Source organism: Equus przewalskii, chromosome 8 (assembly GCF_037783145.1).
Source record: "Equus przewalskii isolate Varuska chromosome 8, EquPr2, whole genome shotgun sequence".
NCBI classification, from domain to species: Eukaryota; Metazoa; Chordata; class Mammalia; order Perissodactyla; family Equidae; genus Equus; species Equus przewalskii.
This window is the reverse complement of record NC_091838.1, coordinates 31,113,370-31,257,548: the sequence shown is the minus strand read 5'-3', so window position 1 is coordinate 31,257,548 and position 144,179 is coordinate 31,113,370. Positions and strand designations below refer to the sequence as shown.

Below are 144,179 nucleotides of genomic sequence, written 5' to 3'. Positions count from 1 at the left end.
TGCCACAACTAGAAGAACCCACAACGAAGAATACACAACTATGCACCGGGGGGCTTTGGGGAGAAAAAGGAAAAAATAAAATCTTTAAAAAAAAAAAAAAAAAAGAACTTAATCAAACTTGGGGTCTCAGCTTCTCGTAGACTTACAGATGCTAATGAAAATGTTAAGTTAACAAAGAGAAATCAGAAAGGGAAGAGTCACAGGACTGGTCCCAATGGGATAAACAGAACAGATATTAAATGAAGTTAAAACAAAGGTTTTAATAAAACGCTGCCCAAGGTTGGATGGGCTAAAGGGACCCCCCCTATTGGCTCCCCAACATTAAAGGACATCAGACACATCTGTTCTATTTACCCCAGTTTGAAAAATTTAAAAGGTCAGGAGGCAAAAATCAGAGTGAGAAACCAGACCAACAATTATTTGGGGCAACATTTAGGCTACTAAGATTAATAAGACTATACAGATTAAAATGTTTAAGCTAATATTATATGAAGAGGTTATGTCAACTTTGCCTGGGTGTTTTCTTTGGGAATAAATGTTATGTCTAACTGGGAATGCTTTCACTGAACAATATTGTAATACCAAAACTTGTTAATAGAATGCTAATGTAAGTTACAATTAAAAGTATAAGTGTTAGTAAAACTAAGATAAAGTTTCGTAAAAATTGATATACTTAAACAGGCCAATTTCACTTCACGCAAACTGGTGCATGCAATTGGAAAAGCCAGCTGCAACAACGGGGAGCCTGTTTTAATCTTTTGAGGCTTCTAAATAAAATTACAAATATTTTACTGCCTCTTAAAGAGAAAATAATTAAATAATTAAACATGCCAGCAGCCGAACCCAAATCTGCTGCTTTTGTCTCCTCTCTTGCTGAGCTTCCCAGCAAACTGAACTTCACCTCAAATTCATTCCCCAAAAATTCCTGATCTAAAATTGAAGAAGTAAAAGTAAGTAAACTTTTGAGATAATTTGGAGTGTAATGACCATTCTGAAAACCTGTTTCAGAACAGGATTCAAAATCTTTCATAATGGAAAGCAGTCTTTAATGAATATGCAAAAACTTCTAAGAGACAAAGTTATTTAACATGATATAAAATGATCTTTGATGAATGAAAGCCTGTTTAAGTTTGCTGGTTTCATTTAAAGTGAACATGTCCTCAAAGTTATCAGCATTGGCTATAATGCAGACACACAGCCTGGGTTTACTGGTCAAATGAGCTCATGTCATTTCTGCTCCAAAATTTATCAGCAAAACTCATAACTCAGTATAATAGCTAATTTTGTTTAATGTCTCATGGAGTTTTTTTTTTTTAAGATTTTCTTATTCTTTTTCCTTTTTCTCCCCAAAGCCCCCCGGTACATAGTTGTATATTCTTCGTTGTGGGTCCTTCTAGTTGTGGCATGTGGGACGCTGCCTCAGCGTGGTCTGATGAGCAGTGCCATGTCCATGCCCAGGATTCGAACCAACGAAACACTGGGCCTCCTGCAGCGGAGCGCACGAACTTAACCACTCGGCCACGGGGCCAGCCCCTCATGGAGTTTTTGTAGACGATATAAATATAATTGTTAAGAACAGGTAAACTAAATATATATATATAATTATATGTATAATAATTATACTATGATATATGTACTTAAAACAACTGAGGATAATACTTAACTGCTGTAATGTCACATGAAGTTTTTAAGAGTAATTGTTAAAACTGGGTAAGAGTTTTAAGTACAATAATTATGTTTTATAGTCTGAATACTTAAAAAACAGCTTCCAAAATCTTTTTGGAAACTTAAATTTTATAGTTTTACTAAGCTAAATTAAATAATAACAGTTTATTGGGTATCTAGGTCATTTCCACATAAGATAAAATATTAAAGGTTAACTGCTAAGCATTTATTTGTCTGCCTTTGGTTTCTTATATCAAAGAGACTAAAAAGTGCTTAGGTTTATTGATAAACATGTTATATGTATGCTGAGAAATTTTCTGTGAGAAAACATATATTTCTAAAAGGTCTGTATACAAGGAAAGTAAAATATATGGTTTCAGTAAAAATATATAAAGAATGGAAATATTTTTGTTTCTTGAGTTGAGAAAGATAAATTTGTCTTAAAGTGCTGAGACAAATTCTGAATGTAAAAAAGTAACCAAAGGTTTGTAAAAGTAAAGCCCTAAAGGGATTTATGTATGGTCAAGTTGTCCAGGATTAAAGTAAATCCAATTAAGTAAATCGACTAGTATGTCAAATGTAAACTGGTACAAAATTAAAACTTGGTTTCCTCTTTCTTAAAAGGTTAATTTTCCTAAATTTTAAATCTGCTTTTGATAAAAAGATTATAAAAAGGCTATTTTTTCCTATTTTAACTCTGTTTCCCCTTGACTGTTTCTGTTGTCACTTTGAATAGATACCCGAACATGGTTTTACAGTGAACTTTGTTTCCTATCTGAACAAATGTTTTAAAGCCTTTAATATTTGTGACAAGCTTCTCCTCACACACAAATATTCAAGTCTTGAATAAAAGCTTTCTTTTGACCTGGAAGAGGAGGGAAGTTTTCTCTGCGGATTTTCAGGGGGTCCCTGGGACTTCTCGGAGAAGTTTGCTCTCTTCCTATAAGAAAAGAATGCTAAACTAATAAGGCTTATTTTGTATGTTAAATTACATGAGAAGCATTGTCAAATAAGTAATGATAAACTTTCTTAAATGATATTGTGTAAATGAGTGTTATTGATATAAGTATTTTCCAAATTATCTGATCTGTTCTGATTGTCAGCTATAATCCTGGTTATTGTCTCAAAATGTTATATATCACAGACATGGTCAAACGCCTTTGTCAACTACCATTTTTTAATCTTTTGTTATTTATAAACAGTGACTGTTTTACTTTGATGTTTTTGCAAATAAGTTTCATCTTCAGAGAAATTCATGGAAAGGACTCTGACATTCTAGAATACAGGTTTCTAATAAACATTCAGATTGTAAAACTAAACTGGGTGAAAATTACAGAACTCCAACAGAGAAACTGATGACCTCACAAACTGCTGACAGAAAATTAAGATCAAGAACCAATTACACAGGACAGAATAAACTGATAGGGATGATTATAACTTTTATGACTTTTTAATTGAGATATTATTATTTTTAATGTTTTGCTTTTTTTCAGAGTTAAGAAACCTTTTTCTCTATTCTCTTAAAGAACTATGACTTGCAGCAATTTATAAACAAAATTGAAACATTTGTCTTTTCCTCCCTATCTGAGTCCCCCAAAATGCAAAAACTTCTGATAAGTATTCTTATTCTTATGGCAATATAGTTGTTTGCATAAGTGCAATAGGAATCTCTTCTTCTTTTAACAGGACACAATTGGAAACACTGGTTATATTACCAAGGCTTTGACTGGAACATCATATTTGAAAAAACATATGGGCTTAAATATAACAAGACAGCTTTTGAAGAATGAAGGTTGACATTCTGGAATAAAGCCACTTGGAAATATTGGCCTGGTACTGTGCTTATGGGTTCTGTAACCTGGTAAGGTTGAGTAAAGAATGTCGCTCCTTTTGGCAGGTACAAGGAACCTCAATATTTCGGGGAACCTCATGAAGAGAGGGATTCACCCAAATCTGCAGGTACTGCAGGCAGAATGTGATAACAGGTCCTTTGCTTGGCTTTCCTTGAGAGGCCTTTAAAGATCAACCTGAGATTTCTTATAAGGTTCCAGCAAAGCAGATTAAAAAGAGCCTATATGATCAACTACTATTCTTGCTGTACTTATGTAAATAATTATTCCAAATTTATTAAAACTAGACATTGTGCAAACCAGTTAGTCTTAATTTTGCTATGTCTAGTGAAATTGAGGGTGATTTTAGGGAGCAAGATTATGTTTCAATAGAAACTATAATTCATGTTTATAGATATTAGATTTTAGTTTTTTCAATTGTCCTTTTGAAATTTTTGTTTTACTTCTGTTAACTAGACTGGATCTTAAATTCTTCATCTCCTGAACTACCTGGCCAAAAACCTCCAAGCTAACATTTTCAGGGTCTTTTTTTCCCCATTATTTTCATTTAGAGTCATTGAAAACTAAATCTGCCCTTTTTCCTAAAGCCTTACAAACTGAAGCTGGAAGACCCAATATAAACTTAAGAGAGATTCACGTCTACTGCTGTGTAAGCCACTCAAAAAGCCACCTGATTGCTGCATGACACCATCAGAGACATTTCAAACTGCAAAAGATGCTTTGACTCTGACTTCTAGGAATCTTGATTGGCTGCCCCCTGGGCTCAGAAACTTGTTTATAATTTGCTCCAATCATTAACCTTGTTTTTCTCTTTAAGTTTCTCTAGAAAATCTTCTTATTAAATACCTTGTTACTTACTTACATGATACAGGCCTACCTTCAGGAGCCCACCAGCATCACTGCCTTATTAAAAGACTGGTTCAATGAGATAAAACAACCTACACCCCATTTCAGCAGGAAGTAGCTAGATGGGTCGCCACCCCAAATCCCTAAAGATTGACGGATGGACATAAAATAGGGGGGAGTTGATACCGACCCTGATATCAGTTTCCCCACATTAAACCCAGCATATATGGGGTTAAAACCAAAACACTCATTCCCTGCTTACTCTCTGGCTTCCTGGCTCCAGAATCCACTATCCTCCATGGAGAGAGACACCATCAAGGACAAGCACCTGGACTATCTCCTCCCGCAAAGAGATACGGGCTGGTGGGAAAGCTGCTGACCAGCAGGGTCATGAGCTGCCTCCTCTCTGCAAGTGTCTCAAGGCCAAAGACAGGCTGGTGGGAAAGCTCCGACCAGCAAGGCCATATGCTCCCCCTCCCCTACCTAAAACCCCAAATAAGAACCCTTCCTTTCAGCTTTTCGGGGAGTTTGAGATTTGAGCATTAGCTGCCCTCTCTCCTTGCTCAGTGCTGTGCAAAAATAAAATTCCTACTTTCTTCCACCACACCCGGTGTCAGAGATTGGCTTGCTGTGCAGCGGTGAGTGAACTCACTTCAGGTTCGGTAACGAAGATACAGATGTGTCCTTTCTCTTAAGAGTTTGCCATTAAATACGAGATAATAATTATGAAGGTAAAATGCAGTGTGGAAGATACTGTGACAAGAAATACTACGGGGGTCTTCACTCCCTAACAACTTAGTCCAGTAACTTAGCCTAGCAAAATTCCTGGGCCTCTCCATCTCTTTTGATTAATATGAATGTTGATTATTAAGGGCTTATAGCCAGCCTCGACCAACTCAACAGGTCAATAAATGCATAATTCCTAGGTTATCTTGGGGTTATATATGGTTCTTGTTCTAGTTCACTCATCATAATTCTCCAATCATATCAGGGAACATGGGAAATCGCTGAACCTAAACTGGGTAACTGATTTTCTTATTTGCAGTTTTGTTTAAAAAGAGAAGATATGAAAATAAGTTTCAAACTATCTGTCTATTTCAATTATTCATGTCGTTTTTGGCTTCTCTTTTTGTTTCTGAAGAAAGCTATCTACCTTTCTAATAACTTGTCTTAATATTATTATGGAGTAGGTACATTAACAGTCCTGATGTCTTCTTTTTTTTTTTTAAAGATTTTAGTTTTTCCTTTTTCTCCCCAAAGCCCCCCGGTACATAGTTGTATATTCTTCGTTGTGGGTCCTTCTAGTTGTGGCATGTGGGATGCTGCCTCAGCGTGGTTTGATGAGCAGTGCCATGTCCGTGCCCAGGATTCGAACCAACGAAACACTGGGCCTCCTGCAGTGGAGCGTACAAATTTAACCACTCGGCCACGGGGCCAGCACCAGTTCTGATGTCTTTTAAAAAATGGAATCAACTTGAAACTTTTAAAAATTAACCTTGCAAAATATATAAATATGTTTATGGCAGTAAAATTTAAAAGTTCATGTTAAAAATATAGATAAATTTATTTCAATGGGAACTTCATTAACCAGAGGTAACCATTAGTAATATTTTGTTATATTATTATATTGTTTTTAAGCTTATAATTTTTTTCTTAAGAGTATGTCAGAAAAGTTTTTTCTAGATTAGTGCATATAATTCTAAGTTACCTTTTAATGGTTATAGCATTCTATCATATAAATATGCCATAAATGACTAAACTATCCTTTTATTTGGCAGTGAAGATACTTCTACATTTTCCTTATAAACAATGCTGCAATTAACATCTTTGCATACGTCTTTATTTTATTAGGTCTCATTTTAGAAATAAAATTGCTGGGTTCAAGATACTAACATTCTTAAGGTTTTTGACACATCTTGCCAAATTTTCTTCTAGAAATGTAGCAATTTATGTTTCTGATGCAGTGTAATAGAAAGTTTATTCCCTAAAACTCGTGTCAAGACTAGTTGTATTTCTTTTTTTATCTTTAGCAATTTGATAAGTACAAATCATTTTTAATTTAAAATATTTGAATACTAGTATGTTTTATTTTAAGGTATAATCTTCCGATTTTTCTTTTTCATTTTATGCAGATAAGCACAAAACAGGGGAAATTAAACACACACTTTGAACTGAGCAGGCATGGATTTAATTAATGACTTGAAGGAAAGCTTTTTTTGATTTCACACCAGATACGAGGTGAGAACTGCTATGGATTAGGCTCATCAAGGTTGAGTAGAGGCAGTGAAGGGACCCCTAGCCTTGGTCATTATCGACATTGGGCCAGTTTAACAAGGAATTTGTGAGAATAAGCGAATCTTTGGCAAATCTTAGTGTGAACTATCAGAATATGCCTGTGGAAGAGAATAAAAGTGAGTAGAGGCAGAAACACAGGGACAGCAAAACGATAGGAAATTATTATAGGAGGCAAATTATGATGCTATGGTAACAACTCTCAGAAGTTAAAAGAGAAAAATGAACTGGAGTCTATTGCATTGATCATTTCATAGTTCTAACCATGGTCTTCCAACCTTCTTCATAGATCACAACCACTGAGATCTGTGCAGGAAAGACTAACTGATAGCTTGTTATTCTTTGCTTATTTTAAAAATGCCATTATATAAGCATCTTTACATTGCCATTAATACAGGTTTCAGTTTACATAAAATGCAGCTTAGATAAGGTGGCTGTCCCTTCTAAGGTAGGAAAACCAAAAGATGACTAATGAGGATGAAGAACAATGTGTTTTCCTCAAAGCTCCAAAGGACATAGATACTGGAGTTAAGTGAACACCTACTGTATCCACACCAGGCAGTCTAGAGCCTGCACAGGGAGGAGCTTAGTCCAAGGTGAGACAGTGGGGCCTCCCACTACTCTAAAGCCAGCCTCCATTCTAGAGGGAAAAACACAAATTCCTTTTGGGGAGACTTCTTACTGCCAACCCAACTAACAAACAACATCCACAAAGAGGCAACTATAGTTGTTCACAGGTTTGGAAGTGGGGAAACACAAGAAAACCCTGGCCAAGGATAAATATAGCTTCTCTTATCCCTCCAGATTCCCCTTCATTGCTTCAATCCACCAACAACACAGGTAAAATGTCTGTTACCAAGTATTCATAGAGACCTTTATAGGTGAGATTATTTTCTCTTTCTCATGGGAGACAATCCTGTGGGGCTGGGAAACCCTGACTGCTATCTATCGTCCTTAAATTAATCACATCAAGGTCTGTAACACCTTTTTCTGAAATATTCGCTGTGCATATTGTAAAAGCAAGTTTCGTAATTCTCGTGGCCTTTTAAATGTTGTTATTAGATCAGAGAGAGGGATTTGCCTATTGAACACTGATCAAATACAGAATGACCAGTTGTAGAATGGCTCATCATTTCTGTTCCAGGAGAGGTAACAGAGGGATGCTCAGAGCACCTAAACTCATGTAGTTGCTTGTTAAACCTTCTGTATTTGTTCTCCAAAAGCGAGTAGGGTTCAGCAACAGTTTGGACTTAAAAAAATACAAAGCAAGAGATAGCTCTAGCAGATGGCTTAAATGTCTCCCTCAGAAGGCTGAAACTAATGTCAATAATATTCAAATATTTAACAGTATTTTGGGTAAAAGATAAATGAGTAACAGAAAACTTTGAACTGTCCTTAGTCTCTCATTGTCACAGAATGCCCATCTCCTTGTTTTTTCTCAAAGAATCAATATTTAGTTTGTCTGAGAGAATGGAGACACTATTAACATGACCAACACGCATCTAGCCAGAGAACTTTAAAAGCCAAACTTGTGGTAGTTGAATTAAAATGCAAATATTACTTTTTATCTCCATGGTAATAATGTCACAAAACCAAATTTCTTACTCAAGGTGTAAATCAGAAGAAACTTAGCATTTGTTAGAGTTTATCCATTCTAACATTAGAAAATGCCAATTGTTTAGGAATTTCAACACATATGGCAAGTTTTTTATTGTGAATTTGATATTCTATTGATAGATTCTAGTATAATTTATCATTACTAGAATGACTTCCCTCAGGTCATCTTACAGAAGTAGCTTAAAATCTAGAATGAAGATGTTGATTTGATCTGTTCCTGCATAAATAAGCTTTCATGTGCCTCAGCCCCAAATAGAAAATGATATTAATGTGGAATTATTAGATTAAATGAGTTTAATAGTTTTGGAAAAATTTTATTTCTTTTTTTTATGCTTTTGATGAGGAGGATTGGCCCTGGGCTAACTTCTGTTACCATCTTCCTCTCTTTTTTTTTTCCTCTCCGAAGCCCCAGTACGTGGTTGTATATCCTAGTCGTAGGTCTTTCTAGTTCTATTTGGGATGCCACCACAGCATGGCCTGATGAGCAGTGTGTGGGTCCACGCCCAGGATCTGAACCTGTGAACCCTGGGCCACCAAAACAGAGTGTGTGAACTTAACCCACTTGGCCATTAGGTCAGCCCTAGGAAAAGTGTTCTTGATCGACATAGAGTTTCTTTTTTTGTTCCAGTATGTTTTTTAAAGCAAACTGTAACCTTAATTTCACTTTGATCTGATTTATCCATTATATGCTGTAGCCTTGACCAGATGACTTCTGTTATAAGAGTATTACTTTCTATTATCAGTGCTGGTGTTGAAGAGGGGTGGTTTAGGGAGAGATGCAAGAATGATAGAGTGGCAACAGAAGACTGCAGGGTAGAAATTGTTTCACTAAGAGAATTTTAATAATATGTCCTCAGTAGAAAAAGATATCCAAGAGATCATCTAATCCAACCTCTTATTTTATTGCTGTAGGAAGTTAAGTCAGAGAAAGAAAGTGGCTTATCCAATGTTGTTGCAGATCCAAGTCCAGAATATTTGTCGGTTGAGTTTAATTCAGTGTTCTTTACACCTTGATTGATACAATTTCAACTATCTTTCATCTATCTATCTATCTATAATCTATCTACATCTATATCTATATCTATGTAATAATGCATCTCTTATGTATGTATATGTGTATTGGTGGGTGGGTGGGTGGGTTTGTACACGTGTGTATAATCTTGTCCTCTAAAAGTATTTAAATTTGGAATAAAGTTTAGAACAGTTTCCCATAGGCCATGTGACCTAGAGCCTTGAAATAAACTAAGAATTTGAAATAATATAAACATGGCTTACTAAAGAATTAAATTAAGTATTCTGAATTTAGGATTTAAATTATATATCACTTACATTAACATATTTTATCACCTATATAAGTCATAATTATTTTTTTGTGTGTATGAGGAAGACTGGCCCTGGGCTGACATCTGTTGCCAAACTTCCACTTTTGCTTGAGGAATATTGTTGCTGAGCTAACATCTGTGTCACTCTCCTCTATTTTGTATGTGGGATGCCTCCACAGCATGGCTTGATGAGCAGTGTGTAGGTCTGTGTCTGGGATCCAAACCAGTGAACCCTGGGCTGCTGAAGTGAAGCATGTGAACTTAGCCACTACACCACTGGGCAAGCCCCTAATTTTCTATTAATTTAATATTTTGTTGCAAAATCATCTAACCTGCCAAAGAAATGAGGTGTGGTGGCAAGGCTGGTCAAATAAACTACCCATGGGAAAAATGCTTCAGAAATGAGACACACAAAAATATTAGGATTTATTAAGCTAATTATAGATTAATAAATCTCTTTTTGGCCCATATGTACATTTCTTTCTGATCTAGGCAAAAGCTTATTAGTATATTTATACTTTAGATGTCGTAGATAAAGAATTTACTTCTCAGATCTATTTCCTAATGACAATAATAATAATAAAATATTAATAGCCAATATTCCAAGCACTGTTTTAATCATATAATCAATTAAACTAGGAACAATAGAGCCTATGTTACTTCTTTTCCCCCCCAGCTTTATTGAGCTACAATTGACATATAACATTGCTTAAGCTGAAGATGTACAACATGATGGTTTGATATATGTATATATTGTGAAATGATTAGCACAATAAGGTTCCTTAACTCCTCTAACATCTAAAATAATTACCTTTTTTTTTGAGGTGAAAACATTTAAGATCTACTATCTTAGCCACTTTCAAGTATTTAACAAGGTATTGTTAGCTGTAGTCACCATGCTGTACATTAGATCCCCAAAACTTACTCATCTAAAACTGGAAGTTTGTACCCTCGACCAACATCTCCCTGTTTCCTCTACCCCCCAGGCCCTGGCAACTGACAATCTACACTCTGCTTCTATGAGTTCAAACCTATGTTACTTCTGAAATTCTGACTCCTAGCCAAAATATGTACAAAGGTGAGGAGAGATTGATGGAGGAAGTCTGGCTAGCTGGGAAGATTCCAATCACTGGAAATGCAGGAGAACATCAGTTTCCATGTTGTACAAGGGCAGAAGGAATGAGGAGCATTGATTAACTCAGGAAGATAGAATATGTCATTCCTGAACAATTCACTTATGCATTATCTCATTCGACAAAAATTGAGGAGGAAAAAAAATCTACTATTTGCCTAGACCATGTACTCAGCACTTTACACGTTACCTCACACCACCTTTCAGAGGTAAACACTATTTTGTTCTGTTTTAAGAAGAAGGCCATTTACCCTGGGTCTGGACCTTTAAGCCAGGCTATCACACTCAGGTACCCACTGATGAGCTCTCTTGCTTGTTCCTTCAACTTCTCCCTCTTTTGATCTCATCTTCCCTTGTTCTTGTCTCTGCTTTCCTTTTATAGCCGAGTCTCACCACTTTGGACTTAGCACTGGATCTTCCTGACTTGCTTTGAAGGTTCTTAAGGATTTTGCTACTACCTTACAAGTTGCTCAATTTGGTATGTGAAGAACTGGGCAGGTCAGTTCTGTGCAATTCCTCTTGACAGGATGTAAATTCCAGCAAGGACCCAAGACTTGGAGAGATTCAGCTAGTGGGCAGTTGATTAGACAGGATTCTTTTGATTGAAATGAGAGAATCTCAACTCGAGCTCAAATAAGGATGAAAATTAATGATGGGGGAGAGGGTTCCAGAAAAAACACACTCTGAGATTTCCCTTCTCCTCTATTTACCACCAAATTTGCATCTCCTCGGACCTGTGGCTGCTATAATCTGCCAAGTTCTAGGTTTGGGTGAGATCTTGGGCTCTGCTGAATGTCCCTCAGCAATTAATCCTACAGTGACAGGCTAGGCAGTCAACTAGCCTGCAGCTTAGTGATGGAAACTGGAGGGCAGAAGATGCTGGGAAGATCTCGGAGTTGAGGGATTTGTGGACACAAGGGGAAGATTGACATCAGTCCAGTGTGATAGATCCAGACTGGTGGATGCCCACACAAAGAATGCAGAGAAACCAAACACCAAGAAGCTTGGGCCCTGGGAGTATCAGGAGGGTAATGACAGTTTGCTCCATATCCTAAGTCCATGGCAAGAAAAGAAGGGCAGACAGAAGATTAAGACTTATTAATCTCTTGTTCTCTTAACAACCGGTTCATGGAGAAGTCTGTAACAGGCATTCCAGGAAAACCATCATTGCTCCTAAGGGAGTGTCATAGAAGAAATGGACTATCTTCATCCTGTGAATGACATCAGGCCTAGAACTGTTGAGAATGAAGATGATACTTAGGAGAGAAAGCAGAGAGATGGGAGGAAGCTGGCTTCTGGTTGAACTAACTGAGGTAATAAACCAACCAACCTTGAAGCTTGCACATCTCTAGACATAGTGTTATATGAAACATAGCATATGTTCTTATTGTTTAATATAGGTGTAGCTAGGGTACAATAATCTCCTTAATTCAACCTAAATGATAAAACTTGATACTGCATTACAAAGCAAATAAGTGAGATTATTTAACTATAGAAATGAAAGATGGAGGTAGGGAGAGAGGATGAGATGAGAGAGTTATATTGAGAGAGAGAGGGAGAAAAAGATGGAGTTGGAGAACCTGTATTTGTAAAAGGGAAGAAAGAGTTAAGAGCATCTATTTAATAGAAATCATTATAAAGTGTATGGTGGAGTTTTGTAAAATGTGTAACACTACACTCTAAGCTGTAGGAGTATTGTATTCACCAAAGACTGAGGGGGAAATCGTTACTCCTCGAATTACTAGTGACGTTCAAATCGCTTTAAAGAACGCTTACATGTGGCATCTCTTAGTTATTTACTTAATTGAAAATCTGCTTAACATGAAGAGTTTTATACTTTTAATAGCAAAGAGGGTGATCTCCTGTATTTGTTATTATTTTAATCATTTGAAAATTTACTTCCAAATTCTCCAGGCAGTGTTATCAATTTTCATACTTATAAAATGTGTTCCCCTCCCACCAGTAACCAGCCTCCAGGAAAATGAAATTTGGAAAAATCATAAAACTTTAGGTCTTTAGTGAGTACTTGAGTATTTATTGAAATTTATCACATTGATAAGACCTGAGTGAGAATATGACAAATCACAAAATGACAGAACCTTCACTATTTCACATTTTTAGCTAATCTAGTAATTTTTAATGCTAGGATGAACTTTTGAAGGCTGACATTTCTCCCATTGATTTTTAACAAGTTTATCAAACAGATTTTTTTTTGTACCAAAGAATGTCTCTTTTATATCAGTCAAGTTTCTCAAACTTATTCAGAACTGATTAAATTCTCTTTTACTTGGGCTGAGACAAGCTTCTTTTTGTATGTTAGTTTAGTTTCAGAACTGGCACACCAGCACTGGTGCAGTGGAAATTAAAAGCACATGCTGATTGCCTGCTTTTGTGGCTGTAATGCACACTCCAATTATCTACATGTGGGGGTGTTCATAGGGGTATCCCACAGCTGCTCGTGGGTGAAACAGCAACTACACATGAGTAGTGCACAGATGTTCCCCTGAAACATTTAAAAAGAAATAGGAGAAGTAACATAATAATTAGTGTATCAGCTTGCTGCTTCTATCTCAGTCAAGGTGGACTTTACATGACAGTCAACTTTAGGACTGGCCTAAATGTTAAATTTTTAAAAAAATTCAACATGTTATAAACAGAGTAAGTTATGCATTCTAAAAGTGTATGGGAGATTGTATTAGGCTGCTTGGGCTGCCATACCAAAGTAGTAAAAACTGGGTAGCTTAAACAACATAAATTTATTGTCTCACAGTTGTGGAGGCTAGAAGTCTGAGGTCAAGGTGTGGGCAGGCTTGGTTCGTTATGAGGGGCTGTGAGGGAAGGATCTGACCTAGGCTTCTCTCCTGGGCTTGAAGAGGGCCGTCTTCATGTTCACATGGACTTCTCCCTGTATAGGTGTCTGTGTCCTGATCTCCTCTTCTAAGGGCACCAGTCACATTGGATTATGCCCTCCCCGAATGATCTCATTTTAGCTTAATTATCTTTAAAAATTCTATCTCCTGATAAGGTAACATCTTGAGGTACTGGAGGTTAGAACTTCAACGTATGAATGTTGTGAGTGGACGCCACTCAACCCGTAACAAGGATAATGTGTTTCTGTTATAAGTAATTTGAATACAGAAGGCCAGAGGCAAAATTACAATTTGTGGGCAATCTCAGGTCCCAATTTGTTAGATATAGATGAACTTAGATTTTATGAAAAAAGAATACTGCTAAAGTCATCTGGATATTTTTCACTGATTACGAACTTATACAAGGTAATAGATGACTTTAGTAGTTTCTCAGATAATTCAACACTGCAAACATTTTTCCCCTTGAAGTATGTAAGAGTAGTTTCCTTTGTTCAGTTTTTCAGTTCTATTGGCCTGACAGAGTTCTCTGCTGAGCTGCACAGCTCCTTTATGAAACAGATAACTGTGCGTGCTCCACAGGATGATCCATGAATACCTCGAACTCCGTACCAAACCTGAGTTACAGATCCAACTATTAGTCTCTGCTTGTATATCTTAACCTCCCTTCAGTAATATAAGACAGAAACTAGTGGTTAACCTGAAGGCAATTTCCTTCACACCACATTTCTGAGATAAGAACCATCTATATCTTTCCTCATGACTCCCATCAGACTCTGGAAAGATCTCTTGTCTACCTGCCTCTTTAAGACTCCAGGCCCCTTTCCTTTTCTCTGAGATCTGTCTCATTAATGATCATTCTTTCTATTGCAATAGCGTAAATAAAATCGTCTCCTTAATTGTCTGGTGCATTTTGTGTTTGACAGCGTGGTGCCATGACTCCATAAGATTGGATCTCGCCTTGGAATCGTGGTTTACTCCACCCCATGACAAGGCCTTCAAAGGGCTCTGATCCTGACTGGCCATCTGGGGACCCAACAGCTGACCTACTTCCGGTCCTGTGCTCTGACTCTTGTCAGAACCCTTCACTGGTAGCATTGTAAGGATTTGCTTTTGATTCCTTTTGTGTACTTGATGATTTCTGGTGCTGGCTTCTTTTGGTTTTAAGGTCTACCCATTTGGTGATCTCTCTAAGTGAATTCACAGTTTATAGAGATCTTATGTCTGTTGGGTGAAAAACAATGAAGAATCTGATTTATTAGTCTGTTCTGTTTGTCTGTTTAATCTATTTTGAGCTCAGATCTATTAAGGATTCATGCCCTTTTTGGAGCCAGTGAATTTGTAATTCTATGTTTACCCGTGGCCCATGACTGAAAGTTTGAATTGAAGCTAAGCTTTGTCTCTCTGTGTCGTATGTTTATATGGCTATTACTTGGAAAGATCTTTCTCTCTCACTGTGTGAGTGTGTAGTATTTTTCTACCTCCAGATGGTATTAATAAATTGGATTATAAAATCTCTTAAATTAAAGGAACTATACTCTGATTGGCTTAGAGATAAATAGGCACATATATAAATTGAGTATTTCTAAAATTCCTGGAAATTTAACTTCCAGTCTTTTCAATGTTCTCAAAAAATTGTATTCGTATAGAAAGCAACTCAAATAAACATTCTCCCTGTTGAAACAGGCTGAATAAGATCATATCTTTAATTGTCTAGTGCATTTTATCCTTGACATCACTGATCTATGTTCTGGCATGATAGGAAGACTAGCTTTTATTTTCTAGAATTTTCTATAAGTGGAATCATACAGAACGTACTCTTTCTTCTTTGGTTCGGCTTCCTTCACTCACCAAAATGTTGTTGTGTGTATCAGCAGTTCACCACCTTTTATCACCGAGGAGTATTCTATTGCATGAATGTACCACAGTTTGTTTTTCCACTCTGCTTGCTGGTGGACATTTGGGTTGTTTTCAGTTTGTGATGATTACAAATAAAAGTATTATGAACATTTGTGTACAAATATTATAAAAATATGCTTTCATTTCTTTTGGGTCAATACCTAGGAGTGAGAGGCTGGCACGAAGCACACGTAAATCTTTAGCTCTGTACTAATTCTCCCTTGCTAGAATTTCTTGAAACTGACCCTTCACTGTATGACCAAAGCAATGATTTTAGGTAGGAACTTTCTATAGCGATTTTCCTAGGTTAACAGGATGACCTTAACAATACTTTCAGAAAGAATAATGAATTTAAAAAATGTATTTGGCTTTTAAAGTTATGGATTTTATAAAAAAAGAGGGAGAATTAATGTTGCCTGTAACATCTATAAGTTTCAAATAATATTTTTCAATAGCATGAAATTATCATAATGATATGCCATTAATAAGAAATTATACTAATGATTGTAATAAACACGAATTAATAGATCAGAAGCTTAATTGATACAGGAAAGTAATATGATATGGTTGATGATAGGGGATATAAAATACAGATTGTTGAAAGAAGATTAAAGAGGTTAAAAAGACCTCAAAACTGTTATTCAAGCACATTTCTTTATGGGTAGTGTGTGTGTCTCTTATCAGTTCCTTCCCATCAGCTTGTAATCATAGTCAAACCTTTTCCATGAGAAACAAGCAAAGCACTCCTTTGACCTTGTCTGCCCTTCCAGCTGCTGGTCTATCTCCTTTCCTGCTCTCTTCTGCCCTAACACAAACAGTGCTAATGCTCTGGGAAGGTCCTAGATGACCTGCAGATCGCCTTATTCAAAGATAGCGATTATCTTTGATAGCGCTTATCACAGATAGCGATTATCATCTTATTGGACTTCTTTGCTACATTTGATATGGTTCATCACATTCTTCCTACTTAAACATTTCCACTTTCCTGGACTCTATGATTCTGTTTTTCGCCCGGGGCTTCACCTACATTTCTAACTGTTAGCTCTTGGTCTGTTTTGCGGACCTCTCCCACCCACTCTTTAACCCTCACACGTCTCCCTGCTCTTCTCTTTCTGTAAACTCTTGCTTTAAGCCCATTCCCGGGACTTAGGCTTCCTTTGAGTGAATTACAAGCACAGTAGGCCCTGTAAGTGGATGAATTAGGAAAAGGCAGCCATTTCCTCACATGGTACAGCCGGGGCCAGGGCAGAAGGTTCCTAAGGATTAGATTACACCCTTGTTCATCACGTACAGGACCATTAAGCCAGGATACAAGCCTCACAGCTGTACAGTGCCTTCCTCTCACTGGGCACTTTTTGTCATGCTTGTGATCTTTCCTTGCTCCTTGCCGGTTCTCATTGTTTTGGGAAACGCAAATTAAAAGACTGAGGGAGGGTAAAAATGTTTAGCTACTTTCCTGCTTTAACTCACCACTCCTTCATTCTAGTCTGACAAATGTTGGTGTCTATAATTAAAAACAAGACTCATGTCCAACTGCCATGTTTTCTGAGAAGAGTATTTGCAAAAAGTACCTGGTGATGTTTTCTGGATAAAAATTACAGATTTTTTTTCTTCAGAGTAGCTTATCAGAAAGGTTTTAACTCATAAGATTTTTCCATTCATCTCTCCAGTGATAAAATTTTTACAAAAATATGTAAGTGTTAAGGAAATTATTTGGGATATATTGGGGGGAGATGAAGGGAAGAAATTTGCTACTATAGGAAATGGCTGCTGATGAAAAATGTGTACTTTTAAAGATTAACATTTCATAAAATCTCTTTTTAATATTTCTTTGTATTCTTCAGTGCAATTTTTTTATATTTACATGATAATGTATTTGTATGCCAATGAGGAATAATTTGCGAGAAAAAAATACAACCAAATATTAAATAATAACAACAAACATCACCCATGTTATTTCCACTAGAGGTCAGACAAAATAAACATGGCAGTGACTTTTTTCCTGTGTCCCTCATGAAAGATAATAAAGCAGAGCTATTTCCAGTATATAACAGACATAGTCGCAGGCCTTGCATTTCTCTCGGCTTTTCTGTAGCGCCACAAGAGAGTGAATCTGCTACTGGAAATTATATAGTCAAAATTGTATCCGCTTATTACTCCCACTTTTTAAACAGAATGAATAGTTTATGAATTAGTGACAAAATTGTAAGCATTTGTAATGCTATATTGTTTACTCAATTGTTGCTAACATGACTCTTATAAAGATAGATGAAGTTTCATACATTTTTAAAAAGACATACAATGTGAATCAAAGAATTTGTTCAAAATTCTTTTATAACTAGACTGACACACACCATAGTAATCAATATATATTATACATTATATTATCTTCTTTAATAGATATGTTAAACTTTAAACCTCAGTAAAATCTCTACATGGTTCCAGGAGGTCTCCCCCGCCCCCAGGAAGATCTGGCTTTGATTACAGTAGCTGTGCGAACTCAGACTAACTCATTAACTTCTCTAGTGTTCACAAGTGGAGAAAGTCACATGAAACAAGACCAGCAGCTGCGATTACTGTGAGTGGGGATCAGAATTCTTGGAAACAGGAATTTAGACTGAGAGGCCACCAGAAGAACATGGTCCCTCTGAGAATCCCAATACGATTTGGAGAAGGTGCTGGAACGCCAGAGTCGAGACTTGAGTTAAATTACAATTTCCTTTAATATCCAAATGGTTCAGAAGCTAGAACTTGTGGGCGTTTATACTACTCATAAGTAATGCTGCCCAGAGCTATTATTTTATCCTGTGAAAGTCATTTTAGAAAGACAGACCTTGTAGGTTAAAATTCAATCTTATTAGCTCACTCAACCTCATTTCCCAAATGAGCATTATTGATATGTTCTGATTGCTTATTCTAGACACCAGATACTTCCCCTTCCTTCTTCCTTCCTTCTTCCGTCCTTCTCTCATTTGTCCCATTCTTGTTTATGTACCTTTTTTCCAGTTACTTTCTCTCTATTCCCTTTTGCACTAAATTGGACCAATCAATATTTGCCCCCCAAACCTCATCCTGCACTTTGCATATTTTACCCTTTTTTCACTGTTTCCTTCACTTAGAGTGCCCATCTTCCATCCCTTTTTTCCAAAATTCTATCCACTCTTCAAATCCCAGCTCAGATATTACTGCTTCCAAGAGATATTTTTTGACAGTTAATCTTTTTATCTGTTCTCAGAGCATACTGTTTGGTTGTTTTATTCCCCTACCACAGCACTTAATACATTCTGCTTTGCATTGTTGTGATTTAGAGAGAAGGCTTCCAGTTGCGTAGAGTGTAGGTGAGGCAGGTGCTGGGTGCACCGCCCTGTCTCTGACTACCAGGCCGAAGCACCCACACCCTTTCCCCTCACTTCTGGGAGTGAGTGGCCCACAGCTCACAGCTCCTGAAGAGAGCTGACTTTGCCAGGCCACGATCCTCCACAGGGCTACCAGGGTCTAAGGTCTCATCTGTTGGGGATGGGTGGGCTTTAAAGCCCCATCCCCCTTGCCTCAAAGTGGCACAGCTCTGCAGGGCCAGCCCAGCTCCGAGTTCCCCTTGGGCTCAGCTGAGGTCTTTGCAGTGACTGTATTGCAGTTCAACTCCTCGGTCTGCCCCATCCTGCCCCCACAGGGCTTATTGTAAGAGCACTCCCCACTAAATTTCCTCCATGCAAATTTTCACCTCAGTGTCTCTTTCCTGGGATCTCACTTCGTCCTTATTGGATGTTGTTGGCAGCTCTTGGCATGTGTCTTTGCAGTGCAGGTACTGAGAATATGTTTGTTGACATAAACAGAGCAAAGGTTCTTAGCTCTGCCCTCTATCAAAGCTCAACATCAAAAAGGAATCTAACCTAGGTCTTGTTTTCATGACAGATTAGCTTTGAGCTGTTTAAAGGATTTACATAGGAGACAAGGCCTTTAGTTCTTGGGTGGAAATGCAACAAATACTGAATTAAATTAAATCCTTACCTTACATAGTAGGAGAAACCGAGGCCAAGACAGGTTAAGAAACTCAGCCAAGATTATACATCTAGTAAGTAACAGAGCTAGAGCTGTAAGCCAGTCTTCTCATCAAGACAACTTCCCACCATCTCATAAAAAGCTTGTGACTTCAAGTCTGTGAAAGTCTTGATTCCAACGGGATCATTATAGAAAAACATTTTTAAAATGCGAAAGAAAATTAATTTTAGCTCCACCTTGGACTTCATGTCTGAAGCCCTACTTTGCCATTGAGCCAAAATTCAAACATTCTTTGTTAAAGTGGCTGCTGGGCTTCTTCTGGTCCTCACTTTCCCTTTAACAGTTCCACAGACTTCTCTCTGGAATCTGAACCCTCTTTTTGGGTAGTCTCTCGCTGCAGTTCGGAGAATTTCTTTTGAAGCTGGGGCTTGAGCATCTCAGGCATCACTTACAGGCTCAGGCGTCCCTGCCCTGTATGCTGTGATAGCATGAGGAGCCATGAGACACTGGGGGAAATAGAGAGCCAGCCTAATAGAGTCTAGGTTTCTATCTCCAGAGCTATAACCCAAAGCCGTGTTTAGAATTCCTGATGGACCTGCCAAAGCCAGGCAGGGTAACATGGCTGGAACACATCCTGAGTGGATTTAGTATTAGGCAAATGCTGAACTAGTAGTTTCATGGAACTCACTATCTCTGTCTTCCCTCTGACAGGGCACTGTCTTGAGTCCTCTGAGGGGAGGAGATTACATCTGCTTGGCAGCTTTGTGGGCCAGCTGTACTGGATGAATTCTCCCCACAATTCTAGGTGGGAGAGTGTAAGGGAGAGATGGCCTTTCCTTCCGGCTTGAGAGGATGGCTGCAGGGGATTATCCTCCAGGGAAACTGCAAGTGAGGTGATGTCTGTTGGTGTCCCTTGGGAGAAATGGGACGTGTCACACCATGGCTGTATGTTACTTTTGTCTGATCACTTCTTTGGATTTCCCAAAGCTAATAAAAGTAAACTTTATTATAGATATTTTTAGGAAAAGCCTTGAGACATTTTAGGGACTACTAAAGGACATTAAGAGAAATTGTTCCACGTCTACAAAATAGAGAGTGGGTATCAATTGATTGTAAATCTACTAACCAGAGCTTTTGACCAAATTAAATCAGAGAATAAATTGGACTAATTTTCAAATAGAATATTGTGTAGGCTTGACTGGAAAAGAATTATTAGAGCAAAAGAGATGGAAGAACAACAAATTAAAATGAGTTGTTGAAAGATGATGAAACTCAGTTGTAGTGGTCAATGAAATACATGTAAATCCCATCTTCTCATTTTAATGAGTTCCTCTACAAAGATCATGTAAAGCAACTCTTTTACTAAAGAGTAAATCATTTACCTATACATGACATAAGCTTTCCTCATACTGTGTGCCCTAACTAAATCAGGTGTTTGAGGAATCAAATATAGAAACAGCCTCAGAGTCATAAGGGAACATTCAGAAAAATGATATGCACTATGATAGGAAATGAGGTTTGAAATTAAGAGCATCACGGGAAATGTGTATAATTCAGTCATAGGAATAAGCTAAAAAAGGCTATTGAAAAGTTGATTTACTCATTGTTTAGTGCAGATCCAAATGTAATTGCAGTGGAGAAATTAGCATTAGATTATTGCATAGCAGTTTTGAAAACTGTGTCTTGGCCAATTTGTTTTTCTAAATCTATATAACATTAGCTAATATGAGTCAGGCTGTAACATTTTTCAGGCTCTGCCTACTTAGTGCCAAAACCTTTAGATGGAAAGTAAAAACTATTCATAGAGAGGCAGATGTTTTTAGTTCAATACCAAATATCTTACATAAGTACCTTACAGTTTTTGCTAATATAAGTCACAATTTTACACGTTTTTGGTGAAAGAAAATGCAATGATTTACCTGTTTAGAATTTTGCAAGGTGGAGTGTAGAGTGTGACAATCAAGGTGAAGTGTAGAGTGTAACAATCTTTTAATTGCGCTGCCTGTGGTGCCTGGTCCCTCTCATATCCTCAAATTAAGACCTGAACGGACATTTTCCAAAGAAGATTTAAGATGGCCAACAGACACATGAAATGATGTTCAACATCACTATTAGGGAAATGACAATCAAATCTAAACAACAATGAGACGACCTCACATCTGTCAGAGTGGCTGTTATTAAAAAGACAAGAAATGACAAGTGTTGGAGAGGAGGAGGAGAAAAGGGAACCCTCATACACTGCTGGCAGGAGTGCGAACTCGTGCAGCCACTATGGAAAACAGTGTGGAGTTTTATCAAAAAGTTAAAAATAAAACTACCATATGATTTAGCTTTTCCACTTCTGAGTATTTATCCAAAGAATATGGAAACACTAATGTGAAATATATTTGCATCCCTATGTTCATTGCAACGTTATTCACAATAGCCAAGATTTGGAAACAACCTAAGTGCCCATTGATGGATGAATGGATAAAGAAGTTGTGGTGTATATACACAATAGGATACTACTCAGCCATAAAAAAGATGAAATCTTGCCATTTGTGACAACATGGATGGACCTCAAGGGTATTATGCTAAGCAAAATAAATCAGACAGAGAAAGACAAATACTGTATGATCTCACTCATATGTGGAAGATAACAACAACAACAACAAACAAACACTTGGGTACTGAGATTAGATTGGTGGTTTACAGAGGGGAAGGGGGGGTGAGAGGGGAAAAGGAGTAAAAGGGCACATGTGTACCGTGGATGGCAATTAGTCTTTGGGTGGTGAATATGTTGAAGTCTACACAGAAATCAAAATATAGCGATGTACACTTGAAATTTATATAATGTTATAAACCAATGTTACCTCAATAAAAAAAAAAGGATAGTTGAAATGGAAAGAAAACCAAGAACTTATGGTTATATCACATAATATATTAGATAAAGTTTTTCAGAACACCTCAAGCATTTCTAAAATTAAAAAGCGTTACTGTATTGAAGATTACTGGTAAACACAATTGATATATAGTATAGTTTAATATAATATAATATAAAGTACTATATAACTCTACTTTTTAAATTTGCCACATATTCTCACATCTGTTATCACCTAAGAACCTTGAAGAGAACTGGGTCATATTATTTTACCTCTGGGAAAATAGACATAGCAAAGATCTAGTCACATTTTAGATGAAACACGCTTACTCAATTGCTTCATTCATTCATTCATTCAGCTATTCAGACTCTGTACCTGGGACTGTCCCTGGCCCTGGGAAACAACAATGACCACAGTGTAGGTCTGGCCCCTTGTAGCGCACATTTCAGCCAGGTTAACAGACGTGAATAATGAAGTGCTTGGTGTGTCTGGTACTGGAAAACTCATGCTGATCCCAATGGTGGGAATTTTAGGATCAGTAGAGAATTGAACCCTGTGGGATGGTTTTTTAGCCCCCTCAAATTGAGTCATATCAATAAGTGCATATCAAACTTTGGGCATATGCAATCCATTTAATGAGTGTCCAATAATTGCAAACTTCTATTTTTCAGGAAGAAAAGAAGATTTGTCAGAATTTAAAAAAATAATAAACGCAAAGAGAAATGAAAAATAGGAGTTTTTAAAATTGCAGTGAATGGAATGCTATTATTTGAAGAACTTTCACCCAATTCTACCCTGAATAAATGAGCCACAGGTGGTGTCTCACATCAAGTTAGCTCAGTAGCAGAGAACTCGAGATGCCTACTCAACATCCATTCTCTTCCTACTGAGTACCAGAACTCTGAACTCCAGTTCTTAGCTACGTGCATTGTTATCCAAAATAAAAGACTTCCTCTAGGGTCAGGTAAATCCATGTGACTAATTCTGGCCAATGTAAGTAAGTACAAGTGTTACATGTGGTGTATGGGATGGCAGGTTAAAGGGACCTGGCTAAGCTCTGTGGGTTCCTTTTTGCTCTTTTGCCTTTTCTGCCATACTTCTCTTAGTCTAGGATGCAGGTGAGATGGCTGGACATCTAGCAGCCATCTTGGCTCATGTGATAACCTCGAGGATGCAACTTAGTGATAGGATGATAAATTTGAAACACAGATGAAACTAGAGCCACGTTAGATTGCCAGCTATTGAACTTCTTGGAGAAAGAGAGAGAGAGAAATAAGTGTCTATTTTTTTAAAGCTACTCTTAGTGGGGTTTTACCGTTATGTTCAGATGAACTAAATCTATCTAACACAACTAAGTTTATTACTCTTTATTTCTATTAAATTAGAAAATCCTAACATACTTATAAGTTATTAAGATGATAGCAATTGTTTGGTGGCTCTGGCAGGAAGTTCTGGATATTTGAATTGAACATGGATGCAGAAATAATGGTGAGATTTCTCACTCCTTAGTAATTTCGGTGCTTCAAAGGTACTAAGGTGACAAATACCTCCCACAAACGCTGAAAGGTGAAATGTTAATATGGACAATAGCTGCCCATGAATTCCTAATCCATTCCTTGGTTGTATGTCTCTGAAAGCATTTCAGAATGTATTTGATTTTAGTATAGTTTATAAACATATCCAATAATGAGCCATTAATTTCCTTCTCCACTGAGTGAAAAAATAATCAAGTGTTGTGACAGTATTAACTTGAGAGAATTGAACTGTTTCACCTATAGTTTGTTTTATTCAGGAAACTCTGCTATCTTATCTTCAACATTAATAATTATGATTTTTTGGCTTTAAAGTTATAGGTTCAGTGTATTTAAGACACTGAATATATTTGAAATTCAAAATTGACAAAGCTGCATGAAATCTTAGAGATGGTTTTCTTTTTTTAAAGATTTTATTTTTTTCCTTTTTCTCCCCAAAGCCCCCAGTACATAGTTGTATATTCTTAGTTGTGGGTCCTTCTAGTTGAGGCATGTGGGACGCCACCTCAGCGTGGCTCGATGAGCAGTGCCATGTCCACACCCAGGATCCGAACCGACAAAACACTGGGCCACCCGCAGTGGAGCGCGGGAACTCAACCGCAAGGCCACGGGCCGGCCCCCTTAGATACGGTTTTAATTAGCATTATCAGGATAATGAAGAAATGTCTTTATTTCCTTCTACATTAAAAAAAAGAATCTTGAATAGCACCTTCACCCTCCCTTTCTTAGAGAGCACGCTTCAGGGTGAAAAAGCAAACTAGCTTCGGAGTTCTTCACAAAGAATACTAAGACTAGGTACATTCAGTGTCCAAAGTTAGTTTTTCGATTTCCACTATTCCTTCAACACAGCGTTAAGATCAAGAGGCATATTGCAATGCCAGCTGCTTTCTGGGAATGGAGTCTGTGGGTTGGCATTCAGGTTGAACCAGTTTTATTCCAGTACAAACACCCTTCCTTTTTTCACACTTAGCAGGTGCTCCATTAGTCCTGATACCAAGTACAAATAATGGCTTAAAAATCATCATTAATTAAAAAAAAAAACCTCACAGGTTTCGGATGATAACGGAACAAGTCTCCCTCATTAACTGCGTGACAGTATCACGGTGCTTACAACTGTGAGCTGCAGACCCACAATGGCAGAGTTCAAATCCAAGCTCTGCTACTTGGGAGCTTTGCCATCCTACTCTAAGAAATCGCTATGTGCCTCAGTTTCCCCATATATTACTGGGGAGAATGTTGGTAGATGCCTCCTGGGAGAATGGTTTTCTAAGCTGAAATATTTGTGTTGGAATCACCACCTTTTCATTTGCACTTCAATGAATCAATTTTGAGCCCTTGATTCATTTATGTATCACCAAGACAATGAAAATTTAATCAACTTAAATATAAGGCATACCTGATATGAAAATAATTTGCAGAGATGAACTACACCCCATTAACAGAATGTTAGCCTGTATCAACTAGCCCAGGCCATCCTATAGCTCATTTGCCATTTTTAAGAGCCTAATGATAAGTGGGATTTCTGTAAAAATAGTAACTTAGATTATATTTCAAATTTTTAAAATGCATTTGACATATTTGTTTCCTTCCTTGTTCCTCTGAAACTGTCACAGCTCTTATAGATGACAAGGCAGACACCCGGCTTCACAGTGGCCTACTCGCCACACTTAAGAAGCCCCAGCTAAGCTTCACAGTTCTTGCTCACCTGCAGTAAAAAAACTCACGAGTATTAAGCGTATGAATGAAACATAGGTGTTACTTTCTTAGCTAATCTAAAAGGTGTAATAATTCTGTTTTTTGAAATGTGTCCTTGAACTTAGCGTTCCTCCAAATTTCAATGCAACCCCTTCATTCAGGCCCTCGGCATCTCTTCAGCCTTTGCAATAGCCTCCTAGCTGATCTTCCCGCTTCGTCTCCACCATCTACTTCACCCCCTACCCAGGTCCAGTATTTTTCTCAAGCAAGGATCAGGCTCAGTATAATGTGGTGGGAGAACCATGGTATTTGGAGTCAGACAGAACTGGGTTTAAATTCTAGCTATTCCATTTGCCAGCTAGGTGAGCTTGGACAAGTTACTTAACTTTTCTGAGCCTTAAGTAAATAAAAATACAAATATCTGCCTCGTGGTGAGAGACTTTCTAAGATCACACGTGCTCAGCACTTGGTGGCGTTTGGTTTACATTAGACATCTATTCTTTGGGTTCTTCCCCATGCTCTGCTCATCGGTTTCTCTGTACTAAGGGCTTATGTGTCTGTCTGCTAAGGGCAAGGGCAGTGTGCACACTTTCTAATGAGCCCCTTCCAAGATCCACACAATAAAGGAGTGCTGGATCACCATGTCCAGACTGATGCTGTTGACATTAGATAATGGGCTTACTCCTGCCATGTTTTGAGAATGTGTAAAGTCCCCATGCCCAGGAACTCCTGCTGACTCTGGCTATCTGGTCGCCACTCCTTTCCTGAGGCCATCTCTGTCAGCTCCAAGGCTCCAGGATTCCTTAAGTCTGCAGTAAGATCCCTGCAGATTTACTGCGGAGAGCAGAAACTACCCCACACAGCTTATTATATAAATGAACACAACTTTACTGTCGCAGTGTCTCTATCCATATGACTTTACTATTCTGGGAAGTTCTGCCCAGAAAGATAAAGCTACAAATAACTATAAGATTCATTTCAGGAACTTCCCCCAAATCCATTTACATGAACATCAGACCAGCCAACTTTCAATAAATAGCACCAAACAACTGTTTACTCTCCAAGACTCCCTCTAAAACTCTCACCTCCTAACCCATGACCACTGATTGTAAGCTGTGTCATGCACCTTACCCAGTGCTGATGAGGCCCTGCCATTGAAAGAGCTGTCTTAAACCAGAGCCCCGAGCTATAAAAGACCCATGTTTGCATTTCCCATTCAAGAAATGATGGTCTTCTTCCGTGACAACAATAAACTCAGGTTTCCTAATCAACAAGAGATAGTTATTGCTTAAAGGAAAAGAAATCCACTTGACATTTCTTTGGTTCTCTAATTTGTAATAGCTTCTTTAAGCTTCTAATTCAGCATTATATGCAGTAATGGACCAAAAAATCATTCTGTTACTGTGAGTTTTAAAACAGAATTTGGTTCTGTAGATAGGTAACTGTAAAAAGAAAAAAAAAAGCTAAAATGAGTAGATTTTCAGGTTGTGCAAGCGTATTTGACATATTTATAGGTTTTATGGTATGATTAGACACTTTGTTTCTTTGTCTGAACACATGAAAATTATAATAGTTCTCAGATGTTTTCATAGTTTGGTGATTTCTCCCTCAAAAAACAAAAAACAAAAAAGGAGAAGAAAAGCATTGTGATTTCTAAACTGTAGAAAAGGCAAAAGTAGACTATTTTCTCAGTTTTTCTTTTTGAACACTCTTTTGGCCTCTTGCATAAAGAATGGGTAGACAGCAGTGTTCAGTAGAAATTGGTTGAGAGTCACACATGTAACTTCACATTTTCTAGCAGTTACATTGGAAAATAAGTAAAAAGAAAAGGAAAATTAATTTTAAAACTGTATGTTATTCAAACCAATACTTCCACATATTTTTATTTCACCCTGTGGCACAGCCGTAGTTCGGTTGCTCAGCAGCCACTGTTCTGGATGGGACGGCTGCTACAGGGAAGAGGCCGGGCCGGAGGCTGAGGGGAGGGTGGGAAGGACGGATGCAGACAGGCACCTCCTCAGGGGGAGACCTGAGAAGGGGTGAAGGTATGAAGCCGTCCTCAGCTGTGCACAAGTTACTTAACCACTTTGTGAATCCCTTTCAAAATGTGTGATGATAATAATTCATAATTCACAGAACTGTGAGAATTAAAGAATAAATGTAAAGTGCTTGGGAAATTTCTGGTGAACATTAAGCATTGAATAAATGTTAAAACACAACACACACACACACACACACACACACACACACACCCTCCTTTTTAAAAAACATCAGGGCGCTTTGCAGTACCTGTGGGAATGGGGCAGACTCTGTGCTTGTCCAGGCCCATGAGCTAACTTCCGCTGTGGCCTATAAGGAAATCTGCATTTACTTTTTATCTACTTTTACAAAACCATATGTTCCTAGGGAACGATGATTTTTCTTATTCTTGTTTCTTCTCTTTTCCTTCCTCTCCCTCCTCCCTTTATTCTTTTCCTTCTTCCTCCCCTGGTTCTGTTGATTATTTATATTTTTACTATTGATCTAGATGATTCTCTGAAGATGGAAAGGCTTGTGGGAGAGAGTAAAAAAATTCAGGTTTTCTTTATATTTGCAGAAGTATTCAAGAGTTTGTTGAAAATGTTTAGAGTTAAGCTTTTAGGTTTTTGATGATTCAAAATTGAGCCATTTGTGTACCTGCTTACTGAAACACTGAGGATATAGATGTATATTCATGGCTTTGTGTAGGAATTACTTGGCTCTGTTGAATGCTGCTCCCACCGAGTACAACCAAAATAATCTGTCAATAACACAAAACTTAGTTTACCTTGACAGGGTCTTAGCTTCTGAGAAGAGGGTCAGGCAAGGGTGGATGTTCATGTGGTTTGAGGGGTCTGGTTTAAGGAGAGTCTTGAATGTGAAAGTGTAATTAGAGTTAGGCAAGTTCACGACACAGCAGATTGGAAGAGAGGCACACAGCGTAGCTGAGGTTTCAAAGTGCGTCTCAAAGAGAAAATATCATTTTAGAGTCTGTTGTCCTGAGAAGGGGTATTTACTCCGAGAGCATGTTGAGTAGTTCTTGTTCAAATAAATGTACTATTAAGATGTTCCTGGAACAGATAATGAAGACATTTTCAATTTTTATTCCTGGGCAAGAATTTCCTGGAATAGTGGACTGACGTTAAGGGAGACAACCCAGTAGTTAAGGCAGCTATCTGTGTCAAAGAAGACAGCAAACCATGGCCCAGGCGCACAGCCAGGGGTGGGGGTGTGAATGCTTCTGGTCCTTGGGGCTTTGATGAGGCACAAAATTTGGAAGTTCTCTCAAGTACACTGGTCTTAGGGATAAATATTTATGAAGATTTCTAATGGTTAAAAGTCTGAGCCTTTAAAAGTATTATTGGAGTGTCATATCCCCAAAGTGTCATTCTAACATCAAAGTATCTAGTCCAAACATCCAACCCTGGATTCATTTCAAACTGAGTAAGGTAATTGGTCACAGAAGGAAAATGATTGCATTTATATAAGACAATACATATTTGAGTGGAAAATTCTAAAACAACAGCTATTTCTTAAGTGCAGGAAACTTTACATTCTCTTTGTCTTTTAAAATATTTAATAGCTGGTAAAGGTCAGTACAAAATGTCCTTTTATTTGCCAGAGGCCAATCCAAAGCTGTCAAGCTTGCACAAAGCAGCTAGAGACAGAATATAATAACTATGTTGTTTTGTTCTAAAAACAAAACAAAACAAAAGAGTAATTTACATTTTCCTTAGTTTTTGGCTGTTATTACAACTCATATTAAGGTTTTCAATCCCAATTCATCAAATAAATTATTAAGGTGTCACATTTTTATGATATGCCTTTACAGGAAAAATACATCATAATAGTGTGGTTTAAATATTGAAAAGGATGCTTCCAGAGTGGTGATTAAAGCGAGTGCCTCTTGCTCAATGACTGTGGCTTGAGGCAGGTTAGGATGATGGCCAAAGAGTTAGGGGTTGGCTCAAGGCAGTAACGGTGGCCTGCAGAAGGGACAGGAGCTCTTCTCCAGGTCAGAACCGGGTTCCCGGGCATCAGATAAGCTCTTTATTCTAAGACTCAAGTTTCTATCACTATAATGCTGATCGTAATACTGCCATTGCAGTGTGGCCATCAAGCCTATGAGAGCAAATTCAGGGGCCCAGGGCACTGTGAGTCACTCAGTGGTAGTAGACAGACATTATTATTGTGGCAAGATTTAAGAATATTGGATATGCCTTGGCCCTAGCATATATCTTAATCTTAAGTAATTCCTGTGTTCTTTCTTCCAGGTTAGATGGCATCTGACAGGGGACTAGACAGATCCCCATGGGTTAGATGTTAAAAATTGTGGAAAGAGGTTGAATCTTGGCTGTATCTTTTCCTAGCTTTATGGTCTTAAGCAAGTTACTAACTATTCTGAGCACCACTTCCATCACCAGTTTAATTAGACATGATGACATTTACTTCATAAATTTGTTTGAGGATTTCATGAGATGAAGTAGACAAGGCACCATTGATTGTGTCTGACAGTGTAGACAGTGTTAGCCAATTAAATCGGCTTCCTTTATAATTATCTGCCGTATAAAAAGAGGAAATAGCAGGGTACTATTCCCAGACCACTCTAGAATGGGCACAATGTGCAGAAAAAGACAGAGAAAATACTTGTTTTTTGAATGTTAACAAAATATTTATGTACTGCAACAAATTATGTTTTAAAACTTTTTCTAATGAGGCAAGTATTCACCCCTTCTTTTCATTCAGAACATGGGTTCAAGTAGCAGCGTATCAGTTCTAAGGTCTCTGTAGTGCAGCCTGCAAATGATGACAGCAAAGCTCATTATCAATTTAATTTCCTACCAAACAGCAGAGGTACAGCACAGAGAACAGTTTTGATGACTTGAGATAAGAGATATTGTTTGAATTGCTAGAATAAATTGTCTCTAATGGAAATCTGATTCCTGTCATTCTCTGGTTTCAAATCTTTCTTTGGCTTCTGAAGTCTACTTGTGGAAATTTGAACTCCTTAGAATGGCCTTTTATAATATGACTCCCTCTCCTACCTACCTGGGCATTTTGTCTCTTATCTTCTCACTTCTCACCAAGTTTTTAATATTTGAATCAGCTGAAGCTGCTGGGTTGACAATTTGTCTCATCACCATGCCTGCATGGCCAACTTGCCCAGCTCATCTGTAGCCAGCAATTTTCCCAGGAAATCGGAGTTAGTCAGGCAACCCTCACACTGTTTCCACAGGAGCCTGTGGGTACCTCATCACAACCCCTATCACTCATTTCATCCCCCACTGGGCTGAACTCACATGGAAGTCAGGAAGTGGGCCTAGTACAAACATTTTCTAATTAAACATCTGTTGTAGAAACGTATGGATCTCAGTCATCATTCTCTTTTCATTTTCAGTGGAACTTCTACTCCTCTTCTGACATGTTGGGTGACAGGGATGCAGACACTACTCATTGATGTAAAATCCCAATCAGGGCAAGATACGCATATTCTGCAAAGGGTAAGCCAAGAACCTGGCTGAGCAGATTTTCATCTTGTGATCCATTTTCACAGGATGTATCATATGTGCATCTTGTACAAATAAATTAGGTGACTAACAGCAAGCTCTATTGTGCATCAACTGCAGCATGCCAACCTCTGTTATAGGAAGGTCTCCCCAAGTATCCTGGCTTCCTCTGGGGACCGAGACTTCCCTTTAGTCAATTTTGCTTCAGTACATGGATTACATGGGTTTTACCACATTGAGTGTGAATGGCAACCAGTCCTAGAGATGCATAAATCTGGGCAGAAACTGGAAAATTAAACTAAGCTAACTGTTTGACATTAGATGGGAAAAACACACAAGCAAAAGAGGTGCTGTCAAGAATTAATTATTATTTTTCTTTAATTTGAAAGAAATTCAAACTGACTTGTATGAATATACAGTTATACCCTCAGCAATTCTGGAATCAGGAGGGCAGGGCCTGTATCTTATGCTCACTAGATCCAGGTAAATTTCCTGGTGCTAGCAAAGGCTTTTCTTCATATCAAATTCATCCACTGCTCTGTAGCTGTGTACTGAACCAAAGGCTGTGACAGTTTATCAAATGTCAAAAGATTATGTCCATTTGGGGTGAAAAAATAAGCCAAGCACATTGGTTGAGAGAACTGGAATTCGCCAGAACTAGCGGAGAGCTCCAGCGTACTCCGCCGGGGCAGAGCTCCTCCAGGACAGAGTTGTTCATGGGCGGGCAATAACGGCTCCACAGAGTAGCCTGAGAAAGATCACGGCAAAGCTCATTATCAATTTTTATTTCCTACCATACACCAAATGTACAGCACTGAACACAATTTTGTTGCTTTGATGTAAGAAATATTAATTGTTTGAAGAAACAGTATACAAACAAACTACTCCAAATTAAAAAACTGCATACATCATTGCTTTTTTGTTGTTTACAAAAGACCCAATTTACAGTATCGATCATTAACATAGTTGAAAGGAAAAAAAATTCAGTGCACATTACAAAACACATCAAATACAAAGAAGGCAAATAAATACAAACATACTTCACAAAACATCCTGCTCAAACTATGCAAACACAAATAAATTAACCCGAAGTCATAGTAAATTATAGTAATAAATACATAGGTTGGTAAGAGATTTCTTTTAAATTAAATAAAATATATAACAAACTTGTTAAAATATTTAGCAAATTAAACTTCTGTCTTTGTAATAAGTGAACTCATTTGTATGCATCTATCAAGTACTGTATAGCAAAATGTTTGCAAGTACATACCCTTAATAGAAAATTTTGTTTGGTGTCCCATTTATAATAGACAGCACATATGGTAGCTCTTCTTCTTTTTAAATGGATTTTTAAATAAACACCGTTCCTACCTAAGAACAGACATCTCATTTTCACTAAACTAAGATTCAAGGGTTCAAATGAACCCCAAACCAAAGATCAGCCCCACTTAATACATAACAATGACCACAGAGTCATGGAAGTGGAATTATTGTCTGTAGTACTTTTAATTTGTGCAGATAACAGTAATAACAGTGGAATATATCAAGCCTGTGAGTGCCATCACATTCAATCTACATGTCCATGAGGCTAATAAAAAATAAACACTTTTGTTATAGCACAGACAATTAAGCCCACACTAAGTTCAAGTGTCCATTTACATGGAGGCACATTGCACGCGAGGTGTGTGTGCACACCAAAAAGGCAGTTTAGCTGGTTGTCTATACCTTTTTCTTAAAAAAAATAAATATAAAAAAACTTTGAAACAATGCTTAACTACTTTACAATCCCTGAAATAGACATTGCCTTTACTACAGCAACTACTAAACTCTGATCCATCCAGAAATTCAAGATTGCGGCTCAATTTTACGTGTGTGAGTGTCTGTGAGTGTGTATATGTGTGTGTGCCAGCGTGTGAGTCTGTATACTTTGCAGCACTTGTAGTTCTACAGAAAGATTTTGATCAAATTGAGAGTCGTCTTGTCGCCTAAGGAGGGTGAATAATGTCACCAGTGTTCAAAGTAATTACTCAGATTGGAGTAACATTTTTCACTTGTTACTCTATTTTCCATTCCCTTCCAGTCAACCCAGTAAGATAAATGCTATTTCAGGGGATACAGTGTCTACAAAATTTTCCATTTGTCTGTGTTTGTATTTGCTCAGTACAAATCTACATCAATATTGTTACTTGTATATTGTACCAACATATGGCGGGAAAGCCTAGCTGGTCACATCAAGTCTTAGTTCTTACCTTGGGATATGAGTTGCGAACTATCTGATATGACTTGAAAAACAGACAATTTGCATCACTAAAAAAGCTTATGTTTTCTTAAAACATTTCAAATAAATAATTCATATTGACTAAAACCGTACAGCTAAGTCGAATACTTTGCTGATTGTTATATTTTATTATTGCTAACAAATTCTGGACAGGCCGATTTCCAGTGTACTGTGCTTCTGTGAGAGCGCATTTGCCACTAGTGGGCGCCATTTATCTTCTTATGCCTTCCGTGCATCTCACCGCACACCCACTTACAAATACAAAGCCAGAGAAGGGGGGAAAGAAGTGTGCAATAAAAATCAAACTGGAGCATAGTGCACTCCTTAAACAAGGATTTCCTTCATACTTTTTTGTTTTCTCATTTAAACCCAGCAAGATATGTGATTTGAGAATAGCATTTCTATTTAAATTCTATTGGAAAATAAATTAATAAACACACTTGTAAAAATATGGCAGACTTCAAAATGCAGTTAAAAGATAAAAAATTCTTTGATTAGAAATAAATAAAATATAAAAATGTCACATTTATTTTACATTACTTTACAAAAAAAAAGAGTGCAATGAAGAAATAAAGAAAAACATATGAAAATAAATAAGATCTAATATTTGACTGCATTGCTTTTAATCCAAAAAGTCTATCATAGTTTTTCTTTCTTTTTATGTCAGCTGGGGGAAAAATTAGTGCAATGTTGCAACTGTAAATTCGTACAGCAACCTACACGCCTTAGCAGCACAGGAGCCTCTGTCAGATCCACCTGTGTCACTGCTGTTCCTGATTACGGTTGCCCGGCAGTGCTGCGGTCCTACACGTGGATGCCCTTCACTGCCTGTTTGATACTTTCCAGCAGAGCTTTGCATTCCGGGGAATAGTCCCGTTCCAGATTGCTGTACATGTCTGTGAGCGTATTTACATATGCTTCAAAATTCTGCTCACTGATAGGCCCCTAAATGGAGACAAAACACATTGAAATAATCACTGTGATTCAGGCTCAGGCAGAAGGAGGACCAAGTAACGCGGCAGAGTCTCAGTGACCCCAGAGTCTGGGGCGGAAGGTAAGGACCCGCATTGCTGCTTGAGTTTGGGGAGATGGAAAGAGACTGAGTGGGTGTGGGCTTCATCTGCTCACTCTTTACTCAATTAATGTGATTGATGGTACAGTATTTTGTGGTCAGTTTGGAGCCACGTAAGGTAGATGTCTGGCTGCCTCAAAGCTGCGCTACTCTTGAGAGGCTGCCTTGGCTTCAATGGCACGTGCTCAGCGCAAAACAGACCTCCTGTTTGCAGAAGGTGAATGTCCTTGAGGCTGGGGAGGAAGGCTTTGCTTGTACCAGATGGTTCCTTTAACAGCACTAGGCTGGAATTTAAGGAATTTAAGATTTGAGCAAGCTGCTCACTAACCAGTTGTCTGGTGAAAAATTATCCTTTTTCATCCTCTTTGTCCATTTTTCCCTTGCAGCATCATTGTAACCCATTTTTTACTGCTCTGTGTTTCTAGGTAGAATATGAGATTCACAAAGTCAGGGTCTGCTCATCACTTATTCTTTTTGTGTTTTGGTATCTCCTTTGCCTAACGTGGTACTTCAAAGAGAATAGACACTCGATATGTGGAAATTGCATGCATGAGTGAAAGGAAATGAACGACACAAAGGGAATGCTACGCATCATTTTTTGGTCCCTCCATTTTCCCATCTTTTTGAAAACATGACATGTGCCTTACTTCACAAGATACTTGAAAGGAAGGACTTGTAAAAGGCCTAAATACTATAGATATTAAGGGTATTATTGTTATTGTTCTATTTAGAAGGTAGGTTTTCTAAATTTGAAGATTATTTTGTTGTGCTCAGCAAGGTTCTGATCTAAATTATTAGTGTTGTCTAACTGGTTTTCTGTTCCCTTTTAGCGTCTGCCTTTCCTGTGTCACACGTCTCTTGGAGACTCATGTAACTGGATAAGACCCAGGTGGCAGAGTGGATAAAGGCCACGTGATAGACCCAGGCCCGCCCGACTGGTGCCAGATTTGGGACCTTGATCAAATCATGTAAACTCTCTGAGCCTCAGCTGTAGAACGGGCACACCAATGCTCAGTCTTGGGTACTTTTGTGAACATCCGGTGAGATCAGCCTCAGAAATCACCACTAGAGTGTCTCGTAGGGTAGCTATAAAACTCACAATTTATCTTGTATGGTAGTGATTATTTTGGGGACACTGGCAAAGGAAAAAATATTAAGGAAAACAAATTTGAAGTATGAATTAGACAAACATTAATAAATAATATCAAAATAATTTCTAATAATTACCTTAATAGTTTCCATAAAGTAATACTTTATTTTCCTTTGTATTCTTTATTATTCCACTATTGATATTTTTAATTATTGATTTTTTTTTAATGTCAAGAGACACACTTGGGATTGGTTATGACGAGGGCTCCATGCTGGGAAGTTGGGTAAGTTGAAGGATTTATTGCTTTCAGGAAAATCAATCATATTTCTTCATTAAATTGCTGCTTCTCTAAACCATTCTATACGTAAAATTTGTATGTCTAGAAACCTTGTTCTAAACATGCCCACACTGAGGAAGTTAAAAGTGTTCAACAATGCAGCGCCTCTTCCACATGCTTAATGTTTGTGAAAATGTAAAGGAAACTAATTTTTTATGAATTTTAAATAGTTGCCATAGCTCAAATACGTGTTTGGATTTTGGAAATAAGGATGCCTTGCTCACTTTGGTACTTTTTATTCTATATAAGGAGAAGTGAGGTATGTTCTTTGTATCTAGTATAAAGAAAGCACCAAGTTAAAAAAGACTTTTATTTCAGTTCTTGAGTTGGACAGATGACGCAAAGGGCTGAGTCTCAGCTTTTGTAAGCAATGTAAGCTTTATACCTGGAAACAAATTTTTCACAAGGGAGCATTAGCCTCCAATTTTCATATTACATTATAAAACAAGTTTCAAATAAACCCTCATCTTTAAGAGACTCCTACACTATAAAAACCCTTGGCCTTATTGTAATCTAAATGTATGTATCTATCATGTTCCCAGGAGGGAGGTTATTGCAAGTCATCCATGAGGAGGCCTGGTACCTGTGATCGCACACTGACATTGCAAACACTTGCAATGGAGCAGCCACGTTCCAGCCCTGGACTTACCATCTGTGGGAGCTGGATGTCCGCAAGGCTTGAAATGAGAGCTTGGCTCAGACCCGCCAGCTCCTTCAGCAGGCTTTCATTGTTCTGTTCTATAAGTTTGTTCTCCTCCTCTATCGTCTTTAAGTTGCTCTCCATAGATGTGATCTGAAATGGAAATAACTTGGGAATATGAGAAGTAGAGTTTGGAAGGAGTCCGAAAGTTTTCTCTCTGAAAGAAAATATCAACTGAACCTAAATGCCAAGGAATGTAGACACTGTAACTTCTCTTCACATAACTGCAACCCCATCATATTGCTCTAAGTTTTGGAATGACATCACCAAATTTATTTCTTTAGCCCAGACTTCTCCCATGAATTGCAGTTTCCACATCTCCATATGGTTATTTGATGGCTATCTCAAGCTCAGTATGTTCGAGAGTAAATCTTTGCTATTTCCCACAAACCTGCTCCATACACAGTCCTTTCCTTTCCAGTTCATAGCAACTTGAACATCGCGCAGGCCTTCGAGGTATCCCTGTTGGCTCTCCTTCTCTCACACTTCAAATACACTGAGTTCCTCCTTCAGACAATCCAGGATGGAATGACTGCACCCACCTGCGCTGCTGCCCGCTGGGCCCAGCCACCAGAGTGACTGTGACGGCCTTCTCATGGGTGGCCTTGTGTCTGGCTTTGCCCCATGGAATCTCTTCTTGGCCTATCTTCAACACAGCTACCAAATTTAGTCTCTTAAAATGTAAGCCAGAATGTAGGTCAAAAATGATCACGTTAACCATTGACTTAAAACCCCATAATCGTTCTGCATTCATTCAGAATAAAAACCAAGGTCTCTAAAATGGCTTAGCACACTCCACGTACTACCTCGGGGACTCATCTCCTCTGATTCCCCCAGATTACTCACCTGGAGCCATACTCATCCTGCTATTTCTCAAAACTCTGGGCTTTTTCAAGGTTTAGGGTTTTGCACTTGCTGTTTTTACTGTTTGAAATACTCTTTCCCCATACCTATTGGGCTAACTCCCTCAACTCCTCAAGTCTTTGCCAAAATCTTTCCTTCCTCCTGAAGCCTACCTTGGTTATCCTATTTTATATTGAAATCTGGCTGCTTCTCCCCGCCCCCTTCTCTCATACAACATAATTTATCATTTTTGATTTTTTTTTTTGTTATTTTCTGCCTCCCCATTCTATCCTTTAAGCTCCCTGAGGACAGATGGCTTTGCTTTCTTCACTAATGGTTCACAAGAGGACTTCACATGACTTGTAAACCGATGCATCAAGTTGATTTTGTACACCTGATGGTTATGAATAGGAGATTATGACACTAGTCACACTGGGTAAGGGAACCAAACCTGTGTTTCAGGTGGACTAAAACCTTTTATCTTAAGCTGCTGTGAATGAGGATTTCTGAGAGTCAGTACCACGGTGGTCTAGGAATCCTACGTTTGAGGAGTGGACAGAAAGGAGAAAGATACTTCAGTCTATACTTTGTTTCATTATTTTTTTCCTTCTGACTTGTTGCAATAGAGTCATTATTGGTGTTTAAAAAAGTCCTGGACTAGACTTTTGATTTCCATTTGGGTACATTTAATCAGGGATGGGGCAGACATTACATAGGAGAATGCAGAATTGAGAAATTGCTTGCATTTTTCGGTAAAGAATCTATTCAGTAAAATCTCCAAAAAGCTCTGTTTCTAACAAATACTGACACATTTAGAGGTGTTCTAGAAAAATTAAATTTGAAAAGTTGCTCTGCTTTACTTGAATTTTGAATAAAACTAAGTAGTCTCATATCTTCTCATGACAGTTTTTCTAAAGCACTGCATGCTCTAAGAACTCTAATTATGGAATGATCTGCTTTATTTGCTTATCAAGCCTTTGATGCGCCCAAGGCAAAAACATGAGTAGCTTTGCCCATAGCTACCAAATTAATGATGGCCCAGGGTGACCCACCTATTCGAGTTTTTACAGTAATTCTGTATTTGAGATGTGCTCAGTATATTGATTGCAAGATATCGTTATATTTTTACCACGAGGTGTAACAGTTCAGTGTTTTGCCTTCACTAAAGATTATGATGAACATAAAGATAACTTTCTGTGTATTTACCTGCGTCTGAAGTTTCATCATATCTGCTTCAATTTTAAGGTTGGATTCATTCAATTCCTTTATTTCTTCATCCAAATGCCTAATTTCTTCATCACTCTCTATACCTATAAAGAATCAGACTATCTTAGTTCAAAATGAAAATATAAGACTGTGACAAATCTGAGTCATTTTACATTTAATTTGTGGTTTGTGAAGTGAAAATTAGAGTTTAATTTGAAATATTGAATTATTACCCAAATCCATAACCAAGATTCTAAAAAGGTGAGTAAAAGGAGTTGCAGGATCTAATTCCTTTATAAGAAAAAAGAGAGGATAAAAGTACCACCATTTAATGTAGCTTCCTTATGTTCCAGGTACGCTGCTACACATGTTCGTGCTCGTAAATATTTTCCCATTTAAACTTTGCTGCACCCTGTGGGGCATGTTCCATTATATCCTTTTCACATATGAAGGCGCTGAGCCTTAGAAAGGCTAAAGGCCTCACTAACCACCGACACAGGCTCTATAACCTGCCTGGGTCCAAAGTAAGAGGCAGAGCTGGGACTGAATTCCAAAGCCCAAGCATTCTCTCGTACACAGTGCTGCAGGGACTCGTAAGACATGAATTAGGCTGATCAATTATATATTTGTCAACTGGGTGGGACCTTATGGACGATTATTAGAGGCAGAGCTGGGGTGCTGGGAGGTGGGTTAGAGCCCAGGACAAACCATTTGAGTTCTCCGCATGGATTTGGATAAGGAGCAAATGCAATCTGGAGAAGGAACATGGGCTTTGGAGTTTGGATATTGGCCTTGACTTTTGTTCTTGAACTTGGGCAACTTACTTCTTTGTGTTTCAGTTTCCTTGTGTGTAAAATAGGCAGAAAATCTATGTTGTGAGGATTAATGCAATAAAATATAAAGTGCTGAACACAGAGTAGGCTCTCAATGAACAGGAGTTATTTTCCCATCACTATTTTATAGAAGGAATATGAATACATTTTAAATATTTTTAAAAGCTAGGAATGGTAGCCAATAGTATGGATGCCAGAAGCAAGATTTAGGCAATCTCAACAGTCTGGAATGATGAATCTAAACCAAAAAGATGACAATTAAGAGGGATAAATGTAAACTTTTGCATTTAGATTTAACAAGATTGATTTCATGAGAGGAAGATGGGGAGAGTTGACAATTTGAAAGAGATCTAGGCTCTTACACTTTCCTGGGGTTACTAATACTTAAATTAAAATCGCTCACTATCTACTGAAGATGCACTTCACATGCTCTAGCAATTCCATTCCTAGGTGCACACTCAAGACAAATGGTTGCACATGTACATTAGGAGGCATGCGCAAGATATATGAGGCATACTGTTCACAAAAGCACAACATGGAAAGAAGCCACATGCCCCCTGAAAACAATGTGGATGACTCTTACCAGTATAATGTTAAGAGAAAAAGGTAAGCCCTGAAAGTTTACATATAGCATGGTAAAACAGGTGGCTGTTTTGTAGGTACTTATTGCTTTATGTAAAGAAATTAACTACCTAAATAAAAGTGGACCTCTGAAAAGAATATGTCATAAGACTGATCTAACACGGGGCTCTGAGATTCAATAGAAAATAAAAGCAGACAAACAACTAAGATGTAGGTATTTTAGTACCTAGATCAACTTGAATATGAGTCAACAGTGTGACGGCTACTAAGAAAACAATCAACAATTACCCAGGACCACACTAAGGGAACTAAGGTCTCTGGAAAACAGGATTTCCTCTTCACTGGCCAGCTCTCTCTGGAGAATTGGGTTGCATTCTGAGCACCATATTTTATCAGTGGGTATGCTGGCACAGGGTCTTCTCTTGGAAAACTGGGATTGAAATATTTGTTTTCAACAACTTCAGGGAGCATAGATTCTCAATTAAATAGGTATTTTGAGTGACATCAGCACTTGAAATTTTTCTGATTTGAGCAAATGAAAACTTCTATTGGTATATTTCTTTGACACATTCTCTTTCCTTTCTGATCTTTGGAATAAAATTCCACCTCAGGGAATGGTATTTTCTTACATAATATCTGATGAAGTAGACAATAAGCCAGGAAACACTCATCAAACATGAAGAGCTATGAAGGGAACAAGCGGGGTACCATGAGAGCCCTCACTGGAGAAGACTCATTTAATCTGAGACTTTACTGATACGAAAGAGGTGGCGTGTGAAAACAGAGAGGAAGCAGAAAGCACAAAGCCTGGGGTGGGAAGGAAATGGGAAGCTCTGCTCCAGTTCCGTAAGAAAGTCTTCCTGGCTGGATGCACACTGAGTGAAGGGAGCTGGTCATGGATGATCTCACAAGGAACTTGGGTTTATGCTCGGTGCAACAGGACTTAGTGAGGGATTTTAAGCAGGAAGTGATGTGATCTGGCTGACTTTTCAAAAGCAAAACTCAGGTTTTTGAGCAGAGAATGGATTTAAGGGGAGACAGGGCAGAAAACTGTCAGGAGACTATTCCAGGGGTCCTGGCTGGATCTGATGACCCCTTGCCCCATGGCAGTGGTAGTAGGAGTAATCGAAGTGAACTCAAGATAAAACTTGTAGGTAAAATTTGCAACACTTGAAAGATTGGAGGAAGGGGATGAGAGAATGGAGGAATCAAGGATGACTACCTGTTTCTGCTCGAGTATCTGGGAAACTAGTGGTGTTTCTGGAATAAAGAAGACTTGAGGAGCAGCAGCTTGCAGCAGGAAAATGAAGAGTTCAATTTTGACAAGTTACGGATGATTGTGAGAAGAGTCGTTAAGTGAGAGCCTGGGTTCTTGGTGCTGAGATCTAGTTAGGATTATGTTTCGTTAGGATTAGCGAAGATGCTCAAGTCTCTTAATCAAGGTGGGATCATTTGGAAGACAATAACAAAAGATGCCTGGAAGTCTATGGGGGAGATGTGATCATGAGATGGGACCTCAAAAAAGAAATATTATGATAGAATCTAATACATAACAGGCACTCAATAAATTCTCATGTAATTAATAAATGAGTGAATTAATGTTTTCATTATGATTTCTGGGATTTGGGGAGATATTTTAGCCACAGGAGCAAATTCAGTCAATTTCTTTGAAATGTTTTTCCATGACTACATTACCTTATCTATTTCCACTGACACACTCATCTGCCAACCTCGTCTCCATACATAGTCTTTATGTGTAGCTAAGTGGAGCTACGAGGATGCCATAGACTGTGAATTTCACATTGCACTTGCAAATATTAACTCATTTGATTCTCTTCAGGATCCCAGGAGGTAGATACACTTATTTCCTCATTTTATGGATAGGAAAACCAAAGCATGATGAGCTGGGATTCAAGACACACACTCTCTGGTTCCTGAATATGTTCTCTTAGCCATTATAATGCTATATATACTCACAGATACTTAATCTGTTTTGAAAGTATCAATAAAATGTATGCACTGATGTTCCTTCATGGGTACATTTATGAGAGAATGTAGCGTAGAGTGTAGAGTGTTGGGTTACACTAGCTAGGTATTGCTGATCAAGGAAACCATATAAGCTTTCCACTAATATTTTACTGAACTATTCAATAGCCTTGCTTCTTTATAGAATCTACCTATTGAAAAGCAAGAGAATTTGCTGTCTTTGCATTCAACAATTCTAATCTTTTCTTCGTACAAATCTAGGCCTAATTTACATAATTAGGGGTTATATAATTTATAATAATATTTTCTTTATGAATTTATAAGTGATATATATATCTGTTTATAGCAAGTGTGTTTAACTTATAAGGGGTTTTAAGTAGTTATTTTTTCCATATTATACAAATGAAACAATTCTATCACATTTTGAACAAATTTGATTATATTTCTTGAGTGAATCTTTGTTTTTTTATCATGTTTACAGAGTAAAATTTTACTTCTTTTTTTACTTAGGGGAAAGTAAGTTAATGTAAATTTGACTATTTTAGTTAATAAAAGGGAAAGGAGAGTTAATATCCAGAAAGGAAGGGTGTATCACTAATTTAGAACATGCTACATTGCCACAGGGGAAGAACTAGAAGGATCTACTAAATGTAAGAATGTACAGGTAGGTCAACTATCATAACTTTTACTGGTCCCCACAAAAAATAGAAAGGCAAGCAGTTGTTCATGTACAGATGATCTAATTTTATTATCAAGGACTAGTAATAGTCTTAAAAACGTTAGTGTGGAATTAAATTATAGCAAGGATGGAGAATTGAAGATCAATTCTTCTAAAATTAATGTAAATATTTTTAGTATAGACCTCCCAGCTTTTAACTGGTTTGTAGGTATGATTCTCCTAACATGTTACCTAATTCAACAATTGCTGAATGATTTGTACCTAGTTTAAATTAACAAAGTACACCAGGAAGTTTAAAGTCACATGTACTTTGTATTTTATTGTAATTTGTTGTTGTTGTTTTAGGACTGAAGGAGAATTAGGTTACACCTGCTTTATAAATCATCCAGGGAACAATTATTGTGGCCAAGCTGTAAGGCAGGGGCTAGGGCATGAAGAGCTGTAGAGCAGACCTTGTATCACTTGAGGTCTTCCTTGACCCTCAACTGACCACTGACCTGAACTCAGGTGGATTTTTCTTCATGCACAAGTTATTGTAAGTTCTCAAGCTTCATATGAGCATCAGCCTCTAGCTCCTTATAAAAACACGTAATTTTCCAGTTTCCTGGCTCATCTAGCATGGCTTCACTTCAGACACTTGTGAATGTGTGTCACCCATTTCACTGCTGCTCCACGTCCTTTGAAAGCTCAGCTGAAGATGCTGGATTTGTACGGGACCCTTTGAAGCGTGCGTTCAGTCCAGCTGCTCCCAGGAACTGTAACAGTCTACCAGTGGTTCCGACAGACTGGCAGAGGTGTGTGCCAGCTCACGTGGCACAGGCGCTCTGTAAAGCTTCATTGTAATTTGCTGTAATGCAACAGTTTATTATCTTGTTCTGTCTTTATTAGGAACAGCTGTGATCTATGTTACATTTACTACATAGGTGTTGGTGTTCTTACAATGAAGACTCACAGGAAGTGTTTCCTTCACACATTCAGTTCCAAAGAGAGTTTTGCTTTGAATGTACTTACTGACGGTGTGAGTCTCATAGTCATTATATTCTACTTTTGCTTTGGCTTCTAAAAAGCTGAAAGTTAAACTTGAGATCTTTTTTTACCTACGGAAAGGGCTGGCTCCACACATTCTTCTGCTATCCTCAGGCTTGCCCCATCTTGCTTTCTTATCTTTTATTTTCTTTTGTCTCATTTTTCGAATGAATTTTTAAGTAGCTTTCCTTTTTTTTTAAGTAGCTTTGCGCTTCCCACCCTTTAAATATTGCTTGAAGTAAGGTGATGTGTACATAAATAAATATTGTGCCAATTTCACGGAAAATGTGCTAAGAGGCATTTGAGGAATGGGGAGTATTTCCAAGGAACAAGGAAAGCATCTGGAGAAAGAACTATTACAGAGTCTCTCAACGTGGGAAAGAATGTGGAGTGCAGCCCTGTCCCTAAAAGCCAGGGCTATGGCTGCTCCACACAGGTGATGACCTCCCTCAGATCTCAGCAGTGAGCACTCAGGTGGGGAGCAGGCCCTAAGGGACTGTCCTCAAAGCAGACAAGGCCTCAAAGGACATCAGTAGGAAGCTCAAGAGTGCTTTCCTCCTCCTTCAGATATTGTACATGTTCTTTCTAAAAACTCACACATAAATTAAAAAGACTGAGCAATGCTTTCAGAGAAATAAACCAACAGCAGTTGAGTCCCCAGCTCAATTCTAGTCATGTGCCAAGGACCCCATCAAATAAAATCTCCAAAGCAAAAGAATTGCTTTGCCATGTTTCTCAGATGCTGTAGAATGATCTTCAATGCAAACGAGACGTGGCTGAGACAAAGGTGATGAGAAATGTTAAGAAAAGTGCTCAAGAATCAAAGGAAAATGGAAGGATCCAAATACAGAGTTTAGAAATATATTAACTTTTTTTTTGGAGGAAGATTAACCCTGAGCTAACATCTGCTGCCAATCCTCCACTTTGTGCTGAGGAAGACTGGCCCTGAGCTAACATCTGTGCCCATCTTCCTCTACTTTATATGTTGGATGACTGCCACAGCATGGCTTGACAAGTGCTGCATAGGTCTGCACCCGGCATCCGAACCGGTGAATCCTGGGCCGCCGAAGTGGAATGTGCGAACTTAACCACTGTGCCACCAGGCTGGCCCCCTATATTAACTTTGATAAGGAATCGACGCTAAGGAAATATGTAGGGAAATACAGATGTAGATGCTAAATTTAAACCATCCAGATTCACCATAAAATATCATTTCAAGTATACAACAAAATTTAAGGATTCAAATATAGATGCCAGAAACTGTGTTTCTTGAAATCTGATAGAGGGCTTACACCAGGAACACACACACACACGCACACACGCGTGCTCATGCACAGTCTCTCATTGTGAAGACTGACGGACAAAAGTGCGGCCAGTGTATCTCAATCCATCAACTCTCATTGCTTGCTCTTCCCTGCTGGAGATCCTTATGAAAAAGTAAGGAAAACAACCAAGAAATTGCTTTTTAGATAAAACGATACTGCTAGTTCAAATCTGAGGAAAGCTTCCTTCTTGCATATTGAAGTTGCACTTTCCATATAGAGTATAATTTGGCATGCAGAACCCTCTGGGGAGCTCCCATCTAGACCTCAGTGGGGACGGTCACCTCCAGCCACACGCTCTTATTACCTCCAGTTGCTTTGAGCTTGATGGTCATTAGCTCTTCTGAGACCTTGCCCTTTTTGATGGCTTGTGCATTTAGAGGACATCCAGATAAGCTGTGAAAATAGAAATTATACAGATGTGTGAAACATGTATTATTTCTCATAAAAATTAAGTTTCTATTCACTACTTACTATTTAAGCCTTTGCCTGTCTACTAATTACATTATAACCTGCAGTCTTTTTGTAGAAAGTAACAAGTAAATGTCTATTAAAACAAAAGCAAAAGGCACGGAAATAATGTAGAAATGTTTCATGTTTTTTTTCTGAAGTCAAAATATAAATAGCTACTGCTGCTATTATTGTTGAATTAGTTTTGTTAAAATGTTACTATTCTGCATTCGTATAACTGCCTTTTTTTAGTATTTGTTACTTTATTTTCTGTAAACCTAAAATTCTACATAAATATTATGCAAACGAATTGTTCCAAATTAGTCAAAATTCCATGAATAATAAAGCTGAATCTAGTTCTTCCCTGCTTTATACATACTGTAGTCTGATTTTTACAGAATGACTCAAATTAATACAAGCCCCAAATGATAACCCCCTCCCATGGCAAATGCAGTTGGATATGGGAAAGTTTCTAATTTATTCTTTAACTTTTAAACCATTATTTTTTATTAAAATAGTCTGTGCCCTGAGAGGAGGAAAGGAAGTGCTGTAAGTGTATTCAGATGCCCAGGCAGTGCGTGTCCTGCGGGGGCTCAGCAGGCGTCCTGCCTTTAATGTCATCTGTTTCATTTAAGTTGAAGCAAAACTATAATGACATTGAACAAAACTTGTTTTCCATAGTACGTGATCAGACGATTTTGTTGTTCTAAGCAGCCACATTCGTCAGCAATTTTTGCCACTCAGCACTGTGTTCTGAAATTCACCCATCCTGGGCTTTCATCTTCACTGCCCTATGGCAGCCCCCGTATGTGGATACTATTTATGAGCTTGACTGTTAGTGGGCACGTGGGCTGTTTCCAGTTTCGAGTTAGCAGAGCAATGCTACCACAGACATTCTCAGACGTGTGTCTGGGCTCCACTGTGCAGGAGATTCTCTGGGGCGTAAGCCTAACAGCTCAGTGGCTGGGTGGCAGAGCACATTCACTTGCTCATTTTCAACCGACTCCTTAAAGGCAATTTGCTTCCTACAGCGGCTCTGCCAATTACTCTTCCACCTGCAGTGTGTGAGAGTCCCCGTTGCTCCGCACCCTCATCAAGATTTGGCGTCACCATTTAAAACTTCTTCATGATTTTTAAAGATAATTCTGTAGTTGTTAACTGAGGGATGTGCTCACCATAGTACAACATTAATATTTCATTATCAATGCTAACATGGAGATTACCGAGTCCATGATAAGAAAGTAAAGCTACTGTGCAGTAAATGTGCCATTAGGCACACTTGATTTGTGACTGTCATTCCTGAATATGGCATGATGATTCAAACTCAGAATAAAACAGGGTGTGCTATTGTGGATGTGACTATGCCTTTGAAAACCATCCAAAAATAAACTGCTTAAAAAGTTCAAGTTTTCTACCTAAGCAGGTGTTACTGCATATCCACTTAAATCAGCCTTTCCTGAAAGGCTTCATTTTCTGATGCCATCAATATGTATCTTTAAATCTGAACAGTATGTCAAAATGCCCCAGCTTTGCTCATACCTGCTTACTGCTCGTAAGCAAAGCACCAGGGCTCACTATAGCTTCATTGGATTTTAATCTGCATCATGCGCAGGGCTTCCATTGACTGGAGAACTGTGTAGTGAACATTCTAGCTCCTTCCTTTAGGTAGAATGTGAACCAAAGAGCTGGGCTAAGATCACCGTCCCCAACAAACGGCTGGGTTGAAATACACAGCACTTAGTGATAAAGGAATTAAGTCGTTGTGAGAGTGTAAAAGGTTTTCTGAATCTCTTCTCCTGTCGTACACTTAGCAGTCATTGTATCATTTTCTTTCTGGCCGTCGGGGATGAGTCACATCTTCTCAGCAGCAAAATAACTACGATTTGGCCTGAAACTGAGTCAGCTCACCAGAGGAAGGGAGTGATATAAATATGTAAAGTGAAAGTTTACAAATGCACAACATAATAGAGTGGATATCACCACTTGGAACTGAAGTGAACCATTAAAAGACTGAGTCATTAAAAAAATAACATAAGCAATATTTTGGAATGCAAAAAACAAATGCACAGTTTCTACAGCACTTGAAAATTGTGTAGTGAACTTTCAGAAATAGAGAAAATAATTGTTTTTCATTCTTCAAACTAGTCACATATCTATCTAGCTAGACTCATTGTTATAACATCTAAAGTGCTATGATACATGGCCTTGAGGAGGGGTTTTCACCTCCGCAAAGCAACCTAGGTGACAATCACAACAACAACACAACAAAAAGACAGAGAGCAAATGTTACCTTCTGTGGGTGACAAAAACATTATTTACATGGCCCAGCCCATTGCAGCCTGGCAAAGGACAGTGTGGCAGTTCTTGTTTGCTCAGTTTCCAGGAGAGGGGGGCCCCACTGAGAGGATTCTCCTTCTGTCTCTTGGCAGCCAGGGGACAGCCAGAAGCTGTGCGGTGGGATGTGTATTTACCTGATATGTGACCTTGGCCGTCACACCCTATCACAGGACACCTAGAGAGACACAGCAGAGACATTACAGCTGGAAGAGACATGAAGAGCTGTGACTGAGTGAATAAGAAGGCAGTGGTGGTTCTATACTATCCAGAAGGCAAACGGTGAGATTATAGAGTTTTAAAAGATGCCACTATAACTAGCAAAACAGCATTGTACTAGCAGTAATAATAATCCACAGGCTCCAAGCTAGGCAATTTTCATGCACTAGCTCATGTAATCTTCACCGCAAATCTACTGGGCAGAGAGGGCTATCCCATTTTTTGGTGGGGAAAATGAGGCATATAGAGCTTAGGTGACTTGCCACCCCCTCTACAAGAAGTGGAGTCAAGGTCACGCCCACACTTTTTAGCTCTAGCCAATCACATAAGTACTGCGTTATGTTGCCTCCTAACAAAGACCAAAGGGATAAAATGTTAACTGCCTTGCCCCATGTTACATGGCACATCGCTCACAGAACTGGAATTATGGGGTCCAAATGTCTAAATATTGTGTTTAGAAATGTTGTAGAAGGAACTGTTTAAATATCTACATCCATAGCTGCATATATCATCTGAGACTAGACAGCATATTTCTCAGAGGTGTGAATTCAATTCAGATAAAATGTCATCTTAAGCAAAGTTAAAGTTTCAGGAGGAAATGCTGCCACATTTGTTACTCTCTAGCACTTCCACAATGCTACTTTCCTTTAAAACAATTGAAAAAAGTATGAACTTCCTTCTTTTTCCTTTTCGTTGTGAAAGAACCCTGGAAACATGCTAGGAATGGGAACTCTTTCTCGAGTTTCCAAACGCTCTGCCCACTGCTTCAAGGGTACTTGGATTTACTAGGGTGCACCGTCCCTGAAACTCAGCCCATGCTCAGTTGCGTCCTAACCAAGGGGCCACCCAATTGACTATAAGCTACAGCTGGCCCTAATGCTGCGGCCTCAGTTGTCGCACTTACTTGAGTTCAGGGTCTTCTTTTTCTTCCTTTGTAGGAGTCATTTTGACACCACCTTTTCTGGCACGAGGGCAGCCGGACAAGCTAAAATACGTACCCAACAGAGAACAGAACAAAACCATGTGATCTCATTGGCCACTGCTGCTGACACTCAGATTTCCATCTCTCAGAAATGAGATCCATCCTACCTTCTGTGGGAAGCATAGTTTCCAGTCACGTGCCCTGAACCATCACAACCTGGGGTTGGACACCTGAAAACACAGAATAGAGCACAGTGGTGGGCTATAGTCGGGGGAGGGGGTCATGACATATTCAGATAGAACTAAGCAGAAGGAGCTGTCTGTGGGACTCTTTTTGGTTAAATATAATTAGTTTTTGGCTAAAAATTCTTTTTTGTTGTTGTCGAGGAAGATTAGCCCTGAGCTAACATCTGTGCCAATCTCCCTCCACTTTATATGTGGGCTGCTGCCATAGCAGGGCTGACAAGTGGTGTAGGTCTGCGGCCAGGACCTGAATCCAGGCAGCTGAAATGGAGCACACCGAACTTAACACTAGGCCACTGGGCTGGCACCTGAGAATCCATTTTTAAAGAAAATGTTAAGGTATGTAACCATTGGGAGATGGTTGATAGACAATGTATTAGTCGTTATCCTATATTCTTTTTTTTCAATCTTATTTTGGAAGGAACCAAAAATTCTGCCCACAACTTGCTTCTGGGCTTCTGTCTATCATGTAAAGTTCTTATTTGTGGCTCTAAGAAAAAAGTTTTCCAAACTGTTTTTGTGCATAATTTATTTCCTCTGATAAGCTCCACTACCACGATAATCCATGAAATTCGGACAAACAACAGTGGTACATGTGAGCTCCAGAGACTTGGCAAGTTCATCTAGTTGCCAGAGAATCTAAGTTCCTTGCACCTGGTCTGTTCTGCCTCATGGCTCAGTTTAAATGGCTTTTTGGAAAATCTACCAATAACTGTTATCGACAATCAACCATTAAATTTGGAATGGCAAAGGTGAAAGAGGAAGAGGAATCCAATTCTACTTGGAATGCCGATTAGGAATAGGCTTCCAAATACACTCGAATACAAAAATGTCTACAAATTCTCATCCTTTTGTTGCCTTTTTAAAAGAAAATGCCCAATACTGGGGCCGGCTCCGTGGCCCAGTGGTTAAGTTCATGCGCTCTGCTTTGGCGGCCCAGGGTTTCGCCAGTTGGAATCCTGGGCGTGGACATCACACCACTCATCAGGCCACGCTGAGGCGGCATCCCACATGGCACAACTAGAAGGACCCACAACTAAAAATATGCAGCTATGCACTGGGGGGCTTTGGGAAAAAAAGGAAAGATAAAATCTTTAAAAAAAATGCCCAATACTAATGAAAACACAAAGGCTGTCATAAAATGTTTGCTTTTCGGAAGGTTTTTGTAGACATTATCTTTGTTATTAAAGATTTACTTGTATACTCATCCCGGTTCAGATTTCTACCCAAACAAGAGTTTGAGAAAAATAATAATCCAAAGGAAAATTGAATACTATCCCTTTTCTTAAACTCTTTCCCACTGAACTTTCATGGAAATGCTTTTATATCTAATCCTGAGATGGAAAATAGGGAGTTGGGGCTGGCCCCGTGGCCGAGTGGTTAAGTTCGCGCGCTCCGCTGCAGGCGGCTCAGTGTTTCGTCGGTTCGAATCCTGGGCGCGGACATGGCACTGCTCGTCAGACCACGCTGAGGCAGCGTCCCACATGCCACAACTAGAGGAACCCACAACGAAGAATACACAACTATGTACCGGGGGGCTTTGGGGAGAAAAAGGAAAAAATAAAATCTTTAAAAAAAAAAAAAAAGAAAGAAATACTCAGAGGTTCAAAGGAGGGCTTTCTTTTAAAAAAAAAAAGAAAATAGGGAGTAAATGCTTTTTTCAAAGGAAATATAAAATCAGCATACATCTCTTCAAGCTAAGCAGAGAATGCTGCATTGAGTCTTCAATCACCACGTAAAGATATAATATGTAGTTATTCTGTACTGTAGGAAAGGCTTGAATGCTAGTCTTTTTCTACTAACATTTTTAGTAAAATAGTGGTTTCTCAGCATATTACAGTTATGGAAAAATCTGTGCCAAATAACCTTGTTTTGAAATTCCCCCCGCGTATCTAAACAAGTGGTCAAAGAAATATCTCTTTCTTCTTTGTATGGAGAAAAACCAAAGATATTACTTATTAGATGGCTGTATAAAACATGTAAATACTGAATATTGCTATAGCAGCTCTCAATCTACATGTTTTCAATGTATTATCAACCTTTTTTTCCTAGAAAAAATATTTAGAGAAAATACGTAACAAAAGTGATAGCTATTATTAAGATAGGGCAATGCTGAAGTTTAGAGCAACTGAGTAAGATTGGTGCAATCTTAACTGCTGCGCCACCGGACCGGCTCCCATAAAGTTATTTTTTGTTATTTTTAAATAAAAATTTTAAACAAGTTAGAAAATGAGAATACTAACAAAGTATTAAGAAGGCTTAACATCTGAAATTTCACCTGTGATTTAGATACCAAATGTCGATTCTACTATTTATACAGATATTGTTTTATTACTAGACCTAGTAACACTCATGTTTCCTAAAATATTATTATTTGCAAATAAATTTCATTAATTTTGTTCACTGTTATTCCTTCTTTTCTAAATTTATGCCCTATCATAGTTTTAATGGAATAAGGTGGATTATAACTTTTTATTTCATATGTAATATAACAAAATATTAAAATAAAGTGAGAAATATGGAATAAAAGAAAAGAATAGAAGAAAATAAAGTCAATAAGTAAAAGTTAATATGCAGGTGACTTTGAGATCCTTTAGACTAAGTAGAAATGAACCAAAATTGTGTGTAGCACCCAAAAGTGAAAGGCAGTTGTACAATTCAAAATGCCCATAAGGTAAAGTATTATGCAGTTTCCTTATTAGATGATGAAAATGCTTTGCCACACCTTCATAGGTCTGATTTAGCATATAAATTTAGTAATTAACAGAAAAAAATTATCATGTTTAACTATTACATTAATGCTTTAAAAACTTTTGTAAAATATGATTTTACCAAAGCAAGCAAATTAACTAAATTAAGTTACAGTGATTTGGTTTTAGTCATTTGAACTTCTTGGCGAAAAGAGCGCGTTGGTTATAATTTAGTGAGGCATGATTTACTACTTGTTAACGACCACACTGGTCCTGAACGAAGAGAGTCCTACCACAGGGGACAAAGGGCAAGGCGGTCATATTTGCAATACTTACTTAAGCTCCTGAGAGTTAGCAGCCATGAGGGATTTAAGAGTCTTATCTGCTAAAGGACATCCAGAAACACTAAAGAGAGATGAGAAAAACAAAAACACACAACGCTGACATATACGAATTCAACTCAAAGGGCATCCTGAATTTGTGAACATACTTTAAATGTACCGGGGACTGGGAATTGCGGAAAAGAACAACTAGGTTTGAATCTGGCTTTGCAGCTCTAACCAGGCTGGGTTTGTGGGCACCTCAATTATTTCTCATAGACTAAGGTTCGCTATTTATCAAACAAACGTCTTTAATCCAATGAGACTTCCCAACTCTAGAATTCAGCGATACAAGGATTACTGACACAGAGTCCATTCCAATTGTATCACCAAAGGATTATGGCTTAAAGGTTTAAACCAGTGCCCAAAGGGAAAGCAATCACAGCAGTGAAGAAGGTAAGTGGAAGATTAAACACCGGCTTTTTGTGCTGTTTAATCTCTCTGACACCTTGACTTATTTTTTGCACAGGACTGAGGATGCTGCATCCTACAGATTGAATGGTTAACCTGAGTCACTCTGCTGACTTACCTTAGTTTCACTTGAGTCCCAAAGCTAGAGAGAACCAAAGCCCTGACATAAACTCTAACTTTTGATTTGTAACCTAGACTAAGGATCAGAAAACCGTTTTTGACCAAAAATCATGATTTATATAGCACATAAGTGAAATGACTGAAGCTTCAACTTAGCTTTATTTCTGAAAAACGAAGCAAACCAAAAACTCACCTAACTCACTCTCCACTTCGTGAACCAGATAATATTTTCCTAGATTAGGTGGGAGTAAGTATTTAAATTAGAACAAGATCATGAAAACCTGACGTGCCTGAGGTAATGAGTTACCTGCGATGGGAGGCATAGTTTCCTGTGACATGGCCACTTCCATCACATCCTGGCGTTGGACAGCTGGTCAATAAAAAATGTATAATTAGAATCAAGTGCATTACATGAATTCATTTGCTCTGTCTGATTGGCTATCAGGTAGCTTCTCTTCTCAAGATAAGTTAACACAGTATAGGACATGCAGAAGATACTGAACAAAGTAAGAACCAGTAGATTAGCTAAAAGAAAACTGGCATGATCTTCAGTTATTAGTTTTCAGTATCACATCCAATTCTCTGATTCAAATGATGTAGGAAAGTAATGCTAAAATATATGTCCTAGCGATGTTGTGAGTCAACAATCAGTGGTGTTTTATTTCTTTGAAAATTTGCTTTATAAAAATAAATACTATAAACCCACGCTTTATAATGATAGTGGCTCTTAGGAATACTGGCACCAATTATATAACAGATTTCAGAAAGGCATTTTTGTGAGCTTTTAAGAGAAAGGGAACATAATAACTTCATAACATTTTGGAAACTGAAAAAGAAGAAAATCTGTGAAAATAGTACATACTACTCAAATGTAAACTGACATTTTACATGGGAAAGTTGCTGACAGTACAGAAATAGATAAGAAGTCTAGTAGAGATGGCGATCAGTTTCATCCAAAGCTTGAACCCATCAAAAACAATTGCTAATTAACAATTAACCTAAGCAGCAGGCTCTCCAAGTGGTCTGCAGAGGACAGGGTCTGTGCTGGTGCACTTCATTATATCTCGGAAGCTGGTAAATTCTGTGCATCTTATTTTTGTATATGTTTAAAAATAATGTGAGAGGGTAGTTGTCCTGAGCAGTTTTGCTTCCATAGTTAACAGAGTCCTTGGTTTCTCAGTCACTTATTTTCCTCTGATGATGCTCAAAGTTGCTCATTTGGAGTAAGCAGAGTGACCCCAGGCGACTCAGCGCTATTTGTGGCCATATTAATAATCAGAGAGAAAATCAGTTACGTCACCCATGCTTCTGGTTTCCTCTGACATCTTGCCTAAAGTGAAGGCTTATCCATATATGTGGAATGCAGAATTTACCCATTTGAAAAGACACTTAGGGACAGATTGACAACATCCAAGATTTTCTGAAATACCACCTTCTAAGTAATTTTTTTTTCCTGTGAGCTACTTTCCAATCATTTTCAGGTAATCTAAAGAAACTATAAGAGCTAGAACATTCCCATCTCTCAGAAAGATGTCTGATTTTCAGGGCTCGATCCAAGCTGAATCATCTGACTCTTCTCCCACCCCTTTTCCTAGATGGGATATCAGAAAGGAAAGTATGGAAGCTATAAATATACATTAAAAAGTAAAGGCAAAAATGAACCATGATTCACAGTTGAGCTGAGTTATCTTGCACGTGCCATTCACCTACTAAATGGAGAAACAATCTTTTCTGAATATCATACGAGTGGAATAATCAGTGCGTGAGAGATGTGTTTTAACTGCCTGGGAATTCCCACTTTGGAAATACATCGTCATCTAGTGTGCCAAATAGCAGTGCATTTATTATATTTCTATTTAAAAAAAAATTACTCCTATTAATACTGCCAGGAGAGGCAAAGAAATGCCAATGATTTTTAAATCAGTCAACTATAAATTACTTAGAAAATATAATAATAAGGTGTGCATTTAATTATCAGCTAATTAATGTTTTTAAGTTCAGTGGTATAAAGAGGTGAAGGAATAAAGACAGGATTGGGGGCGGCGCTGTAGTGGGAAAAGCTTCTGTTTGGGATTCTGATCGCTGTCTTACATTACGAATTTCAACAAAAACCTTAGACAATAACATGTGCCAATACCAGTTGGGTGATATATTCTGGGAAGTTTTGCAAATGAAAGCATCAAAATTTAGAGAAAGAAAACTAGCTAGTTCCCTCCATAAGTGGCACTCAAACTCTAAGCAAATTTGTGCTAATCAATGACATCAAAAAAATTCTATTCCAGCCAAACAGTTTTTGTTAAGCAATTAAGGTACATTTATCTGTTAGAAACAAAACACAAAATATAATAAGGACAGGGTGAAATTGTAAAGTAGTGAGACTTACACAACCAGTGTACTCACACAGATCCATACAAATACAAAACCCAGTGGAATCCACTGAAGTGCTCACCTATCTGTAAAGCGAGGTGAGAACATACGGTCGCCAGAAAGTTAATTTTCTAGGAATTCATGATTATATTCCAAAAGTTATTCAAAATCTTTTTGGACCCTTCTTCTCTTGTATTTACCTTTGCACTAATGAGAAGTGCCCATTACAAAATGGTCACACTTCATCTTTCTGTCCAAAATGGTAATTCAGATTAATTATCAGCCTTTTACACTACATTTTGTTTGGAAAGACACTGACAATTTTCAAAAATCTGTCTTCAAAGGATAAAAAATTTGTCATTTTTGAAGATATTCAAAATACTTTGCAGAAACAAAATCCATAAAAAGATTTTAAGAACTTGAACTGCAGCTCCCTGAGGGAGTAAGTATACGGCTGACCCCGCGTCACCTCTTGGGAAGAAACAGTGTTCAGTGAAATTGAGGTTCCAGTATGTTTGGCATCGTCTGTCATGTTGCTTCAGCCACCATGCTCCAGGTGAATATTAAACTCATAATACATGATATTTAAGCCAGTTATGTTTGCCTATGAAATCCTTAAAGAATGCAAAGTCTACGATTATTTAAAAATCACTCACATGTCAATACAACAAACTGATGCTGGATTAGGAACAGTTTTATGGAATGCCTTCTCTATGCAAGGCCCTGTAACAGCATTTGAGATGTGTTCCCTGCTCTCGAGTCACTCGCCTTATAGTTGGGGAAATAAGAGGCAGCACGGTAAATATTGTGTACCAGTGGTGTGGACATAGAAGAGAAAAAGAGAACAAAATCAATGAAAAAAGCACACCCTGCCCTCCTGGGGCCTCTGTCTTTGGGTGGGGAGGCAGACAGTAGTGAATACAGGTGAAGCAAAATGTATAAGTGCGTTAGATGGTGACAAATGATGAAGGAAAAAAGATCTGGAAAAGGGGAATGGGAGTATTGGGGCTGGAGGTGTGTGGGGGGTGGCCTTGCAGTAGCCAGGAAGACCTCTGAGGTAAGTGACAGTTGAGAAAGGAGCAGTTTGTGGGGAGAGCATTCTGGGCAGAGGGAACAGCCACTGTGAGGCCTTAAGGCCTCAAGGAAAAGCATGGAGAAAAAGGGGAGAGATCATTGCTGTGTGGACTTTTGGAAATGGGTGGCAGGTGACGCCAGCCTGGGGGTCCTCCTCGTGGAGGTGGTTCTAACACTGGGCAGCGGGAGGAGTGAGTGTAGACAGACGAGAAAAGGTTCCAGGGCCTAACTCTGAGGCATTCCCATCTTAAGAGGCTGCACAGGAGTCCGAGAAGGGGTAACATGTGAGGTGGAGAACATCCGCAGGTATGGTGTGCTAGAAGCCAAGTGTTGGGAATTGAAGGAGGAGGAGGGAGGGATCAGCTCTGTCACATCCTGTGGCCCTGGGGTCCAGAGGACCAAGAACCAACACCCAGATGGGGTTCCTTGGAGAATTTAAGAACGGTTTTGGTGGAATGATGAGTGAAAGCCTGTCTGGGAAAGATTTGGGAGGGAAACTGAGTCACATAGTAGAAACAATTTCCTTGAGGAGTTTAGCTGTAAAAGGAAAGAGAGACAGGGTCGAGGTGGAAGCCTGGTCAGGAGGCGGTTTTAAATTCTCTTTTTATTAGAAACATTTAAACATATTTTTATGCTGAGGGATTCAGAAGAGAGGGTACAGACACTTGTGCCTAAGTGGAAGGGTTACTGTTTGATAGAAACTCATTAATTGGCAGCTTTAAATAAACTTGCGTATGAATATGCTTTAATATGTAATCATTTACATATGGAAAATATTTTCCTGCATTTTGTTCACTCATTCACTCATTCATGTTAAACACAACCCAGCCAGCACTATACTACCTGCTGAGGATACAAATGCAAAAAAGCCACAGTGGTTCCTCCTTATCTTTGCCTGAAAAGCCTTTCTCACCCCCTCCTCCTGTCTCAGGGAGCATCTGCCGGGATCTCTCCATCCCACTGCAGGATACCTGGAAGCTGAGGTGGAGAAGGAGCTCAGGCCCACCTTCTGTCCTGGCGATGACCCAAACTAATTCATATCCGTAAGGAAGTTGTGTGAATCACACCCTAAATTCTAACAACCCACAGTCAGAAATCTTCAGGGTTAAAACAATATAAGGATGTGTGCAGTGGGCTAAGTCCACAATCCTAGTTGCTATCTCTGCAGTAATTTGGTTGTGACTCTGGCTCTGTACCTGGACACACGCTTCTCTGTGAATCTCCCCAGCTCCTGCTCCCTTCCCTGCCTTCACGGTCCACCTGCTGGCTGCCCTCCAGTTAAGACCTATTTTCCAAAGATTTGCCCGGCCCTTTTTGATTTAACCTCTTAGACTTCCAGTGGCCAGTTTTGGAATTTTCTCAGCTTTCAGCTCCCATGACAATCATTTTCCGTAGTTCCCCTCCTCCGTCTCTAAAAGACCTCACGTCTATATTCTTTGTGAGCTTCTTTTTTCTTTCTCAGGTCCCAGCAGGATGTGCGTCCTCCAATTCTGTGTTGAGCACTTTGTCCTTTTCTATTCATACCTCCTCTCTCTGTGCATCGTCGGAATCTCTACATCAACATATTAGATGATCTTCCTGGATTCCAGACCGTCCTCCAGCGCACCCCGCCTCGGAATAATTCTGCACACTGCTCTTCCTAAAACGCTATATAATTAGTTCACTTTTCTGCTCCAACACCCTGTGGCTGGTTCATTTGAAACGTGCCACCGGGCCGGGCCACTCTTCTCAAGGCCCTCGTCTGCTCCATTTTGTGCCTGCACTCTCTCTCGAGGTCCCGCTGCTCCTCAGGGCTCCGCTCAGGCCTTCCGCTCCACAAAGCTTTGTCCTGCTCTGTGCATCCTGAACTCTTGTCTCAGGACTCTGCTGGAGGTTTTACCAGTACTTATTGCCATCGGGTGCCCTGGTGTTTAACTTCTCCTGAGTCACAGAACTCTTTGCGAATGTCATAAAAACTATTAACTCTCTGACTCATATAACAGTTTGCATGAAGTGTTATAAAGTTTGCAGACTTCCTGAAGCCTTGACTAGGATCCTCTTGGGTCAGTGGATCTCAGATTAAGAACTTCTGATCGAAACATTAACACTTCTAATTGCTTTCTATTGTTTTATTTTTCAATCAGGCTTTCAATTCTTTTAGCATGAGATTGTGTCACGTACACTTTTTTTTTCATAATCCTTTAGTTTTGAGCATAGGTTTAGGTATACGTAGAACATTTAACTATTGACTGCTTGAAATTCCCCTAAAACATTCCTAAAGTCAACTATGTAAGCCAAGATATTATTACTTCAAATTATGAACTTGAGTCTCTTAATCCCAGAGTCTCACAGAATGAGCCATTGGAGATCACTTACGTGATTAATTCTTTTTTGAGATCTCTCGCATGGAGCTTGGGTTTAGGGCTTGGTATGGCGGCCTCTCCAGGAAACTTTTTTTCCTCTAAATTTTCCAGAGAGTTCACTGGATCTTTCTGGAAAAAGCAATACAGAAGCACAGAAGGCATTAGGGAACCTTGTAAAGACAACTGTATTTGAAGTCATCAGGGTCAAATCTGAGTTTTGGCTCAAAGACTTGGCTGAAATTCCTCATAGGATTTGTACACAAAATAAAATAATGAGTATAAGGTTATATCCCAATTGTCATGGACAATGAAGAAGGAGAAATTATAAATCATGGACACTTTTAAAAAGTTCACATTTTGGCAAATATAACTATAGAGGCATTTCTTCAGCTATGTAATTAATATTTTAATGTGTTTCAAGTTTTATTGTATAATGAATATTTATTAAAGAACACAGGAATAGTTGTTATGCACACAGCAGTCACTGGCAAAACAAAAGAAATGTTGCAAAAATGAATCACACAAATTTTTAAACATAAAAGGAAGAAGTAAACTTAGGTTAACAGAATGTCCTTTCTAATATACAAATAATTAAGATTTAAATTATTTAATAAAATATATAATAACTGAGTCCACAATATTTGAGCATTTAGTTTGATTTTTCTGGATAATTACTTTTATTTTCATAACGCTTCCTGTTTTTCTTAAGTTACCTCTTGCTAAGTTGGTATCTTGTATAATGCTTTTACTTATTGAATGAAATTTCTTGCTGGATTATTACTAAGTTTCACGGCCTTCTTTTAAGTTTAATATTAAACTTGATTTCATAAGGAGGACTCATTAATTCTTTCAAATCACTTATTTACCATCTGATATATTATCTTACAGAAAACTCACGATGGCTTTCCTCCACCACATAATTAGCTTACTTTCGTCATTAAGCTTGTGTCCTGTAAAAACAATACTTTCTGGGTTTAATATTAAAATATGATTAACTAATATAGAAGACCGTATTCGAATTCTCCAAACTGCTGGTCTACTTAAAGTGAGACAACTATGTGGAATTATTCAAGGTAAATCTCATTTAAAGCAAATGGATATAAAAAATGTGATATCAAAATAGAATTTTAATAATTCTGAGTCTACACTCAAAACCAATGAAAAAACAAAATCCCTGGATTTTCCCCAGCAAAGAAAAATTCTAAACTTCAATCTCAGTCATAAAGGCAAATGTAATTTCCTTCATTAATTACTTGGCTAACAGTTCAATCAATTATTTTACACAAGACCGTACAGTGGTAAACACATTGGTAAACTGTCTCAAGCAACATGTCTTCACCAAAGTAATAAAACCCGGTTTGGTACAATTTCTTTATTCATATTCTTTATAGTGGTATATATTCCATTTTACTTTATTGATAAATGTTTGATAATAGTATCAGATAATAATGGACCATTTGAAAATAAAGAGAAATGGGAGCTGGTCTGGTGGTGTAGCAGTAAAGTTCACACACTCCACTTGGGTGGCCTAGGGTTAAGATCCCCGGCACGGGCCTATCCACCACTTATCAAGCCATGGTGTGGCGGCATCCCACATATAAAATAGATGAAGATGGGCAGAGATCTTAGTGCAGGGCCAGTCTTCTCCAGTGAAAAGAAGATTGGCCATGGATGTTAGCTCAGGGCTAATCTTCCTCAAAAAAATAAAAATAAAAAACTAAAGAGAAATGGATGCTTGGTAACAATCACCTACTAATATACAAAGAGAAATGCTATTTCAATGCTGCTTCCACGGAATCAACAACAAAGTAAATGAATGAATCTTACCCTTTTCAAGTTTTACAGTGTAAATACCTAAAGGGAAGCAATTCCTAATCACAACACCTTAAACCCGATATACCACCATCCATTTCATTTGGTGTTTTCCGGATTTGGCCCGGGTAGTATTTTCCACTACAATTTATAAATGTCTTGGCTTTTTGCAAGTAGATACAAATGCTAAATCCAATGTTGTCTCAATGTGGAACAGCCTTTGTTTTTCTGTTTAGATGCTGATTTTTTCACAAAAATGGCATAGAGTAAAAAAAGAGCCATTTTATTATTTTCTTTATGATAAAGTTAAGAACAAAGTATCTTTCAGAAGGCATGTACATTTATAGATGAACATATAAAGGTTATCTACCGTTGTCTGACTGCTGAATCTATACATTATGGAAGGCAAGGAAATAGATTTTGAAAGAAATTATCAATTATGAAAGTTTAAGTTATTATTTGACTAAAATGCATACAAAAATAATGTTTCAAAATATATGGTATTTAATCTAGTATAGTAATATGTGGTAATGTTTTAATAGGATAATTTTATTAAATGTGTCCTTTTAAATATTTTGTAACTTCCTTTTAAAACTATGGACTCTTATGTATGCAATTGCATTATGCAATGGTTGTCTTTTTCCCTTTTCTTTGCTCAGCATACCATCCCTGGAAACTTGTAGAAAGCATATATGTTAAAGTACAAGAACCATCACTAAAAGAATTCTTAATTTTGTTAAAAAACATTTTATATTGGATAAATTCCTAAACAGCAACCAGTAAAAAATAAGTCAATATCTTACAATAATCATTTGTAAGAATTTTTTCAAAATTTAATGTATCAATTTGAAAATAATAATTTTACCCTGTGGCTATGTAAGAGAGAATGTAGCATATATCTGTGTATTTGGAGATTATATGGGTGAAATGAAATTCCTTTAATGTACAGATGGAAGTTTATATTGATTTCAGTAAAGACCGGAACATAATGGTAACATGAATAACAGATAATAGCATCTGGCACGTTTAACATTTTAAGCCCTGAAATCTTTGGAGAACTGACAGTTGAATGAAACTGACAGCTCTAGTTATTTCTCAGCACTTTCCTTTCGAGATATTTTGAGTTTTTTCCAGATTTAGGATTTTTTTTAGAGGGCATCTGGACAGGCTATTTCACTGAGAGAGACAGACAATATTTTCTGAAAATTACCACCAAAATTAAGCAACTGTTGTGCATATGAACTAGATAACAATGAATTAGAAATAATCACTCAATTTCTGGTGTACGTGTGTGAGTGTCATGTTGGGTGGGGTGTGGAGAGGTGGTGGAGGTGGCAATGGGAAGGCTGAGAGTGTGGGAGCAGGAGCAGACCAAATTCTCGTCTTCAGTATATTGCCTGGGCCATGTGCAGCCATCCTGGTAAAGTTCGTTGGACGTGACAAGCACCGGAACAGTCCCTGTAACTGGTTTGTGTGGTCACATCCTGTAGATCTGGGTCCTCTGTCCCGAGAAGCACCATAGACCATTGTTGCCTCCACCATACCTGCTACATACGGTTTCTTCATTATTCTCTTTTTTCTTTCCTTTCTAATTTTTCTCATTATTCTCCAGTCATCTCCATGTTTTAGTGTTTTTTTTCCCTTTTCTTTCTCTCCATTTTCCCCCTTCTCCATATTCTTCATTTTAGGAAAGTCCAGGCCCATGACTTAATTTCTATACGATCAAGGACCAACAGCTGTCCCTCCTTGAGCCTCAATTTTCTCCTCTAAAATTTTTGATAATAATCCTGCTTTTCAGGATTGTTAGGATAATGGGACTCTGGGTATTCCAATCCCTTCTCTTTTTCTTGCTGAACGTGGTATCCCTCTGCTACCTTTGCAACAAGGACATTGAATACAATCTACTTTTTCAAACTAATAACTATATCATATTTCTCACTTTCAAGATTCAGAGCAAGATGTGAAAAATACTCTCTCCTAGTGGATGACCTTGGCATGGACGAAGGAACAAAGAACAAGGGCTGAGAAACTGTACTAGGGAATTACAGTGATTCAGAAGCACTTTTGTGTGTGTCTCTGTCAGCTGTAGTGTCCGCAAGCAATGAATCACCCATGTTCAGATAACTGTGACAATAAGCATAAAAAATATTTTGTCAACTCAAACCCAGGGCAAGCACTTTGACTCCAAGAGCTCAGCATCTCCACAGGTCTCTTTGTCATTCTTAGTGACGTTGAATTTTCACATAGCTTCTCAATTGCAGATTTCAGAATACTTAGAATGGAAATTGTGGCAGTAAAAGTCTGTTGTCAGATCTGAAGTAAGTAAGCCATTCCGAAAGAGCAGAAATGTAATCTAAACAAATCCATTTTTCCCATGAATTTGCTGAGAAATAAAACACTGTCACACATATGTAAACATTAGATAAGAACATACTCCTGTTGAATCCATAAAGCTGCCAAGGTGAATGCAGATTTTTTTAGAATTATTCAAAAAATTAGATTGGAAATAAAGATTAAAATATTTGTGATGAGAGCTCATTTTCTGGCTGAGTGATATGAAATATAGCCAAGAGGTCCCTGAGGTACTAACTGGACCCCTAAACAGGACGAATCTCTCAGAATATAAGGGGTGCAATGTTGACATTGTTGCTGAAGGCACAAAATTATAACCCACATCAAACAATATAAGACCCTAAATGGAAATGAGAACCCACTTGACGCAAATTTGCTTCATTACTATTCAGGATAGGATCCGTATGTCCAACACTGTGTACAAACAGAAAGATCTCTGGAGAATGTTGACCATGCCCCATTTACAGCACACCCACAAGGATGAGGACAGAAAGCCTAAGTCCCACCTGTAAATGGTATTGAGATATGCCCTAACACAGTGGGTTTTATCCTGGCAGGATTCATCCAAGAATAGGGGCACAGTTATGCTTACTTTGTAAAGCACTGTCCTTCATGTAACATACGACTTTTACTGAACTCCCATCAACAGACCTTGTGATTAGGATTAGGCTTTCCTTTAGTGGTGTGCAGTGGGATATGTCATCGGCTGGCTGAAGATGAAGTAGTCTTGTGAATTGGAGGCTGACTTGCATGGAGTGGGACTGAATCAACAATCTTGATCTCATCATGACTGTACTTCCCAACAACCTACCACTGCCTCCTTCTGCCCATTTCGGACCGGTCATGTGGAATGATCAGTTAATGTGAATAGCAACAGATTTCTCAATTATATAAATAGACAGAAATTGGGTGTAAATTTTGTTCTTTTGCACCAGACTGAAGTGGCAGGGGGAAATGTGGTGGAGGGAAGGGATACATGTTTGCCAGTTTGTGGTCATCGCATAAGGTAAAACAGCTTCTTACACTTTGCAGGTTCAGTTTTATCTTTATTAGAGTCAAACATATATTATTTTAAGAAGTGATTCTTTTAAAATAGTATTATGATAGACTAAATAAGATCATCCTTAAATACTTTAGGTCAATTTTAAAAAGCAAGGAAGAATAAAATGACCAAGAACGCTATGGCAGAATCTAATCAGAAACTGCTGTTGTGTGAATTCCCTCACCCTTCTCCGTGATGGTGTGGGCGGTGAACACAGAGCTTGCTTTAGGTCCTAGGGGGCTCTTGCAGGGATCTGTCCCTGACTCCCCAAGTACAGTTGGCTATTCATTCCTCTATATATTTTGTTCCTGCTCTTGCTGCTGCGATTATCAGCGTATTTGGCTACGTACGTGTCAGTCCTCCTCCCAGACTGAGCTCACATGTGGCAGAAGTGTGTCCTATTTGGTGCTGCATCCACAGGACCTATATTATTTTCTGGACATGGAAATGCCAGTAAAAGTGTACTGAAGAAAAGAGGGAAGGAAGGAAGAAAGGAAAGCAGGAAGGAAGGGATGGAGGAAAGAAAGAAAGAAAGAAAGGAGAAGGAAGGGAAGAAGGGAATGAAGAAGGGGAATTGGAAACAATCCAATCTTGTGATCACTACTGTTTATATCAATTTATGTTCTGAGATGTTAAACCATGTACGAAAATCAAATTAGTCTTCCCCCAAAATCTCTGAACTTCAAAAAGCTGAAAAAGGTGGTGCACATTTCCCAAGAGAATAGCTATTTCAGATCTTTAACATTTCAACTGACAAGTTGAACAACTTGTCGAACAAGTTGAACAACTACTAACAACTTTCCTGACAACCAGCAAAACAGTAAGAATCACTAACTGTAATAATTAGGGTCTCACGTGCAATTACATAGAGTCTAAACAAAGGAGGGTTCTGGCCATGGATTCTTTTGAATGACACTAAATCATGGCTAATCTAGCCAAGCCAAGTGGCTCAAACTGTGGAGAGGAAGGGTGGATGAATTCCTACACAGTCACATCATCTGGCTTTCAGGGTGAAACCACCTCCAAGGTAACCAAATATGTAAATGTACCTCCTTGACTTTGGGATTGATACAACTCAGACAGCCAACATTCATGACCCAATACCTCAGACAATGACCATATACACAGGTATGCCAACACAGTTCCTTCACAAAACTAAGAAAACAAATTTGATATGATTCTTCCTTGTCCTTGATTTGATTTCATCTTCTACCTTCTGGTTCAGAATTAGTAAGTGGCATTTCACTGTTGAGTGATACATTGCCCCTTACAGGCTGCTGCATCTGAAGGGATAATCTCTCGTGCGGTGCACACAATTGCAGCCATAATAGGGATAAAACTCACCATAATGACGTACCATTTTAGGCAAGTGACAGGAAAAGTTGGATTGATTTATAAATTTCTTCCGAAATTTAAAACCATCACTTTACTAAAATCTAAAACAAGGTACAGAATTATGTATCATCTAAACAGGAATGTGAAAAATAATTTAGGGGGAAAAGCTAATAATATTCTCCAATCATGCTGTGTCTTAAACATATCAATTAACATATCGCAACAATACCTCTTTCTCCTCCTCTGTCTTCCCATGAGTTTTGCTATAGTTGATAGGGGTATCCCAGCCCTCGCGATCACAGAGAGCCTGACAGAAGGCTGCATTGACCAGAATGCTGCTTGTTTTGAATGGGGAAGAGGAAGGAGTTGGAACAGAAGTGTTAGAGGATGTTAGGGGTGCAGCTCTGTCCAGTATTCGGTTTTTTTTCATGCTTAAGTCCAATGTGCCATTTTCATCCACTTCTATCTCGGCTCCCTGGTATATAATAGGAAACAGAAAAACATTTAAGCAGTTTGCAGTTACAGCCTAGCCATGTGGGGCTTTTAAGGGATAATTTTAAATGCAAGCTTTTATGTAAGTATATCTGATTTTAAATCTAGCTTTCCGATTTGCTTTGGTTAATGTTCATTTCTTAGGTAGACTTTTAAGAGCAGCCCCATCAGTGAGATTTGTGTTTCTGGGTTTAAACAAAGTAAGCCTAATATAAACAAGATGTTCCAAATCCTAAATGTATTGGCTAAACCTGTTTTATGTATACATACATATATATAATATGTACATTATATATAATAATATAAATATATTATATATATATACAAAGTGTAGCTTTAAATGTTCTTTCCTAGTTCGCAGAATTATTGCTTCCAATACATCATTTAAAGCGTTAACACTCGATTTTATCAAAAGGCACAACACTACTTCCCAACTACCCTCCCACCCTCCAAATCACAATATTAATCTAACATGAGAAATTTGCAAAAACGACCAGCTGGAAGAGAATTTTTACTGGAATATTAGATTAACATGAAAGTGACATTTTACCCTGTGTTACGTGAACCAGAAAAGGTTTGTTAAACGTGGGGGCAGGTTGGGGGAGGTAGACAGTGAAAACCACGCTTCACTCCGGGGCTTTGGGCAGCAGCTGCCTGCTGGACTACTTGGAGTTCAAGTTCTACAGTGAAAACTTCAGAATAAAGATGATTATTTTCCAGATAGTTAATATGAGACAAATTATACCTTACCACATTTCTCCTTGGGATATCTTTGGCTAAGCTCTTTTTTTTTTTTTAAGTTTCGAGTCCCAACAACCTGCCGCTGTGCTCTGGATTGTTCACCAGATACAGGTGATAGAAAGCCTTCTGTGGTGCCATGAATTGTGAACATTGCCCCACAATAACTCTCAGAATTTGGGAAGAATAAGCTTGTAATTTTCCTAAGTAGGTCAGATGAATACCTTTCTGGTATTTTTACTATCATCCATCAATTCACAATTAACTTCTGGACCGTGTCTTCACTCTTCTTCCTTTTGGCTGGTAAAGCAGGAATCTTTGAATATGTTAGCAGGATCCCGAATGCTCACGGTAGCCAGTTACTTCCCAGGGGATTTATTCGAACTGCCCATTTACACTCTGGCCTCCCCAAGCCCCAGCAGTGGCCACAGAGGTGTGGCCGCCGTAGCTGGACTCCAAAGGCCCACTGCTTGAGCCTGATTTAGAAAGTAAAAACACCACTTCTGTATGCTTGTTTTACCTGCAAAGTTCCTATTTTCATTCTCCAAGCCTACGAGATAGACATGCTTTACTATATTTGTGGGAGGTAAATACACTTCTAATATGTTTGTGCTAAGATGCTTTGGCCATATCTTTCTGTCCTTTTTAGTAAATAGTTTAATCTCCTGTGATAGTTTTAAGCCCTGAATTTGACAGTACAGCTTATCCGGGATAATAACTTAGTAACCACAACATCTTATGCCATCTGTATAATATCAAATACATTTTTATACCAGCATTAATAAACCTTAGTTACAAAAATCCAAGATATTAACCGTATCAGTGCCACATGCTCTCTCCATGATATAACAATGTATTCTGCCATGAGCACATCAAAACAATTTTTGGCATCATAGCTGATATGTAACTATAGCGATGAAACAGAGCTATGGTAATCAAGTTTAATGGCGAATGTAAAGTAAAATGCTAAATATTGTAGTTGCTGACATTTTTCATAAAAAATAAAAAACTTGGGTTAAGACTGCACAACCAACATTCACATAAAATTCCAGACCTCCGTGACAGATGGCTTAGGAAAAAGAAGCCATGTGACTGGGCTGCAGAGTTTTATAGTGCAAAACCCATAAATAGTGCAGATCTGATCTCGCTGAAAAAATATCAACTATTCCAAGACAACACATATATATTTTAGTTTTTACAGAAAAAAATCCAAATAGTAAATTAAAAAATTAGAGATTCTTTGAGTTGTTATGATTACACATCTTGAGTACTCTTGTGCTGATTGAAAAAAATCTCACTGCTAATGTTTAAAAGAGGCGCTTTTCTACATCCCGCGCCGCAGCCGGCTGCTCAGGGCACCTGACTCGACTGGGAGAGAGTGCGGCAGCACGTTTGGGTAGCAGGGTACAGATGGGCTTTAAGTGAGCTCACAGATGCACTCGACAATTACAGACAGTACCAGAGAGGGGGCCCTTTCTGCCCAGAGATGGGTGGATCATGCGTTTACTGCATGGATTTTTATTCAGAGCAGTATCAATAGACATCACTTTTCTGTGCTTGAAACTCGGACTGGCAGGACAAAAAGGAGGGGCTGTTGGGAGAGGCCACACGAGGAGGAGGCAATAGCAGGACAGCTGACACGACTCCCTGCCCCAGACTTCAAATATTCTGATTTCTCAAGGTGCTATTTTGGATTCTTATTTTAGTCATCTAAATTTAAATTTTTTTGAGGGTAGGCATAGGTCTAGTACTCATGTATTTTGCAACTTAGGAGCGACATCAAAGACCATCTAGACCAACCACTTTTGAGTTACCGATGCTACCTAGGATTTATTTATTCATTAGATTATTGAGAAAGCACTTAACATTTTCAATCCACTATATTTTCAGGAAAGAAAAATTGAAAAATATATTGTTCTTGTCTTCAAGGAGCTTATTTTATGCATATAGGAGATTGTTAATGAAAGGTAACTTAATAAATATATTATAAATTATTATTCAACTGAAAGTTGAGATAATTATTCATTATAATCCTTATCTGTACTATAAAATAAGAAGCAACTCAGATGTCCCCCAACAGAGAGATGATTAATGAAATTATGTTGCATCTATTTAATGGCACATTAGTGGCCAGTAAAATGATAATTGATAAAATGATAATTATGAAGACTGTGTTGCACCTAGGGAAAGACATATTACTGAAAGCAGGAAACAGCCTGGCTCGCCTATTACGCTGACAGCTAGGGAGAAACAAGAGAAGTTTGTTTTCTGAAGAACAAGGGCAGACACAGAGACTATTGTATTTCATTTAGAGGATAGGCTTATGGCTGTTTTCCTCCAATATTCTACAGGCAAATAATAATATTATATTGTTTTAACAACTGAAAATTGTCATACATTCAAAGATAGTGACGAAGTCAAAGCAAAATTATAATTTTACCTTAAATATTATGATTGTGAAAATTATTAATGTCCTTAAATTTAAATTTAATCCTCTGTTGATTAATAGAGTAAGACAGCATTGTTTGCCTTATTTGGCAAGCTTTCTACTAATACAAAATACGTCATGCACCACCTCTGCCTTTTTGACTTGGCTAAGAGGAGACACAAAATTCAGTGTCCCTCAGCCTGGGTATCTGCTGTGAGTGCTCTGGTTTTCATCTCCTGACTCCTATTCTTTAATTCTCCCACCAGGGTGTTTTGTTTGAAGAGTATCTTTTCTGTATTGAAAGCTATCTGAAATATGTTTTCAAAGTAGGCAGGGTATTAACAGTAAATGAATAAAAGGAAAAGACTTTATTCTTACTAAACAGTAATTGAGTATTAAAACTAGGAATTTAGGAGTTGAAATTTGAATGTACTCAATATAAATAGAATGATGGAATTCAGAGGAGAAATAAGTGACTGATATACAGCATAAAATTAAAATTAAATTTATACCCATTTCCCAAAAATCTTTGTCTGTGACTGGGAATCATAGTCAGTGAACGTTCTTGGGTGGGCCAGCGGTCTATATAGCATGTAATGATACACGCTTTAAGAAGAGAAGAAGTTGCACAGGAGTGAATTCAAATTTCAGTTCCCATAGGTATAGCTGTGCCACTAGGAGAAAATTATTTAATATCTCTGTACTGCTGTTTCTTCATCTGTAAAATGGGATAATAATATCTGCTTTACAGAGTTTCTAGAAAGATTAAAAAGGATTAATGCGGGCAAAGAGCTTATTTACAGTGCCTGCTACATAGTAGGTCTTCAATAAATGACAACTAAAGATAAGCATGATTTGATCGGGATTTTGAATACCAAAAGAGATACGTCCCTATGCTACTGTACACAGAGGTAAAGAGACAGCTGTTCAATATCTAGTCTCCCTCCACATGTGTCAGTTGGTTCCTTGTGATCTTTGACCTAAGTCCCTCATAACATTCCAATCACAATATATGGTATAACCAGTCCCAATGCTAAAGTTACTGAAAAAGGCTACTTTTGGATTCTAACCATCCTGAGAAGCCCCAGGCTATTTCTGATATCAGGCAGCAAGAATGGCGATGTGATATCATGTTGTTTCTAGGTTTTGTTCAAGCACAAAACAGACTTTGAACTTTAAACATTTCAAGCAAGTGTCAATTTTTTGTTTTCTTTTAAGGCACACTGTGCATATGTCACTTTGTCTAAACAGGTGGGGAAAACACCAAAACAAACAACAGAATGCTTGGCAAGCAGCAGTGATTAGGATAAAGATAGACTGTGAAGCATGTTCCTACCTCTGCTGATGAGGGTGGGAGGAAGAAGGAAAAGTGGGGACTCTCTCTGACACGTGCTGGCGCGTGTTCTCATGGGGCCTGAGGAAAGCATCAGCAAACTCAGCAAACCCAGGATGCTCGCTCTGTGCCTGCTGCCTCGTTTCTGCTGAATGCTGTGCTCATATCAGTAGCAACAGTCTCCAGACTAAAACGGGAGTGTTTGAAGCTGTGGTCCATGGATGTTTTACAAACTCATAATTAATTCCAAATTAAAATGAAGGACATTATACAAATCTTAGAACCAATGAAAGTATTGGTATTAAGAGAGGGCTCATTCTTCAGGCAAAATTACCCTTACCCATTACGATAGCCACTACGTGCTAATAATACCAATTTTTTCTCTTGACTTGATTCCTCAAAAAGGAATTAAAACACATACCAGTGATTTTGGTGGTGTTGATGTGTTGTGTACATGACAGATTATAGTTTAAGAAATAAAAAATTCCTCTTAAGACCTATTTTCAGTATATAATGGACTTGAGCTTGGGCAGTGATGGGCAACGTTAGCACTAACGTCATTAGCACAGTGCTGGAAAAGGGCATTTGAAGGAAGTGCTTCAGTGTTGGGTAAACAGCTGCTCGGTGCTGAGAAATTTCAGAAGGAGAAGAACAATTTGGAATATCCATATCATTCTCCATTGTTTTCAGAGTGGGTAGGAACTCAAAGTTCTCTTGCCTCTCTGAAGATAGCCTCTGCTCTCATTATCTTCCATAAGATTAGAGATTTTGCAAATCACGCATTCAGATCTCCCATGCACATAGCATGAAAAATCTGGATTAGCCCTGACAAGCGGGTATGCAGGCAATTTCAAGGTTAGTGTTCTCTGGCTTGATTTTGAAAAGGTCGTGCCCATGTGTGACAGCACGATCTGTAATTTGTTCTCCTATTGGGTTCTTTAAGCAACTTCAGAGAAGCTCATTATGTAAAAGAAAGGACTGGATGGAGGCAGAAGGAAAACAAGAAATCAGCCCTCACCCAAGTTCTGATCAAATTTCCTTCAAAGCCATCTGTGCCTTCCCTGGATATTAGGAACATCATCTCTAAAATCTAGCTCTCTGCCTGGAACAACCATTTCTTTTGTCTTGCTTTGTCCAAAAACTCCTCGAAGGTAGGGTCTGTGATGGAATCTCACGTGTGACTTAAACAGTCCAGCACTTACAGACCTTTTAGTTGTACAACTAAGAGTGCATCTGCCAGAAGCTCTCTCTAGTACCTCAAAAATGCTTCTATGCTCAGCTACAGAAGTCAAGAGGAAGGAAAAGCTGTACATCATCACATGCTTCTTTCTAAATAAGGAACTCAAGAGATCTATGGATTTTGGCTAGCAGAAGTAAACATACCAACAGCCTGCCATGGAGGAAAAACCAAACCATAGTGGATAGAGAATCAAGCTCATATTCGATGTGGAGGGCAAGATTATTTATAGTTAATCCTACATTATGTAAAGGACACAGAGTAAAGTGCAACATTGACAATGGAAATAGCCCACATTGAGTATTGTTTGATCACAGACCATTTTTCAGGGTTAATTACTTTGGCCTTTTCTCATTTTTTGCTAAAATAATTATTTTTTTTGTGTGGTTTCAGGAATTTATGAGGTTCTCTCATATTCAGAAAATAGGATCCAAGTAGGACAGAATTCTGCAAATTGTTACAGTTGTGTGTGAATGCACACCTGGAAGAAGGATTCTGCACAAAGTGACATTGGAGGGTGCCATATTTATCCTATTTTAACAACCACTATGTCAAATGAGACAATTTTCCTTGGAAAATGGTTTTCAAAACTGTCAGCATAACAAACTCCTTCTAAAAGTCATTGGGTGCCCTTTCTGTCTCTTCCATCCTCAGCATCACATCAATGGTCTGGCCTCTGCAGCTGAGATGTGGCCGGCAGTTGTGAGGCTGAGGCATGCCGTGGAGCTGCTGTCACCTGCGCAGGCGCATCTGCTCCACAGAGCACCCCTGGTGCACACAGAGCTCCCAATAGGAGCGCAACAACATGCACAGGAAGTCGATTATTGGAATTTTTGAAATGTGCTGATTTAACAGTCACTTTTCTGACCAGAAAGATGTTTAAAAAGAGAAGAATATATATTGATAAGGAAAAGTACTCTCACATTTTAGTCACCTTTGTTTGATTCATTGTTTGGCTTCAACATTTAATAGAACAGGGAGAATGCAAAGGTTAAAGGCAGAATTCTGAGGAACAAAAAAATATCTACACATGCAGACGGAAAACATTCATTCTACAACCGTTTACTCAAGTAATTTAGGTAACATTAATCATTATAATCTTGGTACTTTTATTCTCATAGGACAGCCTAAACAAACAAGTAATAAAGCACTGAAAAGGAAGATATTTTAGTATTTCTCCAACTAGCTGCATATCAGAATATCCTTTTCAAAAAGAAGAAATTTATTCAGGTTTTTAAAAATAAATTTAAAAATAACTAAAGGTGCATTTTGAAGTACTTGAAATCATTCATCTATATAAATAATTTCTAACTTGGATTCCTTTGAATTTGGATAGCTTGGTATTTTTTTAATATTTTTTAGAGGATGTGCTTTTCTTTGTTTAAGAACCTCATTTGTTTAAAAATTGTTTTTGAGTGCTTTTTGGCCATCAACTCTTCCTGGGGTTTACTTGGCTCAGATTTGTCCAGAAGCTAATTCTGATTCTTCTGTCAAATGCTCGATGGCACCGCGTTCCCTGCTCTCCTGAAGGCCTGGCACGGCACAGGTGAGCAGCTGACCACACCAGGGATGGGGTTTGCTTAAAGGGAAAAGGAGAGCCGTATCCTTTATCGGCTGAGTTTCAGGGGGAGTGTTGAACCAGGGAATCTTCCACTTAAAACAGGCATAAAAATCTCTTCTCCAAATAAGCCTGAGCACTTGATTTCAGCTGGCATCAGCCATCTAGGTAGGACAATAATTCCTTTTAACTGAGCCCTCTGTGTGGATGGGAGTTGCTGGCTCCAGCTGAAGGCCGAGCAGCTCCTATACTTCCTCCGGGGATCGCTGTCACTCTGTAGCTGATACATCCCTCCTCCTCAAAAGGCAAGAAGTGGAAGATCTCTGCTTTCTGTTTTCATCAAGGTATCATAAACATGGATATCTACTTCTCGTTGTTAGTCAAAAATGAGAGGTTATTAGAGAAATGTGGTTAATTTCACGGGCTTCGGAAATGTGGTATTTTCACAAACTTCACAGAATTTGATTTTGGATCTGAATGCCCTGCATTTTCAAGTCCCCCAAACCATCTCTTGCTGATTTAATGTATCTAGGTTTTACTATGTGTCCTTTGAGAATACTACAGCAACTTACACTATCTTATGTTTTACAATAGTAACATGTGCAATAATAAAATTTCATGAGTCAATTTTGCAAATGTTTTACAAGTCACTGTTTAATCAAACACTTCCTACCATCTTTGATTTGCAGACATCAAAAAGCTTCTATTGTTCAGACTGATTTTAATGGCAACCCACTCTTCTTATGTGCCAAAATCTCCAACACAAAAATAGATTTGAAATCTATAAATCTCCTCAACCAGTCTCCATAACTCACTTCCTCCCAAACTTTGATGCACTACCTGCAAGAACACCCACTCTTTCACTCCTCCTTGAACCCATCAAGCTCATCACTGTCAGTGTTCCTCTGAGTGTCTCCCTAAGACAAGGAGGGGATGTGCTTTAGAGGTGGGGAGTGGTGTGGTAGTGAATGTGGTTAGCAACATGAAAGGCAGTTTATTCTCACGGTTCAGTCGCTGGCCCACCCTCCGGGCTCTTGGACTGGCCTACCTTGGCATGCAGACTCTGTGGTTTGTTGGAGAGGATGTCTGCAGCTTCCCTGCAGCGGGTGGAAAGGTTCAGGATGGCAGCAGCTGCTGCTATGTGGGTGTCTTCACTACATTGACCGTAGCTATAAGAGCTGGCGCGGCAAGGGCTCTGTGTGTGGGCGCCTGCACTAGGCAGTCGATTAGGAAATTTCCCTGGATTTGAAAAATGCTTTGCTGTTGAAGAGAGATTTGATTAGCAATTTCATGTACGTGGTTTTATTCATTAAATAGATTTGTTTTAAAGGTATAACTTCTTGCATTAAAAAATGTGAAGAATAAATTAAAACATGATCCATTACCCATTGGTATGTTAAATGAAGGTTATTCTGATTGGTTTTCACAGAAGTTCACAGATCAAATGATGTGATTGTTGGGAAAGAATGTCTATTCTCTTAATATTTTTTGTATTTACGCTTCTTACAACAAAACCTCCATAATTAATGTTATGGGGCAGGTGCACTGGCAGCATTTGTGGTAAAAATTGTGGATTAAAAGCCACACTAGCAAAACCCATCAAGGACTACAGAGGTTAAGGCCAGTGCATCTACAAACTGTATGTGTGAGGACAAGTAATTCCAGTAGAGAAAAAAATGTATCCTTTCAATATCTATTTTCACAATAACACAGTCTATACTTAGATATGGAATTGCATTTTTATTATTTGACATGCAGGCTTGTTTTGTGCTTAAAACAGTAGAAGCTGTTCTTCATTTAACTAGATGGAGCTAAATACATGGTGGAATCTTTAATGAGCTGGCATTTTGCATATTCAGGTAAACCATGATGAGCAAAGGACAGAGAAAATGTTCTCCATGTGAACAGAAAGCCAGTTTAGTGATCAAGGCTGAGTTTCTGCTCTAAGTTTCTGTTGTGGGTACCAAGGCATTACTGATAGAATTAACCATAGTTCTCTTCACTCTGGGTGTTCACAAACATCACTCAAGGTTACAGAGAAACACCCAAGATTTCATGTGGAATAATAAAAACGTATTTAGTTATTTATTTTGCTGTAAAAATGGTTTATTTTAAATATTTGATCAGTATTTTTCAAAAATAATTTGACATTACCAAATGTTATTCCTATAATTATAATATATGAAAATATCACTGAATGTTTCACATTTTTAAATCAATATCCATATCAGATGAGTATATAGATTGCTCTTATTAATTAGTTTCATCTGAATTAAACAAATATGTATATGATTATGTATGTGTGTATATTTTGTGTATATATAATAAAACTGTATACATATATATATATTTGTACGGACAAATTGTGTGTGTGCATAAATTTTTTTCCTGAATCTAATAGGTTGTCAGGTTATTTGGCTGGGCCCTGTTTTTGGTAAGAATAGGCAAAATATCTTTTGGAGTATCATGCGCTTCTTGTTGATGGGAAAACTCCTTTCAATTCTGTTTATCCACTGCTGAGTTTTACACAGCATTCTAGTTCTTTGAAAGAGGTGATTAACATTACAGAATGAAGCCAATATTCTGTGTTCCTAGGAATACTCAGTCTAGGTAAGTAGGTGTGAGACCAATGGGATTCCCTGGATTTGTAGAACCTTATAAAAAATTCATAGTCTATAGAGGTCTCAAATTGGGGAATTATTTCACTTCTTCCCTTATGATTAAGTTACCATAATGCAGAAATTATTCCTAGGTTTATTCCCAACATTCACGTTCTTACCTTTTCATTAGAATATTCAAGGATTCTAAACAACTTAAGAAATGTGTGAGTAAACCTCAAGTTTCCTATGGTATAGCATTGTTGAGTTACGACTTTATGGATGTGTTAGTACTACAGCATTAACACATTTTTAGTGTTTCTATATTAATTCTTAAATTTGCGATAAACATCTCCATAGCCATACACATTTTTTTCCTAGTAAAATCTTGATTCCTGAATTGCGGGTTTCTCCTCAGACTTTTCATTTTTTCTCCCATCTTCAGTCTGATCACTTTTGCTAATTTAAATAATATTTTAAGTAATATTTCAACATTTTAACTATTAAATTTCCATAATTTCAATATGAGTCAAAATTACTGTTTTATAATAATTATTACAGTTTTCAATATTAGTCCCAATCCCAGTCAAATGTGAATTAAATATTTCGTTAGAATTACTATATTTAAACAATGGCACCATATTTATAGAATAATTAATCCATTAACTATTCACCATATTCAGTGTAACTTTATGTAAAATCAGTAACATTGATCAACTTATTATTGTTTTCCTTTATTTTATTTCACTGTACAGTATATTTTTTCTCCTCCCAGCAGTAAGCGTATTGTAAATTTGAGTACGCCCCCTCCCCCAACACACACATACACAAGATGCATTTTTTTTGGAAAAAGTATTAGAATTTAAAGCTTACATTCTGGAAATGGTGGTGTTTTTCGTCCTTGACCTGTCTGTATGATAGAGCGTTTACCAAAAACCTGGGCATCGAAACTGGCATAATCAAATGGTACTTTCCCAAACTTCTCCTGTTCTTTTGACACCGTGGCTCTGGGAGAGGTGATGGCCTGTGATCGGAAATTGAATTCAATTTGCTTCACCAAACTAGTCCTGAAGAGAGAGGGGAAGAGTTCAAAAGAAATAGCATGAAACTATTGGCGGACATATTAGCATCAGAATTTAAAGTAGATTGGATATGTCATTCCTGTAGGTACCCACAGAGACACTGCACCTCAGACAAGAGCTCTGGCTGCATGCAGCATGAAACAGCAGGGTGCTCTGCACCTGGAGTGAAAGATGGGAGGCACTTTGGGCTCTAGGTGACTATAGTGAGGCTGCATATTGTGTGTCCGAGTCTCCCCTCAGTAAAAGTGGAACGTGCAATCCTCCATTCTTCTCATGCAGATGCCAAGAAGAGTAAGTATTTGACATCTGTTAGCACTTTGAGCTCCATAGAGAAAAGTGCCGTGTAACTGTCATTAGGGCACTGACAAGGTGTGCACATTCTGCTTGTTAGGACTGTTAATCAGATTAGCAGCGAGAAGTCATGATTGTAACTAGTGAGAGAATGTCATTATATTCTGTCCGAAGAAGTGATGCTGAGCTCTGCTCCGTTCAGCAGAGCTGGCAGGAGCCCGGTGCCCATCAGGGCAGTGCAGGCACCAGAAACTTGATTCTTGAATTCTGAGTTTCTTCTTGGCTCTTCATCTTTTTTCCACTTTCAGTTTGAATGTTTCTGCTGATTTAAATAGTATTTCAATATTTTATCTATTAAATTGCCACCATTTCAATATGAATCAAAATTACTGTGTTATAATGGCTATCACATTTTTCAGTAGCAGTATCCCAATCCAAGCTAATTGTGAATTGTATATTCCTTTAGAATTACTTGGATTAAACAGAGGGTCTCATATTTGTGTAGCACCAACTCCAGTCAAGGAAAACACAAATGTCCTTGTGCTGTGGTCTAATGGTAAAGAACATAAACACATACACCTTTCAGAATTTAGCAGTATCAAAAATGTTTATTTTTCTTTTGTTTTCTACCAAAACATGCCTGACTCATCAGAATGTCAGTTTTGATGATATTTCTTGGATTAGATAAAAAACTTTTTAGCTACTACATAAAAATATTTGAGTGATTAGTTGATCTAGTTGTTGGCTTATACTCCTAAAGCTGCACAACTGTTCTAGTCTAAAATAATATTTATCTTTGAAGAAATGAGCAGGGACCGGCTCTGTGGCTGAGTGGCTAAGTTCGCGTGCTCCACTGCGGTGGCCCAGGGTTCGAATCCTGGGTGCGAACATGGCAATGCTCGTCAGGCCACGTTGAGGCGGCATCCCACATCACACAACTAGAAGGACATACAACTAAGATATACAACTGTGTACAGGGCGGGTTTGGGAAGATAAAGCAGAAAAAAGAAAAAAAGATTGGCAACAGTTGTTAGCCCAGGTGCCAATCTTAAAAAAAAAAAAGAAAGAAATGAGCAAAACAAAATGTAATGTTATTTCTATATTTGATAAATGACCTACTTAGAGAGAGACTAGAGAATACAGTAATACCAACCAAGAATCTTGCTATAAGATTTTTAACTGCTACTTATTCAGTCATTCATGATCTTTTCCTGACATATGTTCTTCACTTATGTGATTTGAATGACAATTTTGACTCTAGGATATTAAATCTATAGAAGAAAATATAGAAGCCATATTTTGAAAATGTTCCTAATAACTATTTTGCATTTCAGCATCTCTTTAACAACAATGAAGATCAGGTCATCTATTTTAATCCTGAAATCACTTTTCCTAACATATATGATTTTTGTATTAATAAATGTATAACTTCACCTTGTGTCATCATGTATAGTTTATTATTTCCGTGTAAGTGAGTTCTTCCAAACTACTAGAGATTGTGAAGCATCTAAGATCAATAGGAGATATTTTATTAACAGTTATCAATTCATGGAACAAACTTTTGTTTTAAAGAAACTATATGTAGATATGGAGCAAGATGAATATACAACACCCCATATTTTGAGTGGGTCTGAATGATTAATGATAGCATTTTCTTCAAGCAGAGAGGTTAAGTCAATCTTAAGGGAGAGCTTACCTGACTAGTGGCATGGGCTGCATTTAGCGACATAGTATTTTGATGAATACATATACGTTATCAAATACTTTATTTCTTCTAGAGTCATCCACAATATCTTACCTTTGCAGACAGATTAATTTCAAGTTAAACTTATGGAGAGTCTGGCAGTCACTTTAAGAGATAGTATGAGTAACCGGACCAGCCTTTCAAATGGATACTGGCAGCCGGACATGAAGGTCAGGCCATAGTGAATTGGCACATGGGTGAAGGGCCCTGTCACACGGGAGCATGGCATGAAGAGAGTATCAGGAATGTCACGGGATGGTCATACCTGTGAACCTGGTCAGGACACTGCCCAGTTTTAGGAGAATCAAGCTGATTTTTGTCCTGGGACATTGCCAATTTTTCAGCTGCAGCAATTGGACAGCCGGAAAGACTGTTTAAAGGAAAAGAGGGAGAATTTGAGTTAAAATGATAATGTGATTTGCTTTGGCACGTGCTTCACAGCATACTTGGCACACACTAAATGTTACGTCATATTAATAGTTCACTTAGCACCATTCTCATGCTAAAAGATCCCAAAGGGTTTTGCAAACTATAGTGTCAACATCTGTCCCCTAACCCCATCTCAGAGGGGAAAGAAAACAAACTCATTTTTAAAGTCAAAATATTATGTAAGGGAGAAATAACTAAATTATTCTGCAACTTCCTAATATTCTAAGTAGAATGTGCTCACTCCAATTGCAATGTGTCCAGATATAGATGTTAGCATGACAATTCCATGATTTATCTTAGGATTTTTAGCAAAATATTAGGGACTTAATTTTATGTCTTAGTTTAAATTGAAAGTATAGAATATGAAGTTTTCTCACAATATGCCTACGGGTCAAATAGAATCTCATGACCACATAATCTATATATAATATAAAATGCACATAAAACAATAAGCATTTTCACCAAAAAATATTTACATATACATAATACATTTGTATCTAAATGCACATATGTGTTTTAAGTTAGTTGCGGTCTCAAGGAAATGAACCTCAATGAAGTAAAATGATGTTTACCTTCATCCTGGTTTATGGCCAAAACCACAGCTATGGTGAGGTTCCAGAGCTAAAGAGAACATGTCCTATTTGTGTGACTATATGAATACATAACCCACTCTTGAAATATAACGTTTCTTTTTAGTATAATTGCCTACTAAATGAAAATTTCTAGGAAAGTAAATAATGAAGTAACTTTTTTTTTTTTTACTCTGCATGCATGGAGACTATTCCTTATCTGTTTCAAGGGGTAACATATTTGGTAGTGATCCAGGATTTTGATAATACATTGTTCCTTGTTTTCTTAGTGCAAAGTTTCTCTCACTTCTTTCTGTAATGTAAAAGATTGGCATCTCATCACAGTTACCTCCTGTGGGTGTTGCGGTTGCTGTTCACATGCCCTCTTCCTGTGCATCCTGGGGTGGGACACTTGAGCACATTTTCATGCATGGCAAGAACTAAGCACAAAATATCACATAAAAGAAAAGAATAAAATACCATAAATACATACACTAACAAATTGATTTCTCAACATTGCATTTAAATGAGTTTAGTTTCATACTACACCATGCTCCCTCCCAATAGATAATTGGATTGAAATAAACAAACACTTAAGAACTTCAAAAATGAAATTCAGCAAGCTTGTTCAAGTTTTAGCTTCTCTAAACTTCATGTCACGGTTAGCTCTAGGCTTAAAGGAGACTATTCTGCTTGTATTTAACTTAAACTGAAAAGCTCATAACCTTCCTTTTACATTAATGTGCTTTTCCTTAGGAGAGTGGATAGAGAACATTATTTGTCAGATAGTTGCTTCTATCTTTTTCCCACAATGTGAAGTTCTGAATATAGCCTTCTTCATTTCCTAAGAGATATTATTTCAACTCTTTGTCCATTGCCCCTCACCTCCACTGCCATTTGGTTACTGGTGAAAGAGTATGGTTGAGTGAACACGTGGGTAATCAGTCTGAGAACTGCTAGTCTGGTGGGACGGTGCTGAGCTAAGTAGATCGAGTGATTTGCAAAACTGTGCTTTGGAAGCAGTCGATGCTGAGGCCTTCCCAACACTGCAGTTTGTATGATCAAGAGGTGATTCAATAAGTAGGTTCAAAAAGTAGAAGATGTAACATATGGATACTTCAAAACTTAGAAAGAGGTAGCCTTTTTCTTTTCTTCATTTCCTAGCTCATAGAGGGGCTGTGGGTGGAGAGATCAACTAAGATTTGCTCTCTCTCAGGGCCCTCAGATGCTGTGGGATGTCCTGGGGTGACATCACAGACATCACATGTCCTTACGTGCCCAGGGGAGGCCAGGATGTGAGGCACTTCCCATATTTGGCTGATGCACTGAGGCTGAGACTGCTCGTGGGTTCGTGGAAGCCACGCCGCCTGGTGAGAAAGGACTGTGGGGTCCACAGTATGTTAACCGTGTCTTTTAATTTCTATATTCTGACACTTTGACATCTGGGGCCTTGCTAACCCTGGAGAGACTGCCCCTCCCAGAGCTAGCTAATACCTAGAAATAGTAAACACTTTTCAAATGAAACCAACTTATTCCAAGACCACATCCAACTGCCACCTTTATCAGGCTCTCACATTTCAGGACACTCTCCACCTGCCTATCCCCCAGGGCCAGTACCAGACAACTACAGACAGTCCCTAAGCCCCAGAACCCACTGAAAGAATTCAAACTAGCCAATCCAAAGCCTGCTTACTCTGCTCCTTCCCACAGAAGACACAACAAAGGCTCTTGTCCACAATTCCCCCTCCTTCTACTCCCCGACTGATCCTGGCGCTTCCCCATGTGGCCCTGCCTGGTGTGGCGTGCGCTCTCCTCTTGGGAATTGTGAGTAACAAGTTATCTTCTCAAGGTCAGTTGTCTGCTGATCTATTGGCTGTACTGTACACCAGGTTTTCTAGTCATACACCATATTTTAAACACCTAGTTAGATGGAAATTGTCTTGACACAGAGAGAAAACTATATTTCCATTCCTATTTCCAAATTGGAGGAGAAAGGCGATAACATTGTGATGCTGTGGCACGTATAAGAGGCACCTACTTCTTTTAGGGATAAACAGTACTCACTTTCCAGGGGAACCCGTACTTTGTGGGGGCACCCCGAAAGGCTGCGGTGGTGAGGGTAGAGGCCTGTCACGTGTCCTGTGCCATCACACCCGGGGATGGGGCACTTGGTCTCTCTCTTTTCAGGCCTCGGTGAATCTATAGAGAAATTCAATCAAGAGATTCATGTGGTTATTCTTCCCTTCCCATTCAATAGAGTGGCCTTGCAGGGTGACATTTTGACTTTATTCAGTTTTATCATCATAAACATTCTTCTCACACTGCCTTGAATAAGACCCTCAACTAAGACCTGTGGAAGCAAAAAATGTTTTCAATTTTCTTAGCTTTCTAAGCAAAGGTTGACACAGGGCGAGGGAGTGTTAAAATACAGAGATGGTTCTAAGTTGTCATGTCACATATTGTAGTTAGAGCCTCATTATGAAAAATCAACCCTACACCAGAGGATGCACAGGCTCCTGAAAAAAAAAGTGAGAAAGAAGAAAGAACTTATTTAAACCAAAACTATCTCCTATTGAAGGAGTCTTGGAAAAGTCAGATTCACAATGACAAAGCAAGTAAGCTACCATATCTGAGAAGGCCCTGTCAGGCCTTGTCCCTGTGTGTCCCCGGCAGCACGTGGCCCTAGGGTTTCTGGTCCAAGTGGCTGCTACTAGCCATGTGTGGGGCCTGCTCCAAGAAAAGTTAGGACAAGGAGTCAAGGATGCCATCTTGTGCCATGCCCAACCAACTGGCAGTGCTGCAGAGGCCCGAGATTCCAAAACCCCAATGGATTGCCACTTTGGATCAATATGCAGTAGCCACAGAAAAGAAACTGTTGATTTTACTCTGAATGCAGAAACTGAAAACTGAGGCAACAGGAAGAAGGCTTGGCAAAGAAATGTTCTTGTGGGAGTCTTACAGAGAACGGAAGTCCAGAGAATGGAGGCCGCCTTGAGTGGTCTAGAGAGTGCTGCCAAGAACATAGGGTAACGGTGGGGGGTCACAGGGCCAGCCAGGTGGAGAAAAGGGACACCTTGTAACACAATTAGTCAGGCTGCCACGGTACGGCAGCCTAAAGTGCTGCAGATAAGCTCGGGGTTTTAATTTCCTGGCACACACATTGCTGAATGTTAAAGGGTTATATAAATATATAAAATAAATGAGGACTAACATGAATACTGATGAGGTTAGAGCTAACACATAGAAATTTTCATATTTGTGATTGAGATGGTAGATAAAATAGAAATGCATTCTCACAGCCAGAATCACTGCCCTGACTTGAGCATGGAATGATAATACCAATCATGGGGGCAAGCCTGGCACTCAGCATTCCACGCACTTCGAGGAACCAGAATTAGAACCAGCATGGGAGCCTCAGAGAAAGGGCCAGTGTGGAACGGAGGTAGGCTGCAGGCTTCTCAGAACACGAAGTATCAGGAATAATGAATACACTTGATGCTGAGAGTGAAAATAAATAATCTATACGATCCTGCCACAAGCAAGCCGCTGGGATGGAGTGCCTGGAAGAGTCCTGCCGCCCGAGGATGCAGAGGACCCATATGTTACTGCTCCGAACACGGCACCGAGAACAGCACAATGTCGCGGGATGTGACAGACGTCTCCAGGGTGGAATATTGCGGTGAGCAGACTTGCCTCCGTGATACTATGCCACCCCAGTTGTTGGATTATAAATGGTCCTGGGCAGATGGGCACAGTAGGCTGTATGTAATGCAATTATTTGAGGGCATGATATGAGCAAAGTGGGAGGAGCCAAGGATCCTTCAGGTTATCACACACACTGCCAGGGAGGGGAGGGTCAGCAGAGAGAAAACTGTAAGTTGTAAATGAGAAATGAACAGCTGAAAGTAAGGATGCCCTGAGTAGCAGGCATTTACGTTTAACGAGAGACAGGATTTAAATGCCGTGATATCGAGACGATCCTGTGTTTTCTGTAAGAGACAAAGGGGCATATTAAGAATTTTGACATGTTCTATGATTTTGTGGACATATATTTTATTAATCCAAAAATGATGCCAAATTTCAAGTTGAGTTTGGCGTATAATATCTATAGACAGCTAGTCAAAAATCCTTGAAGTTTGATTAAGTGAAATTAGGACGGTTGATACCATATGAGTGAATTAGAAAAAAGGAAATGCAATGTGTATTTTGATGCCCTTCTTCCCTTGGATCTCCTCCAAGTGAGACCACATTGAAAGCTTTGGCATTGAGCATTTCCCCTCTTTGCCACACTATTTGTCTACAGGAAGCCAGAGAGGGTGTGAGAGATAAGGCAGGGCTGGCACCTGCCCAGGTGTGGTCCACTGACAGTCCGTCAGGCACCTTTGTCTGCTAGCCTCTTCTCTGCGGGGTGAACAAAGATGCTGATGAAATGCTCTATAGGGCAGAACCTGTGTGCACGATAAGAAGCCAGAGCTTGAGCTCTTGGGTCTCTCAGGCCTGGCTCCTCTTCTTCTTTTATTTTCTTCACCAAATGCTGCATAATGAGGGTAATCCTATACTTGGTGACCGACCTTATATCCTGGTTTGCCTGGGACTGTCCTATTCACACCTGATATAGTCATGTGGTTGTTCATATCACTCCCCTTTACTCTAAAAGTGTAGTAGGCTGTACAATAAATTATTTGGTGACTCTACTTATATTGTGACCTAATGTCTCACTAACTGCTTAACAGCAACAGTATAGCCAAACTTTTCTATTTTATAATTGCCTACTCATCTGAAGACTTAGGTAGAATGATATTTTAAAATCCTAGTGTTCTCTCCTTAATAGAGGAATCATATGCCCAAGGAGTATGGCAATGAGCATGGTATTTTGGAAAGAATGGTTATCATTTGGGATGAGTGTTGACTTAGAAACATAGAAGGCACGTCAGAGAAAAAAGTGCCTCTTATGCCGCTTGCTCCCACATCTGGAACAAGCAATAAGAAAGCAAATACTTAATTTGGACTCTACAGGCATCCTTTGGATGAAGCCTGTGGTCCCCTGCAACATAGGCTTCACTTTTCTTTGCTTCTGTTTCATACTAGTCTGGTCTGCATCTCCTTGCATAGGCTTTTATATTCCAAGGCAGGACCCGCCCCACACAATTGGATATCCTCTTGACTCATCCAGCCCATTAGTAATTCTCTAAGTTTCCAACATGAGCCATATTTACAAACACAGATTCAGATTCCATTGCTTTGTTAATTTTTGTAAACAAAAAAGTTTTAAAAGTTGTATAAAAATGACCAAAGGATTGTCAAGTATTTTAAACTATGGCACAAATAAAGTTTCTCCAAATACTGGATTTCTTTGGCTGGAAGATATCATCAATTGTAAGATAAACATTTTCTGTGCTAGTAAGAAAGAAAAAACTATCAAAAATTAAATTATGCTAGACCCTCCTGATTTCAGAAATGTTAAAAACAGGAAAATTATGTATCTTAGAATGAATAAAATATAGTATATTGGAAATTATGGGGTTTGGGGATTTGAAGTAAATTTCATCTTTTTTCTGATTTTCTAGTTCATTAAAAAAACCACACAGGTAAGTTCAACAAGTTGCATATTATGGGAGTGCACAGAGCTAAATACAAGTGTCCTGTCCCAAATCACACACTAGTCGTTTATATTGTGTCCCCATCCCAACCTTGCAGTATGTTTGCAAAGCATTATTATCTTGCTCCTTACCACATGACATTATTTTATTCTTTTCTGTTTTTTCATCTCTGAGCTGCAAGATATTATGTGACAAGATTGAAGGTGCGCACTAAATGGACTTAAAATGACAAAACATACAATTCATTTCTGGATAAATCTCATCAATCAGAACATCTAAGCCATGCTAACGCATTATTCTTGTAAGCTCTTTGGGTCCACGATCTTAATTTTCTCTAAGATACTCCTCGTCTAATTCTGTGGTCCTCAAACTTTAGGGTGCCCAAGAATCAGCTGAGGAATTGCCTGAAAAAAATGCAAGTTCTGGAGCAGTGAGTCTGATGGGATCCTGGAGATAATCATCTTAAACAAGCCCTCTAGGCACTTACGGACCATCATCTGCAAAACTTCGCATATCTGTAGGAATCATCACCAGGCTCATCTGGTGCACGACTTGGGGTGAGGTTGTGGGGGAGTATCTTTATGGGCCCAGGGGACACAAATTCCCTAAAGTCTGAGGAACAATTTTTAGGTCTCCAAGCACATTTACTCTCTCATTCAGGTTTGGCCCAGATATTTTTGGACCCTGAGTTAGAGAGCATGTAAAAGCATAGGCTTATAAAAGCATTAACATCCAGTTTTATCCTAAAAAGGATCAGAGCATCCTGCCTGGCTTGCAAGCAGCTTGAAATTATTTTGAAGCTCAAAAGGAGTCAGACGATCCCAGAAAGAAGATAGCAAAGAAAAATTAAATTTCTAAATTGATCTGATTAATAAAATGATTTAAAATCCCATAAGTATTAACATACTTTTAACATGTCCAATAAAGTACTTTTAAAAAAGTACTATATATTTTTTAAAAACAGTTAAATGAAAAGAAATAGAGGCAATGATCCCTTTTTTGTGTATGAAAACACTGCAAAAGTGACCAAGCTGATCTGAGAAAATCTAGAGAATAGGAAAAAAAAAGTTTACTTTATAATATAAATTAGTTTTTAAATCACGTCTTCAAAAAGCTGTCTGGAAGAAGCAATCAGATCTTACTAATTTTTTTCAACCCTAAACAATTTTATCCCTAAAATAAATGCAAAAATATGTCTTACGTTTATTGTTAAAGATTTGTCTTCCACCAATGTCAATAACTTTGGTTTGCCTCCTTTCCCCTGCTAGATGCTCCAGCAGAAACCTGTCCAAGTCTTTGTAGGTGTTATGGAAAACACAACCTTGCTCAGCCTGCAGAGCAATTGCCTGCTCCAGCAAACTTAAGTTTCCCTTTGCTTTCTCCAGGTCAACAGACTCTTCTGTCATCGCTGCCAGGCACTCATTATCATCATCCTCAGTCCCAGGGAACGAGGGCTGGGCTTTGCCATCCAGTGGTTCCATGTGAGCACTCTGGGAGTCTCTCCTTTCTGTTTCAGAATCACACATGTTTTCACAAGAGATATATTTGTCTCCTTCAGTTTTTATTTCGGGAACTTCCAGTAGGTCTTTCCTATTATCCACTAAAATATACTTTGGGACTCTATGTGGTTTGGTTTCTTCTGAGAAGTTGGAGCCACTGTCCCAACCATTTTCCGCACTCTCAGAGTTACTTTCATTGTCATCAGAGGAGCAGAACCGTAGCTGGGAATCCTTGATTTTGTCTTTTCCATCATCGGAATGAATCATAAAGCACTCATCTACTTCATCACTCTCTGCTTTTAGAGACTGGATGCCGCTGTCATTTAAGTTTTCATTTATGGTCTGGACAGATGTATTTTTTTCAAATTTCCCCAAGTGCATTAAAGATTTGACCATGAGCTCTTGACAACAGCCATATCTGTCTTCCTTCCCACTGGAGTTTTCTTGTGCAGTTGAATGAAGGTTGTCATCCATAGGATCTATCATGATTTCTTCTATGGGAAAAGAAAACCAATATTTGAAAAAGAGCAAAAAAGTATTTTAAGGAAGTTGCTCATATACATATACACAAACACATATGCATATATAATATGTGAAATATGTGAATATATGGGCTCTATCAATTTTATAAACATTGGGGAGAAAAATATACATCCTCTTAACAGAAAACAAAGTAGGGGCCGGCCCGGTGGTGCAGCAGTTAAGTTCGCATGTCCCGCTTCTCGGCAGCCCAGGGTCGCCAGTTCGGATCCCGGGTGCGGACATGGCACCGCTTGGCAAACGTCATGCTGTGGTAGGCGTCCCACGTATAAAGAAGTGGAAGATGGGCATGGATGTTAGCTCAGCACCAGTCTTCCTCAGAAAAAGAGGGGGATTGGCAGCAGTTAGCTCAGGGCTAATCTTCCTCAAAGAAAAAAAAAGGAAAAACAAAACAAAGTAAAACTTAGACCTTAATATTCTGAGAATTACCTTTAAAGAAATGAGCTATTCAAATTTTCAGCATATTAAGAGCTAAGTGCTTCTAGAGTGCTGAAATAAATACTTAATAACAGTGCTGAATGTGAAATTATTGTTACTGTACCTCTTATATTTGCAAATCTTAGCCAACCAGAAGGAAATCAAATATACATAACACTGTACATTTTAAAAGAAATAGTCACCAGATTTCTCTGTTACATGGCAATGCATTTTCAAAGCTTATTTGGTTTATGTTCTCTAGCTCCAAAGTTTCTCAAACATGCTTTCAGATTTTATGGAATGTGAGCTAAAATATAAAATACATCTACATAGAGATGATAACTAAAAGAACTGAAATGAAGCTTTCAAGACTTCCTAAGTACTTTCATAATTGTCACACGAAAATTCTATGCCAAGGAAAATATAAGTAAATGGGAAAATTAGCACGATCAAATAATATCATAAATAGTTACACATTTTCTGGCCTGGAACTTGAGTGCATTTGTGTAAAAGGAAATGAGGCAAGAGGTAGGGATGGCTGGAGGATGTTGAACCTTAACTGGTTGTTCTCAGTTCAGGGCCAATTAGAGTCTTGACAGTCAAGAAGCCTTGTGACTGAGAACAAGTCCCCAAGCGCCAGTCTGTCTTGGACAGTGCGCTGGGTCTCTGTTGTTTCAGTGCAGTTGTAGTGTCACCTCCTTTCACTATCAGTAATGGCCCAGCTGGGGTGACAAATTGCATACATTTATGTATGTATGTGTAATACATACATTGTATAGATACATGTATGTACAATGCAACTGACTATATATATACATATGGTCAGCCTACCCAAGCCTGTCCCAGCGCAAACACACCAATTGAGGGTACAGATTCTCTGGTGACCTAGACCTGGCCCAGCATGAAGGGTGGTTTGGGGAGCATGATGCCCAGCACACACCAGGCTGTGAATTGCGCCAGACAACCCAGCAATGATCCCTTGATATTCACTAAGACAAAAAAAAAATAAGCAGGACCATTTCTGTCTCAAAAGGCAGGGTGGGGGATGGGAAACACAAAATAATAAGCCACGTTAAAGACTGTTAAAGACACCAAATGAAGTGCATTCTATGTTAATAAACATCTTTGGAGAGAAGAAAAGCACAGCCATCCCGTGTGAGGGCTGTGGGAGAGGGTGTCTGTGCAGAAGACAATGTGCCTTTCTGTGTTTCATTTGATTTTTTATAAACATTGTCTCTGACAAGGACACTCAAAAATACATCTCCATCATCTTCCTTTCTGGTAATTATCTCCCTAAATCAACACTGGACTGCCAGGATCAAGTAAATATTGCCATAGTAACTAAAAGCATTTTTGGATGAAGGGAAGAATTTAGTCACAACACTAGCCCCTTTAAATAATGCTGATTATAGGGTGCAGTCTTTTGTTGGGATCTATTCAACATAAACTGAAAAATTTAACATTTTACTTCCTAGAAAAGAGGCTGGATAAACAAGCACATAATATTTGATAGGATGGTCTATCCTCTCCTGAATTCATATCGGAGAAACTCCAGGTTTAAATAATATATTAAACATAGTCTAAAATGCAAATGAAGTTTTTCTCAATATCACGGTTGGCTATTAAGAGAAGTGTAAAGGGTTATGATAATTTTAAAGTATTATGAACTACAGAAAACAAATAAAAAGCATTTTCAGTGAATATGCTCAATTCATTGAACTATTCTCTCACTCCACTTAACTACCCACATGTGTACAATAATGATTTATAGACATTATACCTAATTATGCATATTTGGGCTGTGTTAGAGTGCTAACAAAAGCTCTCGAAAGCAACAATTACCTCTGTTGCTTAGCTACATAGTTTAAAATATTCCTATTAAGTGCAGATCACCAGAGAGGCGGGAGTGACAAAAATGCACATGTGCACGACAATGCATTTCCCTGTGCCGCTGCCAACTGCTAGCATTTTGGGTCATTTCCAGTTTACATAATTGTTTGGTTCAACTGTTTGTTATATGCTAAAAGAAAATATTTATTAATTATTCTTCAGAAAAAGAGGAGTCCTGCCGATAGAGGTGCCTGTGTGCATCGCACGTGATGGTTTCCAGGGATGTTCTGCAAACGTGCAAACCAACTTTCTGTGTACCCACCTCTCTCTGGTTTTCACTGTAATTATAAGAAAAAAAAGTTGAGTTAGCGTTTGAACCTGACAGATCTGTGACGAGGTGCTAGTTTCTCTCAGCTTTGTAATGGGCTTCCTACATTTTTTATGCCAGTGTGTTTTTATTTTCCCTGGTGGCCTGGTGATTTATCTTGTGCCTTTGCCTGAAATAGCTAAAAGAACCATGCCTTTAGAGTTAGAGGGACCTAGGTTTGATTCTGGGCCTGGTGCTTGTCTCTGTGCGAACTTCACCGGGTTCCTTAACTTTTCTGAGCCCGGTCTCCTCACTCGCACAATGAGGCACACTGTGGAGGTTACATGGGAGCACATGGAAAGCAGGTGACACACAACAGGTATTCAGTATGTGATGGCTCTCTTCTCCCTTCCCAAGATACTATTTTAGAAGATAATAACTGCAGAGGATACATGACCCCCTCCACATGAATAAGCTGGGACCTGTTTTTCATTTAGAGTAAGTAGTGAAATTGACCCCTGCGAACGGGCATAGTCCATAGTGCGGAAAGGGCCAGCCCAGGTGACCACCTGTGCCACCCATGTTATGGCACGGCTCATCAGCTGCTGTGGGAAACTGGAGGGTCAGTGCACAATGCACAACATGGAGGGAAAACCTCTGTGGGTTTGAAGTCCAGAGACTGGGGTCGTGTGATCGACCCAGCACCACCTGCCTGTGTGACCTTAGGCAGGTTGATGTCTCCTGAGTCCTGGGTCTTCATCTTTAAACCGATGATGATCCAATGACTGGATGATCCAGTGACATCTTAGGACAATAAATTGATGTATTCCTGGCATGGTATTCAGTTATTTATTTCATTTAATCTTCACAATAACTGCAAGAAAGGTACTTTCTACTCCATTTTATAGAAGGTACACTATGGTTCCAAGGAGCTAAGGGCTTACTCAAGATCACACAGTTAGTCAGTAGGACGGCTGAGATCCAGACCCAGGGCCATGTGCCTCCCAACTCTATGCTCATCCCTCTGAAACAAGCTACCCCCAGTCCTCACAGCCTAGGAATGTCCTATGTCATGGCTGACGTTTACAAAATGCAGCAACTCTTAGGAGAAACCATTCAGAATACTAATAGCCTATTATTTTCCCAAGTTTGGATATTTTCAAGAGTGAATCTAGTAGGAAGATACTAGAATACATTTGTCAGTAAAAAAAAAAAATGATCCCTAAATTATAAATAAAAATATGTAAAAACAAATACAACAAAATAAAAACTAATAGATAGCCCGACCTCAACTTTCTCCATACTGTGACAGTACAGGTCAGAGAATTCCTAGGGTGCATTCTTGGGGGCAGTCAGAGAGGTGGATAGCTACCAAGCACAGCCCTTTCTCTGTCATGAGGGCACTTCAAAGTATGGGGGAGGGGGGAGGAGCTGGAGCTGGGACGACACTTTCTTTGAAGAATGAAAAAAATAAATGTTTTTACCTGATATGTGAAAGTTCACATTTGTTTATTTTATTTAAACCAAAATCTCAACTCTAAAGTGTCTGGTAATCCTAGAATGTGTATGCTAATGGATTCTTGCATATATGTCAGCTGTTCTCCATCAAAACAGCTTAAACAAAAGAAATCCTATAAAAGTTACGGTTGTTTTTAATTGCTTTCTTTCCCCCAAATCCCCCCAGTACATAGTTGTATATTTTAGTTGTGGGTCCTTCTGGTTGTGGCATGTGGGACATCGCCTCAACATGGCCTAATGAGCAGTGCCATGTCTGCGCCCAGGATCCGAGCTAGGGAAACCCTGGGCCACCGAAGTGGAGCGTGTGATAAAAGTTATGTTTTGAGAGTTTGATTCCTTTAGTATAATTGGATTTTATAATAGTTGGACTTTAGCTCTGTTTTTGTAACTATTTAAGTTACTTTTATAGGTAAGTTAGTTTTCCAGGCCTCTTGAATATATAAATTTTGCTGGGAATAAAAGCCCTAGAAAAATGAATTTGTCCTTGAAAGTTCTAATATTGGAGTGGCTTATCCTTCATTTGCTATTTGTTGAGCGATAATACATGTTAAAAGTATCATCCCAGCCCTTGGAACTCCTAATTTTCCCAAATCATGAGTATATGGTTATAAACTGGAGACTCCACACACTTGGTTAATCTCACTTCAAGGTAACTTTTCTTTTCCTTGTCTGCATTAGGAAAGCATGTGCTTGTCCTACCTCCTGGTAGTACTACAAAAGCTTGTCTTCTGTTTGCCCCGGTAAAGAGGGTGTATTTACATGATTTTGCCCACATTCTCTTCTATAGCCCTTAATGCCCACCTGAAGCTCTTTGAAAGACAGCCAGTTGAGGGTATGGGGTGTAGCTTTGCCGTTAAATGGATTCAAGCTCATGACCTCAGCCTTTGGGAGCACTCTCTTCATTTTCTGAACTGTCCGCTGAAGACACAATTGGGCACACACCTGACCACGTAAAGACCTGGGGATACCCAGAATAAATAAGATGATAGATGATGAAAAGCCCTTGCACTGGGCTTGGGCACTAACTCAACTCTCTTTCCTTCTGCAGGATGGGAGCTAACTTGCTTGAAGGACTGAAGACAACTTAGAATTTTGCTCTTTTGACCAGGGATAGGAGCATCTGTGACTTGTCGTTTCTGGAAATGTGACTTTGTGATTTGACGTTGTAGAAACATTGCTCAGGCTGCTTTCTAAAGGTAGCCAGAGCATGGGGAGAATTAGACTGTGAAGCACGGTAAGCTGGGAAATGATGATTTTGTTTGCCCTTCAATTGTTTCCTAATTATCTTCTTTCCAAAACCTACAAGCTGCATTACTTTAAGCATTAAATTTCTTTGGTCTTCAGTGATCTCATCTGTAAAATTGTGACCATGATCATATGTACCTCATATCATTGTTGGGTAGATTAAGTGATATAATTTATGTGCCCGGAATATATTAAGAATTAAAAAATAATGGCCACTACTGCTGTAATTTCAGCATATTCATTATTATTAGTAGTGGTTCTAGGACTAAATATAAAAATAGTTAACATTTGTGAACCTGCAAATTGATGTCCATCAATATTTATAAATGAATGTTTAACTGAGTGCATTTTGACGACATATTTTCCTGGTTAATATTAAGCATCTATAATGACCACACAACTACAATAGAAGGTGGGAAGTCAGCGGATAGATACAAGTCCTTGTCCTTGCAGCACTTCCAGGGATATGTTGGTGTAAAAGAGGCCCATTTCCTTAAGCATTTGGCAAATTAATGTCAGCCAGATAAATATACTTCAAGTCTAATCACTCTGATTCAAAGACTTTCCCTAATACTAGATTCAACCTTCAATTTTCATGAATCAACAAAAAAACTGACCAGCTCAAGGAAACACGGATGATTATAATTTACAGATGAGCCATGAGGTTTTTTTTTTTAAAGATTGGCACCTGGGCTAACATCTGTTGCCAATCTTCTTTTTTTTCTTCTTCTTCTTCTCGCCAAAGCCCCCCCGTACATAGTTGTATATGGTAGTTGTAGGTCCTTCTGGTTGTGCTATGTGGGATGCTGCCTCAACATGGCCTGATGAGAGGTGCTAGGTCCATGCCCAGGATCCGAACCAGCAAATCCCTGGGCCGAGGAAGCTGAGCGCATGAATTTAACCACTTCGCCACGGGCCGGGCCCTCACCATGAGGTTTTAAGCCATATGCTAAATATAGAAAAGCCAGAACATTTACTTAGATACTGTCAAATCCGAATACAACTCTGTTTTAACTACAGAATCTCAAACTACTTGCAAGCTAAGATTACTGGAGATCTAATGATTCTGATCTATGTGCTCACTTAATATGCTGTAAAATCTTTTCCATTAACACCTATTACTATTACTATAATTCTATATGCAATAGGTATTTATGATCTAAGAATCTTGTTGCTGTTGGTTTGTATAATATATCCGTCTTTTCAATAACTTATTTAGTATATTTTGATTCCTTAAAAAGTCACATTCCAAAAAAACGTGTTTAAGAGAACATTCGTACACTTAATTTTATTTTCTAATAAGTCAAACTTTAGAGTTCCATTTATTATTTTTTCCATAAATTTTTGAGATATTTTGCATGCCCTCCAATTTCAGCCTCATGCACAAAATGGTTAGTGATAGCCCAACCCCTGGAGGCACCCTGACCACCAGGGACTAATGGGAGCAACTGTGAACTGGTGAGAAACACATTCTAAAATTTCAGATAGTAGCTACGTATTACTTAGCATGCAAACAGCATTTGATGAGTGAGTAAGGAATTGAATTCATGAAATATCACATGTGCCTAAAGGTAAATTAAAATTATTTATCTTGGAAATAATGAGCACAGTGATAAATTTTCTACAACACATCATTTTCCTCCTGAAGGAGAATCTAGGTTGCCAACTTGAAGACCCTTCTGCAGTCCATTGTTATCAATACTTATTTAAAAAATGTTGAAAATATTAAGGTCACTGTCCACCTGGACTGGTCCATGTTGTTATTACCAATTATATTTTGGGGTGCTAAATATGTTTATAAAACAAAAAATAAATGTTTTACTTATATATGTCATATCTTAAATATCTTAAAGCTTAAACATGTCCTTTTATTTTCAAGGTTTTTTTTCAGATATTAGACATCCACCCTATTAGGGAGTCAAGGTATTCTTCAACTTTAAGGCTTAGTATCTTTTCTTTTCTTCAAAAAGAGGCAGAGTCCAACCCAGTGCCTTTGAAAACGGACTCAAAGCAAGGACACTGTTTCTTATCTTTAGACTCTCTACAGTTACTGGTAAAAAATTACCCCTCAATAAATGGATGCTGAGTGAAATAAATGATTGGTTTTGCTTGCAAACTGGATAAGATTTTACAACCAAACAGACTGTATGTTCTACAGAAGTTAAGACTGGTTTTGGTGCTAGGGAGTAGATAAATTTTGGGCCACTCCTTCTTGCTACCTGTGGTAGGGTGATCGTTGGTTTCCAAGAGGCCATCATCCTCCTCGGCCTCTGTCTTGTGGTCATATTCTTCTTTGCAGTCTATGTTGGGGCTGTAGTGTCGGGGCTTCATTAGCAGGGATTTTCTCTTGTTGACTGGGACACCCAAAGCCTGCTCTTCAGCTCTCCTCTTCTTCGTCACGGAGCAATCATATGCAGCACTGTAGTATTGAGGCAAATTAAGAACATAATAAAATAGTTTACTACTGTCTACCATTTGACTTTCATGAAGTATAATCCAAAGCCTGTGGAAATTTGGAATGAAAGGTTTAGGGTTAGTTGTTGGCACTAACAAAAACAACCCATCTACTGAGTCCATTGAACTGTGTGGATTCTATTTTACTGCCTATCAGAAGAGTTAAAAAAAAAAAAATCATCCTTAATCCTGAGTAAGCGTATGTTAATCTGTGCTTTGCTTGGCACTACAATGAATACCCAGGCAGGGATGAAACAAGATTTGCACTGGCTTGCTAATCCTAAGAAACAGCTAATGTGAAAAATATACCACCAGATACAAAAAAACGTGTCCAGTATGGATAAATCACAAGGTTTTTCAAATAGTTGTTTGCTACCCAAACTGCTTATCTCTGCCACAGTTGCACATCAAACTTGAGATGCCACATTCTAGGCTTTGACTTGAAAGAAAGGAGCATAAATGGAGGGGACAAACTATGAACATTCAATCAACCCATCTCCAGTGACCATTAAAAAAAAGTGAAAAGATGCTACATTCTGCCTTTTGATTCTCGCCCATTTGGCACATGGAACAAAGAAATAAAAAGAGGAGAAATATGATTGGATTTCACAAGAATGGACAACAGTTTATCCTTACTCCTGTTCTCGTATGGTTTTGTTGGAAATGCTCCTGAGGGTGACCCTTTCAAAGTAGATTTTCTACATATAGCTCACTCAGAATTAACGCAGGTCACTCTATGTGTTGAAGTTAAAACCAATGTTCTCTTGGCAAGATCCAGGAAGACCAGAGGGTTTAGCCAATCGTGACTATGTGAGAGATATTTACTAAATGCTCTTTGAAGAAAAATGCAAGAGCTTTAGATGAAAAGATCCAGAGAGAATCCTATACTCGGAGTAATAAGACATTATTTACTCCATCTCTAAAAGACGACTGAATAGTCAGTAAAACTACTAAAGAGAAAAAAAGCCTTAAATTGTTCTCTTAGAAACATCAATGCAAACATGGTAGCCCATTCATGAAAATTATTTGATTATAGTCATATGGAAATTCTTGAATTTAGAAGAGTAGATTCAAAAACTTCAGAGGAAAAAAGTGCTATTCCTTCTAGGGAGAAGAACGATTCTGAAGGAGAGATAATTCAAGAGGGTTAGAAATCTCTCACAAAAAAATTAAAAATTGGAGAATTGAAAGTTATCCTGAGGAAGAGAATGGTGAAGTTCCTAAATAAACTAATATGCTTTTGCAAAATTTCTCTGACGTGTCCTAATTTAAAGTGACCATGTACGAAAGGTGGAGCAAAAGAGAATATAATCAGATGACCATGAAGATAAAAACATGCCTTTATAAGAAAACTGCAGAAAGTGAAGACGTACATGGCCTGAACCTGCTGGTTTGTCAAGGAAAACAGTCTACAGCATGTGGTTACGATGTAATGAGAGCCAGCACAGAGAAGAACTGCCTGTGCGGCTGCCTTCTTTGTCAAGGAGACGGATCTTTTTGAAAGTGGAGGGGCAGGAGAAACATACCAAATGGGGATAAAGTTCCTAGGTATGTAAAGAGCATTCAAGAAGTTCCCTAAAATAGTTAAAGTCTCTTAAACCAAGTAAATTTCCATTGAAGATGTTCAGAAGACATACAAGTAAGACCGCTAAACCATTTTCTTGAACCAAGAAGATTTACAGAAAATGAGAGGGGCTTCTGGCAAATGTCATTCAGCAGAAAAAGAAACTGGACTCTAAAACCCATAGCAGCTTAAGCATACCATTGGTACTTGTATAGGATTAAGAAAGTTTATTAAAATTAAAATTTTTCAGCTCCAGGAAACATTGATTGAAGAGACCCGGGGTGGTCAGTGCGGGTAGCAAAGAACTGATCAGTCAGAAAAATGTCATTTCTTTCTTTGATGGTTGGGGTGATGAATGAAGCTAAACATCTATTACCCATAAGATCCTTACATACTTTATCTTGTTAATATTATTATCCATATTTACTTATAAAGACAAGTAACATTCTCAAAATCACATTACTGGTCATTAGTGGGGCTGGTATTTTAATTCTAGTCTATCGGGCCCCAAAGTGCATGCTCTCTCCTACATGTTGCCAAATCAGAAAAATGAATTTAGATAATGTCTGTATGCATTTGACAATTGGGTGAAGTAGTACCTGGATAAACTAGCCTCCTCTCCAACAAGAAAGAAGCTGCTCACAAAAGGGCTTTGCTCAGTGACTCAGGTGCAGATATATAGGATACTCACTAAGTTTTTATACTGGAGATTATACTGAGTTGCAGCAATGAAAAACATGTTGCAAAATGTAATTAAGACCTCAAAATGTCCATAGTCTAGAACAGTAGAATGAACCTAATAAGATGATGTTTAATGGTAATAAAAATCAAGTTCAGTATTTGAGTCCCAGTAATAACTGTGCAAGGATGAAGGGGATATGTAAGGTTTTTATCAAAACCTTAAAATAGCTTAAAATAAATTAATGTATTTGATACTGTGTATGAAGTGCTTTAAGTGATATTAGCTGCGTATTCTGCAACAAACAATTGAATCTTTTGGAACACCAAATTCCTCATCTATCAAACAGGGATAATAATTTCTCTATCACATGTTGTGGGTAAAGAAGATAACATCTGTGCTGACAGTGACAAAAATAGGTCAAGATAGAGATGTCCTGACTCCCTGCTCAGTGCTCTTTGGACCCCATCAACATCAGGCTGCCGCTGCCTCTATGCAACATCACAAACTCTCTCCCTGGCACACGGCACGGATTTGTGCATGCTTGTATGTCCATAAACGCATTCTACTTTTTTACATGTTATGTATATTTACATAAATTACCTTAGATTTATACATAACATTTGCTTTAAATCTCACATTCTGTGCATTTCTCTGTTGCAAAGTAGCCATGGCCCAGGCAGCATTTGGAGCTAAAATGAAAGGCTTTATAATAAATATTACCCTTTGTGTGTGCATGGAAAATGGTCCCTTTCCCTAGTTTTCCCTGAGGGCACACTATTTTGGCTTTATTGTGACACTTCACTGTGACACTGCAGTGAGGGAAAGCCATGCTTTACATGTCACTGAAAGAAATGCCACAAAATGCTAACATATCTTCTCAAGGTTGCCAGAAATAATTTCCACTGGGTTGTGTTTTCCCATCTGCGGAGCTCTGAAATGTTAAGGAAATAAATGAGCTCTATTATCTATATTTTTCTAGTAGATGAAAATGAAAGAGAAAAAATACACTCAGCTCAGTATTTATTGTTCTATTCAATCAAACTGTTGCTTTAAACATCCAGAGTCCTCCAGGGAACTTTATCAACGCGCCAAATACCTTTCAACATCATATTTCATATCTGTGCTTTTGGTTTTAGTAAAATATCTCTAAAAGATCTGTATTTTTGCCTGAGAGAAATTTTTGGTTACAAATCTGAGAGAGACTTCCATTTAGAAACTCGAATTCTAATTTAAAATAGTATTCCCTGTGATGACAACATATGGCTGAAATTTTATTGAAAGAGTGATTGAGGAAAACAACACTTAGATAACATTAATGATAGATGCAGTTCTGGGGTTCATTGACCTTTCAGGTTTCAGAAAAGAATACGATGGATTAGGGGACTCGGAATGCCCCAAATCTGTCCGATCAGCACCAGATCCAGAGCCATTTTCCACAGTAATGAACTCTCAGTGCAAATTACTAGAAGATATGGAACAAATCAAAAAATGTAAGTGCAGTAATTGATATATTTTGAGCACATCCCCCCAAAAGAATAAAATAGAAAAATAAATGGAAGTTTTGAATCCCTGAGTCCAAGGAAACTATTTACATGGCCCACATTTCTGTGGAAAATTCATAGTGGGTATTCCACTGATTTCCTCTAATCAGGCAAAATACCACAGACTCATGGAAAAAAATATGAATTTGAATTAAGAAGATTAGCAGGAAAAAACAAGGGCATGATGATTGAAAAAGAAAAAAATTAAACTATTATTTTCAGAGACATGATTGTATTTGAAGAAACTCCAAAAGAATCTACAGATAAAATATTAAAATAAGGAAGTAAATTTAATGAGATCACTATTAAAAATTATTGAAACTTCTATAAACCAACAATGAAAGATTAGGAGAAAAATTTTAAAATAAAATCTTTTATAATGCATAGAAATATGAAATACTTAGGAATAAATCTAACAAAGGTGTGTAAAACCTATACAAAACAAATAACATTTTCAGAAAATTAAAGAATACCTAAATAAATGGAGAAATATAAAATGTTCAGGGAGTAAAAGGCTCAGTATTGCAAGACTTCAATTCTCCCCAAATTTATCTATTAGATTCAATGCAATCCCAAACAAAATCCCAGGAAGAAATTTTTTTTTTTTTTAGAAATTAACAAGTTAATTCTAAAATTTGTGTGGGAATGAAAAGAACCAGGAGCAGCAAAGACCACCTTGAAGAAGAACAACAAAGTTGGAAGACTTACAGGCTTGGATGTCATAGATCTACAGTATTATGTTTTTCATGGATCTACAGGACGTGAGATAGGGTGTTACTGGTATAAGCATAAACAAAGAGACCAATGGAACAAAACGGACGTTTCATCTTTTGGGTTCAGAAATAGACTCACACCTACATGGCCAATTTATGACAAAAGTGTCATTGGGGAAAGAGTTGTTTCCTCAATGAACGGCACTGAGTCAATTGGATATCTCTCTAAAAAAAAAGTCTTGACTTCTACCATGTAGCATACAATTCCAGAAGAATTATGGATTTAAAATATGCATTACAAACAATAAAGCTTCTAGAAAAAAATGTGGGACAACATCTTTGTGACCTTGGTAAAGACTTTTTAAGCAGTTTACAAAAAGCACTAATTTATAGGGAAAGACTGATAAATTAGAACACATTAAATTAAAAACTTTTATTCATCAAAAGATACCAACCAGCAAGGGAGGCTTCTTATCAATATTCTGTTTCTTTATCTGTTTACACAGCAAGTTCAGGTTCTGAAGATTCATTGAGCTTTACTCTTATGATATGTACGTGCTTCTAGATATATATTATACTCTTCAAAACAGTTTTTAAAAGACCAGTAAGAGTTTAAAAGTAACCCGTAGAGTGGGAGAAGGTATTTGCAATTCATATATATGTGTATATATATATATGTGTGTGTGTGTGTGTGTGTGTGTGTGTGTGTATGCATAAAAAGTTATATACAGAATATATAAAGAATTCTTCCAAGGAAATAAGAAAATGATAATCAATTTAAAAAATAGGCAGAAGGCCTTGCACATCACGAAAGAACTGATGCATAAATGAAAAGGTACTCAGGCTCTGTCATTTCCAGGGAAATGCAAAAACATATATTGGCTTCTTGGCTAATAAAGTGGGAACCGTAAGTGGAATCCTCTAAAACTTCTTCCTTCTCATCACCAAAATAGTAAATCTAAAACATCATATTCTAGACGGAATGGCAAAGATTAGAGCCACCCTTGAAACTTAAAGGATGCATAGTTGGTGGTCCTTGTAATTTTTCCATTAAATTCACCACTGCGGACTCTAATATGACTGAGCCTGGTGATTAACAGTGGACTACCACAAATTCAAACCAATAATAGTTCTACTGCAGCTGCTAAACCACAATACGGGATCTTTGCTTTAGCAGATTAACGCAGACTCAAATACATGTTTTGCAGTCACTGACATAGCAAATACCTTCTTTCCCATCTCTATCAGAGAGCAGAACTGGGAGAAGTTAACATTTCAATGATCATGTTCTCATCATGTTAATGAGAACAAATAAGCAAGAAGTAGCAAGTATTTTAGAAGGTTTGGGTGGGACATAAACCAACATAGATTCAGGAGCACAACGTATCAGTGAAGTTTTCAGGGACTAAGTCACCTAGGTCATTCCAGATTTCCCCATTTATAATAAGGGACAAATTATTGCATCTCATGCTTTCCACTGCTGAGAAGGAAGCACAAGGCTAGATTGGCCTTGTTAGATTCTGGGGACACCATATTCCATGCTTTGGAATACTGCCCTGACCCATGCTTTGAGTGACAAGGGAAGCGGTCAGCTTTGAAAGGTCTGAGGAACAGGTCCAGGCTGCACTGAGGACAGCTTCACTAGTTGGACATAAAACCTGGTAGAGCCTATGGTATGTTTTGAGGTATCTGTAGTAAAAGGAAAAGATGCTAGTGGAGTTTATGGCAAGATCTAATGGAAGAAACACAACACAGACCCACAGGTTTCTGGAGCAATTCATGTCATTTGCAGCAAAGAATTATACACTACTTGAAAAACAGCCCAAATAGAGACAGGATCCCCAACCATGAGGTCAGAACTGACCATCACGAACTGGTTTCTGTTAGATATGTCATGATGTCAAATAGGCTTAGAAGTAATCAATCATAGGATGAAGGGTCCAAGATTAGGGTGAAGCAAGCCTAGAGGAAATAAGCAAGCTATATGAGCAGACTCCCATGACACCCACCACTATGGTAGCAGTACCTCACCCTCAACTGCCATAGATGGGGCATATGTAGGGCTCCCGAATATCAGATATAAAGGAAGAAAAAGTATTTATAAGTGGGTTGGCTCAGCATCTGAGTGCAACCTGAAAATAGGTTACAGGTCACCACTTAAGGGTGGCTCTGAAAGGAACAGAGAGAAGAAATCTTCCCAAATGGAAGAGCTACAGGGAAGGTAGGGGTGCAACTGGTCTTCCATTTTGCATGGAGAGAAAAGTTGCCAAGGTAAAAAAATATACGGACCCACAGGCAAAGTGAACAGCTTAGCAAGTCAGGCAGCGACAAGGAGATGAATGGCTTAGCTGGAAGATGAGGGACAAGGAGGTACGAGAAAGAGGCATATGGGTGGGTGGACTTATGAGAGTTAGGATGCAATGTGAAAGCCTTTGTCTTGCATAATGACACCCATCAGATAGCATATACCAAGGCATAAGCATAAAGCCATCAACCAGAGAGAATGGCCTGGTCAGGAGAAGCCAGCCAGTCAGCCTCTGTCTTCAGCTTTCACATGCTGGCACATTGGAGTCATTAATGGTGTAGACTTAGTGGTGGGAATTGAGGCATTGAATAGGCCCAACAGCACGGGCTTCCACTAAGACTGATTTAGCTACTTTCTCAGCCCAATGTCCAATCTGCCAACAAGAGAGATAAATCCATACCCCCAGTATAACACCATTCCTTGAGAAGACCAACCAGCCACTGGACGCTTCTCACTCTGGGAAGGGCAGCAATTCAACCTGACTGGAATTGACACGTATTCTGGGTATGGAATTGCCTTACTTGCCATGATAGCCTCAGACAGGACTACTATCTGAGGGCTTATAGAATGTTCTACCAACAAGAAATTCTCATACATCTCATTGGACAAAGGGACCCAGTTAGGAAGATGACCATGGGAACAAAATAATTGGGCACACTTATTATCACTTACCACACATCTCAGAAATTGCTGGCCTGATGGAGTGATACAATGACCTCTTGAAGGCCTAGCTGAGATGCTAGTTTGGAGGTGATACCCTGCCAAGATGAGTGCCTTCATGGGAGGTAATACGCACTCTTACTGATCATTATATAATGCTACATCCTTGATAGTTTGAATATATGGGTCCAAGAACTAAGATGTGGAAGAGTCACCATCCTGGCAGGAGTAATAGACTCTGATCATCAGCAGTAGTAAGGCTGCGATTGCATTTTGGAGAAACAGGAGAATACATTTAGTATCCAAGAGATGTACTGAGTTATCCCCTGGTTCTTCTCAGCCCAAACTTGACAGCAAATCAACATGTGCAGCAGCCAGAGAATCTGAAGGTCATGGTGACCAGAGGCTCAGATCACTTAGGGATGAAGCTCTGAGTCATGCCACCAAGTAAGCCATCTAGATCAGCAGAGGTTCTTGGCAAAGATGAAGGGAATGGATAGAAGAGTAAGTAGACAATGAACTTAGTATACAAAGCAAGTGGATTTGAACTCTGAAGGGGCAGACTGTAGTGGATACTCTGGTCTATCACTACCCTCTCCCCACATCAGGACTAAGGTATTCATGTCCCCCACCCAATGAGAGTGTTGGAAGCTAATGGATCTCAGCTGAATCCATTTCAGGGAATTTCGCTCAGTCAGAGAACCATCTGACCCAAAATCACATCCCCATGGGGGCAGCCCGTCTTCTCCCCTACTTTAAGGCAAGATAACTCTGAAGAGCAACCCCAGCACCAGAGCTCTCAGGAGGAATGGCTGAGGCTTCCGTTGCAGCTGCATTGCAATTCGACTTCTCCCTCTACCTCATTCTGTTTCCCTTTCCTCTAAGAGGTATTATTTCCATGAGCATGCCTCCGTAAAACATTGTATTACAAATTCCTGTCTCAGTCTATTTCTTAGAAAACCTAACCGGGGGCAAAGGCATGAGGGGTTAGCCTTGGGGGCCGAGGGCAGGTACTGGCAACTAGACTACAAGTGCTGGTAGGTGTGAAGCTTTCTCTTGATCTACAGAAGTTGGAGATAGTCCCTCTTGAAGTCTTTGCTCTGATTGCCTAGAGAATATAGGGTGTGTGGGGTTGCTCTCGACTTCATTTGAAGCAAGAATGTGAAGACAGAATTAATTATTATCTGTTTAAAAAACCAAAAGCTATCCATGCTTTTGACTTAAAAGACCAATGGTGGAGAAATATGTTAGTTTATTTGACAATACAGTGTACTGTTTTGACATATGGTTTCCAAATTTCTTCATTGGGATATCCATTCTTGGTGAGTCTTTATCATTATATATTCAATTTTAAAATCTGAAAAAATTGACGTATTTCAGTGACTTTTTCAAGGAGCTTGCTATGAGCTCAGTATAATAAAAAATATAAAAGTATGAGACACGGTCTCTATTTGTTAAGAGCTCATAATCTAACTAGGAGAGAAAGTAAACCCATGAGACAACAATAACTGACGAGAGAATATGAAGTTAAGTTTGAAATGAGTGACTCAAGCAATATGTGAGAGAGCACTCAAAGAGGAAATAGACAGGAAGGGTACTCTTCTCCCTGTGTTTTAACAGATAAGCCTCCTTTTAACAATCTAAAATACCACCTACTGAAATCTAAACCTCATTTTTCAAAAAAGAAAATGTCATCTTGATATTATGCCTTAGGGAGTTGAGTGTTCAATATTTTCCCACTGTACTTTACACAAAATGAACAGATTATCCTAAATGTCTAAATCATTTCTGGTAAGAATTTAGGCAAACATGTAGTCATTCCCCCCCCAACAGGATGTCACATTTGATGCAATGCTATATTCCCGCTGCACTCTTTTTTGCGGGGGGAAGCAGGCGAGGAGGAGGTGGTCACTTCCCTTCTTGAAATCCTCTGGCCCAGCACTCTGTGCTGTGGATACCCAGACAAACTGCAATGGTTACTTGACCACACTTAGGACATCAGGAGGCAGGACTCTGTGGAAAAGTTAAAGTCCCATATTCATTTGAAATGGGCCTCATGATTCCAAAGAGAGTTAAAAGCTACCGTAAATGACAAATTTACACAGTGAGGATTATAGAGATAACATTCATTCTGTGAGGACAGTCCCTGAAATTCATGAGCCAGCTCTCAGCTATGTCTTAGAAACTTGTGACCATGCTCATGTTTACAGAGCTATGTCAAGTTATCATTTGCCCAGAAGTAAACCTATAATTTAAGCTTCTCCTATTACTCATGTCATAAATTCAGCATCTAAGTTGTTGCTATTTATCGATGGTTGGTTTGCTGTCATGGAACACTGATTCCATTGGCAAGGTTACTTGATAATATCAGGTTTATAAGAGAGGAGCATTTTTGTCCTCTAAGGCCAAAGCTAATAGTTGGGTTTTCCTCATTTAATTGGGATTAAGTTTTATGAATGATAAATTAATTGCATAACATTCACAACAGTTTTTTCATAAAATAGTCAAGCCATTAAAAGCCACATTGCAATAATAATAATAATAATAATAATAATAATAATAATAATAAATAACTTGCTCTGAATCCTGAGGTAATAAGTGGAGTTAAGAAGACCTCCCACAAACCTCCTGTGGCCCTGCCATTCTGGATAAATACAGCCCCCTTTGAGATGTCATTCCAGTAACGTTGTCAAAACATATTGATTCTATGCCACCATCGTGTTTGGTATTTACCATGATTATAAAACTTAACTCTCTGAAGTGGTTGGAAACAGGAAAGAGATGATACTAGTGCAAAGGGCCCCAAAGAAGGCCAGAGCTCCAAAGCACAGGTGGAGGGCCCAGCCTTTAATACGAGGGCCTCTTCTTCCTTCTCTGCAACAGCAGAGAACAGGAGAGAGGTACAAGTGCAAGTCGGAGGTGGGAAGTGAAGTAGTTTCCACTTGATGGCTTTTCATCTTTCAAAAGAGGTGCTTATTAAATATTTATTAAATCTAAGTATATATATAAATGCAAGTAACATGAAAAAAACTTAACCCTCCAAATTGTAATCATCTCTCCCAGTACCCTGGAAACATCTACAAGAGAACATAGACTGTTTCTTGTTCATGTTTACATCTCTGGTGCATAACATAAGGCCTGTGTCTTGTCAGTAACATGCTCAGTAGATGTTTATTAAAGTTGAACTCCACCCAGATGTAAGCATATAAAAATGACTTCAGTGCAAACATGAACCTAGGGCCCTGCCTTTCTCCAGGAGGTGCATCAAAAAGCAACCCACTGAATGGACAGATGAGGTGGCTGGCCCACCTTCCTTGGAACCAAAGTTCACTGATCCATGCAAGCTTCTGTTCCTAGTTCCCCTCACCACTGAGGGTGTGCTTTTGTAAGACAGTCAAAAAAGAGACAGACGGTAAGCTAACAGTAGCAGGTAAGTCAAGAAATCCTAGTTGATCCACATGAAGATTGACCAAATGACCATGACATTATGAATTGATCAGTCCAAAACTCTGCTCTCCCAGAATACAGCACAATCATGTAGTTTCAAGATAATTCAGTCCTCACAAGAACCAAATTTTTTAAAGAAAGAACCAATCATTAACTAAAACACAAAATAATATATCAAAATTTGGAATACAGTCTAACATAAAATATAAATTTCCTCCAATTTATACCCAAAGACAAATGATGTATCTCAGTTCAATAATGTGGGTACAACCACACTCTTTTGAATTGCCTATAGATTGACTAAGCAATTCAGTTAATGTATAGCCATAGCTCAGCCATGCAATATATAAACAGTTCACAGGCCTCTTCAGAAACATAATATGATGGATCATAAGGATTTCCCAAGAGAACAGAAGTGGGATATATGAAGATAAAATTAGAAAGTTAAAGACAGCAAGAAATGATTATTATGTGGAGACAAAGAATTCATGAATATTTTAAATATAAGGGGAGATTTGTTGTTGCTTGCTGGTAAATTTGGCTTCATTAAACCAGACTGTTCATTATTTTAATTTGAGTAATACTTCCAAATACTTTCTCTTAAGTATATAAAACAAAATATATGTTGTTTTATATTTTTTGTCAAATAGCAGTATAAAACTAAAAATATTCAGAAAAGTTAAATATAAATGATCTTATTTTGATTATGAAGAAATACAAAAATGAATTCACATGGTTCACGAATGTTTGCCTTACCAAAATAATTATTATATATCAAGGAGAAGATATTTCAAATAAGCCTTTCTTAAAAAAAAAACTTTAAAAGAAGATTACTACATCATCTTAGTTGATCTATGATAAGCATTTTAATATAAGTTGTATCTGCTAAAATAATTAAATATGGTTGAGTAATAATAGCCTCTTGACAATTCAAGTTAAATGCATTTGTAGGATTGAGTTGAAAGTAACTCTTTTTACTTTAGTCAATAATCTGAATTCTTTCTTTTTTACTTGCAGTTTATATTCCTAATAAAAAATAAAATAAAATAAGAGCTGTGAATTTCCATGATAATGAGGATAAAAATACTGCATTTTTGTGCATTTGGTTAGTATAAGATAAGACCATACATATTCATTTTTTTGTCTAATCACAAATACCTAGTTTTAGAAGAAAATAAAGTGTGCCTTCCTTTAATTTCCCTAGCGCAATATTTTATATAATTTTACATAGCAGTAGCGCTACCAGCAGAAATTTTGTTAGCAGAACGTCTTTCAAAAACGGAGAAACTTGGGGCTGGCCCCGTGGCCGAGTGGTTAAGTTTGCGCGCTCCGCTGCAGGCGGCCCAGTGTTTCGTTGGTTCGAATCCTGGGCGCGGACATGGCACTGCTCATCAGACCACGCTGAGGCAGCGTCCCACATGCCACAACTAGAAGAACCCACAACGAAGAATACACAACTATGTACCGGGGGGCTTTGGGGAGAAAAAAGGAAAAAATAAAATCTTTAAAAAAAAAAACAAAAACGGAGAAACTAAAAAAGCAAAAGACTTCGGCGTTGCTTAGGTAGGGGGCTGGGAGGCGCCCTCCCTCCCCACTTCCTGGGCGGGGTCGACTAGATTGACGTCTGCCAGGGTTCCTCCTGCTTTCTGTGGGGGAACCAGATGTGCTGGCTCAGCTTCTCCCTAGGGGGAAGGGTTCTGAGCTCCAAACCTCAAACTTGAAAGAAAAAGAAATCTTAAATACAAGTATCTTCATAGTATTTTCAAATCACCCCCATGAATGATGCAGAAAAGCTTCATTCTTCCTGCCATTTAATCAATATCTTATTTTATTTTGTTCCACGAATGTCTGTGTTAGTCTTGTGAGGACTGACATGCTGTATGTCTTCTCCATGACTTTACACTTTATTTGTATGTTATTTATACTTATTTATACTTTATATATGTGTGTACAGCATGGTGCCTGGGACTTCCTAGATGTGACTGATGCTTGTTATGATCATCTACACTGTGGGAGCACTTTCTGCAGTTGGAGGAGAAACAGAACCCTTTCATGCACACTTCTAAGGAAAGAAGAAACAGTTAACTTCATCGTAATAGTTATAATTCAAAATGAATTGCAGTTATTTAGTAATCAGAATGAGAACTTTAAGTTTTAATGGAGCTTGTTGAATAGAATGAAAATCAGTATCCAGGCACTGGCAAAATCCAGTTCAAAAATCCCATTTGAGCATTCATTTTTGAAGGGGATCATCAGAACGGAATAAGTGACAGTGATTGTAAAATACACATCAAAAAAAATCTGCTCTAAAGTTACTCTTGAACAAAAATAACAAAGGTAATTAATATTTCATTCATGATTATGTGAATGAACTCAAAATCATGTGAATTAGCCAGACAACATGGAACTAAAGTTTATTGTGGACAACTTAGAAAGAAATTATCTTTGTTATGCACCATGTCCAGATCTATCAAACACCAAGTTCCCATTTATGTTTGGGATGCAGACACATCCTTATTAGTGAAAATGATCCCATTAATTCACAAAGTAAAAATCATTAATGACTGGGTTTGGAGCTTATTTGTTACTGTGGTCAGTCACTCCCACAACCACTCAAACCAGGGCGACATAAGTAAAACTGAGTTAATTTGGTAGGGCTTTAAAGGAAGATCAGGAAACACAAAGATCTAATTAGTACTGTAATGAGTGAACTATAGGTGTCCTTCTGTTCTCCAGTACGAACCTCTTCTTTTCTTTTTCCCAAGATGTACATACACCAACTCTTTCTAAGGAGCAGGCTCTGAATGGCTATTGAAAATGACAGAGAATGAAGCTTCATATAAGTTTAAAAATTTGAGGTAAGTATAAAGTGTTTTTACATGCAATGGATAATTATAACCATCTCTTGCATATTAGAAACTAATATAGTAGTTTTTTTCTTTTTGAAATACAATTAATTCCTTACTTCTAGATGAAATCTATATATGAGCAGTTTTATCATATATTATTTATATTTGTATTATTTTGTAGTAAGAAGGATAGTCGCATTATTTTTGTCATCCAGAACAGAGTTTATCAATGGTGGCCTTTTCATTATTCACTGATTTCTTTTTCTGGCAATTCCTGTTGTGGTTTCTACTATAGCTATTTCTCAATGTTCAAAAGAATGGTTTTCTCATTTTCAGGTAGTGTGGGTCTAGTATGAACATTCAGAGTAGAAACTTGCAGAAGACGAAAAATAATATGAAAGGAAGGAAAAGTGAGAGAGAGAGGGAGAGAGTGTATGAGATGGAAGGGGTAGAATGGAGGAATTCAGGGAGGCCGGAAAGAGGAAGAAAACTAAGAATGTGTGCATGGGGTGGGGAGTTGAGGGGAGCACAATTAGACAGTCAAAGGCTAGCAGAAATGAAGACACCCAGGACAACTTAGAGAGGGAAAGACCAGGAGACACAGACACACCAATATGAGGTAAAGGGACACCCACTGAGAGAAAACGAAACAAAACAGGCATATCCACAAACACAAAGACAGAGCTTCAAGTAAAATGAGTACTATGGTAATTTTGGGCTTTTAAAATTACTATGGCAAAAGACTTTTTGAGAGCATGTGGCTGTTTTACGACTACTATCATAAATGTCAATTTTATTTCTTGACATTTACTTGAATGCAGAGATTTGGTCCATAAATCTAGGTTCTTTTTTGGGCTCCCTAAACTAAAAATCTAGAAACCTAGAGCTATATACAAGGTCTTTCCTGTGAAAAAGCATTTTCTAATATTTGGAATGCTTCCATTTATCCGTCTCAACTTTACTGAAACATATAATGAATCATTTCACAGAACTTGCTGCCATGCTGGAGTAACATTTAAAAGGAGGATCAAGTGTTAAAATAGTCAAGTGAGTACTGAATTAGTAGGGCTCACTTTCTTTGATATGGTATTACAATTAGGTATATATAAACGTATGTGTAATATCTCACTATTTATGTGTGAGTATGTGTAAATATATATATGTACATACACAAGTCTGTGGAATGTTTTAGCAACCAAGTATCCTATTGAATCAGAAGTAACTTGCTTTTAAAGGCTGTCCCTGATTCAGACGCTCTCAACTAAAAATGAAGCCTACAGGTTCCACATTTCTCTTCCTGTAATCCAATCCCTTCTGTGCTTGCCGCTGCTTTCCTATCCACCACCAGAGCTTCCAACGACCCAGCCCTCCTGGCCTACCTCTGTCCCAGCCCCCACTAAGTCAGACAGGCTTGGCCCCAACACGGGTTCTGCCATCTTCCAACCCAGTAGGGCCCCTCACGGGATGCCCCTGTATTTCCATTCACCAGTAGGGGTAGGAGTGAGTGACTATTTTGCCAGTGCCTGCATCCTAGTTTAATATTCCATCAAGTAATTTTATTTTAATTTATATTTTCATTTAGAATATTATATAACTGGGCTTCCCTGAGAATACCAAAGCAACTTGGATCCCACTTCTAAGAGTTCACTCGTCTAGACAATGTGGACAGTAGCCACCTGTCCCCATCCTATGAAACAGGATATGGAAAGTTGCTTGCACAGTTCCTGAGACACAGGCTGTGCTTCAGGCATGAACGGGCTCAGGATACTCATTTTCCCATTTGATCCACATAGTGGTTGGATGAACTTCTGGGAGTTATCTTGTAATTCATTACTTATAAGGATGTTTCCATGGTTAATAGGGATCATAGGTTAAAAACCCATTTGCAGACCTGGTCTATGAGATTGTCAAAAAATCATCCTACTCTGTTTTAGATATAGAAATAAACTGAACATCAGAGCTTAATTCATTAAAGCATAAAATCATAAAAATTGAAGACACTTGAATCTTAGAGTATAAGCTTTCTTTTAATAACATGATTTTTCATTGCTTTTAAAATATGGAAGTCTTGTTAAGGATGGGCAAATGGAAGAGGGTTTGAAGTAATGGAGGGAATTGGCTCTCATATACACTCAAGGGACAGTCTCTGTTCTTATCTGTCCCTTCTCTTTTGAGTCCCCCCCCCCCCCCCCCCCGCCCAGCCACCCAAACCCACAGCACCAGGAAAAGTCTGTCACTCAATGTAATTTAACTCATCTTTGCAGACTCCCTGCTTTCTGCCTGTAGGAGTTCCCTGGGTGGATACATTCCCATCCTTCCAAATCAGGTCAAATCCCCAACCAGAATTAGCCACTCATTCCGTTGTGCTCCCTTCCATAAATCTATTTTAGAGGAATTATCACACCGTGTTTTCACATTTAGGCTGTTACCTTTAAAAAATTGCGAGTTCCTTTCTTACTCCAGAGCACATGTATGCCTATTTTTTCATTAGCACCTCACGTGCATCAGGCACTATTCTAGATATTGGGAATATTATCAATGAAATAAAAGATAACAATCCCTGCTCTCAGAAAACTTACATTGTCAGAGAGGAGACAGATTAGAAACAAGGTAATAAGTAGTTGTACTGCATGTTAAAAGGTGATCAATTTTCTTTCACTGAAAATAAAACAGGGAAGGGGAATGGAAAAAGCAGAGGAATGAAAGCTTGGTATTTTAAAGGCTAAGGTCAGGGAAGGCCTTGCTGACCTGAGGAGTTTGAGAAAGACCCGAAACAAGTGAGGGAGAGAGACATGCAGCTATGCAGGGAATAGCGTTCCAGGCAGAGAGCAGAGCGTGTAAAGGACTGAGGTATCAGTAGGTCTGATCCAGAGAGGGGCCTAGGTGTACAGGGAACAATGGAGAAGTTGGAGAGACCAGGCCAGAGTAGGCATTTTGCCTTTTCCTTCGAGAAAAGGGAAACCCATTGGAGGGTTTTGAGAAGAGGGCTGACATGATCCGACTTTCACTTTAACAAGATCATCTGGCTGCCTTGTGGAGTGAACTGTAAGGGGCAAAAGACAGAGGCAGAAAATCAGTGAGGAGGTCACTGCAGTAATTCAGGTGAGCAATAATGGTTTGGGAGCCTCGTGATAGCAGTGGGCAGTAGAGTAATTGCAATACAAATGGTCAGATTGAGGATTTATCTTGAAATTTGAGCCATAAAAATGTTCAGAGAGATTGTAAATGGGGTATGAAGAGAGAAATCAAGGATGGCTCCAAAGCTTTTGTACTTCTGTTTACTGACATGAGGAAAGCTGGGGGTGTGCCCAATTTATAGAAGATGGTGATTCCAATTTTGGAGATACCCATGAGGGATCCACATGAACATATTGACTCCAGAATTGGAGATATGATTTTGAGGTTCAGGGAAGAGAGATATATTGAAAGCCTGAATGAGATCACCAAGGTAATACCAGCAAAAAGGCTCAAGGATGCACCCTGGGGGCTCTACTGTTTACAGATAGTGGTGTTGAGAGAGAACTAGTCGTGAGAACTAAAGATACAGTCAGTGAGACAGGAGGAAGTCGGAGGGCATGTCCTGTCGGGAAGTCAAGCTTCTTTGAAAATGACCATGAAGAGTGAGCCTGCCAGCCCTTCCTTCAAGGAACCCAGCACTTAGTGAACCTACAGGACAGACTGTAGGCTTTGTGTCAGCTTCCACTACAAGGACACAGGGTCCTTAGAGGCTCTGGAGCAATTACCATCGACACTTTGAGGAGTCTAGAAGTCTAAATTCTCTCTATTCTAACAAGGGCAGCCTGGAAGAACAGTCTACTCTGTGATTCCCACAAGGCAGGAAGGATGCCTCCAGGGGCATATTGCAATCATTTCTCTGCACAAGTTTCACTTCCCTGGCCCTGATTTTGAAATGAGTCATAGAGATACATCCCCCACCCCCACTTTGGGAATCATCCCCGTGTGTGTCTCCCCCACAGATGGGAGTAAGTTCCCATGCCTCAGGCTGAGAACCACTGTGAGGATCTTTAAAGAAAATCCATGCTCAAAAGCTATTCTTCCTCATCTACCCTGCTCTGTACCTGGCTGCCCCAGCCCTCGATTTCTTCTAAGTATTCACACGTCCAGCAGTGGTTTTACTTTCTGACCTTGTGGCATGTGGCCACTCCTGTCTACAGACTCACTTGGCTGATCGCTTCATACAAGCAACTCAGAAATGGGCAATATGTGTTTCTATTCCAGTTTTGTTTTCTCTTGTGACTGAAAATGACCAAATTGAGACGAAGGCAGAAGTTAACAGAGTTAAGAGAATCTCACTTTTATATTTGAAACTTTCATAAAATGTGTTTGTAGAGGAAGACACTTATTGACAGTAGGAAAATGAATTAGAAATGATTACAGCTAAAGTAGGCTGGTTTGTGGTTAAGGGGCCAGCGGAAGCTTTGCTAGCTAAACGATCTTGACTTTAAAGGGACAGGAATTGGGAAAGAATCTAAGAATTTGGAAGCAAAGAAGTTGTAGGTATTTTAAAGATAGTTTATAGAGAATCAATAAATGAAATAGAAATTCCTTTACAATAAATTACTGACTACATTATTTATTCTCAAAACAAACACTGGTAGACAATGCAAAATAAAATATTTCATAAGCAACTCCATGTGCTAGGGATACAACAGTGAAAAAAATAAATTTACTGTCCTTAAAAAGTTGACAGTGTATCAAAAGAGAAAAATTATATATGAGCAATTAAAGTTTTTTTATAGTTTGTTCCCTTTTATTGGCTCCCCAACCAAACTGTAAACTTCAAGGCAGGGGATCTGCTTTCTTTTGAATAGGTGGACAGATGGATGAATGAATAATAAAATAGCTATGATTCAAAGTAATAAGTGCTTTACAACAGACAAGAAAAGAAGTGCTTTGGGTACACAATGGAAAAAAGTATTAGTCAGCTAAAAGGTCATGGGGACAGTTCATGGAGGAGATGACATTAGTCATTAGCCTTAAAGGATGAGTACAAATCCCATATGGGAAAGATGAAGGAAAGAATTTTTCCAGGAATAGCCTGTAACAGAATTGAGATGGAAAGAGCATTTTATAAAAAGAAAAATAAAAAATTGCTTTAGGCATGGGATTTCCTTTAGAAAGTAGAATGGTGATGAGATCGGAAGAACAAAATTTGGAGATGGGAGTGATTAGAAAAAAGAGTTTTCTCCTTCAAGGAGGAGAACATAAACAAGGAGAAAGATCTTGGAAGGAAAAGGTGGCAAAGAAGAAGCTCAAAGACAAAGATGAACTCAGAAGATATGTCTGACTAAAGCAAGAAGTGAAATTTAAGTATGCTTTGAGATGGGGGGAGGGAGAGAGGGGAATCCAGAGGCCAGGACTGAAAGTGTTACATAGAAAAAAGTTTCATTAGTCAAGAAGGCAGCCAGACTTGATATTTGATCACTTCTTCAAAGTGACACAGCCTGCAGAACCCAGGGTGCTGCTATTAACCCATTTTTCTTTCCACTACCAGTCAAATTCAAAGAGAAGGTTTGCATTAGTTATGAGAAGTCACCCACTATGAGGAAATATTGAAAACTAAAGCACACCATGTTTTAGTTTTAGGGAGTGATTTGTCAACATTGTGGAACACATTTATTTCAGTTCACACTTTAAGATGAAAAAGATTGCAAGATGTCAGAAACATTATGTTTGCAAACATATAATTAATTGAAATGGGACTTCACATGTGTATAGTTTACTTAAAAGATAAAAGCAAAAAAAAATGAGGTGCTCCACTTGAGGATTAAAGTTAATACAGTCCTTCAAGGAGGACTGAGGAGAAACAAAAAATAGTGTTAAATAACTGAGTGTTGTGTTAAGAGATGTTCAAGGGCACATTAGGATAACAAGATACTGACCGAAAGGAACAAATAAACTGTGAAGAGCCTGAGCAAGTTGAAAGAAGCCTTAGCATATTAGTTACCAATGTATCAAAGTGGCAAAACAGTCCTGTGACATATGGATGTTGACAGAGATTTTGGATTTTGTTTGAGATGTAATAAATTAATACTGTGAGAAAACACTCTAGATGACTATAGAGTCAGCTATGGAACCATACAAAATGGTGTTTAAACAGCATCCTTAGAGACAGCCCCGTGGCCTAGTGGTTAAGTTCAGCAGGCTCTGCTTCAGCAGCCTGGGTTCTGTTCCTGGGTGCAGACGCTACTCATAGGTGGCCATGCTGTGGTGGCGACCCACATACAAAATAGAGGAAGATTGGCACAGATTGTTAGCTCAGGGCGAATCTTCCTTAGCAAAAGTAAAAAAAAGCATCCTTACATAAATTCTGCTTCTAATGATCTGTGAGAAATATTTATGGAAGATTTGGTTGATTTCAAACCCTTCTAAGAGGTAAAAACAAAAACTTGCAGGAGACCAAGTCTTGTGCGTTATGCTATACAACTGTCAACATTGTTTGTTCAGTATTCTGCTGGTCTGCATCAAATAGAAATACAGTCATTAACTTTAACTCAACAATTCTCAGACCAAGAAAATTCCAAAGAAACCCAGACACTTGACTCTTCTGCCAACCCAACTAACCACTAAAAATTATCAAGGAAGAGAAGAGTTTTTTCAAGTAAGTAGAAAAGTCCAAGTTAGTTTTTCTCAAACTTTAATGTGCACATTAATAGCTTAGAGATCTTGCTAAAATGCAGGTTGAGTAGGTTGGGGTGGGCTTGAGCGTCTGCATTTCTAATAAGCTCCCAGGGGATGTTGCTATGCTGACACTCTGAGCAGCCAGGCTCCAAGGTTATATTTGATTCTCGAGTTGGACGTGATCTCTGCCTCTGAATGCCTGTAGCACTTTCTTATGTCACCCACAGTGATGCTATTACATAATTCCTGAGTTTATTATATTCATGCCATTTATTTTGTCTCCACCACATTACCCAGTACTATACTGGTGCAGAACAAGCGTTGAACGAACAAATAGCAAAGGAAATATTCATTCCTCAATCAAGAGTGGCACATTCTGCTGTGTAAAAAAATTTATGTTACAAGAAAAAAAAGCTAAATGGATGAAAAAGTTATCTCTGTGGGTGAGCTCTGCAAATCCAAAAGCCACAGTGAAGCACATCTTCACCTGCAGCCCACGGTGGTGGCATTTTGTCACAGTTTTAGCAAAGTCTGATTTCTGGAGATGTTAGTGCCTTAGACTCCCATCACCCATTGGTTGACATAGGCCACCAACATCCTTGTGATAATATTTGAACACAGAAAAAAAGGTAAGGTGAACAAAGCACTTTTTCCTGTTCTTATTTTTTTCTGAAAAACTCCACTCTGGATATTTGCTTATAAGTACCATAGTATTTTTCTGAAATCGAGGTATTATAATTTAAAATAAAACATATACAATTAAGTTGGGCAGGGCCTTGTCCCGTGTAATCATAATTTTGTGTATATATACATACACATATATACATATACATAGTGTGTCTGTGTGTTTGAGCAAACTGGAAAACACATAGCTATTTGGTCTCTAAGTTCAATGTGCTATGAAGGGACAGGAGCCCATTGTTGGCCCGTTTCTAAATGCCTGTCACTGGCCTCAGGTGGATGTGAAGTGACACACACCTCCCACACTGTAAAATCAGTCTCTGCCAGACAAGGCTCGTGATAGCTCACCACCTGGGAGGTAGCATTTTGAAAGGGAAAACAAATAGAATAAACAGATATTTATGTCATCTCCAGATAGTTCAATATAGACTTAAAATCTCATAATCAATTCTAAGAAAAAAATCTAGAAGGAATGGACAGTGGCCTCTTTATAATTGGCAGTGCAGTGAATAAAGAAAATGTGGTGAGGTTAATTTGTAGCTCCGATATATTTCAACTTGATTTATTAGTTTATAAATAAAGTTTAAATTAATGTTTTCCCAAAATGTGGATGACAAAATGGAATGCTGTTATGTCAATGTAGGTTCAATTGTAACAAACGAACCACTCCGGTGTGGGGATGTTGCTAATGGGGGAGCTGTGTGTGTAGGGGGCGGTGGGTATATGGAAAATCTTTGTACCTTCTGCTCAGTTTTGCTGTGAACCTAAAACTGCTCTAAAAAGTAAAGTCTATTTAAAGAAAAAAAAGGAATGCTGGGGCCTGCATTTATGGAAGACAACACAGTGACTACCATGAGTATGGGGAGGCATGGGGTCTGCACTGGACCACAGACGGGACCTAAGTGCTACCTCTGGTTCAGTCACTTATTAGTCAAAGACCAGATATAAAGCACTTAACTTCCTTGAACTTGGCTCATGAGTTAAGTGTGGAAAACGTCATTTGTCTTGACTACCTTATAGGCTTCTTGTATGGATCCAATTAGACACTATGTTTTATTTCAACAATTCACTCAATAGACACCTACTGAAGGCCCACTCAATAGCAGGTTCAATGCTAAATGCTATAAAGTGCTATGTAAGCACATACATATATGATAGCATTATAGTTAACAGAATTTTCTTGTTAAACAATAAATCCTTTTTAAATTTTTATTCTTGTTGGAAGCATCCCTAATATATTTGAAGACACTTTCTTACCCTAGTAAGTACAGAACAGTAAACAAAATAATCTCTCTGGGATGATTAAGTTGCCTCATGGCTCAAAGTTGCATGTTCAACACCAGCCTACCTAGTACACAGAGGTGTGGGTGAGAAAGACGGAGGAGAGTGGGCAAACGGACAGTGATGCCTCGGGCGTCCCTAGATGGACCTTTCTCTTCTAAATTAAATCCTTATCATCACCTTCTTTAGTTATCAGTCTCACTTCCCCCTCAAAGTAGCTTATAGGAAAATGGGTTTTAAGTTGTCAAATTTTTGGATTCTAATTTATAGGTTTGACTATAATATTTAGAAAGACATATTGCTAACATGGATATAGAAGATGTTATTAAATACTTAAAACATGAAAAAGGGGGATGGACTGATGTAAAACACTTCACCAATGCATGAGACAATTACCAATATTAGTAGATGCAATTGTATGAAGATCGGATTAAGGATAACAGTAATAAAAGAAAACAGCAGAGAAAATACAATGGTCATGATTTAGAAAGATGCAAGAGAGCCTTCTCAACACCACCTGTAACCTGAATTGTGTTGGAGGAAAGACTGGAAATGCTAATAAGGTATAAGATTAAAGGTGAGCCTGTGGTTATAAATTGCTTTTTTAATGGTGATGATAGTAGCTGACATAGAGTACAATAAGAAGATGAGAATGTCAGTATCAATTTTTATTAGTGTCATGAACAATATACAATATATTTAAATTAGCTTCATTTGTATTACTATTTTTGTAAGTAGTAGCTTTAGAAGCAATAACATGTCCATTGCATTCTAAAAAGAAGAGCTAAATAAAGTTGCCAATGTTCTCTACAAAATAGCCATAACTTTTACACCAGGGAAAACATGATACTTTTCCTAAGATACTGAGAGTTCAGGCATGCAACAAATTCTGGATTCTGGAGCACAACAAGTCTCTGGAATAAACTGGGGGAGCAATTGCAGAAAATGGATAAAGCTGTAAAAATTAAAAAGACACTAAAAATATAACATCCCATATAAATCAGAACTTTTTTTCAAGATTGATATAGAACGATAGTTAGGGTCTATAGCTGGGTCAACTTAAACCATTTAAGAAACAACTTGGGACCTATTCAGCCTCAGCTTGATTGTTCTGTTGAAAACAAGTAATTATAACGTTAACAATAATCAGTAATTTTTACAAACTGGTTTTTACTAAAGAAAATGGATGAATTAGTTTTGTTTATGAATTTTCTGAGCAGTTATCACCAGCTTTCTGAGTTGATCTAATGACAAATGAGGTAAAACTGAATATCTGACAAAAAATAATTTTTAGAGAGTTAGTAGAATAGGAAACATTATTATTTTTAATTAAAATATATTCTTTGTGTGAATTTCAGAAAATTAGACTTTGAAAAACAAACCATAAAGGTTAAATTATAGAATTTTAAAAATCCAGCTGCTGAGGACTTGAACACAAGTCATTTCTGTTTGATTTCTATTCTGAACAGTTAATATTCATTGTGTAGGAGAGAAAGCACAGCCTGGCATTTGAGAAGTTGCCCTCTAAGTCAGAAGTCTGCATTACTTACTAGTTGTGTTATCTTGGGCTATTCACATAAACTATTTTCACTTTCTTTATCTGAAAATTGGAAATATCATAGTTTCTACCTTATAAGGTTCTTGTGAAGATCAAATGAGACAGGGTAAAGAGAACGCTCAAGAGTGTCTAGCACACAATAAGACCTCAATAAATATTAGTTTTATTATCATTATTAATGCTAATCAAGTGTTTAAATGGTAATTTCTATTTCTTCAGAAAGGTTATATTAGACATTTTTTCCTCACAAAGTCACTTCTCTTTGCTACTTCCTTCCTCTTTCTCTATGAATTATACATCTCTCCTTAGGCCAAAGCACACACTAAAATTCTCTTTCCTTTTTAAGTTATTTTTCAAGACACATCACTCAAAGGCCTTTTTCCCCCATGCATAGTTCGACTTCCAAAAACGACTCTGATTGAAAAGTCACTTCAGCAGGTGAGGCGACCACAAGTTCGCAGGCGCCTGTTTCTGTTTCTGCAGTGGACCACTAGGAAACCTCCCCCTGGTGTGGCAAACAGCTCACGCACTCGGAGCCTTCGCTCATTTTAAACTTCTTTTGATCATTCTACAGGAGACATAAAGTCTCTAAACAGATGGGAAGTTTAAATGAGAGCAGATTTAAAAAGCAAGAATTTAAGTGACCCAGACAATTCAGTCATCTACTCCTGTCCCAATGTATGGGTGCACTATTTGTTCTGCTCTTAGGAAAGTAGTTTAAAATGTAAAATTGCCAGTGATGAAATCAACAACGTAGGCAGGGCCATGGATTCCCTACCAACAAGTTTCCACAGAGAAGAGCATCAGCATGAAAGCTTGTACTCAGTTTGGATAGATAGGTGTTCCACTAAAGAGATGAACCCAAACTGACAGAAGGAATCCTAAGCAACGCAGAAGTATCTAAGATAGCTCTTGCTTCAAGAAATCGCAGAGCACAGTTGCCTGGAAAAGTAGCTACGTAAATTGTTAATGCATACATTACAAATTTTCAGGTGTACCACATGCAGTTATATAACCTCTAGTTTTCAACCATTTCCCTGAGGAACACATATCAGACCATTGTTTTCAGAAAGCTGGGGTATAGTGGGTTTGGGACTTTCTGGGTGTGTAAGAGCAAACCTAGAGGAAAGACAAGGGACTCATCTTGTTCCTGACACAATTTTGCTAAAAAATATCACCAGTACAGAAAATATGTCTTCAGCATGTGTTTCTTTTTAAATATGTACCTTTCTTTTTAACTACACCTCACAAAGACTCTGAAAGAAAATCTAATTAAGGTTTATTCTGTAAAACCTATTAAGGTGGAATTTTCAAAATATTGCCTGAGGTGCACACACAGTGTCTAAAGTGAAAATGCGTAGATACACCCAAAAACCTGTCAGTCACATTATCTTCAAATGTTTACATTAAAAATAATCATGTGCAGGGCTGGCTGGTGGCGCAGCAGTTAAGTGCGCATGTTCCCCTTCTCAGTGGCCCGGGGCTCACCGGTTCGGACCCTGGGTGCAGACATGGCACCGCTTGGCACACCATGCTGTGGTAGGCGGCCCACATGTAAAGTAGAGGAAGATGGGCACAGATGTTAGCTCAGGGCCGGTCTTCCTCAGCAAAAAGAGGAAGATTGGCAGCAGTTAGCTCAGGGCTAATCTTCCTCAAAAAAAAAAAAAAAAAAATCATGTGCTTACCAGATAGAATTATCTAACAATTAAAAAAAAGTGGAGAATTTAGGACTTGGATTATCTCTTGATCAGGTTCACAGATGAAGACTCAGTTCTTCACTTATCATCAATGTAAAAGCAAACCACATGCAAGGTGTGTACACAGAGGCAGCACACACTCTGCAGAGAAAAGCGGGAAATTACTCACATTATGGCAAAAGTTTGTTGTGTTTTGTTATCAAAATAGTAGCTTGAATTGTTTTCAATCAATTCTCAGTAGTTTTTCCCTTTCTCTGCTTCTTTGGTGAATAGACAGAGGCTATGTGAAATAAGCCTTTTGGCTTATTCCTTGTGCTAAAACAGGGATTCTGAGTCTTCAAAAGTACAAAACATTCTAATAATTAATGCCAATCAATATTAGAAAAAGTAATGTCGGGAAAATCTTACCTGAGCTCCTGAATTAGAGAATCCATTGGCACTGTTGACAAAAAGAAACAAAAGGAAAATCAGTTTATAATTTTGAAAGCTGTATAACAGAAACTTTTCACTCACCTAGAGATAATGACCAATAAAGGTGAGCACAGACCCTGCCTTATTTCCCACTGGGTGGATTGATCTTGTCTGGTTCTGGTTCTTTGGAGACAAGAGGAAAGATGAATATTGCCCAGAACAGATGATTCTGGGTTTAGTGTCTTTGGCGACCCTGGGACCTTGCAGTCATGGAGTGGACTTTCCAAATACCCGCCCTCAGGGATTCATTGAAAAATTACAGGAGCACCAAGGACTTGAGTTATTTTTTAAATCAATTTTATTGCTTATAGGAATGTTTTCAAAAAAGTCCTGTTTACATTTTCATTGACATTAAACAAGTGTTTAAGTAAAACTGGCAATGTTTTACTAATGAATATGTCCCAAGATTTTGTTCCATAAATTTCCTATGTCTAGAAAGAGGAGGATAAGCTGCAGTCATGTTAATATCAACATCTTTTTAAAAACAAGAAACTTATAGAAAAAAATGCTTTGATTTTTCTGACTGAAATGATGGGAACTAAAGAAGTTCATGTTTATAAATACCTGCCTACATGAGGATAAGCAGCATCTTGAGAGAAACAACAGGTGGTTTTAAGATTACTCATGCTACACGAGAAACAGTTGTTTCATTTCTCGAAGAACATTTTGGATCTATTTAAGGATGTATATGTATGTGCCAAAAGAATTCGAAGTCCAAAAAGAATTGCAAATTAAAGGACCCACATTTCAAAAGTATGATAGAGTAGTGTGCTTTTAGAAGTCAAAACAGGAGATTCAAACAACCCAAATAGAGTCTTTCAAATGCTGATATTTATGGCAGATGTGAGCTTATCCTAAATTATGACATAAATTGTTTTTCTTAAACTTGTATTCTATTGAGAAGTTTGGGGCATAAAAATCTAATATTTAGAAATACTTCATTCTAAATATTAGGATATATGATGTGAATACTTTAAAAGTACCTTAAACTAAAACTGGAAAACTATCGAGTGTAAAACTTCTGTTTGGGTAGAAAAACGTTCCATATCTTATACCACATTATTCTGCATTTTGGTTGTCATGGCTAATGATAACTATGGTTACATTTTAACTGAAAAAATCATCTTGGAATCTATTAAAAATCTGAGGATTCTGGACTTTACTCAAACAGGAATTATTTACCTTGACTACATATATAAACATAGCTAACGAGAGAATTCCATTTGATTAGCCTCTTTCAAGTGTAAATCTCAAAACTCTTCCAAAAGATTGCATGATGGCTGCCCAACTGTGAGAAGAATTGGGTAGGGAACAGCTACCCAGAGTGTTTTCAGAGGCCATGGTGAACCTACAGTTTTCCATTTAGAATTAAGGGTCACAAAAATATAGCTAATTATAATAAAAGTTATTTTCCTTAAGGGGTATTATTGCCAGTCAATCCTGTTTTCCAGATGTTTAGATCATCAAGGGCCTGTTTATATTTCAATATTACATTACCATCTGTTGGTTACAAAAAGAGAGGGATAACCGGCAAGTTAAACCTTTCAAACATTACTTTGCAGAGCTGCTGGAAATTCCCAGCAGGGACAGTCAGAAAACAAACATCATCATTTTACTTGAACTAAGTTTAGACTGGGAGCCACTAAACCAGATAACATAAAAACCAAAACCTGCTTTGGCAATACACTAACAATTCAGTCTTTTCCCTTGGCCATTAAAGGTCACTTCAATAATCTGAAGGTCTCCATGAAGCATTCTTCCCTTGCTGACCCTTATGTTGTCTTGCATGATGTTCAAATCCACTCATGACTGCATTTTGTAAAAATTAGCATCATGTATCATTCAGATTTTTCTGAGTCCTTTAACTTCTGGTTCATAATATTTTGCCTTTCAATGCCATGATCCAGTGTCCTAGCGTGATTTAAAAATGAAGCCCTGAGGAAGTTGTAATCATTCCTACTACACATTAGGGACTAAGCATTGGAGCTCCCATATTTCATGGTGTGGTGGGCACGGTGTCGTGGAATCTGCTTGCTAACTCACCTTTGGTTCCTTTAGAGCGGGTACACAGCGTTTTATCTTCAGCGTCTGCATCCATCTGTAACATGAACACAAAGTCCTGAGGTCATTCCTTTGACATTGACCAAAATATGAAAACATATCTTTAAAAGTTCTGAAGGTCATTATGAAAAAGACAGTAGCCTTGATGCTCTTGTACAACATTCTGAGTCTACAGGGAGAGAGCTGGGACTGCCCTCACATTCCCCAAGTTTTAGAAATACTTCTATAGATGCTGGAACCAGAGGGAACAGTGACAAGAGGGCAGATGTCCTAGTCCATAAGTGTTTCCTAGTGATCCAAATACTTCTGGCATTACAAAGATAGAAAAAAGGATTGTCTGGTTAACAGCCATTGTGAAGGAGACAAAACCTCAAACACCAAACCAAAAGGTTTCAGACTAATTTACTAAAGCCTTATTCCTTTGCATTTCTAGACTTTTTCTAAGTCAGAAAAGATAATTCCCTGTATATAAAAAAGCAACATGAAGGCAAACCTCTGAGATGCCACCACTTCAAAGTCCCATTGGAAATGCTGATCACCAACAATGACATACATTTACTCCCAGAGTTCCATAATAAATATTGGTTATAATCATCCAAATCTATAAGGAAGGTGAAATTTGAGTGTTGTATGTGTCAGTAGCAAATTCCCTAAAATGCCAATACTGACTATTTTAAACATAATCAAATAAATTATCAAAGCTATGCAAAGTCTTTAAAAGCTTGTTTTTGTCCACATGGAGATAGAGTCTGACCTGACTACACTCATCCATTTCACTAGAATCCTCTAATCATCTCTTACGTTAATCCACTTTTTCACATTATCAGAAGGAATTCTTAAATAGAGAGAAGTTGTTTTGCTAGTTGAAAATCAGAAGCAGGCAGAAGGTGCTCTCCGTGGCTGCCATCCTTAAATCCTGACACTCGCGTGGTTGTGGTGTGACTGCAATGGTAATGGGAGACGCATCTCTGCTCTCCGAGGCTGAGTTGTGATTGAAGGCACTGACCTGCCATAGACTTATAATAGGGGAGCAGGTGTGGCAATGATGGACTTTAATTTCCTTTAATAAACCTTTTATGTGCCACACTTTTACTGCCATTCGACGCTCTCCAAGGTCCTGCACATAATAGGTTCATTACTTTTGATTACTATAGTCTATTGAGACAAACAACTCCAGAACACACTATATATTATGTTCAGTTAAACCAATATAGACTATTTATCCATTGTGCATTTTTTCACCTGCAACACTATGGACAAAATTAACGACAGCCCTCGTAAGCTAAAACTATTAAAACCACCAGTACTCTTTTGTCATCATTTCATAATAAACACCACACCAATCATTGAACTGCTTTTTAAATTAGCAAACAAAAAGTGTTCACTGCTTTTACTGAGCAGCAGTTGCTTTATCTGAATAAAATGGCCCATTGTTATGAATATTTTAAAACTACATAATAAGAGAAAACAACAGTAAAACAGAGGTGATCATTTTTTTCCTGTAGATTTTCCTTCTTTTAAAACCACATGAATTTATGATGGATGTGACACTGCCTAGGATTAAAATGGCTTGGTTTACTCAGGATGGTGAGCACTGCATTGTGAAATCCTCCTCCTCCATGAGCACCTCTGTTGCATATAAAGTGGCCCAACTCATGCAAACTCCCCTCCATGTGCTAAATGAATCACTTGATTAAGAGAGATCAGTAGCATGAGGGTTAAAGTGATGAAAACCAGCAACTATTTCTGAGGAAGCTACTCCTGTGGGTGAGCATCGACTCCACACGAGTTTAACGTAGCCTGCCAAACAGGTGTTATTAGCTCTCCCCGACCACTCCGAACAATTCCCCCAAAAAGCAAGTGCAGGTTGAACTCCATGAGTTTCTTTACTAAACTGTAACTCAGACTGCAAACAGTGCCAGCAGGCACTTACAAAAGTTTCAGAAAGCTACTTAAAGCTAACCTCCTTTATAGCAGCTTTAAGACTAATTCTACTTTGCAGTTCAGCTATCCTCGGACCTGACTGTTCTGTCACCACACCATGCAGCCACCTCCCCATTACAGTCATTGGAAGGAATGCATGAATATTCACGGACCTCTGCTAGATTGTGCTTAGAATATTGGCTTCCTAATTGCATTTTGTGGGGCTATTGTCCTCTTGTTGGTGTAGCATCTATGTCCTCTATAAACATTTTAAAAACTAGTAATTCATTCATAAAACTAGGTTTTCAAATTTAACTTGTGGGCCAAAGTGTAGGACTGAAATGGACCAAGGCCATAATATAAAACCCATTATTTCACCTTCTTTCCCTCCTGCACACCTGAAGAACACTAAAAGTTACTAAGTTCACTATCTACTCACGTCTGATAGCTTCTTGGGAAATAAGAACACCAGAAACCTGAAGCACATATGCTATTCTTGTTAGGGGTGGAAGGTTTTAACATTTACCCTCCTCATAGATCTTAATTTGAAAATAAGTTTTGTTCTTTAAAACCTTGTATATGGGAGTAGAAATTTCCAAGTATTCTTCATTTGGATTATTCTCACAGACTTTAATAAATTGCCAATGGGTAGACAATTTTTGTAAAATCAAACCTCATATTCAGTGGGCACCTCGTTCAGTGAATGGTTGATTAAAGGCGGAAAGAGATTTCTACCCCAGTGCGTGGGAGACCTGGGAGGGGAGAGTGGGATTATCATCCTTTCACATCCTCCCAGAGTTATAGGAGAGATTAGGGTTTGATTCAGGACACTGACCTAAATAACTTGTGCTGCAATCTTGAAAACCATGCTTCTCGCTGGGAACATTGGTTTTCTCTATCAGAAAAGGAGACTTGATCATCTTTATTGCCTAAGTCCCAAACACTATTGAAAAATTTGCAATTAATCTTGTAAAACTTAATGTGTCATTTCTTTTCTCAAAACAGAGATTTGAATTTCTAAAAAGCTGTCCTTCTCCCAGTTTCTCAGGGCCTTTATCTGCTTCATTCTGTTGTTATGGAAAGGAACAAGAGAAGATACTTTCAGAGATTCCTATAAGGAGTTCCTCCTGGCTTTGACAATCTACTTCTCATAGAGATAGGAATATTAAAAGTAGGCTTTGCCACTCTTATTTTTCATGATCTAAAACTACTTCAAGAAAAGTTCATTTAACCTATGAGTATGGACATATTATGTATGGCATTCATATAGAAAGGGGGAAAAATGGTTCTTACTTGGTATCTAATTCATAATAAAGCCATGAAGAAAACTTTAAGAAGACTTCATTCTCCAGTTCTCTGGGGACAGGAGTCAATATAAGGAGAAATGGCAAGAGGAAAAGACATTTATAAAATTAAGAAGGCAAGGAAGCAAAACTTGGAGGAAGGACATGTAAGAACAAACAATGGAAATAAGAAGATAGGCAATGAAGAAGAAAAATGACCATAAAATAAATTTAACTACTTAGTTGAACTTGGGCAGCTCTCATTTAACATCTTTATGTACTTACACACCCATGCACAGGTACACACAGTGATTTCCTAGTAACTTGTACTTGCCCATCTTTTCTCACTGGCGCTTCCATCAGGAGCGCTCAGCATATCTCTCAGCCACATCACCCTGATGCACAGGTCTGGTGCCTGCCTTTGGGCTCAAGAGGGAGTCCTGGAATTGCTAGTTTGTTGGAGGGAGAAGTTCAAGGAGCAGGACACAGGATTCATAAACTCAATTTTGCTTTCATTCATGCAAGCCAATTACTGGTATGTGAGATTTCATTCCCTTTGATTTTATTTTTCACTCAAAATTCTATTTTAACCTAGTGGTAAAAACAAAAACAAAGCCAAAACAAAACAAAAACCCTCCAAGTCAATATTTAGCCGCTTCTTAAGAATTTGATAAAACAAATCTCTTAGTAATGTTTGTTTGATTTCTCCTTTCATGAGAACTCTAGACACTGACATCCTCAATATATGTTTATAAATAGTCTTGAGTTAATAGAAAAAGCCTTGGTGACCATAGGTTTTGTAGACACTTTCTCAAAATCCTTACACAATTAATCTTAACACTATCTAGTTATATATAATCTCATGCAGGTAGCTCCTTTAATTTGAGAAGTCCTTCGTATACATTCAACAAGAATTTCCACTTTTAGCGAGATTTCATTGTGTTCCTCTCCTGAGATTTTTGAACTGGCAACTCAGGTTTGAAAGTTGTGTCACATTACTCTTGCGCAATGTCATTTCAATCCTAGGGACTCATGGCCATGGTGAGAGGAAGCCCTGTGGCTGCTGAGAAGAGGTCCTGGGGTCCTCTCTATGAGGAGCCTTTATCCTCCATGGATGTTTCCTTTCCAAAAGTCAATTTAAAAAAATGACAAAGGGAAACTCAGGAAGTTGGAAAAGGCTAAACCCAGAAAATGAAACAACTAGATGATGCCAGTACCTCTGGAGGAAATTTAGCCAGATTGAAGAACAAAGAACCCTGCACTGAGTGCCCTTTCTGTTGATGATTCTGGCATCATTTTGTTTTAAACATAGCTTTGGATCAGCCCAAAATAGCAGCAAAAGATGTTTCCCTGTTACACAGGGAAAAGATGGGGAAAATAAGCTGTGACATTAAAAGAATAGTTGACTTCTTGAGAAGAATACTAAGACAGAATGTTCAAGTATGTTTTTTCTCTGTTCTTACCTTCTTTTTGTTTTTCTTGTTTTCTTTTCATACATTTATCAATTACTCAGGAAGAGTGATTCAGAAAATAAACTTTAAAAAAACAAAGGTTTTTTTAAACAGAGGTTTTTAAGTCACCTGTGAGGACATACTAATAATTTTCTTAACTTTTTCTGAATCCTTTATCCAAAATAAAATAAACATTTTCAGAATCCTTTATTTAGGGCACACTATCCCTGATTTCAACTCTCTGTTGCTATCTGTCTTTTATTGTACTGTCTTTGATTCAGTATAGAAAGCTGGAGAATTCAATGATGTCTCCCCTTTAAATTTAGGATAACTCTCCTTGTCTCCTCTAATGGCTCCCACTCCCAAGAAACACCACAACCAAAGGAAGAAGCAGATCCGGTCTGCTTTCAGATTAAGCACAGTTCTTTAGAAAAAGGTCTTCCTGAGGTCCAACTGCATGCACATCCCCCATAGATGAAGTGATTTTCAAAGGGAATTTTCTAGAGTCACTTGGAAATGCACCGCAATAAAAGAAATCTTAGACCTGAGGCAAGCTTGGGGAGCTTTGGAAGGACACTGATCTGTTTGGATTCTCGCTGCTTATTTCTGAGTTGTCACTGCTGGTGTAGACTTCATCCTGTAACTTTGCACAACTGGTAATGCTGAATACAAACCAAAGCCACATGTTTGTGTCCTTTTGCCAAACGATTCCAGCAAATAGTTCTATTATTCCCTTAGGTAGCCAACATGTGCCAAGGATTTCTATTAGTCGCCAGACCATGGCCTCTGAGTCACAGCTTTGGGAGACAAGGGGGCAATCATCAGCTTCATGTTTTAGGAAACTTTTTGAAAAATTTCTTTTAATACGACCTGTTTAAGGATAATTCATGTAAGGAACACCCTAAAAGGGCCGTAAAAATTTTTGCTTGCTGGTATTTTGAGATGCATGTGTTGCAAAATATGTTAATGTTAGAAAACAAGCTCATTCATGTAGGGATAAATTATTTAAGTAGATTTTTCCCAAGGACAATCTAATTCCTTACTTTTCAGTATTTGTAGGAATTAACTCTAGAAGTCATCTACAGTGCTTTAAAAAACATGCTTTTAAAACATCTCACTAATTTACTCTTAATCCTTAAGTAAACTGATTTCTAATACAAATGAATTCAAATTGGATTTTTAAAACTATTTTAATGCTGAACCTTTCTTTAAGGGCAAATGTGTGTGAACAAATAACACGTGCCAATCAATATGCAAAAGGGTTTGTAGGCTCAGAGGACTTCACTTGTTTAATATTTTTAAATATTAAAGTGACAATGCTTCTGACAAAAATCACAATTCTAAATTCAGCACTAACAATAAATTTCTTTCAAAGCAAATGCAGAGATAAAGCACTGTTGTGGAGGAGAGCCTTTACATAAATGCTTTGATTGGATTCATTTCCTTTCAATATATTCAACTTTTTTTTTTGGTGAGGAAGATTGTCCCTGAGCTAACATCTGTGCCAATCTTCCTCTATTTTGTATGTGGGATGTGGCCACCACAGTGTGGTTTGATGAGCAGCGTTTGGTCCATGCCCGAGATCCAAACCCACAAACCCCTGGCTGCCAAAGCCGAACAGCACAGACCTAACCACTATGCCACTAGGTGGCCCCTATTATACTTTTTAATAAAAATGTTGCCCTACCTCTCTCTTTCTGCAGGTGACTTGTGTGCCAACTCAGTTTGTCCCGCTCCGTCGAAGTGACTAAATGTCTTTGTCCACTTCAATGAGAAATCCTGAAATTCATTCTATTAAGGTAAAAAATAAAAGAAGGAAAGCATACCAGGTAGGACAAATAAATCGAAGAGCGTTAATAAACACTGATGTGAACAATAGACAATGCATTGACACTTTTACCTATAATTTGATTTAACTCTAAAAAGAACAAAAAATTTTATATTACACATCAATGGGAATAAGATTTTTACATTTTTTAAGGTAAGCCAAGTTCATGTTTGTCTTTATCACCAAACTAAATATATTATGTCTTCAATTTCATAGTGAAATTGGATAAAAGGGCTCTCAGTTATTATCACTGTTATTCTTACTTTTAATCATCAAAAGAAACAGTTCAGATAAGATTTGGAATGTGCTATACTCAAGAAGTCACAAAAAACAGATTCAGAATTCATCCCTTTGTTATTTAGGGCTCTCTTTAATGAGACTGTCATAAAATGCTACTCGTGCTTTTTGCCAATGTTTTAGCCTGCTTTCCATGGAAACAGTTGGCTCTTGGTTTACTTTGCATTCAGACATAATACACAGAGCTGCATCACCTATACTTGGTCCCAGGGATGGGTACAGAATCTGTCTTCAGGCCATTTGGCCCTTGAGAGAAAACTTGAAAATTCAGTGTAGTACACTCAGCATACTAGAGAGGGGCTGTTGATACAAACACCACATATATCAAAGCACATTTACAATCTGTATGTATAGGGGTTCTGATATTTTCAAACACAAGCCACCAACCTCCCTGCAGATTCTTCTCGTCCTGTGTTTCACCCTTTGCAGGAGACTGAAGTGCCGGCTTTTTAACCATAGGTTTCTGTATTACTGCTTGTAAGCTTTGACCGGACATTAAGCAGATGCTTCTTCAACTCAAGTCAGCAACCGTAGTTCCTGGGGAAAAACGGATAAAACTGAGTGATAGGGTAGGTTACTGTACAGGATGCAAGAATTGAAAGGTAGCACAGGGCCTTGAGAATTCTTAGTTTGTGTTTGATTGCAACTGAAAAAAAAAAAAGCGCTCTCTCTACAAATGTGTTTGGCTTATTCTACTTCATCCTCAGTTCAAAAAGAGTTCTGAAGCTTTCCACCTGCCTATCCCCTTTGTTTGCCATACTCAAACGTAAAACAAAAGATTCTGGAAAACAGTCACACTGGTGAGCAAAGCTCTTTCTAAATCCTGAAAGTAATGGCTTTTTGTCTAATACCCTATCGTGTTATGTATTTATTAGCAATACATTTTCCATTTATTTTCTCAAAGATTGCCAATAAAGAACTGAATCACATAAGGGAGTAGCTGTAAACCCTCTGAGTTCCCTAATGTCAAACTCATTAGCATCCGAATAAGCACACAGCAGCACATCATCTGCACAATTGCAATTTTTTACTACTTTTAATAGCGTTTCTCAAAGGGCTCATTTTCAACTTTCTTCAGTGGTTAGTTGGTTCTCAGGGGAAAAGTAGCTTCCTGACGCTCGCAGCTTCCACTCAACAACCCGGCCGTTTGCTGTCAGATGCATCAGCCCTCTGCCCTAACCCCATCTGCCGTCTCTCCCCTCCCTGGGGAGGAGAGTTAAGGCAGCACAGCTGAGATCGACTTGGAGAAGTGCACAGAGGGCGCCAACGAAAGATAAGTTTAGAAATGTGATTTTCACAAAAGGGCTGGTGAAGTCCAAGTACACCAAAATACAAATGGGAAATATGAGCCCTTCAGAGGCTCCCTATTCCATTCCTCTATCATTAATAACTCCACCCACCTGCTTTTTGGAAACATATCCTTGGCTGATACCAAAAGGAATCTTCCACTGAATTCAGTTCCCTCCATCCCCTGCATGTGCCCCATTATTATGTCAAGGAGATAACTTTAAAAATCCATTTTTATTAATTGTTATACTTTCATCTCTTTTGCTGATCTTAAACCATTTTTATAAAACTTAAGGACTTAACTAAAATAGCCATAGAAAATACGCATTTTGGAAGACAATTACCCTGAGACTTGGAATCGGTTTTTTTTAGTACAATATTATTATCTGTATTCAATATACTATGCATTAGATCTCGATGGCTTATTTGGTGCTTCTTATAAGTTTGCACCTTTAAACACCATCAATCTTATCCCTCTACCCCCCATCCTTTGGTAATCACCCTTTTACTCTCTGTCTGTTTTTTACAGGTTTGACTTTTTTAGATTCCACGTGTAAGTGTTACCCACAGTACTCGTCTCTCCGAGACCTGGGGTCTTGACCAGCTCCCACACTTGCAGCAGCGTCAGCTCTACCCCCACCTACTAGGATGAACACTTTTCCATAGAAGCTCATACTTTTATGAAACAGCAATCTTAAAAGATAAAACTATATGACAACCAAGGTGTTAGTAAACTAATGGGCTACATAGTCCTTAAGTGTGCTTTCTAGTTAAGACATAGCTTGACTTGTTCAATGGAGTCATCACAGAGTACTCACTATCTGCTTTACTTCAAGCCAATAATTATGGACTCTTAGTTCTTTACAGCTGCTTCATGGGTGAGTACCTTCTTCGGAAAAAGACAGTTCTTTAGACCTGTGATACAAGGTAATGAATCCATTGTGTTATTTAAAAAAGAGTATATCAGATTACATTTTATTGATTGGGGTGGTGTGGGGGTAATGACCTAAAATGATATGATGCATATGTCAATTGTATCCTTAAAGCAGAGAACCACAGATTTACTTCTGGTTCAAAAAATCCTCCAAACTAAACTCAAAGTGAAAATTTGATGATAGGGCAAATAAATTTAATATGAAATATGTGTAGCACTTGTAGCCCTGTAATACAACTAACATGAGCTCACCAGGACCACCAATTTCTTTTTGGAATTTGCTTACCAATGGAACCAGACTGTTCTATTTCAATCAGAATGGAAATGCACGGCAGGGTCCTCTCAGAAATTTGGAATGTTAATACAAGCTCCAAAGATCACGTTGAGTTTCTTAACGAGTGAAATAAAAACAGAGGAATGCCAGCATATTTACCTTAGCATTGCTATCCCTTGAGGCACTGTCTCCACAATTTCTAACAGTTTTAATCTCTTAATCACTCTTCCAATTTTAATATCTTCATCATTTATTCATTAATTGAAATGATGAAAATGGGGGTTACCCTCACTCAGTTTATTTTTTGAATGATAAAGCAAGTCCTTTACAGTTCTAAGTTTCCAGATATATTCTTATATTAATCAGTATGATAATTTAAGTTTGAGTCAAATTTCATATAAACCTTAATGCTATCTTTGCCTGAACAATCAAATTCTTCAGTTTTCCATTTGCCATGTTGCTCCATTAAATTTCTAATGAAAATTTAAGCCCCTTATTTTGGAGTTTCTAATCAATAAGCTATAGAATTGGGTTTTCCATCAAAGCAAGAGATTATATACTTATAAATTGATGCATAGAAATCTGGTTATCCTATTGCAACTTCATCTTTATGCTGTCAGAGATGAGTTTCTTCTGCTTAGCTCTCCAGGTGGCTATTAAGGGATATGCTTAAAGAGAAGTAGTGGGTTTCATTAAGTTGTTTTAGGCAAAGAAAGATAGTATTTATTGGCCACAAGCTTTACTTTTACCATCAGCTCTTGATTAGGCTCCTGATCACAGCAGAAGTAGAAAAAAGAAAATCGTCAAAACTGGAACGACTCTTCAGCAAAACCAGCTCCCAATGCAAAGCAGGGCAGTGGTGTTGCTTACTCTTAAGGGAGGATGTTTTGGATTTTAAGTCATTACATATTCAACAAGACTAATTCTTTGATATTAGTAATCAAATTGCTTTTCATGATCCATTCTGAACATTTTTTGCTTTCCCAAGTGATCACTGAAGTTCAAATATAAACAAAACTTCTTGTTATTCAGTATAGTTTATTTTAAAGAAGAATAAAAATAAGGTTTGTCAATGTACAAAATTTCCATTGATGAATTTAATTGATTTTTACTGATTTGTCTGGCTTTTTCAAATCTCTGCCCTACAGAATCTCTCAAGGTATTTTTAAGTACAAGGAGTGCTATGGTAACTCTGATGTCCTCCCAGAAAAGGCAATTTTTGTTTTGCAAATTGCTGAAGTCATACAGAGCATCAAAATAACTTCTGGTTTCCACTGTGGCAGGTAAGAAGTGACTGTACTTGTACTAGGAGGCATTAGAGGATTTGTTTTGTCCTTCCAATACCCGCAAAGATAAAACACAGGCCTCTTCTCCCTAAACTCTCAAGCAATGCCAGTATCTTGTGTGAGACCCATATTTCTCCCCACAAGATGATCTTTCACCTGATTTAAGTAACAAAATGGTCCTCAAAGATGCTTAAAGCCTTGCCGCAATTAACATAACTGCATTTAGATGCCATTCATGACTGATAAGTCCAACACCTTGTGGGAAAAAAGTTGCATGCTGTAAACATTATAAACATATTCAAATAAGCTTAACACAATCTGCCATGCTTATTTCTGCCTAGATCATGGACCAGCGAAATGGTTAATGCAAATGGATTTATAATTTGCTTTGGGGGGCCAGTTTCTTCTCCTTATTTATTAGCCCAGCTGATGGGGCAGATTTGATGAGGCACTTCTGGAATAATTGAGTCATCACACAAAGAAGGCTGCTAGCATTCAGAGTGGTTTTATCAGCAGCAAGCAGGCCTGATTACTGACAATTACACTCTGATCCGGTGATGGAGGAGAAAGAGCCAACGAGTGGGAAATGTCCGTGTTTCTATCCAGGAATAATTTCTACATTCATTTTACATGCTAAGTGTTTCCTATCTCTGCATAATAAACTGTAAACAGGAATAGATGGCACAATGTCCCTTAATATTTCCTGGTAATGAAGACACAAATGTACAGTGAGTGCTGATAAATATAGATGAAACATAAGCTATTCTCCTCATCTGTATTGTTACCTTTAAAACAAATGCATTTTTGTGGTAAAAGCATAATCATAGCTAATGCAAAAAAATGACAGAAGATTGAAACTGTCCTTGTAACTACATAGAAACTTTGCAAAAGTCCTGTTAATCACTGCTGCTTTAAAGGCTCACAAGCTGAAGGTGAGATACTCAAAACCACATCATTTTGTTTCTCAACAGTCAACTGTGAAGAACTCCTTGGGTTAGATACAGCAAAGGACAAGACCAAAAGTGACCTCTGTTAACACCCAGAGAGCACATCTCAACACTAGACTGAGAAAGCAATGAAGCTGGCTCAAGGAGACATCTTCAACTGCATGGATTTCCATTTCTCTTCCATCAGTCCTTTCAACAAAATGTTGATCGCGATTCATAAAGTTAGACCTAAGATTGCATGGTCTGTCACCTAGAGCAAGGCATTGCTGTCTTTAGTGTGGCATTTTTAACCATTTGTTTATGACATGGTTTATTTGCAAAAAACTATGAGCAAGAATGCATCTCAGGGAGATATCTTATTAAACTAGCTTTCCTCTGACTCAGAATCTAGTTTGAAATGCCCAGAGAAAAGGAAGGCTAAGATTTCTTAATGTGCTGCTATAGATTTTAGTGGAAAAAACTTTAATTTCCTGTAATACCAAGAGTTTCCTCTTTTATAAAGCCAAGGAGGTGCGAAGCCCCACATAATGAACCTGCTTGGGTCTGCTTGCTTAATCTTTTCTCTAAAGCCCCTTCCTGGCTTCCAAAGAAATAAAAGTTATCCTCTGTTCTCCTGTGGTAACTATGGAAACTCTGTTTTATTAAACTAACCACTTAACTTCAAGGCTTGTGCTGCAACTAAATGTGCTATTTTGAGTAAATCTATACTAAACAACCTTTTAATGTCAAAACATTTTTAATAAAGTTCAAAGAGCACTTGTTGATTCAAAAATGAGGCTTTTTATTATGTAAAGGGAATTTTCTCTATTTAAGCTATTTTATTATATAGATTGCTACAAATGCTTGATATCCTTAGAGATTTTCTATTTCCCTTTTCCATCTTGAAGAGGTCTTTTAGAATTTTTTTCAACAAGTCTGCTGTTTTTGCCCAACAGTAACTGTTTTTCATTAAAATCTTCACTATATTTTGTAAATTTGTATTAATATAGAAGAATAGAATAACTTGTCTTCTTTACCTGACTATGAAATATGGAATGGGAGAATCTACTGAAATTTACAAAGAAAATGACATGACTCTCAATTATTGAGGCCAATGGGGCACTGGATTTTTGCAGAATGATCCTTGGATTTTATTCTCACTACAGTGTTTAATTTAATATGGATTATTTTAAGTACTTTTATCCTAAAAAATTTATTTATTATTATTGGCTCAATACGCAATTATGTACGATGGATTGCTCCAGGCTGGACAGGGAGCATTAAAAGGTATGTAAAGCGCAATTCTTGTCCTCACGAGTAGAAACCAGCACATGGAGGATTCCAATGTGACATGGAAAGAATAGTAATGGAGAGAGGCAGAAGGAGCAATGGAAGCACAGGCCTAGACCAAACTGGAAAAGCTTCCATAAAATGATAAATCCTGAAAAATTCATTCCTAGAGGGATTCAGAGAACTTTGACTAAAATAGATATATGTCCCCAAAGACCAAATGAAAAGTACAAATAATTGAAAGTATACTAGGGTTGGTAAAACAATGTATTAAAGCCATATTTTTATGTAGTTACACAAGGGTCAAAGGAGATTACATGGTCAAAATTAAATAGCTAAAATTAAATGTTTATAACTTGTTGGTTTCACTTGTAACTTTCAAAGGAACTTTTCTCTTTGGTGTCAGACCTGCAAAATCTGTCTGCTGAAATGCGATTTGTCATTCATGTTGTGGTTGAAGAGGCAGCATCTCACAGCATTCTGTGTCCCAACAGTGTTTTGATGGCACTTTCATCTTGATCACTGTTCTCTGCCTGATAGTATACTCACTCGTGTCCGTTTTATCTTTCTTGTACCAGTTTAAGCTCATGGAAGTGAGGGGCACTGTCCTGTTGTCCTTTCACTGCAACATAATCTTGTGGCCAGAGTAGGTACTCAGTATGTTGTTATTGAATTGAGTTGAAATAAGCCAAAAACAATACTCTTTAGATGCTTGAGATATTATTTTATTAATTGTATTTCTTTTGGGGGTTTTTTGGTGAGAAAGATTGACCCTGAGCTAACATCTGTGCCAATCTTCCTCCATCTTGCATGTGGGATGCCACCAGAGCATGGCTTGATGAGTGGTGTGTAGGTCTGCGCCTGGGATCTGAACCAGTGAACTCTGGGCTGCCAAATTGAAGCACACAAACTCAACCACTACACCACTGGGCCAGCCCCTAAATGTATTTCAATACAAAACATACCATACACACAGCATCTGGGACTCTATCAATTTTATCTGTTTGCTGTGCCAGCTAAGGAGAATTTACAATTTTGTGTTCCCTTATGTTGAAAATGTCAGCCTCCAAAATGCAAAGAAGAGCAACCATGAAGTGTAACAGATTTTATGGTCAGATTCTCCCCAATGTCTACTTTTATCTAATTTATATGAAAAATTACACTTTATGATTTAAATTGGTCCTTATGAGAGAATAAAAGCCAAAGGTAAAATAGAAATATTTATTTTTCCAAATTTGGCATGAAAATAATCTAGGAAGATCTCCAACTTATTTCAACTATACTTGGTTCTCTATTTTGTTTTTGTTTTTTTTTGCTGAGGAACATTCTCCCTGGGCCAAATCCATTGCCAATCTTCTTTTTTTGCTTGAGGAAGGTTGTCACTGAGCTAACATCTGTGCCAATCTTCCTCTATTTTGTGTGTGGGACACTGCCAAAGCATGGCTGATGAATGGTGTAGGTCCGTGCCCAGGATCTAAACTGCGGCGCCAGGGCCGCTGGAGCACACAGAACTTTAACCATTGGTCCATGAGGCTGGCCCCTGGTTCTCGGTTTTCATACCTCACTTTTCTTACTCATACTGTATCAGAATATCCTGACTATTATGCACTTACATTTTATTTTAAATCACGTATATCTATATATTTCAAACTGATGACTTTTGTATTGGAGATAAAATGGTGCTAACCAGGAGGAAAGACAAAAGTAATCTATTATTTTTATCAAAATAGAAAAATAACACATTGTTTTCTAAATAAATATAGCTCAACTTTGCTGAACTCTTATCAAATGACAGAAATTCTGGTAAGTACTTACATGTGCTCTCTTCCTTGGTCATCACGACATGCCTATGGGAGTTATCAGCAATTTTACAGTGAAGAAAGGGAACAAAGAGAGCTCATTGCCTTACCCAGAGTTCACACAGGTAGCAAGAGGTAGAACCAGGTACTGCATGACAACTATCTGCTTTTATGCCCTAGGCTCAGCAGACTTTGAAATAGTCAGATCAGTTTTCTCTCTACAACAGAGATCTCGCTTGCCATCCACTGACATTCCATTCCTCTTACCCAGGCTCAAATAAACAGAGACTTACGAACATTCCCAATAAAGCATCTATTCATTTACACCTTGGATGATACAGACACTGTGTTTACAAAAATGTCACATGCAGAATTTTTTTGGTGTAGGGAGGGGTGTTACACAGCAGATGATAGAAATCTTAGAGTTGGTGATAACCATTATTAGGAACCACAAAATGAATATGCCAGTTCCTAAAGACTATTATCAGTCTTGGCCTGTCAAGAAATTTTTCTCCTCTTCATTCAAACACTGGAAATTCTCCATAGGATTTATATTGCCAGCTGTAAAATATATCCCATCTATTGGTTAGCTTATCTTCTGTATTAGTTTTGTATTGCTGCTGTAACAAATTTTCAGAAGCTCGGTGGCTTAAAACAACACAAATATTTTATCTTATACCTCTAGAGGTTCAATGTCTGGTAAAGTCTCACCAGGCTAAAATCAAGTCAGCCATATACCCTTCTGGAGACTCCAAGGGAGAATTCATTTCCTTACTTATTTGGGCTGTTAGTAGGCTCCAATTCCTTGCTATTATAGGACTGAGGTACCTGTTTTCTTGCTGGCTGTGAACTGAGAGCTGTTCTTAGCTTCTAGAGGCTGCTGCATTTCTTGGCTCATGGCTCCCTTCCTCCATCTTCAAAGCCAGCAATAGTGGGTTGAGTTGAGTCCTTCTCATGTTGTATCTCCCTGATTCATTCTTCTGCCTTTCTCTTAAGAACCATGTGATCAATTGGGCCCACCCATCTCAAGGCTCTTAATTTAATCATACTCCTTTTGCTATATAATGAACATATTCACAGGTTTCAGGAATTAGGACATAGATAAGTTTAGGGGCCATTTTTCTGTCTACCACTTTCTTTAGCTACATGCGTGAAATCTGACTGTGTTAATGCTCTTCACACGAGACAAGTAAAGTCACAAATTAAGATGAACATGTGTATGCACTCCTCAAAGAAACATATGAACATAATCCAAATTATCATGACAATACCAACATTAATAAAATCACAAATCTTTCGTTGTCCCCTAAGTTCCTTAACTTCTCAAGTTTTTGAAAGCCCTTGAAAAGTTAGGAATTACTCATTTTTTTGGGAAAAGTTTATTTTTAAATAGTCTTCACTTACCTTCCTTAATATCCATTGGATTTGAACTGGAGAATTTCCATTGCTACCAATGAGAAGCATCGTCAGAGGAAAAATTGAAAAGAAAACAAGAGAAAACTTAATTAAATAGTAATTATCTTCAGCTTATTAACTATATAAAACAATCTTTTCAAGTAATTTACAGACTGACTATTAGAGTATGAGTTGGGGTGCCACCAATCTTCAATAGTCAAACCTAATATTCGTTTGAAAGAACGTTCCCTCAACAAAAAAAACAGGTGTCTACTGTTACCACAAAATGCTGTTTAGATTTGAGCCCTTTTGTATATAAGTACATTTGAGAACCTTTTCTAGGGACACACCTGAGAGTGAAAGTGAATTATCAATGACAGTCTTTTTTTTTAAAAAAAAGAATCAGTGGTTTAACACTAATTTCTAATCAGATCCTACAGAAAGGAACAGCCCGCACGGCAGCTGTACTTTTCCCAGGGTTAATTACCTTTCACTGCTCTCTGCTAATGAGTCAGCTGTTCCTGTCATCGCACACTACACTGGTTCATCTGGAGCTCTAGCTGTGGACAAACACCGAGTGACAGTCCTATTTACATACGGGGGTGTTTGTTGTGCAAAGATTTCAAAAAGATTTTTTTTAATCCTTTAATTTTCATGTGTCTCCATGCTAAAAATATTTTTACAAATAAGATTTTACTTGGTCAACTATTGTCATCCTCCTAGGCCACTGGATTCACCACACTTTACCCGCCCCCCTCAGCAGATATAAAATGCCAAATACCTGGAAAGAGGAGAACTTCATCCCCTCCACAGAAAGCTTTGTCTTACTTATGCCTTAGCATCATAACAGTTACCCTACTTGGATGACACAGAGCTTTGAAAGTTTGCAACTTCCTTCACTGGTAAAAAGACTTTCTGAGAAGATTCGCTACAGAAAATTAAATTCAAAGGTAGAAAATAAGATAAAAAGACACAACATATCTTAGATTTATTTGTGCATGAAAAGTAAATCAGAAAATTGAATTTTCAAAAAAATTTAGACTTGAAAACTATGCCTTCAAGTAATATGTCTAGATCATTGTGGGATATCTACATATCACACATACACCCATGTGAGTTATTACCCAAATACTGGCTCTGCTCTCCATTTCATAGTGTAGACACAGTGTGCCTTTATGTGTTTTTGAACATTGCAGACAAGAGGTTTACACATCTCTTCCCTTTTCTTTGTATTCCAGAAGGAACTAAGGGGGATATACAAATAGTAAATTATCCATTGAGTTCCACTTGACAACCTCCAAAATGCCTCTCAATAGAGGATCCTCTCTTGCTGGTAACTTTCCTGCTCTAAACCTTAGATCACTGGCTCTCAGATTTTAATATGCATCAGGATCACCTGATTATCTTGTTACGATGTGGGTCCTGATTCCGATACCCTGAGGTTCAGCATGTCTGGTAAGGGCCCAGGTACTCCTTCATTCTGTGGACCACACTTGGAATAGCAAAGTGTCAGAGCAGTGGTTCTCAAACTTTAGTCAGCATCAGAATCCCCTGGAGGGTTGTTAAAGCACAGATTACTGATTCAGCAGTCTGGAATGGGGTGTGGGAATGTACATTTCTAACAAGTTCCCAGATGATGTAGGTACTGATGGTTGGGGGACCACACTTTGAGAACTGCTGCCTTTAGATATTCACTAATAAATGCATTGAAGAATCTCAATCCCCAAAGGCTAAACACTCCACATCCGCATGGAACAGAAGCACTTCCACTTTATTCTAGAGCTATTTACTTGCTCTGTTTTTAATACTTTATGTTAGAAAGGAACAGATAAAAAGCGAATGTTCTGGCCCATCATTGAAGTACATTCTGAGAACCACTTTATAGCTTATTGAACTTGATCCTTCCCTTCAGATGAAGCCATTCATTTCAAGAAAGAAACAGCAATTACGTACTTCTTCATTACAGGTGCCATTATCAATGTAAGCTCACAAATTACAAATCTAGGACTGCACAATATTTAAACTTGCCAAAAGCAAATAAAATTTAAGAATGAATTAAAAATTATATCATAAAAACAAATTTCAATGTCAAGCAATGATGCAAATTTCCTTGAGATGTTCTATGTTTTATCAACCCCAGTACATTCTGACTTATTTTCTAAATGGTATAACAAGTTTCTCTTGTACATTGTGTGAAGTGTTCTTTTTTGATCACTGCTATTTTGAACACATTATCCTAAAAAACTTTGTGATGGATGAAAAATCTTTTAGTCTAATACTAAAAATATATTTGCATTTCTGTTCATTTAAATATCTCAGTGATAAAACTCTTACAAGGGCATTGTGCACATTGTTCATAGGAATACATATTTTAGAAAGAGGAGAGCACAACCAGTAGGTAATAAGATAAATTATAAAATGAAGCATTGTTGAGTGTGATTTACTAAAGACATGAAGGGTGATTCTCCAAACAGCAAGTTACTCACCAAGCAGAAGTTAGTATGTTAGCATTGATCCATTCAGGCCAGGAAAAACTGCTTAGTGTTCTGAAACATGAACTTATTAAACAGTACTCCAGTAAGGCTGGGAGAGTATGATTCAATGTGAGAAATATCAGTAAGCAAATGAGAACAATTTTAAATGAATCAGTGCTGCTTCTGAATTCTTGCTGCCACTTATTTGGTTTTGCTATCCTACTGATATTTATTTAAAAGCTATTTTAAAAATATCAATTTCATTTAATACAAGAAGATGATAATGTCACAAATAAGGAATTTGATTAATATTAGTGTAACCAACCCTCTTGGTATAGAACAGTATTATTTAATGAACTCATTAACTTATGTACTCAAATCTCCATTAAGCACCTATTCTTCTGGAGAAGAGGAGAAACTGTTTATATAAACAGGTGGAGTCCTAGTGAGTGGAGAGGGCTGCATTATGTGCGCTACACACCAGGAGCACAGATATTTCTGTTGTACAAATCGAAGAGGCAATGAAATGAAAATCTTGGAGGGGATGTGGGCAGCAAATTTATTTCTTGGTAACTTGGGAGAAAAGTCTGATGGGTTTGATAAGAACTCTCCTCCAGAAGTACAAATGTCAGGGCTTACAGTCTGAGTGAAGAAGAACTCATAATCACACAAATTTAGAATGGAAATACACATTGTTGTCATGGGCTGAGACTACATGTGAATGTCAGGATCCTAACTGATCTCTCTCCTTGGATGGTTTTTAAGACTCACAATGAATCAGACTAAACAATTGCCTTTGTTCATTTGAACATCTGGTTTTATAGTTGTTTCATGTGATTAATCAGAGATCAGTACAGTTCACATCAGGCATTTTGTCCTATGCTTATCCAATTCCAGTCTATAATTTTTACTAGTTTTCATTGGCCAATTGGTTTCTCTCTATATCACAGTGTTTCATTAGCTGTTGCAGATTACTGAAGAAATCTGACCTTAGTTTTCTGTCAGAGGTAACAGACTACATATTTTTCGGCTACATCAAATCTTTCCAAAAAAGTGTATGCAAGAAGAAAATGCCTTGGAAAAATATGGAACCCTGCTTTTAGAGACCTAATTTATACAATGTGTTTTCCAAGTGAATAACAAGCATGTTCATGAAATGAAGACTTTGACTAGAATAATATAGATAGGTTCTCTTTCATCTTTTCCCTCCTCCTGCCCCAAGTCTGGATTCTGTGTTTCCATAGGAAGCTACACCTATGTCTATTACAGCACCTGGCCCACCATAATGAACCACTGTTGACATGTTCATCATCTGCTCTAGATTGAAAGCTCCTGCAAGATAAGGACAATCTCCTCTCTGCTTCCCTTCACAGTCAAGGTACTCAGTGAGAGTGTTGACTCTTTGAGTACTAGTTATTAAGAAAATAAGGAAGTATGATGAGGCCATTGTCACTGTGATATGAGTTTTTGGAAAACAATGGATCAAATATTTAGAACTGTAACATGGAAATATCCATAGCATGTAGCAAAAAGTTATGCTGGTGAAAACATACAGTTTAGATTACCTTATAAGATTCATAAATGTAATGGTTATAGATTATTCTTTTATTGATGTTACACTTGGAAACTAATGAAGCAGAAAAAAATCTTATGAAGAATTTACTTGTAAATTGAGATTAATTTTACAAATTAAAAAAATGGACAAAAAGCATATGTAACACTACTATATCCTTAACACATATAACTATTGACTTTAACTCAAAGGGAGGGGTATCAAAACTTAAGGACTCTCATTGCCAGTTCAATCACATGTTAAAATCAAAAGAGCAACCAGCGTGTTACAAATGCCTAAAGAAACTAAATTGGGAATTCTTAAAATACCATGAAATAAAATAAAAAGATGGAAGAAACATGATTTATCATGAAAATATAAATGAATGTGCTAAGAGACATACTGATCTCACATTAGATGGTGGTGGTGGTGAGGAAGCAGCTAGTAGATGATGCCCTGAGTGATTTGAAGGAGGCAGAAGGTAAAAACGAAATCAGATGAGGCTTTCAGCAATAGCTGCCATTGACTGTGCACTGACTCTGACTCACACCCCGGACTAGGCATTTTATGGTTATATTATCTTATTTAAACTTCGCAACAACCTAAGGAGGTTGATGTTATTAGTCCCAATTGAAGTTGAGCAAATGTAGCTCACACTGTTAGTAAGAGCTAGTATTCAGTCATGTCTGATGCCGATGTTTTTCCTGTTATGTAGCACTGGCTAAAATGGCCATGTGAAGCTAGAAAACTGCATGTCTTTCTTTGATCAAACCTTAGAAAGACCCATAACGATAGAGTGGGAGCTCGAGGAATGTGAACTTTTGTGTTGCGTTTAGACTGGATACAGACTGGATAGAGGGTTTAGAAAATCGGTAATAAGTGCTAAGATAACGGAGACACTGAAATATGGTAAAAATCACAAAACAGATACAGGGGGAAGCCAGTGGTAAATGACCCTGCGCACGGGCCCAA

At 38.1% G+C, this 144,179-nt stretch overlaps 1 protein-coding gene and 1 long non-coding RNA gene across 6 annotated transcripts in view; one reads left to right on the top strand and one right to left on the bottom strand.

Annotated features, from left to right (window-relative positions):
* The window catches only part of LOC139085063 (uncharacterized), a 6,220-nt gene extending 1,258 nt beyond the window's left edge, over window positions 1-4,962 (top strand). Inside the window, exons 2-4 of one of the 2 annotated variants that reach the window (XR_011543068.1) lie at window positions 1,353-1,579; window positions 3,352-3,624; window positions 4,103-4,962. This is a non-coding gene — a long non-coding RNA (uncharacterized lncRNA). The remainder of the gene's footprint in view (window positions 1-1,352; window positions 1,580-3,351; window positions 3,625-4,102) is intronic. The other variant, XR_011543067.1, reaches the window with a different exon arrangement.
* A 26,910-nt stretch (window positions 4,963-31,872) lies between these two features.
* LOC103554151 (ST18 C2H2C-type zinc finger transcription factor) lies at window positions 31,873-130,414 on the bottom strand. Of its 4 annotated transcripts, none has more exons than XM_070630607.1 (22): window positions 130,378-130,414; window positions 129,553-129,656; window positions 123,191-123,245; window positions 121,085-121,115; window positions 94,822-95,021; window positions 86,448-87,239; window positions 81,711-81,845; window positions 79,996-80,086; window positions 78,914-79,018; window positions 76,405-76,598; window positions 73,983-74,194; window positions 65,378-65,623; window positions 58,621-58,736; window positions 53,132-53,194; window positions 52,250-52,318; window positions 49,149-49,211; window positions 48,964-49,044; window positions 47,797-48,018; window positions 45,364-45,452; window positions 38,629-38,732; window positions 36,529-36,672; window positions 31,873-34,325 (listed from the first exon to the last, which is right to left on the bottom strand). In XM_070630607.1, exons 3-22 carry the CDS (start codon window positions 123,243-123,245, stop codon window positions 34,185-34,187), a joined length of 3,153 nt encoding a protein of 1,050 aa, XP_070486708.1. In that variant the 5' UTR covers window positions 129,553-129,656; window positions 130,378-130,414; the 3' UTR covers window positions 31,873-34,184. The 4 variants fall into 4 exon arrangements, with proteins under 4 accessions (XP_070486708.1, XP_070486709.1, XP_070486710.1 ...); XM_070630608.1 differs by having other exon boundaries at window positions 86,448-87,236; XM_070630609.1 differs by lacking the exon at window positions 65,378-65,623.
* Window positions 130,415-144,179: the final 13,765 nt, after the last annotated feature.

Bases quoted from the DNA above. Each gene is read 5' to 3' on its own strand.
- LOC103554151 (XM_070630607.1), bottom strand. From the start codon at position 123,245: ATGGATGCAGACGCTGAAGATAAAACGCTGTGTACCCGCTCTAAAGGA. The intron at 81,846-86,447 runs GTAAGACATATT...ATTTCTCTATAG, and splicing joins ACAAATCTTTAACAATAAAC to ATTCACCGAGGCCTGAAAAG. The intron at 48,019-48,963 runs GTAAGTGCGACA...GTGTCTCTCTAG, and splicing joins AAAGAAGACCCTGAACTCAA to GTGTCCTGTGATAGGGTGTG.